The sequence below is a fragment of the Oncorhynchus kisutch genome, linkage group LG20 (assembly GCF_002021735.2).
Source record: "Oncorhynchus kisutch isolate 150728-3 linkage group LG20, Okis_V2, whole genome shotgun sequence".
Taxonomy (NCBI): domain Eukaryota; kingdom Metazoa; phylum Chordata; class Actinopteri; order Salmoniformes; family Salmonidae; genus Oncorhynchus; species Oncorhynchus kisutch.
The window spans coordinates 17,209,805-17,322,667 of NC_034193.2; the positions used below are offsets into that span (position 1 = coordinate 17,209,805).

The window sequence follows — 112,863 nt, forward strand, 5'->3', positions numbered from 1 at the left end:
TTGCTAGGATGTTATGGATGAGGCTGGCTGTCAAGCCCTGGCCATAGAGAGGCTTTTTATTCTCTATTTTGGTTAGCGGGGGCGTTCTATGTTCTTTTTTCTATGTTTTTGTATTTCTTTGTTTTTGGCTGGGTATGGTTCTCAGTCAGGGACAGCTGTCTGTCGTTGTCTATGATTGAGAACCATACTTAGGTAGCTCTTGCCCACATGGGTTTTGTGGGTAGTTCTGTTTTGTGTGTTTGCACCTTACAGGACTGTTTCGTTCACTCTCTTTGTTGTTTTGTTATTCAGTGTTCAGTTGATTTATTAAATATTAACATGGACACATACCACGCTGCGCATTGGTCCGATCTTGACTACTCTTCCTCAGATGACGAAGAGAACCGTTACAGAACTACCCACCAAACAAAAGGACCAAGCAGCGTGGTAACCAGGAGCAGCAGTGCTATCTGGAGAAATGGACATGGGAGGAGATACTGGAAGGCAAGGGACCCTGGGCACAGGCTGTGGAATATCGCCGCCCCAGGGAAGAGCTGGAGGCAGCTAAAGCCGAGCGGCGGCGCTACGAGGACTTGGCACGGCTGGCAAGGAAGCCCGAGAGGCTGCACCAGGCCTCCAGTGGCAGCCCCCCGCACCAGGCTGTCTCTCCGTCTCCTCCCTACAGGTGCTCCCGCCTGTCCAGCGCTGAAAGAGTCTCCCGTCTGCCCTGAGCTGCCAGAGTCTCCCGTCTGCCCTGAGCTGCCAGAGTCACCGTCTGCCCTGAGCTGCCAGAGTCGCCCGTCTGCCCTGAGCTGCCAGAGTCGCCCGTCTGCCAGAGCCACCGGTCAGCCCGGAGCTGCCAGAGTCTCTCTCCAGCCCGGAGCTGCCAGAGTCCCCCTCCAGCCCGGCGCTGCCAGAGCCTCCCGCCTGTCTGGCGCTGCCAGAGCCTCCCGCCTGTCCGGCGCAGCCAGAGCCTCCCGCCTGTCCGGCGCTGCCAGAGCCTCCCGCCTGTCCGGCGCTGTCAGAGCCTCCCGCCTGTCCGACGCTGTCAGAGCCGCCCGCCACTCCGGTGCTGCCAGAGCCGCACTTCACTCCGGAGCTGCCAGAATCGCAGCCCCTCAGTCCAGAGGCGCCCTCTCCGAGGGTCTTCAGTCCGGGGCCCGCTGCGAGGGTCCCCGCTCCAGAGGTGCCACCTAAGTGGGCCAAGACTGAGGTGGAGCGGGGTCCACGTCCCGCACCCGAGCTGCCGCCGTAAGAGGGCCCACCCGAACCCTCCCCTTTAAAGTCAGGTTTTGCGGCCGGAGTCTGCACCTTTGGGGGGGGGTACTGTCACACCCTGGCCATAGAGAGGCTTTTTATTCTCTATTTTGGGTAGGCCAGGGTGTGACTAGGGTGGGCGTTCTATGTTTTTGTATTTCGTTGTTTATGGCCGGGTATGGTTCTCAATCAGGGACAGCTGTCTGTCGTTGTCTCTGATTGAGAACAATACTTAGGTAGCTCTTGCCCACATGGGTTTTGTGGGTAGTTGATTTCTGTTTTGTGTGTTTGCACCTTACAGGAATGTTTTGTTCACTCTCTTTATTGTTATGTTATTCAGTGTTCAGTTGATTTATTCAATATTAACATGGACACATACCACGCTGCGCATTGGTCCGATCTTGACTTCTCTTCCTCAGATGACGAAGAGAACCGTTACACTGGCAGACGGAATCTGCCTCTGATTCCAAAGGTTGCATATTTGAATCCAGCGATAGAGAGTTGTTGTGGATATTTTTGTTTTAAGCCTATCCCAAACCTTAACTAACTCTTACCTTAACCATTCGGAGTTAATGTCTAACCTTAAGAATTCTGGTTGAATGCCTAAACTAAACCCAAAACCTTAGAAATTCAGAGTAAATGCCTAAACTGAACTTTAAACACTTAAACACATTTGGATCATTTTTGAAATTTCTGAAACATGGATGAACGTCTAATTCTGATGTAAGACTGTGAGAGCTTGAAGCTCAAATGAGGGTGATGGTGGTGAGGATGATGACGACAATGATGACCATCGTCAACATCTTCATTATTGCCCCATTGTTGCAGATTCCTGGTAAATGTCTGAGTTCACTGAAACTACATAACTGCATGTAGAGAACCAGACAGACATTGCCTTGACATGTAACACTTTTGTTCCATACTAATGGGCCCATTTGAACAGAAGATAAAACTATATTTCCCTGAACAAAAATACAACAGTGAATGTTCACATTTGGACACAAAGAGGGCAATTGGCTTCTTCTTGGAATTCATTTTGGCAACTCATATCGGCGTCACAATATAGTAAGTACTGCTGCTTGTACTGTAGCTACCAACCAACCTTGATCTACGCAGTGAAGAAGGACAGGACAGAGTGTTTAAGGGAATAGGAGAGAGGGAGTTATAAAGGACAACCAGGGTTGGGTAGGTTACTTTCTAAATGTAATCCGTTACTAGTTACCTGTCCAAAATTGTAAAAAGTGACTTTTGGATTACCCAAACTCAGTAAAGTAATTACATTCAGTTACTTTTAGATTCCTTTCCCCTTAAGAGGCACAAATGTACAGTACCAGTCAAAAGTTTGGACACACCTAATCATTCAAGGGTTTTTCTTTATTTTTAATATTTTCTACATTGTAGAATAATAGTGAAGACATCAAAACTATGAAATTACACACATGGAATCATGTAGTAACCAAAAAAGTGTTAAACAAATCAAAATATATTTAATATTTGAGATTCTTCAAAGTAGCCACTCTTTGCCTTGATGACACCTCTGCACACACTTGACATTCTCTCAACCAGCTTCATGAGGTTAATTAACAGGTATGCCTTCTTAATTTGTGGAATTTGTGTTTAAGCCAATCAGTTGTGTTGTGACAAGGTATGGGTGGTATACAGAAGATAGCCCTATTTGGTAAAAGACCAAGTCCATATTATGGCAAGAACAGCTCAAATAAGCAAAGAGAAACGACAGTCCAACATTACTTTAAGACATGAAGGTCAGTCAATCTGCAAAATTTCAAGTACGTTGAAAGTTTCTTCAAGTACAGTCGCAAAAACCATCAAGGGCTTCGATGAAACTGGCTCTCATAAGGACCACAACAGGAAAGGAAGACCCAGAGTTACCTCTGCTGCAGAGGATAAGTTCATTAGAGTTAACTGCACTTCAGATTGTAGCCCAAAATAAATGCTTCACAGAGTTCAAGTAATAGACACATCACAACATCAACGGTTCAGAGGAGACTGCATGAATCAGGCCTTCATGGTCGAATTGCTGCAAAGAAACCACTACTAAAGGACACCAATAAGAAGAAGAGACTTGCTTGGGCCAAGAATTATGAGCAATGGACATTAGACCGGTGGAAATCTGTCCTTTGGTCTGATGAGTCCAAATTTGAGATTTTGGGTTCCAACTGGCGTGTCTTTGTGAGACACAGAGTAGGTGAACAGATGATCCCTGCATGTGTAGTTCCCAGTGTGAAGCATGGAGGAGGAGGTTTGATGGTGTGGGGGTGCTTTACTGGTGACACTATCAGTGATTTATTTAGAATTCAAGGCCCACCATCATGGCTACCACAGCATTCTGCAGTGAAACACCAGCCCATTTGGTTTGCGCTTAGTGGGACTGTCATTTGTTTTTCAACAGGACATTGACCCAACACACCTCCATGGCTGTGCAAGGGCTGTTTGACCAAGAAGGGATGGAGTGCTGCATAAGATGACCTGGCCTCCACAATCATCCGACCTCAAACCAATTGAGATGGTTTGGGATGAGTTGGACCGTAGAGTGAAGGAAAAGCAGCCAACAAGTGCTCAGCATATGTGGGAACTCCTTCAAGACTGTTGAAAAAGCATTCGAGGTGAAGCTGGTTGATAGAATGCTTTTTGGTTGAAGACTGTGCACAGCTGTCATCAAGGCAAAGGGTAGCTACTATAAAGAATCTCAAATATAAAATGTATTTAGATTTGTTTCACACTTTTTTGCTTACTACATGATTCTATATGTGTTATTTCATAGTTTTGATGTGTCCAAACTTTTGACTGGACCTGTAGGTAAACAAGTACAGTCACCAGGATCACATTGGCAAAACTAAATGAGTCATGTCACAAACAGCTTTAATCACTTTTTGCAGTGAGTTTGTGAGATCATTTAGAATAATGTGCGTAGAAAAGGCAATGTAAGAAAAAAAAAAGTTGCTCAAATTGCACTTGAAGCAGATTGTATGATCATAGAATACTTCATGCCGTTGAAATCAGCTAATTTGAATAATGCAGTGTATAACCATTGTCTTGTAATTTTGTCTCTGTCATTACTCTTTGCAAATTGCATCAGTGAGCACAGTGACGTCAACACATGGATACCCATAACACATGATGTAATGGATGACATTATATGCAGGTGATCCTATTCAATAAACAAGAGCAGTCACCACTGTCAGAATTATGCAATGACATGAACAATTACGTTTCCTATCCAATAAACAGCACTACAATGTACAAAACCACAGTTAACTGCAGCAAGATCGGTCTCTATTTTTACGTAGACTCATATCTTGACAATCTAAATCTTTTTGGGATGTGACGTGAGGTCACCTCGGGAAAACACCCCCATGGGAATCATGACGTCCTCACTGTCACTATAACAAACATTGTGAGCACCACCAAGGAAACCCCTTCTAGAAACCTTTAGACAACTCTAGACACCGCCAGCATTCCTCTACCTTCTTTTTGCTCCAGTTCTTTGGGCGTTTACGCTGAAACTGAGTCTGACATTGGGCCAGTGTTATGCATTTAGCACAGACCAACTCTGTCAGTATCATAAGGCCCCATACCCAAAAAATTGGCCAATATTCCATGACTAAGGGCTATTCTTACGCACAACGCAACACGGAGTGCCTGGATACAGTTCTTAGCCGTGGTATATTGGCCATATACCACAAACCCCTGAGGTGCATTATTGCTATTAAAAACTGATTTCCAACGTAATTAGAGTGGTAAAAATACATGCTTTGTCGTACCCGTGGTACACGGTCTGATATACCATGGCGGTCAGCCAATAGCATTCAGGTCTTAAACCACCCAGTTTATAATGAAGAATAACCCGCTGAATCGAAAAACAAATGTGTCTCCAACTGGCAGTGTCTTCTGTTGACTGTTGACATTAACACATGCCAAAGGAGGTTACTGTATCACAAAAGGGTATCTGTTGTTCATCTCGCTTACAGCCATGCACAGTAATTTACTGTTACAAGCCTGTGAACTCATCAGAGCGTACTGATGTGAAAAATTGAGTTAGCAAACTCACCTCAAAGACTTCAAACAATAACAACAGAAGGTGCTCCTATGAATACATAATGAGAGAGATCAAGACACACCCGGACTGTCACCTGGACTGTCACCTGTCTGTGCAGACTAAGATATACTTAACAAAAATATAAATGCAGCATGTCCCATGTTTCATGAGCAGAAATAAAAGATCCCAGAAATGTTCCATAGGCACAAAAAGCCAATTTCTCAAAAAAATGTTTTTTTTTACATCCCTGTTAGTGAGCATTTCTCCTTTGCCAAGATAATCCATTCACCTGAAAGGTGTGGCATTTCAAAAAGCTGATTAAACAGCATGATCATTACACAGGTGCACCTTGTGCTGGTGACAATAAAAGGCCACAGATGTCTCAAGTTTTGATGGAGAGTGCAATTGGCATTCTGACTGCAGGAATGTCCACCAGAGCTGTTGACAGATAATTGAATGTTTATTTCTCTACCATAAGCTGCCCAAATGTCATTTTAGAGAATTTGGCAGTACGTCTAACCAACCTCACAACTGCAGACCACGTGTAACCATGCCAGCCCAGGACCTCTACATCCGGCAACTTCACCAGCCACCCGGACAGCGGATGAAACTGTGGGTTTGCACAACCGAAGAATTTCTACACACTGTCAGGAACCATCTGGAATGAACTACAAAAATGTCTGGAACTGGAAACACATCTTCCTCACTAGCTTTAAGCACCAGCTGTCAGAGCAGCTCACAGATTACTGCACCTGTACATAGCCCATCTATAATTTAGCCCAAACAACTACCTCTTCCCCTACTGTATTTATTTATTTTGCTCCTTTGCACCCCATTGTTTCTATCTCTACTTTGCACATTCTTCCACTGCAAATCTATCATTCCAGTGTTTAACTTGCTATATTGTATTTACTTCACCACCATGGCCATTTTTTGCCTTTACCTCCCTTATCTCACCTCATTTTCTCACATTTTATATAGATGTCACGTCCTGACCTTAGTTCCTTTTTTATGTCTCTATTTTAGTTTGGTCAGTGTGTGTGAGTTGGGATGGGAATTCTATGTTTTTGTTCTATGTTTTGTATTTCTGCTTTTGGCCTGGTATGGTTCCCAATCAGAGGCAGCTGTCAATCGTTGTCTCTGATTGAGAACCATACTTAGGCAGCCTGTTTTCCCACTATGATTTGTGGGTAGTTGTTTCCTGTTGTGTTGCTGCACCTTACAGGACTGTTTCATTTTTGTTTCACTATTTTTGTTTCACTCTCTTTGTTATTTTGTTTAGTGTTTCTGTTCTAATAAATATAACATGAACACTTACCGCATTGGTCCGATCCATCTTATTCCTCATCAGAAGAGGAAGACAAATGTTACTACAATAGACTTATTTTTCTACTGTTTTATTGACTGTATGTTTGTTTTACTCCATGTGTAACTCTGTGTTGTTGTATGTGTCAAACTGTTTTACTTTATCTTGGCCAGGTCGCAATTGTAAATGAGAACTTGTTCTCAACTAGCCTACCTGGTTAAATAAAGGTGAAATAAATCAATCAATCATTCTCAGGGAAGGTCATCTGCATGCTCATCATCCTCACCAGGGTCTGGACCTGACTGCAGTTCGCCGTCGTAACCGACAGTGGGTAAATGCTCACCTTCCATGGCCACTGGCACTCGTCATGGATGAATCCAGGTTTCAACCGTACCGGGCAGATAACGTGTAATGCATTGTGTGGGCGATTTGCTGATGTCAACGTTGTGAACAGAGTGCCCCATGGTCGCAGTGGGGTTGTGGTATGGTCCAGGCATAAGCTACGGACAACAACACAATTGCATTTTATCAATAGCAATTTGAATGCACAGAGATACCGTGACGAGATTCTGAGGCCCATTGTCGTGCCATTCATCCGCCACCATTACCTCATGTTTCAGCACAACGATGCATGGCCCCATGTCTCAAGGATCTATACACACATGTTTGGGATGCTCTGGATCAACGTGTACGAAAGCCTGTTCCAGTTCCCTCCAACATCCAGCAACTTCGCACCGCCATTGAAGATTGGGACAACACTCCACAGGCCACAATCAAGAGCCTGTTCAACTCTATGCGACGGAGATGTGCAACATTGCGTGAGGCAAATGGTGGCAAAAGCCCCTACCTATTTTTAAGGTATCTGTGACCAACAGATGCATATCTGTAAAATCTTTGAAATTGTTGCATGTTGTGTTTATATTTTTGTTCAGTGTATATATACAGTAACCTCCTTTGGAATGTGTTTATGTCAACAGTTAAGAGGACACTCTCTGCCAATAGGAGACACATTTGTTATTTTGATCATGTGACCTTACTCTCAGCGGGTTATTCTGCAAAGTCTCTCTTCTTTTGGTGCAGACTAGACACAAGCTACTGTCGCTGTAATTTGGCCTTGAGTATTGATGTTTCTGTGCACTAAACAGAAAGACGGTGTGTGAGACCTTGTATGTAAGGTAGGTTCTAACAAAGTATTTCCAAAACTCAGTCCTCGGGACCCCAAGAGGTGCATATTTTGGTTTTTGCCCCTAGCACTAGACAGCTGATTCAAATAATCAACTAATCCTCACGCTTTTTTGTTTCATTCTATTTTTGTTTCAACAGCCCAGAGGACATTTCCCCAAAAAGTACAATCTTTGTCCCCATGTGCAGTTGCAAACCGTAGTCTGGCTTTTTTATGCCATTTTTGGAGCAGTGGCTTCTTCCTTGCTGAGCGGCCTTTCAGGTTATGTCGATATAGGACTCGTTTTACTGTGGATATAGATTATTTTGTACCTGTTTCCTCCAGCATCTTCACAAGGTCATTTGCTGTTGCTCTGGGATTGAGTTCCCCTTTTCACACCAAAGTACGTTTGTCTCTAGGAGACAGAATGCATCTCCTTCCTGAGCGATATGGCGGCTGCGTGGTCCCATGGTGTTTATACTTGCGTACTATTGATTGTACAGATGAACGTGGTACCTTCAGGCATTTGGAAATTGCTCCCAAGGATGCATCAGACTTGTGGAGGACTACAAGTTTTTTTCCTGAGTTCTTGGCTGATTTCTTTTGATTTTCCCATGATGTCAAGCAAAGAGGCACTGAGTTGGAAGGTAGGCCTTGAAATACATCCACAGGTACACCTCCAATGGACTCAAATGTTGTCAATTAGTCTATCAGAAGCTTCTAAAGCATTGACATAGTTTTCTGGAATTTTCCAAGCTGTTTAAAGGCACAATCAACTTAGTGTATGTAAACTTCTGACCCACTGGAATTGTGATATGTGAAATCATCTGTCTGTAAACAATTGTTGGAGAAATGAATTGTGTCATGCAGAAAGTAGATGTCCTAACCGACTTACCAAAACTATAGTTTGTTAACAAGAAATGTGTGGAGTGGTGAAAACCTATTTTTAATGACTCCAACCTAAGTGTATGTAAACTTCTGACTTCAACTGTATAAGAAACAGTTGACCCATAAAAACATCCGCCTTGTGCCTATCACACAGTGTTTGCAGAGGGAGGACAACCATAACCAAGCGGTAACTCATTCATTGTTCATTATTAACGGCAAATACCTTATGAAGGGTGTAGGTTACAGCCGAAACATGGCTACTTGGCTAGGTAAACACACTGAGGAATGGGAAGTATGTGTGAGGAAGCCATTTACTGAAACACCTTGTGTCAGCTCACAGGATGTTCCAAAGGGCCAGGATGTTGACGTTTCCATTTGGGGAGTCTGTGACCTACTCGTGCCATAGATTCTCAGGTGTTCTTTATGCCCCTTCTTGCAGTCATCAGTTATGGCATTTTACTGCAAAGAGAAGGGCATTAAAAGAACTCCATCACTTCGAATTATGCTCACCATTGAAAGGTTTGACAATAGAGCTTCTGTAAATTATGCAGGCTGTCCGTACATTACTGTGCCCTTTAGAAGAAAAAGCTTGTGGACTTCTCTGAACAGCCCCTCCACCCCTCCTACGCCCAATTACTAAGAAAAATGATGTGGTCAAACTTGTTCTCTTCTGACTTAGTACGAAAATTGCATTTTAATAAGGATGTGGCTTTGGATCCAAATGTCCTCAAATTTGAAAGGTCCCGAAGCTTCTGGCATGTGGGGATGGATCACATTCTGGGCATGTGTTTATTCTCTAATTTATGCAGTCTCTGCTCTGCTCTTCTGGCGAATGGTGCTGGTTTAATAACGTTAGATCAAAACTGAATCAATGTCTGCAAGATCACATATGAACAACATTCTAGATAACATAACTGAATAAAATAGCATAGTCGTTACTTTAACGTTACTTAACAGCTTCTACCCCCAAGCCATAAGACTGCTGAACAATTAATCAAATGGCCACCCGGATTATTTGCATTGAACCCCCCCAAATTTGTGCTGCTTCTTGCTGTATATTATCTATGCATAGTCACTTTTCCCCTACCTACATGTACAAATAACCTCGACTAACCTGTACCCCCGCACATTGACTCGGTACCGGTACCCCTTGTATATAACCTCATTATTGTTATTTTATTGTGTTATTTATTTATATTTTACTTTAGTTTATTTTGTAAATATTTTCTTAACTCTATTTTTTTTAAACTGCATTGTTGGTTAATTAAGGGCTTGTAAGTAAGCATTTCACAGTTGTATTCAGCGCATATTTTTTGATTAGACAAAAACACCCCTGCATTTTTCTCTTATATGGCCAAAACTCCATAGCATGTGCAACTAGGTAAAAAATTGTCAAGTTGGCTATGCTACAGTTTGTTAATTAAGACCATCTGAAATTCGCTCACTGTATATCATTCAACATCACTGTAGGCTACATCAAAACAACAATGTAAATCTCAATAAGATCTAAATGCATATCCCAATGAAACTGATTGAGGTCAAACGGCCGGTAAGCAGATGCTGCATGGACGTTTCACTGGAAAAAGTTGAAGAATTATCCTTCACGATTGACAGTGAGAAATGTGAAGGGAAGGAGACCACAAAAATGTGTGCGTAAAGTAGAGGTAAAGAAACACATGCGGAGAAAGCAACCACTGAGTAAAAATGTTCTGTCCTCGGTTGGCGGCACTCACTACCGAGTTCCAAACTGCCTCTGGAAGCAATGTCAGCACAACAACTGTTTGTCGGGAGCTTCATGAAATGGGTTTCCATGGCCGAGCAGCCGCACACAAGCCTAAGATCACCATGCGCAATGCAAAACGTTGGCTGGAGTGATGTAAAGCTCGCCGCCATTGGACTCTGGAGCAGTGGAAACGTGTTCTCTGGAGTAATGATTCACGTTTCACCATCTGGCAGTCCGAAGGACTAATCTGGGATTGGCAGATGCCAGGACAACGCTACCTGCCCGAATGCATCGTGCCAACTGTAAAGTTTGGTGGAGGAGGAATAATGGTCTGTTCTGTTTTTCTTGGTTCGGTTTAGACCCCTTAGTTTCAGTGAAAGGAAATCTTAATGCTACAGCATTCTAGATGATCCTGTGCTTCCAACTTTGTGGCAACAGTTTGGACCAACTCCATATTAATGCCCATGATTTTGGAATAAGATGATCGACGAGCAAGTGTCCACATACTTTTGGTGATGTGGTGTATCGAATGGAGGGGTAATTTGTGCAAAGGTCATGCTCTCCCAGCAAAGGCCTGGTGTCATTACGCACTTCCACTGCACACTCACTCAGGCTACTTCTGTAACAACTTAGGTACTTATGTTAACTCAGGAGCAAGGAAGATCATAGGATCATTTTCATGAACACACTCATTATCACCTATACATGTGAATGGACCATGGCAACCCTCATGTCAAATAGGGCGTGCTTGTCAGTGGAGGCTGCTGAGCGAAGGACAGCTCATAATAATGTCTGGAATGGAGTTAATGGAAAGGCATCAAACTATGTGGTGTCCGTGAGGTTGATACCATTCCATTGACTCCGTTCCGGACATTATTATGATCCGTCCTCCACTGGCGCTTGTATTTGTCCTGTTTCACACGTACAAGTGTGCGGTGTGAAATGGAAATGTATTTTTTGCATATCCCACTTCTGGAGCAATTAGGGTTACGTACCTAGATCAAAGGCAGATTGACAGATTTCACTTAGTTGACTCGGGTCGGGTATTCGAACTAGCAACCAAGGAGATCTATAATCGGGGGTTGGACACATGATATAGTAATAAAGCATTTTGAGGCCACTTCCTGTCAAATTGAGGTCATCAGTAAAATTGGATTTTATCCATTTGGCCAATGTCCACACATTTCCAGGAAAATGTGACTCGGCCTAACTAAAAGAAATCAAAGTGACATACCGAGTTAGAAATAAAAGTGATATGTTGGAGCAAGATCTATCACTCACAAATGCACAATCACACAAACAACAGACACACCCAAACCTCAGAGGTTAACTAGTGATGTATATATTGATTCAAACATAAATGAAAACATGCCATCTAAAATCTTGTGTCATGTCAGACAACTGACCAGACAAAGATCATCAGAACATAAAAAAAACACAAGGAAATTATTAAGACTGATACTAAGCACAGATATCAGGGCCTGACAGAGTCACAAGCCATGACAGGGTGTTTATCATGGGGTTGGAGCAATTTGCATGGGTTTAGGAAGACTGGGCATGTTTTTGTGTTTAAGCGAGAGAATGCGTCAGAGAATGGCCCATCAAACCCAACCGGAACGCTTTGAGCTGATATCATCTGTAATTGAATTTATCTCTTGTTTGTTTATGGCCAGCTTTTAGCCCCAAAGCAGGCTCGGAGAAGGGGATGAAAACCACCCAATAAAAACAAGGATGATTCCATCAGAATATTTTATATCCAAAGACGAGAAAGATGTGGATGTGTCGAGGAAAGCGATTTTGTGCAAGTGCAAAAAGTTTAAGTTGAACTTTTTTTTACCTCTTGAAGGAGAACGATACACTACGTGAGCAAAAGCATGTGGACACCTGCTCATCGAACATCTCATTCCAAAATCATGGGCATTAATATGAAGTTGATCCCCCCTTTGCTGCTATAACAGCCTCCACTCTTCTGACAAGGCTTTCCACTGTGGCTGAAATAGCCAAATCCACTAATTTGACGGGGTGTCCACATACTTTTGTATATATAGTGTAGGTCCTGATAAAGTAATTTAGGAGCACCTTGTTCAATACAGGCCTAGTCATACACAGCCCCCACCTGTGGGTGTGTGTATGCCTGTAACACTCTGTCTGTATGGTGTGTGGGTGAGTACGTGTGGGTGAGTACGTGCGTGCGTGTGTATGTGTGTGCGCGCGTGTGCGTGAGTGTGTGTGTGCGTGTGTTTGTGCGTGCCTGTGTTTGTGTGTGTGTTTGTTTATGCAGCCAGGTGTGAGGGGATGTCAACATAATAACAGCTCCAAGTTGCTCGTTCATGGATGTCCTGACCAAAGGTTCTTCTACTCATGTGATTCCCCAATTAGGGGGAGGTGGTATTTCAATGGCCATTTCTTGGAATGTAACCAAATAGATCAAACATTATCCTGCACACAGCCACTTACACATCAGCAGAATTGGCCCCTCCCTCTTCCTGTTTACTGTTTAACCAAAGGCAGGTTTAGAGCAATAGGACATCTGCATTTGGAGATCATGTCCCTAAAATGGATATTGCAGTGTTGCAGAAAAATAATTAGTAATTGACTGTTGTCTCTAACCGGATATGATGCGAGTGAGTGAATGGAATGTTCCATGCTTGTTTTTAGGCCAGACATATATCAATAGACATATATACCATATGTATAATACAGTAGTTGTAAATATTTTTCACCTACTGTAAGAAACTCCCTCTGCTGTACATGATACATTATGAGACAAAACTCCCCCCAGGACAGAGTTATGTCATTGGTATGATGCTAGTGGTCAGCAGTGTCATATTGAAACGAGAAAAGTTTCAACCTGGTCTTGGAATCACTAACATCACATCTGCTAATCGAACACAAATCCATTTTATCTGGTAATGTACCATTAGTTCACTGAAAAAGCCCATTACATTATGCTTGTCATTTGGTAAATGTGATTGAATTGTGGCTTGTCACGACATGGCAATGCATATTAAGGCTGTAATGTAGATATTAGCTAACACAGTAACTAGTCAATGGGACAGTCATTTCAGAAAGTTACAAATACAAATATATAATTAAATAAATGAAATGGGATTCATAATTAAATGGGATTTATACAGTTGGACGTACTACCAAATTCTCTGAGACGACATTGGAGGCAGTGTACGGTAGAGAAATTAACTTTAAATTCTCTGGCAACAGCTCTGGTGGACATTCCTGCAGTCAGAATGCCAATTGCACCCTCCCTCAAAACTGGAGACATCTGTGGCATTGTGTTGTGTGACAAAACTGCACATTTTAAAGTGACCTTTTATTGTACCCAGCACAAGGTGCACCTGTGTAATGATCTTGCTGTTTAATCAGCTTCTTGATATGCCACACCTGTCAAGTGGATGGATCATTTTGGCAAAGGAGAAATGCTCACTAACAGAGATGTAAACAAATTTGTGAACAAAATTTGAGAGAAATACACTCTTTGTGTGTATGGAAAGTTTCTGGGGATTTTCTTTTAAGCTCATAAAACATGGGATCATCACTTTACATGTTGTTTATATTTTCATTCAGTGTAAATACCAAATAGAAACATATTATTTCAACCCAAATTAAATGAACATCTCTAATCGAAATCACTGTGCAGTAAGAGTATACCGGTATGTTAGGCCCTTTATTTATTGGGTCAGTGGACCCAGGTTCAAATGCCCTGTAGCCTTGCACAGACATCATTTTTATTTAATAGGATCATCCAAACAACTGGAGGCCTTCTTCAATTGACTCTCCAAACAACAAGCACAATGTTATTTGAAGCATGAGGTCTCTACGCTGACCTCCTGATCCAAATCAGTTGCTGTAACTGCTGCAATGTGCTTAAGGGTAATTTAAACCCTGTTACATCACAACGTGTTTCTTGGTAGTCTTAAAACAAATCTACACATACACCTCACACACATTGTTATTGGCTTAAAAAAAGAAGCCAGCTGTATCATTTCAAAATTAGAGTTGAAATGTATTACATTTTGCATCCCAATATTACACTTTATACACAGTACCAGTCAAACGTTCGAACACCCAGTCATTCAAGGGTTTTTATTTATTTGGACTATTTTCTACATTGTCAAAACTATGAAATAACACATTTGGAATCATGTAGTAACCAAGTGTAAAACAAATCAAAATATATTTTAGATTCTTAAAAGTAAAAACCCTTTGCCTTGATGGCAGCTGTGCACACTCTTGACATTCTCTCAACCAGCTTCACCTGGAATGCTTTTCCAGCAGTCTTGAAGGAGTTCCCACATATGCTGAGCAGTTCTTGGCTGCTTTTCCTTCACTCTGCGGTCCGACTCATCCCAAACCATCTCAATTGGGTTGAGGTTGGGTGATTGTGGGGGCAGGTCATCTGATGTAGCACTCCATCACTCTCCTTCTTGGTCAAATAGCCCTTTCACAGCCTGGAGGTGTGTTGGGCCATTGTCCTGTTGAAAAACAAATGATAGTCCCACTAAGCCACTCGGGGCTCAGCGGTCTAGGGCACTTCATCTCAGTGCTAGAGGCGTCACTACAGACCCTGGTTCGATTCCAGGCTGTATCACAACCACCCGTGATTGGGAGTCCCATAGGTCTGCGCACTATTGGCCCAGTGTTGTCCAGGTTAGGGTTTGGCCAGGGTAGGCCATCATTGTAAATAAGAAATTGTTCTTAACTGACTTACCTAGTTAATTGAAGGTGAAATAAAAAATAAGTGCAAACCAGATGGGATGGCGTATTGCTGCAGAATGCTGTGGTAGCCATTCTGGTTAAGTGTGCCTTGAATTCTAAATACATCACTGACAGTGTCACCAGAAAAGCACCCCCACACTATCACACCGCCTCCTCCATGCTTCACTGTGGGAATCACACATGCTGAGATCATCCGTTCAGACATGGTGGTTGGAACCAAAAATCTCAAATTTGGAGTCATCAGACCAAAGGACAGATGTCCATTGCTCATGTTTCTTGGCCCAAGCAAGTCTCTTCTTATTATTGGTGTCCTTTAGTAGTGGTTTCTTTGCAGCATGAAGTGGTCCTGTGGCGGTCCTCATGGCGGTCCTGTGGCAGTCCTCATGGCGGTCCTGTGACGGTCCTCATTGCGGTCCTGTGGCGGTCCTCATGGCGGTCCTGTGGCGGAGCCAGTTTCATCACAGTGCTTGATGGTTTTTTGCACATGAAGAAACTTTCAAAGTTCTTGACATTTTGATGATTGACTGACCTTCGTGTCTCAAAGTAATGATGGACTGTCATTGCTTATTTGAGCTGTTCTTGCCATAATATGGACTTGGTGTTTTACCAAATATGGCTATATTTTCTATACCACCCCTGCCTTGTCAAAACACAACTGATTGGCTTAAACACATTAAGAAGGAAAGAAATTCAACAAATTAACAAGGCACACCTGTTAATTGAAATGCATTCCAGGTGACTACCCCATGAAGCTGGTTGAGAGAATGCCAAGAGTGTGCAAAGCTGTCATTAAGGCAAAGGGTGGCTACTTAGAAGAATATAATACATGATTTCATGTGTTATTTCATAGTTTGATGTATTCTACAATGTAGAATAATAGTAAAAATAAATAAAAACCCTGGAATGAGTAGGTGTGTCCAAACTTTTGACTGGTACTGTAGCTTTTTGTTCAAACTCACCTGTTTTGTATTCTAGGGACTCTAGTGGGTAGTATGGACTCACAATCAATCGTTTCTTCAGTACAGTGCTATATTTGTACTGTACCAGGCAACCCACTTTAAGCTGTCTGACCGCAGTAAAAGTCCAGCAACAGTGTCCCATGAAATCAAATCAAATTGACAACATATATGGATTGTACAGACGCTACTTAGTATTCCCTCAAATACTTTTACTGTGGCACCTAGAATAGTTTTTACTCTATAAGCCAATATGTATTCCATATACAGTACATAGTTTGAGTAAAAGGTCAGCAACACTCCGTATTATTCAGAGCCCCATGAAATGACACCATATACATTCTACACAGGCACATATGGAATACATATTGAGTACTCCTCACCCCACTTTCACATCAGCACAAGAAATCGTTTTTTACATTTTATTTTAATTTTACCCAATTTTGTGGTATCCAATTGTTACAACTCCCGTACGGGCTTGGGAGAGACGAAGGTCGGAGAGCCATGCGTCCTCCGAAACACAACCCAACCAAGCCGCACTGCTTCTTAACACAGCGCGCATTTCAAAGTTCCATCCTTGAACAATAGCACCAGTTAATAAACAAGAATCATACAATCTAAATAATGATTTATTTAGACATTTCTAAATGTTTTACCAGTAGGCTATTATTATATTCTGGACATTAATTGACTTAAGCTCCAACCATTTCTCAATGTGCTCCACCTTATGCTATTCTTTATCTTGTATAAAGTAGTAATTCCCTTTTAGTTCAGATTTTTCCCCCATGTAGTTATACGAGTTTATGTTACATTGTTTTAACATTATGCAAAAACTATTGATTTCTTAACATACACAGCGTTTTAGCACAGACTTTTAAGTCTGAAAACTGGAAATCTTATGGTGGATAGGATCCAGCTAGTGTTGCTGCCATGATGCTAATGTGAAGCTACATGCGGCTTGCTGATGATGGAGGAAGGCTGGGCTCAGCATTTGCAAGCCGCACGAAGCGCCCTGAACCAGAGCTACATCTTTCAGCCAATAACACTTCATAATGAATTACTATGTTGCCTAAAGTCTTACTGAAATATCCAGGCCCCCGGCAGCAGCAGGAGCAGCTGAGGACCATGAGAGAGCAGGTAGACACGAGTGGAGGCTGGTGGGGGGAGATATAGGAGGATGGGCTTATTGTAATGGATGGAATGGTATAAATGGAACAGAGTGAAACGTGGTTTCCATATGTTTGATACCATTCAACTGATTCCATTCCAGCCATTACAATGAGCCCGTCCTCCTATAGCTCCTCCCACCAGCCTCCTCTGGTGGACACCACGACACAGCTCCTACAAAAATACAATTGACTTTCCAAATCATAGAGGGATGTGGACAACATTATGGTGAATGGATTATCAGGGCTGAACTGCAAAGGCGAAGCATGTCATGCAAACTGATTTCACTAGGTTTCACTGTTGTTAAACTTCAAGTGAAATAGTGGTACGTGCAGCGCTCAGTCTAGTTTAACAAGGCTACAAAAGACAGAGCTTATGATGCCAAATGTGTTCATCATTCAGCGAATTCATAGCCTGGTTGCTTTCAATTTAGTTACACACTGACTGTGTTATGTGCTGTGTTTCCCAACTCCAGTCATCCAGGACCCCCAACAGTACACATTTAGATTGTAACCCTGGTCCTCAAGTACCCCAACAGTACACATTTAGATTGTAACCCTGGTCCTCCAGCATCCTCAACAGTACACATTTAGATTGTAACCCTGGTCCTCCAATACCCCAACAGTACACATTTAGATTGTAACCCTGGTCCTCCAATACCCCAACAGTACACATTTAGATTGTAACCCTGGTCCTCCAATACCCCAACAGTACACATTTAGATTGTAACCCTGGTCCTCCAATACCCCAACAGTACACATTTAGATTGTAACCCTGGTCCTCCAATACCCCAACAGTACACATTTAGATTGTAACCCTGGTCCTCCAATACCCCAACAGTACACATTTAGATTGTAACCCTGGTCCTCCAATACCCCAACAGTACACATTTAGATTGTAACCCTGGTCCTCCAATACCCCAACAGTACACATTTAGATTGTAACCCTGGTCCTCCAGTACCCCAACAGTACACATTTAGATTGTAACCCTGGTCCTCCAGTACCCCAACAGTACACATTTAGATTGTAACCCTGGTCCTCCAATACCCCAACAGTACACATTTAGATTGTAACCCTGGTCCTCCAGCATCCTCAACAGTACACATTTTTGTTGCAGCCCCGGACAAGAACATCCTGATTCAACATGTCAACTAATCATCAAGCCCTCAATGAGTTGAATCAGGTATTTTTATCTGGGGCTTTAACAAAAATGTGTGCTGTTGGGGAACTGGAGGAGTCGGGAACCACTGTAATATAGGGCAGTTAGAGAACAGAATTATCATGAATAACAGCTGATAAGAGGTGTTAAATAGTATATCTTTTACAGATTGTACGGTTGTATTTATGACATATTGTAGAAATAAACATTCTCATTGTAGGAATATTTTTTTTCTCCTCAGTCATGTATGCTATCTGAAGTATTCGCTGATAACAATGATTGATAGACACACCAAAGCAAATTCCTAGACAGGCCTAGCCCATTGAAGTATGTTTATTGTTCAAGTGCTGTACTGTATGCGCAATGCCTGGAATTCACACCCATCCACATTTACAATGTGACACTGGTGCCTTGTGTCATTTCTGTACAAATGGGGGTGGGGGCTGTGAATTTCATCCCAGAATTGTTCATATTGTAATGTTACATTTTGGGACACTGTGGTCTTTGGAAAATTTCAGTGAGATCTATTTAATATAGGATGGTACATGGCCTATATTGGTTCTAGGCAGTTGGCCAATAGTACAACCTGCTTGTGTCCTATGATAAGGCGTCACGGAGCACTAAATAATGTTGGCAAACACAAAGCAGTCACCTGCCAAGAGAGAACTGTGCATATTAATCAGCGTCGTAATAATGCATTTCAGCAATTAAACCAGAGGGACAAACAGAATGTTACAGAAAGCAGGGGGATTATTTTGTTGGAAAGGTTCTAGAAGATCTTGTCCCAGTCTTCGTAGGATAATCAAGACATGTCACCGTTCTTGTGCATGAATTTACAGGATATACGCATAGGCCTAGGCCCCTAAAATTCAACTCTGGACCTTGAAGCCAGTTCCACTCTTTAAAAAAAATTGTTCCCCTCTAATAAGGGACTTATTTAGAGCTGGGACACCAGGTGGTTGCTGCTCAGGTAGAACAGGGCCAGCAGGATCCGGACCTCGTTGGGTAAGAGTTGAATAACCCTGTTCCAGGCTATACATTATTTCCATGCTTTATTGTGTGACGTTTCACACGTTTGTGTCTGGCACCAAGGAGAGAGACATCTGCACACTGAAAAGTTTGAACTCAGAAGTCTTTAAAAAATATATATTTATTGTAGTATGTAGGCCAAGAAAAAACAATAGTGCAAAAGCTGAAAAAGCTGAGATTGTGCATGTCCCTTTAAATACACAAAAACAGGTGTGGACACCCCTTCAAATTAGTGGATTTGACTATTTCAGCCACACCTGTTGATGACAAGTGGATAAAATCGAGCACACTGCCATGCAATCTCCAAAGACAAACATTGGCAGTAGAAAGGTCCGTACTGAAGAGCTCAGTGACTTTCAACGTAGCACCACCTTTCCAAAAAGTCAGTTCGTCAAATTTCTGCCCTGCTTGAGCTTCCCCGGTCAACTGTCAGTGCTGTTATTGTGAGGTGGAAATGTCTAGGAGCAACAACGGATCAGAGCGAAGTGGTAGGCCACACAAGCTCACAGAATGAGACCATTGAGTGCTGAAGCGCGTACCATGTAAAAATCGTCTGTCCTTGGTTGCAATGTTCACTAGCAAGTTCCAAACTGTGTCTGGAAGAAACATCAGCACAAGAACTGCTTGCCGGGAACTTCATGAAATTAGTTTCCATGGCCGAGCAGTCACACACAAGCCTTAGATCACCATGCGCAATGCCAAGCGTCGGCTGGAGTGGTGTAAAGCTCACAACCATTGGACTGTGGAGCAGAGTAAAACACATTCTCTGGAGTGATGAATCATACTTCACCATCTGACAGTCCAACGGACAAATCTAGGTTTAGTGGATGCCAGGAGAATGCTACCTGCCCGAATGCATAAAGACAACTGAAAAGTTTGGTGTAGGAGGAATAATGGTCTGGATCTGTTTTCATGGTTCGAGCTAGGCCTCTTAGTTCCAGTGAAGGGATATCTTAATGCTACGGCATACAATGACATTCTAGACAATTCTGTGCTTTCAACTTTGTGGCAACAGTTTTGGGAACGCCCGATCCTGTTTGAGCATAAAAATACCCCTGTGCACAAAGCGAGGTCTATACATTAATGGTGTGTCGAGATCAGTGTGGAAGAACTTGACTGGCCTGAACAGAGCCCTGATCTCAACCCCACCGAACACCTTCGGAATGAATTGGAACACTGACTGCGAGGATGGAATGGAAGCAAGTCCCAGCAGCAATATTCCAACATCTAGTGGAAAGCCTTCCCAGAAGAACAGAGGCTGTTATAGCAGCAAAGTGGTGGACCAACTCCATATTAATGCCCATGATTTTGGGATGAGATGTTCGACGAGCAGGTGTCCATATATTTTTGGCCAGGTAGTGTATGTTCCATCACTGGGTAATTATAGTTCTGACATCAATTAGGCTGCATTCTTTATCAATCACTAACCATGTGGTGTGGTAGGGGACCATTTGGCTAGCAATGGTCTTACTGCAGCTACATCATTAATTCATGCTTTGATGTTTAGCCTAAGTAGTTTCCCTGGATCTCTAGGCCTACTGCTAGGTAGGTGTATGGAGTGATGAAGTGTGGGCCATTTCAAAACACTCGTAAGAGAAGAAAAACATGAAGAAACAGAAGATTCAGATTATGTGTGTTTATTTTTTTCAGTTTTATTTTTTTTGTGCAAAAGTTGACTGACACAAAATATACATTCACAATATTAAATGTTTCTGGTTGCAACAATCAAGTATGAATTATCTGTTATAAAATGTGTTACAAAATGTAAAACTATTCTCAACATTGCACACGCCAGAATGATCTTTTCTCGCCTATCTGTAAAGGCTGATGTCAAAACAATACATTTTACGTATTTGTGAAGAATATCACAATATTTTAAGCCACATCACAAAAGGCTCTTAACAGAACAAAGTAACATTCTTAAAAGTCTCGTGGACATGCGCTTCCACGTGTGCGGAGTGTCTGAATCTAGTCAGTGTCATTGCGCCCGGAGCACATCCGCTCTGGGCATCGCTGTCTCAAGTGTCCTCACTACCGAGCGACGGTAAGCGGCATGGGCAGCCTTGCGCGCCCAAGCCCCGTCTGTCAGGTGCATCACAAATGAAGCACACCCTTTTTGGTTTCAAGATCTATAAGATTAATCTCAGTCTTAACTGATAGTACATCTCTCTTTATCCTTTCCCTGTCCGCCGATCGCCTTCTCCTTTATGTACATCAAATCACTGTGGACGCTCGGGCGCCGGGCGAATGGTGCCACGATGCCGTAGGCGTCTCCATTGTCCTTCTTGTTCTTGTTTTTCAGGGACTTACTGCGAAGCATGTCGCAGTACTGCACCGAGACCTTACGGTGGAGGTCCGGGCTCATCTCATTGGGCAGCTTGGCCATGGTGAATAGAGTCTGGAACATTTGATCCACGTTGGTGTTGCGCTTGGCTGAGATCTCAAAGTATGCGCACTGCTCGTCTCCCGCCACCAACTGCTCAATCTCTTCCTTCTGCACCTCCCGGTAAAACTCCCGGTCGCCCTTGTTTCCGCAGATAACAAGAGGAACGTCAATGTTCTCCTTGGTCTTGTTTTTCAGGCACGACTTGGTCTCAATTATCTGTTGCTTGAGCCTCTGCACCTCCTGGAAAGAGTCTCTGTTGTCTAAGCTGAAGACCAGGATAAAGACATCACCTGAAGGGAAACAAGAGGAGCAACGCATTTAGTATCTTAGCTTCTAAGAAACATATTGACATAGGCTACAGTATTTACATGCGTAATGGCACCAGTGGCGCGTTGTGCAGCCAATGCAAAATGCACCCTTGAGGCTACAAAAATGCACGACTACGGATTGCTATTGGACATGCCTTCTTTGAGCCGCATTAACTAGAGATGGAATATTTACCTGTCAGTATGGATAGTCTCCTCATTGCAGGGAACGGGTGGTTGCCTGAGGTATCCAATATGTCCAGTTGGTATACATCTCCCTTAATGCTATACAGTTTCCTGTGAAAGTCCTCGATGGTCGGCGTGTACTGCTCCTCATCGAATCTTCCGTTCAGAAACCGGGACACGATGGCTGTTTTGCCCACCTTGGTGGATCCCAAAATCACCATCCTGCAGCAATTCTTTGCTGGGATATCGAAATCGTTCTCTGAAGGAGACATTTTTTTGATCATGATTCTAAAGTAGCCTAAATAGAGTCAAATGTGTTCGGACACTTCGTTTCGTTTGATAGATTCAGCCAAAGTTGTATTTAACAGTAGGCTACCGTTCGATAGTTCTTAGTGTGCTCTGTTGCGTCTGTCTGAACTACAGTGTGCGCCTGATATTTAAGGTGAAAGCGGAGCCCTCCCTCTCCGGACGTCACGGGTTTCAGTGCTCCTTTGAGCAGAATGCAAAATGTAATATAGGTTCCCACTGATGCATCAGTCAGTTCCAGTCTGAGACTGAGAACGGCTGACCAACTAACTACCTTGGGGACTGGGACAGCAAAGCATTGTAGCTTAAAGCACATGAGAAGACGGAGATAAACAAAGCATTGACTCGACTTTGACAGTTGGGCATCCGTATATTTATCTTCATCTATTGTTAGTAATATTGTGCGTAATGCCCGCTTTCTGTAATATTACATTGTTAATAAATTACACCATTTCCGTCATTTAGACTACTCTTGGACATTCTGTTTGGAATGATGATGGACCTTGGACAACTTTAGTAATAGTAAATCTACAGAACGGAAGTGAGGACTTGTGACTCAAAATAACACTCTCCATACCAGCCAATTCCTATGCGTCAGTGCAGTGGGCCTACACAATCTGTCCTTTTACTATTTAACTGTGTCAGATCGTTTGTTTGATTAAAAGGAAAACTGCCCATGCACATTCAGACAGGTGGAAATGAAATTGTAATTCTAGCCATGAACTAATTTAATTCAAGTGTAACAAAATGTAGCCTTGTATTATTCAACAGTGCACTTAGTTGATTCCTATTAAGCTAACACGAATACGTTTTGTTAAAGGGACATTGGAAACATTCGTTTCCTACCCTGTAAGCAGTCTATGGAAAAGGTATGACAGCAATCCATGCTTTGGTTTTGTTTACCTGGGCACTGTTTCAATTGCTAACTGCTTATTAGCATTTATGGCACAAATCCAATGCAAGTCAATGGTACCTATATTAGTATTTTTGCGCTTCATGCCCAATCATTTCTTAAGTATCTATAAATTAGTAGTTCTTAATTCAAGGCCTGTCAAAAAAAGTGTTGTTGTGCATGAAGAACATGTGTATTTACAAAGCCTACCACAAGGGGGCACTCATGTTATGACCCATACATGTGCCTTGGCAAACATGCTTTGTGTGATTATTAGCCATAGACGCAGTATTTAGAGATGGTTCTCTCAGTGTGTGGCTGCATAATGCATAGCCATTGTGTGTACACATATCTGCGCTTACATGTGTTCCTGTATGCATATTTGTCCTGTTTCACTGCATGTACAAGTGTGAGGTGTGAAATGGAAATGTGTTTTTTTGCACACCCCAACTCCCTGTGAGACTCGGGTCACAGCCAATGGTTGCGTGCCATGTCATCAAGTATGTCATCGACTGACAGATTGCTATAACATATAATGTGGTTAGCTGCTACATGAGATAGCTATCCAGGCATTGTAAGATTAAGCACACGTGAGCTACGCCTGGGCAGAGGAATGCACCCAAGGCGTGGGCCAAATGTCCCCTCTCTGTTCCGAAATTCTAAATATGCGAACAAAGTTCTTCGATAGTCGCCGCATCCAGATACCTTCCTTTTACGTGCGCCTGTCCACGAGAGACTAGGTATAGGCTAGAGGCAAGGCCCCCCACATGTTTGAGATACCCCTACCCAAGGTAGAACAAAACACAACTGTGTTTTTTCACATGCCTAATAACCATATATGAAATGGATGGTTGTGTAGAAATATTTGACTGCAAAAGTGGTTAAATTGATATTGTGACACACAGTCAAAAAGTACAGAATATGCCTGGCTGGAGGGGGGATTAGCAACATACATTCATGTAACCCATTAGTGCTGATATTGCAAAATTTGGACTAGTGGAGTTGGCCTATCGAGGAAGGTGTTTTTGATGATTGGCCACTAGCCTAGTAATCAGTATGTAACTTCAACCCTCCCTGAGGTGGCAGAGGCATCCCCACTGGCTGACTCACTGAAGTGGACTTCCAAGTGGGACGTGTGCCGGCCTCTCAGCGAAACCACTGGTGGGTTATGAAAGAGAATCCAGAGGTACTGTGACCCAATGTACCCACAACCTGTTTATGATGACTTAACCAGGGTCTCTCTGACCCGGAGCCTGGTGCACAGGTAATGACCCAATATTAGAAACAGGTCAATAATATACCATGATGATTTTGATTGATTGGAGAAAAAAAATCACCACTGTAAAGCGTCAAGCAGCTACTGGCTTTATGTGGTTTCGCACCACAGGGCTCCTCAGTGTCCCCCCGCTGCTAAATAGCTTTTGATTGTGCCCGGTCCCCAGAGGCAGCCGGCCAGCCTCGTGGTAAACGGGAAAAAGAGTTGAGCACAGCTTGTAAGAAGAACGGGGGAAAAGGAATTGAACCTCTCTTTCCCTGCAATTTATCCTCTTGTTCCCTTTTCATCGGTCGGTAATGTATTGCTCTGGTCTGCAGTGACAGCTCACTAACTGCTCTCTCGCTTTCTCTTTGCGGTGTTTGCTGAGGAGAGGTAGCTACTGTACAATGCATTCGGAGAGTATTCAGACCCCTTCCCTTTTTCCCACATCGTTTGTTACTGCCTTATTACAAAATCGATTAAATATATAATTTTCCTCACTATACCCCATAATGACAAAGCGAAAACAGGTAATACATTTTTGCAAATGCATTAAAAACAAAAAACTGAAATATCACATGGACATACAACGCCGTTCAAAAGTTTGGGGTCACTTAGAAATGTCCTTGTTTTCCATGAAAATGTACATGAAATGAGTTGCAAAATGAATAGGAAATATAATCAAGACATTGACAAGATTATAAATAATGATTTTTAATTGAAATAATAATTGTGTCCTTCAAACTTTGCTTCGTCAAATAATCCTCCATTTGCAGCAATTACAGCCTTGCAGACCTTTGGCATTCTAGTTGGCAATTTGTTGAGGTAATCTGAAGAGATTTCACTCCATGCTTCCTGAAGCACGTTCCACAAATTGGATTGGATTGATGGGCATTTCTTACATACCATACGGTCAAACTGATCCCACAACAGCTCAATAGGGTTGAGATCCGGTGACTGTGCTGGCCACTCCATTATAGACAGAATACCAGCTGACTGCTTCTTCCCTAAATAGTTCTTGCATAGTTTGGAGCTGTGCTTTGGGTCATTGTCCTGTTGTAGGAAGAAATTGGCTCCAATTAAGGACCGTCCACAGGGTTTGGCATGGCGTTGCAAAATGGAGTGATAGCCTTCCTTCTTCAAGATCCCTTTTACCCTGTACAAATCTCCCACTTTACCACCACCTAAGCACCCCCAGATCCTCACATTGCCTCCACCATGCTTGACAGATGGTGTCAAGCAATCCTCCAGCATCTTTTCATTTTTTCTGCGTCTCACAAATGTTCTTCTTTGTGATCCGAACTCCTCAAACTTAGATTCGTCTGTCCAGTGTCTGTGTTCTTTTGCCCATCTTAATCTTTTCTTTTTATTGGCCAGTCTGAGATATGTCTTTTTCTTTGTAACTCTGCCCAGATGGCCAGCATCCCGGAGTCGCCTCTTCACTGTTGACGTTGAGACTGGTGTTTTGCGGATACTATTTAATGAAGCTGCCAGTTGAGGACTTGTGAGGCGTCTGTTTCTCAAACTAGACACTCTAATGTACTTGTCCTCTTGCTCAGTTGTGCACCGGGGCCTGCCACTCTTCTTTGAGCTGTTCTGTGAAGGGAGTAGTACACAGCGTTGTACGAGATCTTCCGTTTCCTGTCAATTTCTCGCATGGAATAACCTTAATTTACGTTTCTTATTTTTAATACATTTGCAAAAATGTCTACAAACCTGTTTTTGCTTTGTCATTATGGGGTATTGTGTGTAGATTGATGAGGGGGGAAAACCATTTAATCAATTTTAGAATAATGCTGTAACATAACAAAATGTGGAAAGTCAAGGGGTCTGAATACTTTCCGAATGCACGTATATTCACGAGCGCTCCAATGTATACATGTTTTGAAAGCTTAAAACAAGCATTTCATAAATGTAAATGTTCCTATGTTGTATTCCTATGACTAGCGAGATATTGGTGATGAGATGATATTTTGTAAAAAGGTGGCCTATTTTAGCACGCACAGTATCTGGATCTTCCCTTTTTCTACTGCAGCTTCATTTTAGTTGAGTCATTTAGCAGTTACTCTCATCCATCACTCTTATAAAGAGTGACTTATAGGAGGATTTAGCGTAAAGTTCCAGATTTTTTCAAGTAGTCTGCTTGAGATTTGAACCCGTAACCTTGGTTATTGGCCCAACGCTTTTAACTGCTAGGCTACCTGCTGCTCTGTAATAGACTGGTACTATGTAGTCAGCTAGATAGCTATACATATTGCCAGCCATACATATTGCCGGCCAGTAAATAAATAATTTAGCTAATAAAAGCAGAATCTAATTTGTGTTAATAAGCTAACCCCATCCATTTTTTGTCATATGATAATGGTATTTGGTCCTATTATTATGGCAGGGGTCAAAGACAGGCAGTAGTGAGAGAGAGAGCGTCACCCATGCTGAGGCAGGGAGAGGACGAACAGATCGTCAAGTGAGAATTTGAATTATAAGGCACTATCAGTTCAACTCCTCATCTTTGCTGACTAAGTGCTATAACAAATGTTGCCTACATTCAGATTGAATTTGGTTGTCATGGTAGGGGCCAGAGTGAGAGGGAAGCGTGGGGAAGGGTACACAAAGAATAATTGTTTTTGACATTAAAGGGCTCAAATCAATCAGATCCGCTTTAGCCAACATCTGCATAGAGCTGGAACTGGGTTAGAGGTGTCAAATCCACAAGTGGCTCCTGGTATTACACCTAAAGCGGACATTGCCAGAGATCCCATGCAGCCTGGTTTTAGAACACTGGAATGTCAGATGTAACCTACACCCTGATTAGGATGACACAAATCCTAATTATTTCCTTTATGATTTTTCTATTTGAGCTGAATTATTTCTATATAGCCTCCACTTTCTCGTTCTAATAACAGGAGTGGGGTGGATGTAGCTTCATGACAATGATCGCGAGAGCAGCTGCTCACCGATTGGACGGCTCCAACTTCTGACAATGCCAAAACATCTGACACTCCCAAATTATCTGGGTGTCTGCTATTACTGGTTAAGACTTGACCTGATTGAATCTAGGCCTAAATGTATAAAGATGGGGTGTGGTGGTGACTTTCTGAACTGTTAAAGAGATTCTCCAGAACCTTTTAGCCAGTAGTTCTGAAAGTAGCTCTCATGAGCCAAAACTGGTCCCTGAAAATTGCGTACTGAGTCACATTTGTTCAGATATGTGCACCAAGTCACTGCTCGCTCTCTCACTCTATGTGTGCATCTTGCTAGCTGTCACTCAAATGGCGAGGGGCATTGGCTGAAACTCGAATTTCTAGGAGGCTGGCCTACATGGGGGAAAATATAGGGAAAATGGCGCAGCACAGCTTCCAGAAAACAGTCGCTTTACAACTAGGGATTTTGTGGCTATTTGAGGTAAAACAGTAATTCTGCTCATAGATTATGCATGTACTGTATGAACTTAACATTGACACATCCAACCCAAAGTCTCATATTTAAAAAAGATATACTCGTTGACAAAGTTCCGGAGCATGTCTTTAAAGGCTAAATACAGCCGTTTTTATATCAGTGTCACAATTAAGTACCTTAATGTAATACTTTTCTAATAAAATTGACAAAAATAGCTTTTTAACAAAAAACTTTCTCAAGCAAGAATTTTGCTAGGACTGTCTGGGAGTGGTCAGAGTGGAGAGGGGAAAACTAACTAATAACTAGCTGTTATTGGCGATATTGGTGATGTCACCAGGCAAGCCAAAACTCTTGCTGGTTGAAAGTACAAATGACAAAAAAAATGTCTCTATTCAATCTGTAAAGCTAAAATGTTGCAGAGTTCAAAATATACATTTTAAGTTAATTTGTGATGGAACCGACATATGCAGCGTTTATTGTGAATACCGTTTCTGCTAAAGCAGGAACATTGCCTTCAAATTTAAATCACGCCGTAAAGCTGAACTTCTGCAATGCAGATTTTATAGAGCCCTTAGTTGCACCAGCTGTTGTATATTATACAAAATACAGGAAAACAGAATTTGGGCCTTTTAAGAGTAAGGGGAAAGAGGTATACCTAGTCAGTTGTACAACAATGCCTTCAACTGAAATGTGTCTTCCACATTTAACCCAACCCCTTTGAATCAGAGAGGTGCGGGGGGCTGCCTTTAATCGACATCCACGTCTTCGGTGCCTGGCGAACAGTGGGTTAACTGCCTTGCTCAGGTGTAGGACGACAGATTTTTACCTCGTCAGATCTGGGATTCAACGCTATAACCATTAGGTTACCTGCCACCTAAGAACACAGTAATAGTAATATAGAAAGAATTGGTATTTCAGTTGTGATTGGGGTATATTTTTGGATGTCAACCCCCCAATATGCAATCAAAAGTTACGCCCTTGTCTCTAAAGCAATACAGGCACATAGCAATGGAACACACTCAGTGCCAATGGCTCCACAGAAACAGCAGAAGAAACTGAACCTTTTAATCATGATGCATTATGCATGTTTATTTCACGCAATAGACTAGAACAAACAATCGACTGTATAGATATGACATTGTGTGCGAGAGAGGCTGCAGAAGAGACAGTCAAGCACAGCTAAATAAAAAGAGCCCTTTCCGATAGCATGGCGAAGGATTTCTAAGAAATGACAGTGAATGCAGACAAGACATGACACATTAAAAAGGAGTTAAAATAAAAAAACGTATAACCGGTTAGGTAGCGGTGGACACAGAGGGCCTTTATTACAGAGCTTAAGGGATGAGACAGAACATTGACACAGAGAGAAGGAGAGGTGATCTCTTTAACACTGTAGGAGGGAACCAGGGAAGGAGACAGGACCCTGACATGAAAGACAGGGTTCAATTTCCCACTGCTGTATCCACCCATCCTTCACCTCCCTCGTTCCACATTACAAATGAGAGGAAGAAATGACATATTCACTTTCCCTGTGAATGTGAAAAAAACCCGCAGGGAGCGAGACCACAAAACACACATAGAAAAAAAGATGACCACTGGGCCATTTTAATGTCAGATAACGATCTGTGATAGAAGACAAGGATGCAGGTGACTGGTTACGGGTCCAGAGGCGATGGAGGAGAATAATGTGGAACACAAAATGTACAAAGCAAACAGAGGACTTCAAACAGACGGATTACAAAGGACTCTGGATGTGTGGGACAGAGAGAAGCAGAGGCAGGCAGGGGACACACAGCTTGGTGCATCAGCAGTTGCAGCCATGCTGGGGGATTGCTACACAGACGGTGATGGGAATACAACACTCATACTGGGAAGTTGCCCTGTACAAACACGGGTTCCCACAAGCTGCAAAACATGGGGTGTCCAGAGTTCACATTACACTTAACACTGGCCAGCTGCTGGATGCAGGAGGTGTGTTGATCTGGTGTTTGAGACAGTTTTTTGTAAGCAGATGTAATTCTGTAAGTCACAGGGCTCTCCAACCCTTGTCCTGGAGAGCTACCCTCCTCTTATACGTTTTCACTTCAACCCCAGTTGTAACTAACCTGATTCAGCTGATCAACCAGCTAATTATTAGAATCAGGTGTGCTAGATTAGTGCTGGAGTGAACAGGAAAAAGGTTGGAGAGCCCTGGTGCAAGACAAGTTACACAATCTGTTTTGGAATGTTTAGTAGATGCCACTAGTTTCTAATATACCTTCTCTGCATTCACCTCTTCCAGACATGTTCAAACACCTTATGGCCATTGGTGAAGTGAACATTCATGTATCTGGTAGTTTCTAGTGTGTGTTTATACCTTTTTTGGTCGTCTTTAATGGTCTAGTTAAACATTCCTTGCAACCACCCATCCCTTCCAGTCAAAACCCCAAACAATGACTGAAGGCATACTAGTATTTATCTGGTAGTTTCTAGTGTGTAGTTATACCAAGTTTGGTAGTTTTTAGGGTCTAGTTATACCTTCCCTGCACCCACCCATCCCTCCCAGACAGAACCCCAGACCATGACTCATGGCAGAGCTGCTGTTCCATCAATGTTTATTAAGGGTTTGCATAGCAACAAGTCTGACTGTGTGTGACTACCTGGTACCATCATAACCCAGTTAACTAAATAACAAGCAGACTTAATAATTACATACAATTATTCAAATAATAGCATCAGTCAAGCAATCAATCTGGCAAGTGTGCTTAAGAGCGTCTGGGAGAGTCTTCATTGGTCATATTTCCTGGTCTGATTGTAAACAGACTGGGAAATAAATGGTCTGGTATATTTGTTTCGGCTGCGTAACTGTGTTGGAGCAAATCAGTGAGCAGCTGCTGTTACGGTCATTGTCACTGAAACCACACCAGTCCGTCCGTATATCCCACCCACGTCAGAAGTTCAGAACGACTCAGTGAATACAATGGCAATGTCAACTCCCCCCGGGGACACAGTGCTGCACCGCAGGGGAACTTACTGCTCTTTAAATGGTCCATGTACATTCTCCTCCCTTTCTCTCTCTCCCCATCTTTCACTCGCTCTTCCAGAGTGAGCCTGAATTGGCCACAGTAAAAGTTTCTGCATCCATAACATGAAGAAAAAAGCAAAAGTGTCTGTCTGACCACAGCCTCACATTGGTCTATTGATATGGCTTTCCCCAACCCTTTAATCAGTGGGCGCGTCACACAGGTCCATCTAAAACCTCAATGAGTAAGTGTGCTTCTCATCTGATCCTAGGATATTCACCCCCCTTGGTATTTTTCCTACTTTGGTGTCTTACAACCTGGAATTAAAATAATTTGTGCGTGTGTGTGTGTGTGGGGGGGGGGGGGGGGGGGGGGTGTATCATTTGATTTACACATCATGCCTACCACTTTGAAGATGAAAAATAGAGAAAAAAGAAGAGAAAAAAACAACACTTGAGCTTGCATAACTATTCACCCCCCCAAAGTCAATACTTTGTAGAGCCACACCTTTTGCCACAATTACAGCTGCAAGCCTCTCGGGGTATGTTTCTATACGCTTGGCACATCTAGCCAATGGGATTTTTTCCCATTCTTCAAGGCAAAACTGCTCCACCTCCTTCAAGTTAGATGGGTTCCGCTGGTGTACAGCAATCTTTAATACCACAGATTCTCAATTGGATTGAGGTCTGGGCTTTGACTAGGCCATTCCAAGACATTTAAATGTTTCCACTTCAACCATTCGAGTGTTGCTTTAGCAGTATGCTTAGGGTCATTGTCCTGCTGGAAGGTGAACCTCCGTCCCAGTCTCAAATCACTGGAAGACTGAAAAAGGTTTCCCCTCAAGAATATCCACGTATTTAGCGCTATCCATCATTCCTTCAATTCTGACCAGTTTCCCAGTCCCTGCCGATGAAAAACATGGTGTTCTCGACATGATGAGAGGTGTTGGGTTTGCGCCAGGCATAGCATTTTCCTTGATGGCAAAAAAGCTCAAATTTAGTCTCATCTGACCAGAGTACCTTCCATATGTTTGAGGAGTCTCCCACGTGCCTTTTGACGAACACAAAACCTGTATGCTTATTTTTTTCTTTAAGCAATGGCTTTTTTTCTGGACACTCTTCCATAAAGCCCAGCTCTGTAGAGTGTACGGCTTAAAGTGGTCCTATGGGCAGATACTCCAATCTCCACTGTGGAGCTTTGCAGCTCCTTCAGGGTTATCTTTGGTCTTTTTTTGCCTCTCTGATTAATGCCCTCCTTGCCTGGTCTGTGAGTTTTGGTGTACCGGCCCTCTCTTGGCAGGTTTGTTGTGGTGCCATATTCTTTCTATTTTTAAATAACAGATTTAAATGGTGCTCCTTGGGTTGTTCAAAGTTTCTGATATATTTGTAGAACCTAACCCTTACCTGTACTTCTCCACAACTTTATCCCTGACCTGTTTGGAGAGCTCCTTGGTCTTCATGGTGCCGCTTGCTTGGTGGTGTCCCTCGCTTAGTGATGTTGCAGACTCTGGAGCCATTCAGAACAGGTGTAAATATATTGAGATCATGTGACACTTAGATTGCACACAGATGGACTTATTTTAACTAATTATGTGACTTCTGAAGGTAATTGGTTGCACCAGATCTTAACTAGGGGCTTCATAGCAAAGGGGGTGAATACATATGCACGCACCACTTTCCTGTTTATATTTTAGAATTTTTCTAAACAAGTAATTTTTTTCATTTCTCTTCACCAATGTGGACTATTTTGTGAATGGCCATTACATGAAATCCAAATAAAAATCCATTTAAATTACAGCTTGTAATGCAACAAGATAGGAAAAACGCCAAGGGGGTTGATTATTTTTGCAAGGCACTGTATAAACAACAAAGGTCTCTGGTCAAAAGTAGTGCACTTAATAGGGGATGTAGTGCTATTTAGAACATATACTTCAGTTATAATGTTGATGGTGTGTTAATCAACAACACAGAACACAAGACAGACAGACAGACTGGTAATGAAACAACAGTTCAGGTAGTTATGGGATCAGATCTGTATTTACAGTTTCATTAAGATACATGGGACTCTGCAAACATAGCCATGCAGAAGATATTATGGAATGATTGTCTTTTGAGATAAAAACTACACGACTAAATAGTGTGAAATATGAAAACTACAGAGCATTCAATTTAAAAGCTGAAAACGATTGATCCAGCCCTTGCATTGTTAAGACTTGCTATTAAAATACTGCAAGCAGGGATCAAAGTTTTTATAAAGAGAAGTAGAATATCTTGGAATTGGGCCAGGAGGAAGACTGTGTACTTGATCTTTGCCAGAATACAAAAACACCCTCCATCCCTTCTCTCTCTCTCTAGCCCACCTCTGGTGCTCTGTGTAGCAGGCTGACGTGGTGTGTGGCCTGGTAGTCAGTCTGGTAGTCTCTGATCTGTAGGTATGATCCTCGGACAAACACAGTTCATCCTTCCTCTTTATTTGTGCTTGCAGCACTGTGCTCTCTGTCGATAGATCTCCTCGGTGAAAGGTCTGTAAAAACCAGAGAAAAAACCCCACATAAACAGGAGAAGAGAGTATTACTGTTCCTCCACCGTACCAACCCCTGCCTGGAGCCCCGTGTGTGTCTGTAAAAGGTGTCCCTCCTCCTGCATGTTATCCATTGATGTACAATTTTCTGCACCATTGAGCCTCCCTCTAAGGCCACGTCCTATATAGAAATTTGACTGCAGGGCCACTCTCCCTCCCCACCGATGGACTGGCAACAGGTAGGTGGAGACTGGGGAGGGATATGTTTTGAGTGGGAAGGACAGGGACAGGTACAGTAAACAGAGCTACCTATTATTTTACTAGTCTGTAAAGGAGTGGGAGGTAGGACATCAAATATTGAGGGATGTTTGGGATGAGAATTGAGCTTACAAATGTATGTTAACAATAACGCTTATTTAAATTCAACGTGAATCAACAATATCTGTGAACGCCTTGAGAGGGAATACAATGGCATAGAAATGTAATCTCATCCTAGTTCTGCAGTGCACTGGCACCCGACTGAAATAGAACACGGACTTGATTGACACACACTTAGTTTCATGTAGAGTGATTGTGAATGCAGTATCAGGGAAATGCAATCTCAGCATCTTCTGATACATATCTTCTTCCCTGAGTCTCCTTGATGTTTGTTTTGATAGGTGAGTAAATGAGTATGTCTTTATGTGTCCCTGTGTTGATGACCGGTCTGGTGTGTCATCCAAAGACAGGCAGCTAACAATCACCTTTCTGTTGTCCATCACTGGGGGTGTTGATGTCTCTTGCTCACACACAGCCACATGCTCCACCGACAGCACGCACATACCACACCCACAAGCGCACACACACACGCTCCCACGACCGCACACACACACACTCTCATGAGGACTGCCACTGCAAAGGAAGACCCAGAGTTACCTCTGCTGCAGAGGATAAGTTCATTAGAATTACCAGCCTCATAAATTGCATCCAAAATAAATAAATGGTTAACAGAATTCAAATAACAGACATCTCAACATCAACTGTTCAGAGGAGACTGGGTGAATAAGGCCTTCATGGTCAAATTCCTGAAAAGGAACCACTGCTAAAGGACACCAATAAGAAGAGATTTGTTTGCGCCAAGAAACACGAGCAATGGACATTAGACCGGTGGAAATCTGTCCTTTGGCTCCAACCGCTGTGTCTTTGTGAGACGCAGAGTAGGTGAACGGATGATCTCTGCATGTGTGGTTCCCACCGTGAAGCATGGAGGAGGAGCTGTGAAGGTGCTTTGCTGGTGACACTGTCTGTGATTTATTTAGAATTCAAGGCACACTTAACGAGCATGGCTACCACAGCATTCTGCAGCGATACGCCATCCCATCTAGTTTGCGCTTAGTGGAACTATCATTTGTCTTTCAACAGGACAATGACCCAACACACATCCAGGCAGCGTAAGGGCTATTTGACCAAGAAGGAGAGTGATGGAGTGCTGAAATCAGATGACCTGGCCTCCACAATCCCCCAACCTCAACCCAATTGAGATGGTTTGGGATGAGTTGGACAGCAGAGTGAAGGAAAAGCAGCCAACAAGTGCGCAGCATATGTGGGAACTCCTTCAAGGATGTTGGAAAAGCATTCCAGGTGAAGCTGGTTGAGAGAATGCCAAGAGTGTGCAAAGCAGTCATCAAGGCAAAGGGTGGCTGCTTTGAAGAATATAAAATATATTTTGATTAACACTTTTTTGGTTACAACATGTGTTATTTCATAGTTTTGATGTCTTCACTATTATTCCACAATGTAGAAAAACTCTTGAATGAGTAGGTGTGTCCAAACTTTTGACTGGTATTGTACTAAACTAAAATATAAACGCAACATATAAAGTGTTGGTCCCATGTTTCATGAGCTGAAATAAAACATACAGAAATGTTCCACGCAACCCCACGACCTCCACATCCGTCTTTTTATTTATTTAGCCTTTATTTAACTAGGCAAGTCAGTTAAGAACAAATTCTTATTTACAATGACGGCCTACCCCGGCCAAACCCTTCCCTAACCCTGACGACGTTGGGCCAATTGTGCGCCGCCCTATGGGATTCCCGATCACGGCCGGTTGTGATACAGTAGTAGTGATGCCTCTAGCACTGAGATGCAGTGCCTTAGACCGCTTAACCACTCGGGAGCCCTGCCGGATCAGAGACTTGTCCCAAAGCCATTCCTGCATCGTCTTTGCTGTTTGCTTATGGTTGTTGCAAACTCCTAGTCGGCTGTCATGTGCCTTTTACTGAGGAGTGGCTTCCGTCTGGCCACTCTACCAGAAAAGGCCAGAATGGTGCAGTGCTGCAGAGATGGTTGCCCTTCTCCAGATCCGTGCCTTGACACAATCCTGTCCCAGAGTGCTGACATGCTCTATAAACTGTTGGACCTTATTTAGGCAGGTGCCTTCTGGAACGTTCCTCCATCTCTGACACTCTCCATCCAAGCTTGTAGTGTCATACCCAAGAAGACTCAAGGCTGTAATCGCTGCCAAAGTACTGAGTAAACGGTCTGAATACTTGTGATATTAACGTTATATTTTTGCTTTGTCATTAGGGTATTGTGTGTAGATTGATGTGGGAAAGAAATAACTTAATCCATTTTAGAATAAGGCTGTAACGTAACAAAATGTGGAAAGGGTCAAGGGGTTTGAATACTTTCCCGAAAGCACATAAATACAGTGTATGTATGTGGACCCCCATTCAAATGAGTGGATTGGGCTATTTCAGCCACAACCGTTGCTGACAGGTGTATGAATGAAATCGAATACACAGCCATGCAATCACCATAGAAAAAACATTGGCTGTAGAATGGCCTTACTGAAGAGCTCAGTGACTTTCGATGAGGCACAGTCATAGGATGCCACCTTTTCAACAAGTCAGTTTGTCAAATTTCTGCCTTGCTAGAGCTGCCCTGGTCAACTGTAAGTGCTGTTATTAGGAAGTGGAAACATCTAGGAGCAACAACGGCTCAGCCGCGAAGATGTAGGCCACACAAGCTCACAGAACGGGACCGCCAAGTGCTGAAGTGCGTAGCCCATCCTCTTTCTATTCTGGTTAGAGCCCGTTTGCTCTGTTCTATGAAGAGAGTAGTACACAGCATTGTACGAAATCTTCAGTTTCTTGGCAATTTCTCGCATGGAATAGCCTTCATTTCTCAGAAGAAAGTTCTTTGTTTCTGGCCATTTTGAGCCTGTAATCGAATCCACAAATGCTGATGCTCCAGATACTCATCTAGTCTAAAGGCCAGTTCTATTGCTTCTTTAATCAGAACAACAGTTTTCAGCTGTACTAACATAACTGAAAAAGGGTTTTCTAATGATCAATTAGCCTTCTAAAATGATATACTTGGATTAGCTAACACAACGTGCTATTTGGAACACAGGAGTGATGGTTGCTGATAATGGGCCTCTGTATGCCTTTGTAGATACTCCATAAAGTTTTTAAAAAACGTTTAAAAACAAAATAAACAAAATAAAAAATTCCGTTTCCTGCTACAATAGTCAATTACAACATTAACAATGTCTACACACTGTGCTTTTTATCAATTTGATGTAATTTTAATGGACCCCAAAAAATTGCTTTCTAAGTAAGCCCAAACTTTTGAACGGTAGTGTGTGTATATATATAAAAATGACCCATCCACCTCTTTGGAGGATAAAAATAAACATTTTGAAACGTTTTTTTATTTTTTATGTCTCATCGCATATTACCTACAGATTCTGGACCTGTCTGCTCACTCCATCTCTCACTAATATAACGTTTAAGAACGCTTGCGGGGGAGTTTGATCAGGGACAGGAAGACAAAACGTTTCTCTTTATCCTCACTCAACCCTTTCATGTGTGCAGCACGAGGGAGTGTGGATTTGTATGGGCTTGATGTGACTCAGCATTGAGACAGATGTTGGTCTGCTAACAGTAACAACTGTTATAGAAACACTTTGTCACTCGGAACTAAACTGTGACTGTAAAGTTAAAATTCTGTCATTGTAAAAACCGAGGGAAAAACCCATAGGGAGGCTGGATTGTGATAAGCCTATTGGGCTTTTCTTTTCTTTTTTCAACTTAGTTGTATAAGTCATCCCACATCATCATGATTAAAATCACATTGATCTGATGCAACACATGCTAAGAAACAACCAAACTTAACAAGGCCAATCAAGGAGATCAACATGCAACTTTATTTATGTCAATTTTAGTCATTTAGCACAGTGGTTCTCAACTGGTTTTGCCTCGGGACCCAAATTGAAACAGTTTGTTTCATTCACGACCCAATATTTGAATCGCAAAAACAAATTGACAAAATACATGGAACATTTTTGTTTATGCTATATTGATAGTAAATGTAGCAATTATATGACAAGAGAACAACATCCCCGCCTCTTTCATTGTCAATAATACAATTTTGCTCATATTTTTGATGAATAATGTTAAACTCACTGGCTTGAGACCATAAAATCAACCAAAATAGTGCTGCTAATAGCTCTATATTGAAAATGCTGTGATTGAAGAAACATTTTTCAGATATTAAAGCATAAAAAAATGTAAGTTCATTATCATTTCTACTCACTTTCTACCTGGTTTAAGTTGTTAACGTTCAGACTGGAGTATTTTTTCACCAGATTTTCTATAATCATTTGTAACTCAAGATACCGGCGACCCATTAACAAAATGTGGGTGGTGACTCACCACTTGAGAATAGCTGATTTAGCAGACGCTCTTATTCAGAGTGACATACAGGAGCAATTAGGGTTAAGTGCCTTGCCCAAGGGCACATTGACAGATTTTTCAACTAGCCAGCTCGGGAATTTGAACCAGAGACCTTTCGGTTAATGGCCCTTACCTAGGCTACCTCCTGCCCTGTAAGTGTCAGTCCATTTAACTGGATGTGATCTGATAGTGTCTGCATTGACGCAGCCAGCTTGTTCAGCGCCTCTCAAGGCTACGAACCCTGTTCACCGCTGAGACAGAAGAGTGTGATAAGATAGCCACAGTGAACAGACAGAAAACAAGAGAGAGATGCTTACCCCTCAAAGATGATGGCCACTTGGTATGATATGGCTACCACTGCTGTCAGCACCAACCCCACCGGACTGGCATTCCTGGAGGAGGGAGATGAGCATTATAATATGGTCACAATATGTACATTTATTCATAAAGTAAATATGTTATTCCATTGGCAAATGATACAATCTGATTATGTAGGTCAGGGGTGGGGAACGTTTGGCCTCCGGGCCGTATACGGCCTACGAGACCGTTTGACCACCCACACACCTCCCCCAAAGCTTTGGCGGTACCAGACAGCTCGTCATCATCGAGCACCTGTAGATCATAAAAATGACTACAGTAAAGAAAAGAAAAGTAGATGCGGAGTGTCACGCTTTCCAAGACAAATGTATATTTTTTTGTCGAAGTGAAAGGCAAACCTGTAATGGCTAGTTTGTGGGGATGCACTTGCAGTAGTGAAAAAGGCCAATTTGGAGCGTCATTGCAGCTCGAAACATGCTAAACCGAATGAGTTGCAAGAACAACTTCGAGTGGATAAAGTCATTGCTCTTCAGTGGGGCGTGGTTGCCCAACAAGCCGCCTTTACGAAACCTCATTTGGATGAGGAAAATGTTATGCAAGCAAGTTGTGTTGAACGAGCTTATCGCAAAGAAACTGAAGCCTCATTCGGAAGGAGAAAACATTGAAGGACTCCGCAAGACATTTCTTTGGCATGTGACGAAACGACTGACAACAAAAAACGCCCACTTTGCAATTTTTGTGCGTGGGATTACCGCTGAGTTTGACACAGGGGAGGAATTGCTGTCTTTGGAAGCCATGCATGGCACCACCAGAGGTGCGGACTTGTTTGAGAGACTTGGCTTGAGCAAATTTGAGCTACGGTTTGAAAAATGATGTGGCCTTACTACAGATGGAGTGCCAGCCATGGTTGGCTCGAAAAAGGGGTTAACCTCATTAGTGAAAAAAGACACGAGTCGTCTCAATCTTGATCCAAGTGTATGCAACTGCATCATACATCAGAAAGTCTGTGTGTACAGTCCCTAAAGCCGACCAATGTAATGGCAACTGTAGTGTCGACCATTAATATTATCAAAAGCAAAGGGCTGAACAACCGCCAGTTTAAGGAGCTATTGAGTGATCTTGAATCGGAGTATGGTGATCTGATTTACCACTGTGAGGTGCGATGGTTGGGCCGTGGAAACATACCCGTGCGGTTTTACGGACTGAAGGAGGAAGTAAAACAATTCATGGAGATGAAGGGGAAACCTGTAGTGGAACTGAGTGATGACAAGTGAATGTGTGATTTGGCCTTCATGGTGGACATGACTTGAACGTCAAGATTCAAGGGCCGAACCAGCTTCTCAGCGATCTGCTGTCAAATGTGAAAATGTTCGAAGTGAAATTAAAGCTGTGGCAAGTCCAAATAGAAAGGGGTAACACAGTTCATTTTCCTACTCTGCAAGGACAAGAGCCTGAGATTATGTCGGAATATGCCGGTGAGTGTGGAAAGCTCGCAAAGGCATTTTGTGAGCGGTTTAAGGGTGTGAAAAGTAAACAACTGCAGTTGAATATATTTGCAACCCCGTTTAACGTCGAACCAGTGGATGTGCCGGATGGCCTACGACACGAAGTCATTGAGCTGCAAAGCAATAACGAGCTCAAAGCCAGGTACAACAACCTCCCTCTCCTTGAGCTCTACAAAATGTATGTTAGCGCTGAGAATTTTCCTGTTCTGAGGAGACATGCACTTAAATTTGCATCTGTGTTCGGGACGACCAAACTGACTCTTGCAAAGACTCGATTCTGCTCAAGACTAACTGACACAAACCTGGAAAACCAGCTGCGAGTAGCGTCGTCTTCTCTGCCAGCTGACATCAAACGCCTCAAAGATAAGCAGTTTCAGCCATCGCATTAGAGGTGAGCTTGAACAAGTAATCATAATAACAACAACATTATTTACAATACTAATATTTATTTAAATAGGATTTGCACTTTTCTAAATACTCAAGGACACAGGAAACGTCATAAAAGTCATATTTAAACTATAAAACCAATGTCAGTGATTAAAGTCACATTAAAACATGAATAAACCAGAAAAGCACATTTTAATAAGGCCGCTGAATTAATGTATAAATATCCCTTGATAGAAAAACGGTTCCCCACCACTGATATAGATGATACTTTCATGATACTAGTTGATTATATACAGTGTTTTTAAAGGGGGAGTGTGAATGAATGATGTTGTGGGATCATTGGGATGACAAACAACAGGAGATGATCAGGCTGGATTCAAGCCATGTGTTTTGTAATCGGATGTCAATTTCAGGCGCCTGTGTTATCGGCAATTATAGAGGATGTGGACAAAGCTGAAAGAGCTGGACAACAAGAGAAGGAGAGAGTTACTAGGGCTTACATATCCTCTATGTAAGGGGAACAACTGAAGACTATTTCTTTTCTGCACCAGCAATTACTAAGGGAGCAAATGACCACTCTGCTTTCAGATGGAGTCTGGCCACGCTTCATGTGGACTCAATTAGGCACTAATCACAGACATATTGAGCAGCAGTAGCATTTACAGTGAGGGATGAGATATGGAAGGCTTTTGGGAACGAAATGGAAGGCTTGCACACACACACACCACACACATACACACACACAGCCTAACTTCTCTTGACCTGGCTGAAGGTCTGCTGGGGGGGTAAACGAAACATGGGCATTGCTGGTCAAAGTGCCCTTTTCCATTGAATTTCATTCAGAGACAACTGAATGTTAATTGTAAGACAAAGCGTCACCTTGAGTAATCCAGCCTAACCAAAACAGCTGTCACCATTTATCAAGTGTTATGCTTCTGTGCAAAGTCTGTACTCATTATTTTGCAGTGGGGTTCAAACATAGTGAGAAGTTGGAACAAAGGTGAAATAAAGGTGAAGTTAAAGGGATACTTTTTTCAATGAGGCCCTTTACCTACTTCCCCAGTGTCAGATGAACTAGTGGATACCATTAGCACGTCTCTGTGTCCAGTATGAAGGCAGTTTCGCAAGTCAACGCTAACTAGCGTTACCCATAGACTTCCAGTCATTGCGCTATCTGCACGCTAGTCTATCGTGGATACCCATAGACTTCCAGTCATCGCGCTAATGCTAGTTAGTTTCTCGAGCCAATGCTATCTCGTCAAGGAAAGTGCAATCAAGGACTTGTTGTTGGACTTTTCTGTTACCATCTGGTGCAAACATATAATATATAAATACCTTATTCAGCACCAGATCCCGAAGTGAGCCACATTCATTATACAGATCAAATAAATATCTATTCTATGCAGCTGACAAAACCCACTCGATAATATGGGTCACTAGCTATATTTTGAAATCCCCATTGCCCTACATCCCACACTGTCCTACTGTCCTACGTTACATGAGCCGTGAATTGGCCGTGCAGAGCCAGACATGTAAAGTACTGTAACTAGAGCTTTTCACTGACTCAGAACAGCAGCATGTGTCAGACTCAGCCAGTCTGGACGTGACTAAATGCCACACAACATGGCCTGCATATTAGTATGAGCTGTTTGTAGGGCCTCTACTACAGACTGTGGCTACATGTCAGATGACATTCCCTATGGTGTACTACTTTTAGACTATAGCCTTATGTGACTTTGGTCAATTTTATAGAGAGTAATGTGTAGTGGTTTGGTGCTCTGAGATCTGTATAAAATCTTTAGAAAACTTTTGCCTATTGCATACCATACCGTCAGAGTTATGGTCAAAGTTGGCCAAAACACATATAGATCTGGGGTATGAGTCATAATACTCATAAAACCTAGTAGTCAAACAAGGAAATGGTTCCAATTGTTTTCCCACCATTCATTTATCCCATATGGGATTTTAGAAACACTTAAAATAAGGGCTGTGTTTCATGTAGGCTTACGTTTGTGTGACGTTTTGATAACCGTGAAAATTCTCTCTAGGAAAAGGTGACTTATCAATATATTCACCTGTATTTACCCTCCAAACATGAAATGCTAATTAGCTGCTAATGTGGCTATCATAAAGAACTACAAATGCCATTATGATCTGGACGAGACTGCCAAATCGAGGCAAAGGTGAGAATCTCTAGATTAACTAATGTTAGCTAAATTTTGAAATTAATAAATTGGCAAAATTTAATTAAATTGACAATTCTGTGAACTGTCTTTTACAAGTTTTAACTTAACATAGTACCTGTTAGCAAAGGTGTCAGCAAGAGATTATGTGCAGATGCTTGCAGGGATTTGTAGTCTTGAATGATGTCTACTTTGATGCTAATGATCATTTTCTGATCTGAGAGTAAATAGTGCCGAATATATTGATAGACGTCACCTTGTCCGAGAGAGATTTACACGGTTATCAAAACATCGCCAGGTTAAGCCTTATATTAAGTGTTTCTAAAATTTCCCATGGGAAAAATGAACAGTGGAAAAATAATTGAAACCATTTCCCTGTTTGACTGCTAGGTTTTATGGGTATTATGACACTGTGGGGCTCTATTCAAATAGAAAAAAGTTTAATGACTTCATTATTAAAGTGACCAGTGTGTGTGTGTGTGTGTGTGTTTGTGTGTGTGTGTGTATGTATGCACGTATGTATGTATGTATGTATACACACACAGGTCACTTTAATAATGTTTACGTACAGTTGAAGTCAGAAGTTTACATACACTTAGGTTGGAGTCATTAAAACTTGTTTTTCAACCATTCCACACATTTCGTGTTAAACTATAGTTTTGGCAAGTCGGTTAGGATATCTACTTTGTGCATAACACAAGTCATTTTTCCTAAATTTGTTTACAGACAGATTATATTCACTTATAATTCACTGTCTCACAATTCTAGTGGGTCAGAAGTTTACATATGCTAAGTTGACTGTGCCTTTAAACAGCTTGGAAAATTGCAGAAAATGTCATGGCTTTAGAAGCTTCTGATAGGCTAATTGACATCATTTGAGTCAATCGAAGACCTCAGATAAAAAAAACTGTAGACCTCCACAAGTCTGGTTCATCCTTGGGAGCAATTTCCAAACGCCTGAAGGTACAAGCAATAGTACGCTAGTATAAACACCATGGGACCACGCAGCCGTCAGACCGCTCAGGAAGGAGACGTGTTCTGTCTCCCAGAGATGAATGTACTTTGGTGCGAAAGGTGCAAATCAATCCCAGAACAACAGCAAAGGACCTTGTGAAGATACTGGAGAAAACAGGTACCAAAGTATCTATATCCACAGTAAAACAAGTCCTATATCGACAGAACCAGAAAGGCCGCTCATCAAGGAAGAAGCCCCTGCTCAAAAACCGCTATAAAAAAAGCCAGACTACGGTTTGGAACTGCACATGGGGACAAATATCATACTTTTTGGAGAAATGTCCTCTGGCCTGATAAAACAAAAATATAACTGTTTGGCCATAATGGCCATCATTATGTTTGGAGGAAAAAGGGGGAGGCTTGCAAGCCAAAGAACACCATCCCAACCATGAAGCACGGGGGTGGCAGCATCATGATGTGGTGGTGTTTTGCTGCAGGAGGGACTGGTGCACTTCACCAAATAGATGGCAACATGAGGTAGGAAAATTATGAGGATATATTGAAGCAACATCTCAAGACATCAGTCAGGTTAAAGCTTGGTCGCAAACGGATCTTCCAAATGGACAATGACCCCAAGCATACTTCCAAAGTTGTGGCAGGACAACAAAGTCAAGGTATTGGAGTGGCCACCACAAAGCCCTCAATCCTATAGAAAATTTGTGGGCAGAACTGAAAAAGCGTGTGCAAGCAAGGAGGCCTACAAACCTGATTCAGTTACACCAGCTCTGTCAGGAGGAATGGGCCAAAATTCACCCAACTTATTGTGGGAAGCTTGTAGAAGGCTACCTGAAACGTTTGACCCAAGTTAAACAATTTAAAGGCAATGCTACCAAATACTAATTGAGTGTATGTAAACTTCGGACCCACTGGGAATGTGAGGAAGGAAATAAATGCTGAAATAAATCACTCTACTATTCTGACATTTCACATTCTTAAAATAAATTATCCAAACTGACCTAAGACAGGGAATTTTTTCTAGGATTAAGGTGTATGTAAACTTCCGACTTCAACTGTGTATACTGTATTCTAGTCAAGGCCATCCTATTCAACTATTGCTGTATATGTAATGGTTTTCTTCTGGTGAAAGAGAGGCGGACCAAAATGCAGCGTGGTGGTTATTCATGTTTAATTTATAAAGACACTATACATGAATAAACTAACAAAAACAATAAACGTGTGAAAACCTAAACAGCCCTATCTGGTGCAAACACAGAGACAGGAACAATCACCCACAAAACCCAACACAAAACAGGCTACCTAAATATGGTTCCCAATCAGAGACAATGACTAACACCTGCCTCTGATTGAGAACCATATCAGACCAAACATAGAAATAGACAAACCAGACACACAACATAGAATGCCCACCCAGCTCACATCCTGACCAACACTAAAACAAGGAAAACACATACGAACGATGGTCAGAACGTGACAGTATATATACTATTCTATCCACGTATTCTTCAGATAAACTATATAGTATATGCACAGAAATATTTGAAAAGGATGGCCTTGACTAGAATACAGTATATACCCATTTTCATATGCAAAACAGTATTTAACATTATTAAAGTGACCAGTGTTCCATGTCTATGTACATAGGGCAGCAGCCTCTAAGGTGCAGGGATCAGTAACCAGGTGCTAGCCGGATAGTGACAGTGACCAAGTTCAGGGCAGCGTACTGGGTGGAGGCCGGCTAGTGGCAGTCTGGACGGCCTTGAGAAGAAAGCTGTTTTTCAGTCTCTCGGTCCCTGCTTTAAAGCACCTGTACTGACCTCGCCTTCTGGATGATAGCGGGGTAAACAGGCTGTGGCTCGGGTGGTTGAGGTCCTTGATGATCTTCTTGGCCTTCCTGTGACACCGGGTGCTGTAGATGTCCTGAAGGACAGGTAGTGTGCTCCAGGTAATGTGTTGGGCTGACCGCACCACCCTCTCAAAGGTGCATCTGTAAAAGTTTGTGAGGGTCTTAGGGGCCAAGACAATTTCTTCAGCCTCCCGAGGTTGAAGAGGCATTGTTGTGCCTTCTTTGCCACACTGTCTGTGTGGGTGGACCCCTTCAGATTGTCAGTGATGTGTACGCAGAGGAAGTTTTTCACCTTCTCCACTGCGGTCCCATCGATGTGGATAGGGGTGTGCTCCCTCTGCCATCTCCTGAAGTCCACGATCAGCCCCTTCATTTTGCTGAGGGAGAGTATTTTCCTGGCACCACTCCGCCAGGGCCCTCACCTCCTCCCTGTAGGCTGTCTCACCATTGTTGGTAATCAGGCTTACCACTGTTGTGTCATCTGCAAACTTGATGATTGAGTTAGAGGCGTGCATGGCCACGCAGTCATGGGTAAACAGGGAGTACAGGAGGGGGCTGAGCACGCACCCTTGAGGGGCCCCTGTGTTGAGGAACAGCGTAGTGGAAGTGTTATTGCCTACCTTCACCACTTGGGGTGGCCAGTCAGGAAGTACAGGACCCAGTTGCACGGGGCGGCCAGTCAGGAAGTTCAGGACCCAGTTGCACAGGGCGGGATTCAGACCTTGGAGAGTACTATGGTGTTGAAGGCTGAGCTGTCGTCAATGAACAGCATTCTTACATAGGTATTCCTCATGTGCAGTGCGATGGCGATTGCTTCACCCGTGGATCTATTGGGGCGGTATGCAAATTGCAGTGGGTCTAGGGTGTCGGGTAAGGTGGAGGTGATATGGTCCTTAACTAGCCTCTCAAAGCCCTCCATGATGACAGAAGTGAGTGCTACTGGGCAATAGACATTAAGTTCAGTTACCTTCGCTTTCTTGGGTGCAGGAGCAATTGTGGACATCGTGAAGCAAATCAATTCGCCTCAATGTTTTGCTACCTTGCGTGTTGGTTTGTACTGAACAACACATTTCCCCGAAATGCACCCTTCTTCAACAGCCTTTGGGGGTCACCATTTGAAATCGACCTTCCTATTGCTTTTCGACCCTTTTCCCCAAACTCCGCCCAGAGAAATATGACATTTGTGATGTCAGGTAAAAAAAAGGTAATCCTTTATCTCTCGTGTAACTTTAGGGTTATCACTGGGAGGACATGACAATAGACATTCTCATTCCCACCTATAGGAAAAGGGGATTACTTTTTGTCCTTCTCCATTTTCAAAGTTGTATCTCAGGGCAATGTGTTACATGTACTGTACATATACAGTGTGTGGGTTGGATAACAAACAACGTACAGTATTCTTTCCATTATGAAAGGATACATTATCATTCCTTTAGACGGTAAAGCAGGACCTGGCCTGGTATGGCTGCCACTGTAGCAGACGCAACCAGGCCGGTAGATGTAACCAAGCCGGTAGATGTAACCAGGCCGGTAGATGTAACCAGGCCGGTAGATGTAACCAGGTGGGCTCTCACCCAGGGGAGGATCCCTCTTCATTTCATTGAGGTCCATTCATCGTTATATCTCCTGTTATCTGATTACCTTTCTTAATTGGAGAAGTGGGATCAATGTTCATTTGATTCCCGCTGTCCTGTTCTGGGCCAGAAGAGAGGTGGATGACAGACCGAAGGAGACAAAATAAGAGGGAGAGGAGATGAGTGAATGAAAGTCAGTGGGTAAATGAGGAGGAGGTTTGGATACTTGGGTCAAGTTGACCACGACACACCTGAAGGACACTCTTTGTCTGATGACGTGAACAAGCCACCCACCTCTGGAATACAACAAACGTGTATACATATCCCCACATGCTCAGAGATGGCAAATTCATGAGAACACCCACAGACACTCACACAGAGGTAAATTCAGAATAACTGTATGAGAACAGTGACTACCTGGGAATAGAAGGGCAAACCTGGGGGATTTGAGACCAACATAAAACCTAGATGATATGCTACGGGGTTTGAGACTAAAATAAAACCTAGATGACTTGCTGGGGGATTTGAGACCAAAATAAAACCTAGATGACATCCTGGGGGATTTAAGCCCAAAATAAAACCTAGATGACATCCTGGGGGATTTAAGACCAAAATAAAACCTAGATGACATCCTGGGGGATTTGAGACCAAAATAAAACCTAGATGACATGCTGGGGGATTTGAGACCAAAATAAAACCTAGATGACATGCTGGGGGATTTGAGACCAAAATAAAACCTAGATGACATGCTGGGGGACTTGAGACCAAAATAAAACCTAGATGACATGCTGGGGGACTTGAGACCAAAATAAAACCTAGATGACATGCTGGGGGATTTGAGACCAAAATAAAACCTAGATGACATGCTGGGGGATTTGAGACCAAAATAAAACCTAGATGACATGCTGGGGGATTTGAGACCAAAATAAAACCTAGATGACATGCTGGGGGATTTGAGACCAAAATAAAACCTAGATGACATGCTGGGGGATTTGAGACCAAAATAAAACTAGATGACATGCTGGGGGATTTAAGACCAAAATAAAACCTAGATGACATCCTGGGGGATTTAAGACCAAAATAAAACCTAGATGACATCCTGGGGGATTTGAGACCAAAATAAAACCTAGATGACATCCTGGGGGATTTGAGACCAAAATAAAACCTAGATGACATGCTGGGGGATTTGAGACCAAAATAAAACCTAGATGACATGCTGGGGGATTTGAGACCAAAATAAAACCTAGATGACATGCTGGGGGACTTGAGACCAAAATAAAACCTAGATGACATGCTGGGGGACTTGAGACCAAAATAAAACCTAGATGACATGCTGGGGGATTTGAGACCAAAATAAAACCTAGATGACATGCTGGGGGATTTGAGACCAAAATAAAACCTAGATGACATGCTGGGGGACTTGAGACCAAAATAAAACCTAGATGACATGCTGGGGGATTTGAGACCAAAATAAAACCTAGATGACATGCTGGGGGATTTGAGACCAAAATAAAACCTAGATGACATGCTGGGGGATTTGAGACCAAAATAAAACCTAGATGACATGCTGGGGGATTTGAGACCAAAATAAAACCTAGATGACATGCTGGGGGATTTGAGACCAAAATAAAACTAGATGACATGCTGGGGGATTTAAGACCAAAATAAAACCTAGATGACATCCTGGGGGATTTAAGACCAAAATAAAACCTAGATGACATCCTGGGGGATTTGAGACCAAAATAAAACCTAGATGACATCCTGGGGGATTTGAGACCAAAATAAAACCTAGATGACATGCTGGGGGATTTGAGACCAAAATAAAACCTAGATGACATGCTGGGGGATTTGAGACCAAAATAAAACCTAGATGACATGCTGGGGGACTTGAGACCAAAATAAAACCTAGATGACATGCTGGGGGACTTGAGACCAAAATAAAACCTAGATGACATGCTGGGGGATTTGAGACCAAAATAAAACCTAGATGACATGCTGGGGGATTTGAGACCAAAATAAAACCTAGATGACATGCTGGGGGATTTGAGACCAAAATAAAACCTAGATGACATGCTGGGGGATTTGAGACCAAAATAAAACCTAGATGACATGCTGGGGGATTTGAGACCAAAATAAAACTAGATGACATGCTGGGGGATTTAAGACCAAAATAAAACCTAGATGACATCCTGGGGGATTTGAGACCAAAATAAAACCTAGATGACATCCTGGGGGATTTGAGACCAAAATAAAACCTAGATGACATGCTGGGGGATTTGAGACCAAAATAAAACCTAGATGACATGCTGGGGGATTTGAGACCAAAATAAAACCTAGATGACATGCTGGGGGACTTGAGACCAAAATAAAACCTAGATGACATGCTGGGGGACTTGAGACCAAAATAAAACCTAGATGACATGCTGGGGGATTTGAGACCAAAATAAAACCTAGATGACATGCTGGGGGATTTGAGACCAAAATAAAACCTAGATGACATGCTGGGGGATTTGAGACCAAAATAAAACCTAGATGACATGCTGGGGGATTTGAGACCAAAATAAAACCTAGATGACATGCTGGGGGATTTGAGACCAAAATAAAACTAGATGACATGCTGGGGGATTTAAGACCAAACAAAATAATTTACATTTTTGTTTGTCATACGCTACATAAACAACAGGTGTCGTAAACTAATAGTGAAATGCTTAGTTACGGGTCTTCCCAACAATGCAGAGACAAGAAAAGAAATAATTTTAAAAAATAACGGCAAGGAAGAAATCGATGTCCAGGGGTACAAGGGTATTTGTGTTTAGATATGTACGTATACTGTAGGTAGGGGTAAAGTGACTAGGCAACATGAGAGATAACAGTAGCAGCAGCGTACGTGATGAGTCAAAAGAGTTAGTGCAAAAAAGGTCAATGCAGATAGTCCGGGTAGCTGTTGGTTAACAATTTAACTTACTATTTAGCAGTCTTATGTCTTGGGGGTAGAAGCTGTTCAGGGTCTTGTGTGCAATAATAGTGCAATAGTAATGTTTAACATGATTTTTGAATGACTACCTATCTCTGTACCACACACATACCGATAATTGTAAGGTCCCTCAGTCGAGCAGTGAATTTCAAACACAGATTCAACCACAAAGACGAGGGAGGTTTTCCAATGCTTTGCAAAGAAGGGCACCTATTAGGACATGGGTAAAACAAAAAGTAGACATTTAATATCCCATGAAAAATGATTATTACCTTTTGGATGGTGTATCAATAGACCCAGTCACTACAAAATACAGGCGTCCTTCCTAACTCAGTTGTCAGAGAGGAAGGAAATCGCTCAGGGATTTAACCATGAGGCCAACGGTGACTTTAAAACAGTTATAGAGTTGAATGGCTGTGATTGGATAAAACTGAGGATGGATCAACAACAACATTGTAGTTACTCCACAATATGAATCTAATTGACAGAGTGAAAAGAAGGAAGCCTGTACAGAATACAAATATTCCAAAACATGCATCCTGTTTGCAACCAGGTACTAAAGTAATACTGCAAAAAATGTGGCAAAGCAATTCACTTTTTGTCCTGAATACAAAGTGTTGTATTGATTTTATCCCAAACAACACAATACTGAGTACCACTCTCCATATTTTCAAGAATAGTGCTGGCTGCATCATGTTATGGGTATGCTTGTAATCATTAAGGACATTGGAATTTTTCAGGATAAAAAAGAAACGGAACTAAGCACAGGCAAAATCCTAGAGGAAGACCTGGTTCAGTCTGCTTTCCAGCAGACACTGGCAGGAGAATTCACCTTTCAGCAGGACAATAACCGAAAACACAAGTCCACACTGGAGTTGCTTACCATGTAGACAGTAAATGTTCCTGAGTGGCCGAGCTACAGTATTGACTTGACTAAATCTACTTGAAAATCTATGGCAAGACGTGAAGATGGTTGCCTATCAATGATCAAGGACCATTTGACAGAGCTCGAAACACAATCCAGGTGTGGAAAGCGCTTAGAGACTTATCCAGAAAGACTCACAGCTGAAATCACTGCCAAAGGTGCTTCTACAAAGTATTGAGAGTTGCTTCTACAAAGATGTGTGAATACCTATGTAATTTAGATATTTCTGTATTTCATTTTCAATAAATGTGCAAAAATGTCACTTTTCATTATGGGGTGTTGTGCGTAGATGGGAGAGAGAAAACAATCTAATCCATCCACAGTATTCAGCCCCAGACTTTTTCCACATTTTGTTGTGTTACAGCCTGAACTCAAAATGGATTAAATAGTTTTCCCCCCCTCTTATTTCGATCTTACAGCCTTATTCTAAAATAAATAAAAATCCTCAGACATCTACACACAATACCCCATAATGGCAAATCGAAAACAAGTTGACATTTTTGAAAATGAAAAACCTTATTTACATAAGTATTCAGACCCTTTGCTATGAGACTCGAAATTGAGCTCAGATGTATCCTGTTTCCATTGATCATCCTTGAGATGTTTCTACAACTTGATTGGAGTCCACCTGTGGTAAATTCAATTGATTGGACATGATTTGGAAAGGCACACACCTATCTATATAAGGTTCCACAGTTGACAGTGCATGTCAGAGCAAAAACCAAGCCATGTGGTGGAAGGAATTGTCCGTAGAGCTCCGAGACCAGATTGTGTCGAGGCACAGATCTGGGGAAGGGTACCAAAACATGTCTGCCGCATTGAAGGTCCCAAAGAACAGCGGCCTTCATCATTCTTAAATGGAAGTTTGGAAATACCAGGATTCCTAGAGCTGGCCGCCCAGCCATATTGAGCAATCATGGAAGAATGGCCTTGGTCAATGAGGTGACCAAGAACCCGATGGTCACTCTGACAGAGCTCCAGAGTTACTCTGTGGAGATGGGAGAATCTTCCAGAAGGACAACCATCTCTGCAGCACTCCACCAATCAGGCCTTTATGGTAGAGTGGCCAGACGGAAGACAGTCATCCTCAGTAAAAGGTACATGACAGCCCGCTTGGAGTTTGCCAAAGGCACCTAAAGACTCTAAGACCATGAGAAACAAGATTCTCTGGTCGGATGAAAACAAGATTCAACTCTTTGGCCTGAATACCAAGCGTCACGTCTGGTGGAAACCTGGCACCATCCCTACAGTGAAGCACCCTGGGGCGGCAGGGTAGCCTAGTGGTTAGAGCGTTGGGCCAGTAACCGAAAGGTTGCAAGTTCAAAACCCCGAGCTGACAAGGTACAAATCTGTCGTTCTGCCCCTGAACAGGCAGTTAACCCTAGGCTGTCATTGAAAATAAGAATTTGTTCTTAACTGACTTGCCTAGTAAAATAAAGGTTAAAAAAAAATGGTGGTGGCAGCATGATGCTGTGGGTGTGTTTTTCAGCAGCAGGGACTGGGAGACTAGTCAGGATCCAGGCAAAGATGAACATAGCAAAGTACAGAGAAATCATTGATGAAAACCTTCTCCAGAGTGCTCAGGCTGAGGCAAAGGTTAACTGCCTTCCAACAGGACAACGACCCTAAGCACACAGCTAAGACAAAGCAAGAGTGGCTTAGGGACAAGACTGAATGTCCTTGAGTGGCTCAGCCAGAGCCCGGACTTGAACCCGTCTCTGGAGAGACCTGAAAACAGCAACGCTTCCTATTCAACCTGACGGAGCTTGAGAGGATCTGCAGAGAAGAATGGAAAAACTCCCCAAATACAGGTGTGCCAAGCTTGTTGCTTTATACCCAAGAAGACTTGATGCTGTAATCGCTGCCAAAAGTTCTTCAACAAATGACTGAGTAAAGGGTCTGAATACTTATGTAAATGTCATATTTCAGTTTACATTTTATTTATAAATCAGCAAAAATGTTTAAAAAAAAAAGTTTTTGCTATGTCATTATGGGGCATTATGGGGCATAAAAAAAAACGATTTAATCAAATTTTACAATATGGCTGCAACGTAACAAAATGTGGAAAAAGTCTGGGGTCTGAATACTCTCTGAAGGCACTGTATATGCAGAGTCAGGAAGGATATTAGGAGAGCAAGGGAAAAGGTGGGAGAGAAGAAGGAGGTGTGAAGAATGTTATACGGTGATGATGGCGAGAGTGTATCTGGGGTTGACAAACACAGGAGGATGGTTTCCAGGTGCTGGTGAATGAGGGAGGTCTCTCTGTTAGAGCCAGATGTATATGGATAGCAGGTAAAGTGCTAAAACCTACCTGTGACAATACTGCATCAGTCTCAATGTATCTGCTAATCTCCTTTAGGTCATGGGATGGACAGAGGTAGGGTAAGTGGATGTGTGTGTGTGTGTGTGGGGGGGGGTGCAGTTGGGTGAGTGTGTGGAGGTGCTTTGCCTGGATGAGCTAAGGAGAGCAAGGGAAGCAGAAATTGTAGCCTACGTGAAAATAAATTTTGTGGCAATGGAGACAGAGGTGGTTAAATCCCCCCCAAAAAACTAGGCACCAGGCACCTGTTAAGAATGATCCCAGGAGATGAAGCCTCATAACTGTTGAACAGTCATGTGACGTTAAGAAATTAATGAACATGCAGTAATGCAACATCTCCAGTACTGTATCAGTCTGCATCATTGATACAATGGTGCAGTGCTATAGTTTGTGTGACTAAACAGCCTTTCGAAACCAATATCTGACCACTGAGCCACACGTAGGCTTCACGTGCATGTGGGGGTCACCAGTTCACATATGAGTGGCCGGCACACCTCATGGTCCGACTGTAGCCCTTTCATCCCTGGGGTTACTGACGCTCGAGCGCGGGGGGATGCTGGAACGGCACAGGGGCGATACCGCTGCCTAGCAACTCAAACGATTTGAAAATGGAGGGAAAGAAGGAGTGCAGGGAGACAAGTAGGGAAAAAAGGGAGCTGCAGGAAAGGAGGATAATAGGTTGCAGTAATAGGCTGCTCTCTCCTGCTGTGTCTGCCTAGCAACAGTGCCAAGCCACTCACCAGTGGTTTGGTCACTGTTGTCATGGAGACCACACACACATACAGTTTTCCGCTCCTGAAGGAGAAGTGATTGGAAACTCATAAACAGCAATACACAGAGTGACGTTTGACATTTGTAGTGCTCGTCATTGTTCCCCAGCTCCAAAATTATAATCTAAATGAGTCTTTATACAGATTAGATGCAATTCCCTCAAGGTTTTGCATCCCTATGTTTTATCATGTACCGAAATGCAATTGTTTCTTTGCTGCAGGTAGAGTTTTTTTGTGTCCTGCATGAACACTCTGAAATAAATCAGATCAAAGTTTATTTGTCACGTGCGCTGAATACAACAGGTGTAGACCGTACAGTGAAATGCTTACTTACAGGCGCTAACCAATAGTGAAAAAAATGTATTAGGTGAACAATAGGTACAGAAATAAAAGAAATAAAACAACAGTAAAAAGACAGACTATATACAGTAGCGAGGCTATAAAAGTAGCGAGGCTACATACAGACACCGGTTAGTCAGGCTGATTGAGGTAGTATGTACATGTAGATATGGTTAAAGTGACTATGCATATATGATGAACAGAGAGTAGCAGTAGCGTAAAAGAGGGGTTGGCGGGTGGTGGGTGGGACACAATGCAGATAGCCCGGTTAGCCACTGTGCGGGAGCACTGCTTGGTCAGCCCAATTGAGGTAGTATGTACATGAATGTATAATTAAAATGACTATGCATATATGATAAACAGAGAGTAGCAGCAGCGTAAAAGGAGGGGTGGGGGGGGGCACACAATGCAAATAGTCCGGTTAGCCATTTGATTACCTGTTCAGGAGTCTTATGGCTTGGGGGTAAAAACTGTTGAGAAGCCTTTTTGTCCTAGACTTGGCACTTCGGTACAGCTTGCCATGCGTTAGTAGAGAGAACAGTCTATGACTGGGGTGTCTGGAGTCTGACAGTTTTTAGGGTCTTCCTCTGATTCTGCCTGGTACAGAGGACCTGGATGGCAGACAGCTTTGCCCCAGTGATGTACTGGGCCGTACGCACTACCCTCTGTAGTGCCTTGCGGTCGGAGGTCTAGCAGTTGCCGTACCAGGCAGTGATGCAACCAGCTCTCGCTGTTGCAGCTGTAGAACCTTTTGAGGATCTCAGGACCCATGCCAAATCTTTGTAGTTTCCTGAGGGGGAATTGGCTTTGTTGTGCCCTCTTCACGACTGTCTTGGTGTGTTTGTACCATCCTAGTTTGTTGTTGATGTGGATACCAAGAACTTGAAGCTCTCAACCTGCTCCACTACAGCCCCGTCAATGAGATCTCTCACATCTGTGGATCTTTTCAGGCGGTAAGCAAATTGGTGTGGGTCTAGGGTTTCTGGGATAATGGTGTTGATGTGAGCAATTACCAACCTTTCAAAGCACTTCATGGCTACAGACGTGAGTGCTACGGGTCTGTAGTCATTTAGGCAGGTTGCATTTGCGTTCTTGTGCACAAGGACTATGGTGGTCTATTTGAAACATGTTGGTATCACAGACTTAAATCAGGGACATGTTGAAAATGTCAGTGAAGACACCTGCTAGTTGGTCAGCACATGCCCGGAGCACACGTCCTGGTAATCCATCTGGCCCCGCAGCCTTGTGTATGTTGACCTGTTTAAAGGTCTTACTCACGTCGGCTACGGAGAGCGTGACCACACAGTCGCCTGGAACAGCTGATGCTCTCACGCATGCGTTGCTTGCCTCGAATCGAGCATAGGAGTGATTTAGCTCGTCTGGTAGGCTCGGGTCACTGGGCAACTGCTTCCCTTTGTAGTCTGTAATAGTTTGCAAGCCCTGCCACATAAGACGAGCATCGGAGCCGGTGTAGTATGATTCAATCTTAGCCCTGTACTGACGCTTTGCCTGTTTGATGGTTCGTCACAGGGCATTGTAGGATTTCTTGTAAGCTTCAGGGTTAGAGTCCCGCACCTTGAAGCGGCAGCTCTACCCTTAAGCTCAGTGCGAATGTTGCCTGTAATCCATGGCTTCTGGTTGGGGTATGTACGTACAGTCACTACGGGGACGACGTCCTCGATGCACTATTTGATAAAGCCAGTGACTGATGTGGTGTACTCCTCAATGCCACAGGAAGAATCCCGGAATATGTTCCAGTCTGTGATAGCAAAACGGTCCTGTCGTTTAGCATCTGCTTCATCTGACCACTTTTTTATAGACTGAGTCACTGGTGCTTCCTGCTTTAATTTTTGCTTGTAAGCAAGAATCAGGAGGATAGAGTTGTGGTCGGATTTTCCAAATGGAGGGCGAGAGAGAGCTTTGTACGCGTCTCTGTGTGTGGAGTACAGGTGATCTAGAATCATTTTCCCTCTGGTTGCACATTTAACATGTTGATGGAATAGTTAACATCCTAATGACAAGAGAATGAACCGTTTATACCATCATCAAACTAATTCCATATAATGAGAGTACAAGACAGTGTGCAGGAAGGAACAACAGCGGAAATAGCAACAGCAGACAATATGTTGTATTTTACACTGTGAGTACAGGCTGATTTGGAGCTGCAGTCTAGGCTACCAACTGAGCCCTAGTGCACACTGAGACCTCCATTAGGGGTAATTCTGGCCTTCCTGTTCTGTCTGATGAGTGGAGAATATGTAGCCCCCACCATCTCATGTGCTGTCTGTACAATTTTCATGCATTTACATTTTAGTCATTTAGCAGACGCTTAAGAACATACTTTTTTATACTAGTGGAACCCGCAACCCTGGCGTTGGAAGTGCCATGCTCTACAAACTATGCTACATGGGACTACACCTGGGGCCGCATGGCAAATGGCCCAGAAACACAAGAACAATACAATTACTTGAAAGAAATCTCTCAAGGAAAGACGCAAGCAGGTTTATCAAATCAAGCACATAGCCATGTAATCTCCATAGACAAACATTGGCAGTAGAATGGCCTTACTGAAGAGCTCAAAGACTTTCAAAGTGGCACCATCATAGGATGCCACCTTTCCAACAAGTCAGTTGGTCAATTTCTGCCCTGCTAGAGCTGCCACGGTCAACTGTAAGTGTTATTATTGTGAAGTGGAAACGTCTAGGAGAAATAACGTCTCAGTTGCGAAGTGGTAGGCCACACAAGCTCACAGAACGGGACCGCTGAGTGCTGAAGCACGTACTACCAAGTTCCAAACTGCCTCTGGAAGCAACGTCAGCACAATAACTGTTCATCGGAAGCTTTATGAAATGGGTTTCCATGACTGAGCAGTCACACACAAGTCGAAGATCACCAAGCGTGATACCAAGCATCAGATGTAGGTGTGTAAACCTCGCAGCCATTGGACTCAGAAGCAGTGGAAACGCATTCTCTGAAGTAATGAATCACACTTCTCCATCTAGCAGTCTGACAGAAGAATTTGGGTTTGCCGGACACCAGGAGAACGCTACCTGCCCCAATGCATAGTTCAAACTGTAAAGTTTGGTAGAGGAGGAATAATGGTCTGGGGCTGTTTTTCATGGTTCAGGCTAGGCCCCCTTAGTTCCAGTAAATCTTAAGGCTACAGCATACAATGACATTCCAGACGATTCGGTGCTTCCAACTTTGTGGCAACAGTTTGGGGAAGGCCCTTATCTATTTCAGCATGACAATGCCCCGGTGCACAAAGCGAGGTCAATACAGAAGCGGTTTGTCGAGATTGGTGTGGAAGAACTTGACTGGCTTGCACAGAGCCCTGACCTCAACCCTATTGAAAACCTTTGGGATGAAATGGAACGGCGACTGCGAGCCAGGCCTAATCGCCAAACATCAGCCCGACCTCACTAACGCTTGTGGCTGAATGGAAGCAAGTCCCTGCAGCAATGTTCCAACATCTAGTGGAAAGCCTTCCCAGAAGAGTGGAGACTGTTATAGCAGCGAAGGGGGTACCAACTCCATATTAATGCCCATGATTTTGGAATGAGATGTTCGATGAGCAGGTGTTCACATACTTTTGGTCATGTAATGTATGTCCTACAGAGCCATTGTACCGACTTCCTGTTATGATGAATATTGCTTCAATACAAAGTGAAGTGCTGTCATTATGTCTGGCCTATCAGACAGTGTGAGTGGGTCTGGGACCGGAGAATTATGGGTTTTCAGCTAGCCAAACAAACAAACCAATGCACACACACCTAGCACAAACATACACTCAAACACACTCACTCTCGCACCCACAAACTCTCTCTCTCACACACACACAGAGACACAGACACACAGACTTACATGAATGCGAGTCCCAGATAGTTGGCAGTGCTGCCCCAGTACATAGGGTTCTCAGTTACATTGAAGGGGAAACCTTTCACTTTCTCTTCCATCAGAATCCCAAAATAGTCACCTGGAAGAAACACACGGACATAGGATTTTCAATACATCACACTACAGGTGACCAGATACACTACCCTCACAAGGCACACTGATAAGCTTTAATATTGCAGATAGATTGTGGCTCTATTAATGTTATTGTCTGCATCATTTTCAATCACCAATATACACTGAAAAAAATATAAACGCAACATGTAATGTGTTGGTCCATGTTTCATGAGCTGAAGTGAAAGATCCCAGAAATGTTACATATGATTTCTAACTGCCATATATGTATTTTCCACTCTGTGCTGTGATGTTTTACAAAGGTTCTGAACCTTTATATGCTCATAGTTTCTAGAGATTGCAAATTAAATAAATATTTTTGCTAAGAGTTGTATTATATTACTGATTGATTGACTGACTATGACTTTTCAAATCACCCAGAAGTGCTCTTTTCAGAGTTAGCTCCTAATAAATGTTGCATTTTTTTTTTACCATTCCTGAACCTTCGACCAAAAACAAGCTACATATGAGCAGTACCAAAACAAGTGATCTAATGATTCTGTCTCTGGGATGGTTGTATCCCCCGTATATATAAATAACATTGTATTGATTGCAAGAATTTGAAATAATAATTTAAATTAAGTTTTGAATCCGGCGTCGTTTTATGCATCAATTCATGAACCATATGCCATGGAATCGGTACATCGAAAATCTCCTCCCAACTATTTTGCAACCTGTATGGCGCAGCTGTACATTTATCACAATCTTTAACCAATTTTGGTCTTTAATGCAGGACAGACAAGTTCCTTATCTTCTCCCCCTTCCACTTGCCTCCACCATTTTTGTGGTAATGCTGCAATCAGTTGGTTGTAACTTCGGATAGAGCAGACATTTCCATATATTTTTGTTAACTGCATGTGACATACATTAACTCCACCAGTTCGATTTATGATAAAAAACGTATCAATTTATTTTTAAATTCTCAAAAAATCATGTTTTTTTTTTATCAATTTGTGTGTTTGAGATGAACCATAATATTTGTTCTGTCTTTTCGGGTGGAATAAAACAAAAAAAACGGTTTTAAAAATAGCAATATTTTGGAGATTCATTCATTTTCAAAAGGCCATTCTTGAACACTGGGTGTGCCATTCTTGCTAATCTGCTAGAGAACCCGTTTGGATTTAAGTATAGTTTTGTATGACTGACGCTTTTAGTGAGATGTCTAATGCATGAATATTTAATCATTTCTTCCCTCCAAATTCATATTCATTATATAAATAGGCCCATTGAATTTTGTCTGGCTTACCATTCCAAATAAAGTGGAACATTTTTTGCTCATGTAATTGAAGTGATCATTCAAGTACGAATGATTATATGAATATAAAATACAGAATATGTTCACTTTCGTATCAGGGTGCTAATGGCTAAATATTTTGGCTTGGTGGATGGTTATAAAATGGAGGAAGGTGGAGGGAATGTATGAGTGAGGCTGGTGGCAGGAGTCTCTGATCTGGGGCATAACACAGTGAGCACCTGGCTGCATAACCTGCCAGTGGGAGCTCTCCCACCATACACAGACGACACAAAAATGCACTATTATGGTTGGTTTGGCAACATCTCTGGATTTTTGCATTAGGGTGAGGAGGGGTATACTATGAAGTTACAGTTGGAAGTCGGAAGTTTACATACACTTAGGTTGGAGTCATTAAAACTCGTTTTTCAACCACACCACACATTTCTTGTTAACAAACTATAGTTTTGGCAAGTCTGTTAGGACATCTACTTTGTGCATGACAAGTCATTTTTCCAACAATTGTTTACAGACAGATTACATACACTAAGTTGACTGCGCCTTTAAACAGCTTGGAAAATCCCAGAAAATGATGTCATGGCTTTAGAAGCTTCTGATAGGCTAGTTGACATAATTTGGGACAATCGAAGGTGTACCTGTGAATGTATTTCAAGGCCTACCTTCAAAACTCAGTGCCTGTTTGCTTGACATCATGGGAAATATCAAAAGAAATCAGCCAAGACCTCAGAAAAACTATTGTAGACCTCCACATGTCTGGTGCATCCTTGGGAGCAATTTCCCTGAAAGTACCACGTTCATCTGTACAAACAATAGTACGCAAGTATAAACACCATGGGAACAAGCAGCCGTCTGACCGCTCAGGAAAGAGACGCGTTCTGTCCTAGAGATGAACGTACTTTGGTGCGAAAAGTGCAAATCAATCCCAGAACAACAGCAAAGGACCTTGTGGAGATGCTGGAGGAAACAGGTACAAAATTATCTATATCCACAGTAAAACGAGTCCTATATTGACATAACCTGAAAGGCCACTCAGCAAGGAAGAAGCCACTGCTCGAAAACCGCCAAATGAAAAGCCAGACTCTGGTTTGCAACTGCACATGGGGACACAGATCGTACTTTTTGGAGAAATGTCCTCTGGTCTGATGAAACAAAAATAGAACTGTTTGGCCATAATGACCATCATTATGTTTGGAGGAAAAAGGGGGAGGCTTGCAAGCTGAAGAACACCATCCCAACCGTGAAGCACAGGAGTGGCAGCATCATGTTGTGGGGGTGATTTGCTGCAGGAGGGACTGGTGAACTTCATAAAATAGATGGCTTTATGAGGTAGGAAAATTATGTGGATATATTGAAGCGAGCCAGCTTCATCTAGCTTCACATTCCAACTCAGGCTTCATCCATGTTACGAAGGTGGATATTGATCCTGCACCTGCCGCTAACTCAAACCAGGATTGCAACTGCACGTGTGTCGCAGCTGTATAGCACAACGAGTCGAACGCCAAACTCTTCATTGAGACAATGCTGGAACAGCAATTTACTCTAGGGGCAAATCCGTGACATATTTTCATTTTTCCCGAAATTAAAATGAGAGACAAATTATCCTGAAAATTCAGCCTACGGTGGTTAATAAACTGGGTGTTTCGAGCCTCTGATGCTGATTGGCTGAAAGACGTGCTATATCAGACCGTTTACCATGGGTATGACAAAACATGTATTTTTTCTGCTCTAATTACATTGGTAAACAGTTTAAAATGGCAATAAGGCACCCCAGGTGTTTGTGGTACATTGCCAACATACCATGGGCTTTATCCAGGTACTCAGAGCTGCATCGTGCTTAAGAACAGCTCTTAGCTGTGGTATATTGGCCATATACCAAGCCCCCTCGGGCCTTATTTCTTAATTAGAAGTGCCATCTTTCTTTTATTACACGTATCGTTAATGCCGTCTTATCAATGAACCTGGCACCCTTTTTTCCAATCCTATTGATCAAATAATGGTCATACAAAATGCCATTGCTAAATTTGCAGTTTGATAGGTATTTTAATATTAATATTTTTAACAAAATATTTGATCAATCAAATATTTAATCAGTCTTTTTCCTCAAATGAAAGGGAGGATGATGTAATTTTTGCAAGAGGGAGAGAATCTGATTTCTGGCAAAAATGTGAGTCACCTTCGTGGCAACGGTTATCCCGAGTTTAACTCTGAATTTAGTTGAGCTCCTCTATCCCGCTTCGAAGTATACCCCTCAGCTGTTTGGTTTGATAGGTGAAAGGTGGAGAGCGGTAGGGGCGAAGGGCGGTGTCAAGACGTTTGCCTGGGGGTAGGTTTATGACAGTCATAAATTCCTCTTTCCCCCTTTTTCCTCGCTCTACCCTACTGATGTTACATTTGCAAAACCCTTGGTTAACATAGAGATTCTGGGAACATCAGAAGGTGGGGGGAAATGAACTGTATTCTGGTAATCTGACCAATTGAACATATGCAGTGGTACTTAATGAATATGATGTCAGTTCGGTTGTCATCTGAGACATTCTCATCAATGATAAGATGACAAACTCTACAGTGGAAAGTCTACACATCAGAATTATCGGATTCACATGGAATTGTTGTTCAATTTAAATGTTTCAATATGAAATTATTCATGATGGGATGAAATGTGATTTTAGCTTCTAAAATGTAAGATTTGGGTTTTCATAAGGTAGGGCTCTGCTCAATCAGTGGCCCGCCCCTGTGAAGGGACATGGGCTATAAAACTTTTCAAACACGCCCTCCTCTCCCTTCCTATATAAAGCCTTGACGACAATATAACCTCCTGTTCCGAGGATGTTGGGACAACGGTCCGATGTCAGAATGAATGTCAGAATGTTCAGATAATAACTACAGAATGAAGCCAACATCAGCGTGAGCTTTGGCTGCAAATGGTATGAACTTTGAACTCTTATTCACTACAGAAGTGATACCTCCTAGCTGTTGGGTTATCAACAGCCGCTGCAAACAAGGGTTTGGAAGGAACAGACAGAGTATCCCGTCTACCACACAACGGCGTTACTACAACGTATCCAATTGACAACCAGAGACATTCTTCAAAGGACAAGGGACTCGGTTGGACAACACGGCCTTCCATCTACCACCAACCTACCGAAGCGGAGCTCAGAGTAAATATTTATTGCATTTTCCTTTTCCAAATGGCCGGTAATTTAGAATGCATAAGATACTGTATTTACAATAGCACAGCTTCGCCCTTTGTTCTTCAGTCTTCCCACTCTTTCACTCAAACCCAGCCCCTTTTCTTTTGTGTAGCAAGCGGTCATATCTGTTCCGCCCGCCAGGGACGTTTTACTTTATGACGTCATTTGTAATCAAGTGATGATTTAATTATGTGTAATTCTGTGTGATTAGTTAGGTATTTAGTAAATAAATAATTAAACCCAATTTTGTATTGCTGATTCAACTTGTTAGCCAGGGTTCGTGCAGATAACCAAGAATTTACAACTTTCAGATGAGACTGAATTAAGATGACGATTAATATTGACTGCTATTGATGTAAAATCTTACTAGGTCTTTAAGAGTTTATTCGGAAGATAACAGCTCTATAAATATTATTTAGTGGTGGCCGACTCTCTAGTTAATTACTTAATCCGGCATAGCCAAAGACACGACAGAGGTTACACTAAAGTAAGGTGTAGGCTGAGGCATTGCTCAGTGTAACTGGAGAACTCGCATGGCTTCGACTGCAGTGTGAATTATTTTCCATACAAACAGTAAAACAGACAAGTTGATCTTTTCTAATTCACACAGATGGCCATTTTCATTTTCTCTTTAAAATGCCAAATGTAAGAAGAGGCAGGTAAATACATGTTTTTATATATAATGGGTTACATTATGTAGTCTGTGTGATTGACTTACATCAACAAATCTTTGCTGAATAGAAACCTGGCTTTTAGGGCATCATAACAAAACCATGGTAAGCTAAATTGACTTTCTCTGCGTCACTTTAGAAGATAACTATATTTTTCAATTTGGTTACGAGACTTCAAACCCAGACTTGTTGACAAATGACCAAAGTCACTGAAGGAGGGTTTCTTTACAGTACACTACATTATCTAGAGACTGCAAGCCCCCCCCACCAAACTGGGGTGGCTCTGCTTTATGTATTCTTTGAGTATTAGAAATACCGGTCTCTTGACGTAAAAAACAAAACAAATGACACTCAGCATTCACATGATGGCTTAAAGGTGAAAAATATAAGTGATAAAGAGTTTCAGAGAAAAAAATGAATGCAAGAGCTGTGGAATATGGACAAAAACCCATTAGAATGATACGTTTATAACAATAATGTGCACCTCCGTTACTTTTTTACATTACCCTTAAAACTACTACTAATTTGAATGGCAGAGCTATCAACGTACCCATTAGCAATTGGCCATATTAGCAGACTTAATTCATTTCAAACATCACATTTCCGTATAGGTAAACTATTTATATTTACTGACATCCTCGGTAAGTGGTCAGTTCGGTCGTCACGATAATTTTCGGTTTATCATCCCCGCTCTTATGAACACAATTTCGAAACGGTGTAGCTGCACGCACCCAACATTACCATTTTAGAGGTTTGGAGGCCCCACAAACACTTACTCTCTTTGGAATCACCTCAAAACGCACTAGTCGGTTTACCTCCCCTCATGTCAATTGGTATGTTATTCGTCCTAGTCTACCCACCTAAAAATCCACCTTCACCCGTTACGAGGACAAACACTAACTTCATAAACAGCCATCATTGTTCACTTAGCTGCTCCACAGCCAATGGGCTTGGTTTCACTTTAGGAGCTATGGCACTGTAGCTCATTCTAAATCACAGTTACCCACTCACACCTTATGGCAGTAACCGCTGCATGATTGGATTATTCCAAGCATAATGTTGACACCTTTATCTTCCTTCAGGGCCTATTGACCTCCGCAGTAGAAGACATAAAAAAGAAACATAGAAACTGACAGAAGAATTGGACGGAGGAGCTTCAAAACATTGTGGGATTCAGAGTGAGTCAACATTGAGTTATAGTTATTTTTAAACAAGCTCTGAGGCAGGGAGGAAAAGGGACCTGAGCAATACAAAAACATTTAAACAACAACAAGAGGCCTTAGCAGGACAACAGACTGAGCGTGAACAGAGGCTGAGTAAGCAGCTGAGCCCTATGGGTGTTTGATACCAAATCATAGAGCGGCGTAAAATCACAGGGCAGCATGTAGCCTAGCGGGCCAGTAGCCTAGCGGGCCAGTAGGCTAGCGGGCCAGTAGGCTAGCGGGCCAGTAACCGAAAAGTCGCTGTGTTATATTGAAAGTGGCTAATATTGCATTGATTCGATCACAATTCCAACAGTAGAGCGAAAAGTTGATATTGTTAACTAAAGGGGGAAACTCTAGAAAGTTGAGTGAAGTTTTAATTTCTTCTGTGCGGCAGTCTGAGGGGAGCTGCAGGCCCGCAGTCTAGAGGCAACATTGGTAGTAGTTGCCAGGCGCACCAGTTTGAGTGTGTCAAGAACTGCAATGCTGCTGGGTATCAAGAATGGTCCACTACCCAAAGGACAGCATTGAAGTCGAGATGGGCCCTGTGGAATGCTTTCAACACCTTACAGAGTTCATGCCCTGATTAATTGAAGCAGTTGAGGGCAAAAGGGGCTAAACTCAATATTAGGAAGGTGTTCCTAATTCTTTGGACTCTCAGTGTACATGTATTAAAAGAAACTCCCCAAACACTGCACTTTTTAAGTCTTATGTATTTACTGTGCTAACGCCAAGTCTCACAACCTTTCTGCGAGAGCACAGCATTTGCACATATGTCACCACAATAAAAACAAATGAAACACAAATTTAAGAAAAATAATAGGTCTATAATATATTCTGAAAAGCAGTGGAGAGAAACTTTAAGACCCACCCAGGAAGGTCCCGGTGAATCCGAGAGCCAGGAAGCTGGTGACCACCAAGACAGAGCCCAGGGCCATGAGAGCTGCTCCCGCGTAGAACACCTCTGGGCTGGCCATCACCTCCCACCTCGCCTGGGCCTTCATCGCCACTGTCATACTGGAGAGAGGGAAGGGGCGTGGGGGAGAAGGGGAGGATTAAGGGATAGGAAGAGGTAAAGGTGCAGATGGAGAGGAGGAAAAGAGGAGATGAAAGAACAGAGAAGAAGCGAAGGGAGATGAGAGAGAAGTAGAGAGAGATGAGAGAAGAAAGAACAGAGAAGAAGGGGGAAAGGGGAGATGAGAGAGAAGTAGAGAGAAGGAAGAACAGAGAGGAAGGGGGAAAGGGGAGATGAAAGAACAGAGAAGAAGGGGGAAAGGGGAGATGAAAGAACAGAGAAGAAGGGGGAAAGTGGAGATGAGGCTAGAAATTAGCAGGCAGCCTGGTTTTTGTTAACATAAATCATACATATGCAACAGGAGAGAGGATTCAACATGTATGTCAATGAAGTACGCAAAGCTGGCCTAGTTTCCTAAGGTCAACACATCACTGAAATTAAACTTGGGTTAATGTTTTGTTGAGAAGAGCAAGCACAAACAATTTAAGCAATGTATCTGATAATGATGGCCAAAAGTAAACTTTCCCAGGGGTTTGGATTGAAAAACACAGATACTGTGTATACTCTGAGCCCTCTACGCACAGTACCCATAACATGTTTAGAGTTTCATGATAAATGATCAGGGAACACCAGCGATATAATGGAGAATGATCTTGATTACATTTAATATCAAAGTACACAGTAAAACTTTGAAGGACTCCCAACTTAACCCATGATCTGATAAGAAAACGTTTCCCATGACTTTATTTGGTTGTGATTTATTTGCTGTTGTCATGGACACTATGCAACAGGCTCTCACAGTCTCACTGCAAAATTAGACTTTCATCTACTTTGTCCAAACATTACATTTCGAAGTTGGTTGTTGCTCCTACTGTTCTGTATCATTCCATTTCTCCAAATGTAAACATTTTTTTAAAGTTAAGGCACTCATTCTGAATGGGTAAGGTAAGGGTTAAGGTTTGGGATAGGGTTTAAACAAAAAAATTAAAAGCAGTTTCCACGACTGGGATCATGTACCACCCCCATTCACAACGCCCTAATAAAACCAGAGCCTACTTGATGGAAATAGCTCACTGTTGCCTCTAGTGGCCAGTTTTGAAAGCATTTCCCGACATCCTCGGGACATGGATAGACATCCAACTTCGACGTCAAAGACAGAGTTTAAAGGTGACATTCATTTTTCTTGTTATTTTCACACAAAAAAAGCTGGTGACAAATGACAGACAGAAACTTACCTTCCACTGAAGCAAAAATAATTAACAATGACCAATGAAAATGACAGTAAGAGAGAATGACAAAAACAGTGAGTTACACCTCCCCTTCCATCTCAAATCACAGCTGCCACAGTAAGTCTTCGGCAGCAGGTGTTCCTACCAGGATCCCAGCACCCACACACAATTCCTGGTAGTCTGCCTTTGAAGTTGAATGCAAATGCAACAGAAATGTGCACATCACAACAACACAGACCCTCCTGCCAGCTTTCCTAACCTAGTTTTCTTCTGATACCAACCTAGTTTCCCCTTATGGTCTGGCAAATAGTTTTCCATGCATAATGTACGCAAGCACAAACAAAAGCTATGCGCACGCACACACATACAGGCCAGGGATCTACGGTAACCTATTTATTTATTATTTATATATATTATTTTTTACAAAGAGCACGTTTGCAGCTAAGATGAAAAATGTAAGTGCACACAAAGAAATGTAGGAGCACAATGAAAACATAAAAAATATGTCAGCGTCAGCGTTACCCACCACCAAAAACACCAAATGATTGAATTCCTTATGGAAGAATGGTGTCGCATCCCTCCAAGAGGTCCAGACACTTATAGAGTCTATGTCAAGGCGCATTGGAGCTGTTCTGGCGGCTTGTGGTGGCCCAACGCCCTATTAAGGACCTTTGTTGGTGTTTCCTTTATTTTGGCAGTTACCTGTACATACACACATGCACAAACAAAAGCTACACACGCAGACACAGATAAGCATGGAATGGCGGGCATTAAGAAACAGAAGGAATGACAAATCTCCAGATTCGTAGAGAAGAGTCAGCCAGGGTGTAGCTTCAATCTCATATTTTCTAGGTCTCTGGGCCACTATGTCAGCTAGGAGTCATTATGAATAAAAAAGTGAACTAAACCCACTCCAAACCCTCTTAGAACACAGGCAGAGACAAGATGTCCTACAAAATAGCCGACAAGACAACACATACTGTATGAGTCTTTATCGTCATGTAGCATGTTTTCACTCTTCACTAATACACAGCTATAGAACACAACAGACATGATGAATAACCAGACAACCGAAGCAAATTCTTTAATTGAAAAGGGACCTGTTTTCGTGCAGTGCATTGATTTTCATCGCAACTGTTTTTGTCCTTGAAGAAAATATCAGAGCTGGAAAAATGTACTACTAATAATAATAAATGGGCCATTTTCCCTACACCATATACACTGAGTGTACAAAACATTAGGAACACCTTCCTAATATTGAGTTGCACCCCCTTTAGCCCTCAGAAAAGCCTCAATTCGTCAGGGCATGGTGTCGAAAGCGTTCCACAGGGATGCTGGCCCATGTTGACGCAAATGCTTTCCACAGTTGTGTCAAGATGACTGGATGTCCATTGCGTGGTGGAGCATTCTTGATACACACAGGTAACTGTTGAGCATGAAAAACCCAGCCGCATTGCGCTTGGCACCAACTACCATACCCCTTTCAAAAGGCACTTCAAATCTTCTGTCTTGTCCATTCATCCTCTGAATGGCACACACACAGTGCATTTGGAATGTATTCAGACCTTCACTTTTTCCACATTTTGTTACGTGGATTAAATTGTCCCACCCCCCATCAATCTACACACAATACCCCATAATGACAAAACAAAAACTGGATTTCAGACAAGTATTTAAAAAAGGAAATATCACATTTATTTTAGTATTCAAACCTTTTACTCAGTACTTTGTTGAAGCACCTTTGGAAGCAATTACAGCCTTGAGTCTTCATGGGTATGACGCTACAAGCTTGGCACACCTGTATTTGGGGAGTTTCTCTCTTCTCCGCAGATCCTCTCAAGCTCTGTCAGGTTGGATGGAGAGCGTCGCCGCAATGCTATTTTCATATTTCTCCAGAGATGTTCGATCGGGTTCAAGTCCGGGGTCTGGCTGGGCTACTCGAGGACATTCAGAGACTTGTTCCAAAGCAACTCCTGCGTTGTCTTGGCTGTGTTGGAAGAACCTTCACCCCAGTCTGAGGTCCTGAGCGCTCTGGAGAAGGTTTTCATCAAGGATTTTTCTGTACTTTGCTTTGCTCTGTTCATCTTTCCCTCGATACTAACTAGTCTCCCAGTCCCTGACGCTTAAAAACATCCCCACAGCATGATGCTGCCACCACCATGATTCACCGTAGGGATGGTGCCAGGTTTCCTCCAGATGTGACACTTGGCATTTAGGCCAAAAAGATCAATCTTGGATTCATCAGACCAGAGAATCTTGTTTCTCATGGTCTAAGAGTCTTTAGGTGCCTTTTGGAAAACTCTAAACGGGCTGTCATCGCCACAGATGATCTCTAGAGCGCTGTCACTGACCATTGGGTTCATGGCAGTGGTGTAAAGTACTTAAGTAAAAATACTTGAAAGCACTAATTAATAGTTTTTTGGGGTATCTGTACTTTACTTTGACTTCACTACCATCCTTAAGAAAATAATGTACTTTTTACTTCATACATTTTCCTTGACACCCAAAAGTATTCATTTTGAATGCTTAGCAAGACAGGAAAATGGTTCAGTTCACGCACTTAAGAGAACATCCCTGGTCATCCCTACTTTTCCCTACTGCCTCGGATCTGGCGGACTCACTAAACACATATGCTTTGTTTGTAAATTACAATACCAGTCAAAAGTTTGGACACACCTACTCATTCAAGGCTTTTTCTTTATTTTTTACTATTTTCTAAATTGTAGCATAAGACATCAAAAACAATGAAATAACACATGGAATCATGTAGTAAACAAAAAAGTATATTTTATATATGAGAGTCTTCAAAGTAACCACCCTTTGCCTTGATGACAGCTTTGCATACTCTTGGCATTCTCTCAACCAGCTTCATGCTTCAAAGAAACCACTATTAAAGGACACCAATAAGAAGAAGAGACTAGCTTGGGCCAAGAAACATGAGCAATGGACATTGGACCATTGGAAATCTGTCTATTGGTCTGATGAATTCAAATGAGATTTTTGGTTCCAACCGCCGTCTTTGTGAGACGCAGAGTAGGTGAACAGATGATCTCTGCATGTGTGGTTCCCACCGTGAAGCACGGAGGTGGTGTGATGGTCCTTTGCTGGTGACTGTCTGTTATTTACTTAGAATTCAAGGCACATTTTACAAGCATGGCTACCACAGCATTTTGCAGCGATAAGCCATCCCATCTGGTTTGCACTTAGTGGGACTATCATTTGTTTTCAACAGGACAATGACGCAACACACCTCCAGGCTATGTAAGAGCTATTTGACCAAGGAGAGTGATGGAGTGCTGCATCAGATGACCTGGCCTCCACAATCACCTGACAACCCAATTGACATCGTTTGAGAGGAGTTGAACCACAGAGTAAAGGAAAAGCAGCCAACAAGTGCTCAGCATATGTGGGAACTCCTTTAATACTGTTGGCATTCCAGGTGAAGCTGGTTGAGAGAATGCTAATAGTGTGCAAAGCTGTCATCAAGGCAAAGGGTGGCTACTTTAATAATCTCAAATTATTTGTTTAACACTTTTTTGGTTACTACATGATTCCATGTGTTATTTCATAGTTTATCTCTTCACTATTATTCTACAATGCAGAAAATAGCAAAAATAAAGAAAAATGGAATGAGTAGGTGTGTCCTAACTTTTGACTGGTACTGTATATATAATTTTTCTTCCACTTTGACATAACAGAATACTTGGCAAAGATTGTTAACAAAAAAATGACAATTAAATCAATTTTAATCCCACTTTGTAACACAAAATGTTAAGAAATCCAAGGGGTCTGAATACTTTTATAAGGCACGCTCGCAGCTTGAGACTCCTGTCACTTGGTTGACTGAATAGGGTCTCCTGAGGCACAGAAAGTTGTCATGGTACCTTAGGTGTTAAACATAACAGATTTGATAAACATACACCCCACTCAGGAGAGTGAGTCATCATACTGCAACAATTTGTGACAGTTAAAGAGTTAGACCTGATTATAACAGCATCTTGAAGCAGCATCTGAAGGAAACTGGGATGTCGAGAAGGTGAGTAGTGAAATTTTTTTTCTCTGACATTGAGATACATACAGTACTTTCAACAGTTCAAAAGAACCTTAAATTCTTCGGTCCCATCATGAGAGACTGAGAGCGAGCATAGCATAGAGCATAGATGTGAATGAACAGTGTAGATCAAAATAAATAACCGTTATCTTCTTGGATATAGGGGGCGCTCTTTTAATTTATGGATAAAAAAACGTTCCCGTTTTAAGCGCAATATTTTGTCACGAAAAGATGCTCGACTATGCATATAATTGGCAGCTTTGGAAAGAAAACACTCTAAGGTTTCCAAAACTGCAAAGATATTATCTGTGAGTGCCACAGAACTCATGCTACAGGCGAAACCAAGATGAAACTTCAACCAGGAAATTGGGAAGAATTTTTGAAGCTCTGTTTTCTATTCTCCTTATATGGCTGTGAATGCGCCGGGAATGAGCCTGCCCTTCCTATCGTTTCTCCAAGGTGTCTGCAGCATTGTGACGTATTTGTAGGCATATCATTGGAAGATTGGCCATAAGAGACTACATTTTCCAGGGGTCCGCCCGGTGTCCTTTGTCTAAATTGTTGCGTAATCTACAAGCTGCACGCAGTCATCCAGTGATTTAGAGGAGAGAGGAGGCTTTCAACGAACGATATATCATGAAGAGATATGTGAAAAACACCTTGAGGATTGATTCTAAACAACATTTACCATGTTTCAGTCGATATTATGGAGTTAATTTGTAAAAAAGTTTGGCGTTTTGAAGACTGAATTTTCGTTTTTTTTTGGTAGCCAAACGTGACGCACCAAATGGAGCGATTTCTCCTAAACAAATAATCTTTCAGGAAAAACAGAGCATTTGCTATCTAACTGAGAGTCTCCTCATTGAAAACATCTGAAGTTCTTCAAAGGTAATGATTTTATTTGAATGATTTTCTGGTTTTTGTGAAAATGTTGTCTGCTGATGCTAACGCTAAATGCTACGCTAGCCGCGCTAGCTGTTACACAAATGCTTATTTTGCAATGGTTGAGAAGCATATTTTGAAAATCTGAGATGACAGTGTTGTTAACAAAAGGCTAAGCTTGAGAGCTAGCATATTAATTTCATTTCATTTGCGATTTTCATGACTAGTTAATGTTGCGTTATGGTAATGAGCTTGAGGCTGTATTCACGATCCCGGATCCGGGATGGCTCGACGCAAGAAGTTATCCTATGAAGGAAGGGATTTATTGATTACTTTATTGATTTAGCGTTTCTCATCAAACGTTTCCTGTGAGTTGGAGAAATACAGAAGCCATAATATTATCTGTTATTGGTAACTTATTTTGTACATAATGTTCCGCCACCATATCTTATGACCGAAAAGAGCTTCTAGATATCAGGACAGCGTCGGTGTCTAGTGGCCTCCTTGCTCGAACACGCCTTTTCAGTTCTGCCCACAAATTTTCTATAGGATTGAGGTCAGGGCTTTGTGATGGTCACTCCAATACCTTGACTTTGTTGTCCTTAAGCCATTTTGCCACAACTTTGGAAGTATGCTTGGGGTCATTGTCCATTTGGAAGACCCATTTACGACCAAGCTTTAACTTCCTGACTGGTGTCTTGAGATGTTGCTTTAATATATCAACATAAATGTCTTTCCTAATTGGTGCCATCTATTTTGTGAAGTGCACGAGTCCCTCCTGCAGCAAAGCACCCCCACAACATGATGCTGCCACCCCCGTGCTTCACGGTTGGGATGGTGTTCTTCGGCTTGCAAGCATCCCCCTTTTTCCTCCAAACATAAATGGTCATTATGGCCAAACAGCTCTATTTTTGTTTCATCAGATCAGAGGACATTTCTCCAAAAAAGTACAATCTTTATCCTCATGTGCAGTTGCAAACTGTAGTCTGTCTTTTTTATGGCGGTTTTGGAGCAGTGGCTTCTTCCTTGCTGAGTGAACTTTCAGGTTATGTCGATATAGGATTCGTTTTACTGTGGATACAGATAATTTTTCCTCCAATTAACTCAAATGATGTCAATTAGCCTATCAGAAGCTTCTAAAGCCATGACATAATTTTCTGGAATTTTCCAAGCTGTTTAAAGGCGCAGTCAACTTAGCGTATGTAAACTTCTGACCCACTAGAATTGTGAGACAGTGAATTATAAGTGAATATAATCTGTCTGTAAACAATTGTTGGAAAAATGACTTGAGTCATGCACAGAGTAGATGTCCTAACCAACTTGCCAAAACTATAGCTTGTTAACAAGAAATTTGTGGAGTGGTTGAAAAACGCATTTTAATGACTCCAACCTAAGTGTATGTAAACTTCCGATTTCCACTGTATATCCTACCAACGGGACATTAAAAACTGTAATATCTTATGTTTCACCGAGTCATGGCTGAACGATGACATGAATAACATACAGATGGTGGGTATTACAAGTGTTCGGCAGGATAGAACAGCAGCCTCTGGAAAGCCACCTACGTATATTTGTAAACAACAGCTGGTGCACAAAATCTAAGGAAGTCTCGAGGCTTTGCATGCCTGAGGTAGAGTATCTCATGATAAGCTGTAGACCACACTATTTACTAGAGGTCGACCGATTAATCAGAATGATTAATCAGATTAATTAATCAGATTAATTAGGGCCGATTTCAAGTTTTCATAAACAATCGGAAATCGGTATTTTTGGGCGCTGATTTCCGATTTAAAAAAATATATTTTTTGTATATTTTTTAATACCATTATTTAACTAGGCAAGTCAGTTAAGAACACATTCTTATTTTCAATGACGGCCTAGGAACGGTGGGTTAACTCCCTTGCTCAGGGGCAGACCGACAGATTTTCACCTTGTCAGCTCAGGGGATCCAATCTTGCAACCTTACAGTTAACTAGTCCAACATTCTAACCACATGCACTCCACGAGGAGCCTGCCTGTTACGCGAATGCAGTAGAAGCCAAAGTAATTTGCTAGCTAGCATTAAACTTATCTTATAAAAAACAAGCAATCATAATCACTAGTTATAACTACTAATCCAGGTTAGCAATCAATATTAACCAGGTGAAATTGGAAGCACCAAGACTCTTCCTAGAGCTGGCTGCCTGGCCAAACTGAGTATTCAGGGAAGAAGGGTCTTGGTCAGGGAGGTGACCAAGAAACCAATGGTCACTGACAGAGCTCCAGAGTTCGTCTGTGGAGATGAGCGACCATCTCTGCAGCACTCTACCAAACAGGCCTTTCTGGTAGAGTGGCTAGACAGAAGCCACTCCTCCGTAAAAGGCACATGACAGCCCACTTGGAGTTTGCCAAAAGGCACCCAAAGGACTCTCAGACCATGAGAAACAAGTTTCTTTGGTCTAATGATACCAAGATTGAACTTTTAAGCCTGAATGCCAAAGGTCACGCCTGGAGGAAACCTGGCACCATCCATACAGTGAAGCATGGTGGTGGCAGTATCATGCTGTGGGAAGGTTTTTCAGTGGAAGGGACTGGGACACCAGGGAAAGATTAACGGAGCAAAGTACAGAGAGATGCTTCATGAAAACCTGCTCCAGACTGGGGCGAAGTTTCACCTTCCAACAGGACAATGACCCTAAGCACACAGCCATGAAAATGCAGGAGTGGCTTCGGGACAAGTCTCAATGTCCTTGAGTGGACCAACCAGAGCCCAGACTTGAACCCAATCAAACATCTCTGGAGAGACCTAAAAATAGCTTTGCAGCGACGCTCCCCGTCCAACCTGACAGAGCTTGAGAAGCTCTGCAGAGAGGAATGGGAGAAACTCCAAACACAGCTATGCCAAGCTTGTAGCGTCATACCTAAGAGGACTCGAGGATGTAATCGCTGACAAAGGTGCTTCAACAAAGTACTGAGTAAAGGGTCTGAATACGTATTTAAATGTGATATTTCAGTTGTTTTTTTTATACATTTGAAAACATTTCTAAAAACCTGTTTTTGCTGTGTCATTATGGGGTACTGTGTGTAGATTGATGTGGGGAAAAAACAATGTTATCCATTTTAGAAATCAGGCTGTAATGTAACATGTGGTAAAGGTCAAGGGCTCTGAATTATTTCCGTATGCACTGTAAATGTTTATGAAAACCTGAGAGCACTCTGGTACCAGTACAGCACAAAGGGTCCCTCATCCTCGTTTGAGCTTTTAGGGCTCATAAACTGGTCAAGTCCTAATAATCTAGACACTTCAATTCAATTGAGTCATCATCAAGGGAGTCTAAATCAAGAGCTCTTAGAGAATTATAGTGCTGTTCATAGGCATTGATTCGTTTTTTATACACTACCGTTCAAAAGTTTGGGGTGACAAAAGTTTGAAAATGACATTTTTTGTCCATTAAAATAACATCAAATTGATCAGAAATACAGTGTAGACATTGTTAATGTTGTAAATGACTATTATAGGGGTAAACGGCAGATTATTTATGGATTATCAACAAAGGCATACAGAGGCCCATTATCAGCAACCATCACTCCTGTGTTCCAATGGTACGTTGTGTTAGCTAATCCAAGTTTATAATTTTAGAAGGCTAATTGATCATTAGAAAACCCTTTTGCAATTATGTTAGCACAGCTGAAAAATGTTGTCCTGATTAAAGAAGCAATAAAACTGGCCTCGATTACAGGCTCAAAATGGCCAGAAACAAAGACATTTCTTCTGAAACTCATCAGTCTATTCTTGTTCTGAGATATTAAGGCTATTCCATGCAAGAAATTGCCAAAAAACTGAAGATCTCGTACAACGCTCTGTACTACTCCCTTCACAGAACAGAGCAAACTGTCTCTAAACAGAATAGAAAGAGGAGTGGGAGGCCCTGGTGCACAACTGAGCAAGAGGACAAGTACATTAGAGTGTCTAGTTTGAGAAACAGACACCTCACAAGTCCTCAACTGGCAGCTTCATTAAATAGTACCTTGAAAACACCAGTCTCAACATCAACAGTGAAGAGGTGACTCCGGGATGATGGCCTTCTAGGCAGAGTTGCAAAGAAAATGCCACATCTCATCCTGGGCAATAAAAATAAGATTAAGATGGGCAAAAGAACACAGACACTGGACAGAGGAACCTCTTCACTGTTGTAAATAGTCATTTACAACATTAACAATGTCTTCACTGTATTTGTTACTTAAAAGGACTTTTTATTTTTTTATTTCAGAAACAAGGACATTTCTAAGTGACCCCAAACTTTTGAATGGCAGTGTATATATAATGTATTCCTATCTCATCCCTAAAGGTCAGAGGGAAAAATCAGTCACAAACGTCTTCATTAAAAATGCTAATTTATGAAGTTCTCCATGGCTCGGTTAGTGTTATTGTTGTTGACTGGTGCCCACAGGGAGGTGGTGACAAAATAGCTGTGGCGTTGCGGGCAAGAGGGACTGGCATGGCTTTTAGAAAATTAGCATGGCATTCATGCAATTATTCACAATCTTGTTGCGTGTGTGTGTGTGTGCATGAGTGCGTGCGCATGAGTGTTTATCTTCATATAAACTGTGCATGTCCGTGGTGCTTGTGTGTGTACACAAACTAACTTTCTAACTCTAGGATACTCAGAGCTCAGACGCACCATGCTGGGACAGAAGGGTTTTGTCAGCGACAGACAAAGCCACGAGGAGAGCTAGCGAGTGTTGTGTGTGTTGTGCAATTGAAGAGGTCAGGTCACGCTACTCTAATTTAAGGGTTTAACACACTGCTCCATCTGTCAATTCAGTACGTCAGAGGTGAAGGCAGGTTATAAATACAAGCAAAAACGCTGTGTTCCACATCCCTTCTACTCCCCACACCTCTGAGAGCTGTCATTATATCTAAATGGGCTACCAGACAGGGAGAGATGGGAGGGTGGAGGCTGGAAATTGAAACTGTCAGATAAATTGGTGTTGAGTACTTTCTGAATACGTCTTTCAAAACCAGCTCTGCCTACCAGGAAAAAAGGGGCACACCCTCCACCCCTACTCACCCCTCACGACCAGGTTAGTGCAAGGACAGTCTTGGGGTGGGAAAGCTATCCATTCCAGGAAACTAGAAGTAACTTGTGCAACATTTAGTTTCACTAAGTAAAAGTGGGTCTGTCTGTCTAAACTGATGGAGTAAGTCAGACAAGTAGCTCTCTATGAATGGATAGTTACTCCTCACAAACACAAACAGGAAAATACCAGAAGCAGTAAACTGTTGGTCATTCTGTCCAAATATGGAGAGGAGCTTAAAAGGTCCAGCTTAAAGGTCCATTCATTTCAATGAAAGTTGTATATTTTCCAAAGAGCATTTTCCACTTCAATCATAATGGCCAACTATGCGAATGATTTGGAAAAAGAGTAGAGACAGTCACTTCTTGGGGAAACCCCTAAAGGTTTCTCCACTTTGTGCTAATACTATGTTTCATGTGATACTTGACAAAGATAGATATGGTATTAGCTATGACTTAAGATCACTTTGTCTTGGGAGCCACAGCCTTGAGCTACACTTGTAGTCCAACATACTGCAGAAACATACAGCGATTTAGAACTCAAATGTGCATCGCCACGACGGACATTCTGCAGCAGTTACAGGTCACCAGAACAAAAAGTTACCGTTGTACAGCCTTCAGCCATAAGACTGACCATAGGGTGGATTCGACACGACTGGTCACAGCGGAAATTGAAGTGCGAAGAGTGTGACGAAGGAGAAGGCTGTTTTCCCCTTCACTATCAGAGATAAATAAAACATAACCTTGATCTACTACCACTCACACAAACGCAAGTAACCACCCCCCCTCCCTGTCTTTAAAGTAAACAAGGAGGATAACAATCACCTCGAGGGAGGGAGAGAGAAAGCGAGCGAGTGAGAGCGCAGAGAGAGAGCTAGAGAGAGAGAGCGCAGAGAGAGAGTACCGCAGAGAGAGAAAGTGCGGCAGAGAGAGAGTGAGCGAGAGAGTGCGGCAGAGAGAGAGCGAGCGAGAGCTAGAGAGAGAGAGCAGAGAGAGAGCGAGAGAGAGAGAGCAGAGAGAGAGCAGAGAGAGAGCGAGAGAGAGCAGAGAGAGAGAGCTAGAGAGAGCGCAGAGAGAGAGCTAGAGAGAGCGAGCAAGAGCTAGAGAAAGCGAGCAAGAGAGAGCGCAGAAAGAGCAAGTGCAGAGAGCGCAGAGAGATGCGCACCAACCTGTGGCTGCGGTAGACATTGAGGAGGATGATGAGGGTGCCTAGGCAGTAGCAGGCCAGATAGGGACCCCCAAACAGTCTGGTCAAACCTCTCGTACGATGCTCCCAACGCGCCACCTGCAACACAAGTTTTACTTCATGAATAAAGTGCCTTTTTGGTCATATAATATAACTAAATATGTAATATAACTAAAATAACTATTTATTTCAACATTGTTATAAAAAGTATAGGTTCAACTTCATAACAAACATGTTTTCCCCATCTCCTGAGATTAAATAAAAAATGACAATAAAACAGGTGACAATTAAAGTGAGTGGGTTGACCCTAAGAGGGTGGACACTGTCATCTTAAGAAATCTGCCATGAATCCACAAGTGACAGGGGGAATAGAAGATTGTTGTGTACAACAGGGAGTGGCAATTGAATGCAAACTTAAAACATGTCTAGCACATCTATGGGCAACAGGGTTGACGTGTCATGCTCGACAGTCAGTTTTCCACCACAAAACATATTTATTTTATCTTCAGAAATGACTTTGTCAAAGCAAAACAATAACTTGGGCTTAACAATTACAGTGCCTTCAGAAAGTATTGATACCCCTTGATTTACTCCGCATTTTGTTGTGTTACGCCTGAATTAAAAAAGGATCAACAAATTCTCACCCATCTGCACACAATACCCCATAATGACAAAGTGAATGTTTAGACATTTTTGCTAATTTATTTAAATGAAACACAGAAATAACTCATTTACATAACTATTCCCACCACTGAGTCAATACATGTTAGAACATATTTTAAGTATAATTAAAATGACCTAAATTGGAACAATTTTAAATAAATGTATTAGCATTTAAGTATATTAAATACATATAAAATCATCTAAATTGAGACACTTTTTTGTACTTAAGTTTATTGTTATTATATTAGATAAAGAGCAAAAAATATATAATATGAAATACAACTTATAAATTAGAAATATACTAAAAAGGTATTTGAATCAGAATTCCTGTATTTTCTTTACAAAAAAAGTGCATTTATAATGTGTTTCATGTATACTTATACAAATACCACTTCTACTCATTAACCACATTAGCTACTGTATTGAGCCATGTAAAGGTTACCTTTACAATTAACACTTTTGAGATATATGCACCATTGGGATTTCACACTTTAGTTGTTCACATACATTTTTGGTAATAATTGATCATTTCAAAAAAAATTGGAATGTATATGTAAATAAAAGTACTACATTATTCAGTTCTAAAATGAATATCAAAAGATTTGAATAAGCTAAATATGAGAAACAATATCATATTATAAATCAAAACTTCAACTGCAGAAAATGATGCTGGGGAATAAGCCAATGTTTGTGCACATGCATTTTTTTGAGTATGCTTCAAATATATTTTGTGGACATGTAAGTGAAATACATTTTTGAAAGTATACTTAAGTATATTTTCTGCAATATGAAAAGTATACTCTCAGGAAGCATGTTCCTCAGCTGTGCAATATCATGGTCACCTTTCGCTGCACTCTTCTGAACAGGAATTCAGAAGGTACTTCAAAACTCATTGGCACTGAAACTACAGTGCCTTGCAAAAGTATTCATACCCCTTGGATTTATTCACACTTTGTTGACCTACTGAAAGGGACATTTCTATCCCAGTGTCTGTTGGAAAGCAGACAAATAGGTTTTCCTCTAGGAGTTTAACTATTCCGTTTCTTTTTTATCATAAAAAACTCCCTAGTTGCAGTCTAAGGCACTGCGTCGCAGTGTTTGGGCGTTCGGGAGTCCCATAGGGCGGCACACAATTGGTCCAGGGTCGTCCGGGTTAGGGGAGGGCCATTATTTGGTTCATCTCACTCTAGCGACTCCTTGTGACAGTCTTCAGTTGAACGGTGTTTCCTCCAACACATTGGGGCAGCTGGCTACATGTTTTGGAGGACGCATGACTCAACCTTCTCCTCCCCCGAGCCAATTGGGGAGTTGCAGCGATGAGACAAAAATGTAACCACAAGATTGGGAGAAAAAGGGAGTAAAATTGTGCAAACCCATAACAGGATGCAGCCACCATCATGCTGGAAAATATGAAGTGGTTCTTAGTGATGTGTTCTGGATTTGGATTTGTCCCAAAATAACACTTTGTATTCACGACTTTAAAAAAATTGCCACATTATTTGCAGTTTTACTTTAGCATCTTATTGCAAATAGGATATTTTTTATTCTTTACAGGCTTCCTTCTTTTCACGCTGTCAATTAGGTTCATATTGTAGATTAACTACAATATTGTAGAACATAAGTCCACTTTGACAATATGGGGTATTGGTTGTAGGCCAGTAATAAAAACATCTCTCGATGTAATTCATTTTAAATTCAGGCTCTAGCACAACAAAATGTGGGAAATAGTCAATGGGTAAATACTTTCTGAAGGACCTGTTTTAATAATAATAATAATAATAATAATAATAATAATAATAATACACTTTTAGGCCTAAGTGCAAAGCCTTATGTTAGCGGCAAATCCAACAACACATCACTGAGTAACTACCTCCTTATTTTCAAGCATGGTAGTGGCTGCATCATGGTATGGGTATGCTTGACATCGGCAAAGACTGGGGAGTTTTTCAGGATGAAAAAGACATTGGATGGAGCTTAGCACAGGCAAAATCCCAGAGGAAAACATGCGTCAGTCTGCTTTACAACTGACACTGGGAGAGGAATTCACCTTTCAGCAGGACAATAACCTACAACACAAGGTCAAATCTACACTGGAGTTGCTTACCAAGAAGACAATGAATGTTCCAGAGTGGCCAAGTCACAGTTTTGACTTAAATCTGTCAGAAAATCTATGGCAAGACTTTAAAACGTCTGTTTAACCATGATCCCCAACACCTTGACAGAGCTTGAAGAATTATGAAAATAATAAAATGGGAAAATATTGCACAACACAGGTAGCTTATGAGACTTACTTACCCAAGATGACTGTTGTTGCTATTTCTAACATGTATTGACTCAGGGGGGTGAATACTTATCTAACCAAGGTATATTAGCATTTCATTTTTCATCCATCTTTAGTCAATGTTAGAATTTACTTTCACTTTGATATTACAGAATATTTGCACCTTGTGTCTGGAACTCTATCGGAGGGATGCGACATCATACTTCCACGAGAAATTTCACCATGTAGTGTTCGGTCTCAGGCAGCGCTCCAGAATATCCCATAAGTGATCAAATGGGTTTACATCCTCATCAAACCATTCAGTGACCACTCGTGCTCTGTGGATAGGGGCATTGTCATCCTATGGGGGAATAGCCATGGTATCCAAAATAATGCCCTGGCCAGCAATTTTATACATGCCCCTAAGCATAATAGGATATGAATTGCTTAATTAACTCAGGAACCACATATGTATGGAAGTACCTGCCTTTAATTCCTTTTGTTTCCCTCAATTACTAAGTGTTTCCATTATTTTGGCAGTTAACTGTACCTTATATGCTTTATGACAGAAGGTACTATAAATACACAGGTAGATCAAAGCTTTACCACACTGTGTGAATGCATTCTGTGCCAGCACCATTCACAGATTCAATCAAGGATTAGGTAACAGCCTGGACAGGCCACTCAATCCAGTTACTTACCACGGGTGTATTTCTGACAACAAGGTCCTGGCTCGTCTCTGATATGATGCATTAGGAGCTCTTAAATGTGTTTGTGTGGGCTCTATTATAGGAGGTACTGAGTGTCTTAGTGGGTGCAGGCTCAGTCCCCCGGGGCCCGGTTCTCTGACAGGGCCTTAGAACCAGCCTAATCACCACATGAGATTCATGCCCTGTATTAATCCCCGGCCGCGCTCCGTCCCTGTCCCCAGGCCAGGGAAACAGAGGGAACAGAACATGCCCTAATCACATGCATAACTGGCTACACATTAGAACTCCTCCTCCCCTCCTACAGCTATGCTATTTACTGTTTAACCATTTCAGAAAATGAAATTAGAGCATCTGTCTTAGATCTTCGATTAGATCTTATTTCTATCTCATCCGATCACACAGACTATACCAGAAATGTCAGCCTTCGACAGTCTAGATGCACAGCTGATATATAACTAAACAACCAAAAGACAAAACCATTACTGTCTTGTCTAAAAAGCGATACTAAAACCTTCTCTCCTGTCAAGGTGAACCTCATCTATAGCACACCGTGGCCGTTGTTCCACTAGACATTTATATTTCAGTCATTTAGCAGATGCTCTTATCCAGAGCTACTTACAGGAAGCCCTGACTAGTCAAAGCCTTGGGGAAAATAATACATGCAGGGTGCAGAGAAAAGCCAGAGTTTAGAATTCTAGACAAAATGGTTATGAAACACACACACAGAGAGCGAGAGCGAGACAGAGACAGAGAGAGAGCGAGAGAGTGACCTTATCCCCACTCGACGAGACAGAAGGGCTGAATCCTATATTGAAATTCAACGCTACAAAACCAGCAGCAGTGGTTTCCATGCAAACCGTTGTTTGTGCTCCTACAGTCTGACTCCACTGGCTATCGTGAGGACGAATCAGCTATGGAGACAAACAAACATTGCATTATTTGAGCAGGAGATCGAGACTATCAAATCGGTTATCCATCCATAATCATTTTAAATCAAGAGTGAAATCAAGAATCTAAAGCACTTTAATTCTAAATATACACCACCGGTCAAAAGTATGGACACACACCTACTGATTCCAGGGTTTTTCTTTACTTGTACTTTTTTCTACATTGTAGAATATAGTGAAGACATCAAAACTATGAAATAACACACGGAATCATGCAGTAGTAACCCAAAAAAAAAGTGTTAAACAAGTCCAAATATATTTTATATTTGAGATTCTACAAATAGCCACCCTTTGCCTTGATGACAGCTTTGCACACTCTTGGCATTCTCTCAAGCATCTTCATGAGGTCAATTAACAGGTGTGCCTTGTTAAAAGTTCATTTTTGGAATTTCTTAACTTCTTAATGCATTTGAGCCAATCAGTTGTGTTGTGATAAGGTAGGGGTGGTATACAGAAGATAGCCCCATTTGGAAAACAAACAAGTCCATATTATGGCAAGAACAGCTCAACCAAGCAAAGAGAAAATGACAGTCTATGATTACTTTAAGACATGAAAGTCAACCAATGCGGAACATTTCAAGAACTTCGAAGGTTTCTTCAAGTGCAGTCGCAAAAACTATCAAGGGCTATGATGAAACTAGCTCTCATGAGGACCGCCACAGGAAAGGAAGACCCAGAGTCACCTCTGCTGCAGAAGATAAGTTCATTAGAGTTACCAGCCTCAAAAATTGCAGCCCAAATAAATGCTTCAGAGTTCAAGTAACAGACACATCTTAACATCAACTGTTCATGGTCGAATTGCTGAAAAGAAACCAATACTAAAGGACTAAAAGTATACTAAAAGTATTCCAGGGGAAGCTGGTTTTTTATTTCACCTTTATTTTAACCAGGTAGGCCAGTTGAGAACAAGTTCCCATTTCCCTGTGACCTGGCCAAGATAAAGCAAAGCAGTGCGACAAAAACAAAAGACACAGAGTTACACATGGTATAAACAAACGTACAGTCAATAACAACAGAAAAATCTGTATCCAGTGTGTGCAAATGAAGTAAGGAGGTAAGGCAATACATAGGCCAATAGTGGCAGAGTAATTACAATTTAGCAATTTACACTGGAGTGTGCAGATGAGAATGTGCAAGTAGAAATACTGGTGTGCAAAATAGCACTAAAAACAAAAAGAAAACAAATATGGGGATGAGGTAGGTATTTGGTTGGCTTGGCTACTTACAGATTGGCTGTGCACAGCTGCAGCAATAGGTAAGCTGCATTGACAGCTGATGCTTAAAGTTAGTGAGGGAGACATAAATCTCCAACTTCAGTGATTTTTGCAATTCGTTCATTGGCAGCAGAGAACTGGAAGGAAAGGCAGCCAAAGGAGGTGTTGGCTTTGCGGATGACCAGTGAAATATGCCTGCCTGAGCGCGTGCTACGAGTGGGTATTGCTATGGTGATTAGTGAGCTGAGATAAGGCAGAGACTTAGCAAAGACTTATAGATGACCTGGAGCCAGTGGGTTTGGCGACGAATATTTAGCGAGGACCAGCCAACGAGAGCATACAGGTCGCAGTGGTGGGTAGTATATTGGGCTTTAGTGACAAAACGGATGGCACTGTGATAGACTGCATCCAGTTTGCTGAGTAGTGTTGGAGGCTAATTTGTAAATGACATCGCTGAAGTCAAGAATCAGTAGGATAGTCAGTTTTACGAGGGTAAGTTTGGCAGCATGAGTGAAGGTGGCTTTGTTGCGAAATAGGAAGCCAAATCTAGATTTATGCTGCAGTAGTTTATGTGTTGGGGGGCTGGGTCAGTTTGTTATATCTGGAGTACTTCTCCTGTCTTATCCGGTGTCCTGTGTGAATTTAAGTATGCTCTCTCTAATTCTCTCTCGGAGGACCTGAGCCCTAGGACCATGCCTCAGGACTACCTGGCATGATGACTCCTTGCTGTCCCCAGTCCACCTGGCCGTGCTGCTGCTCCAGTTTCAACTGTTCTGCCTGCGGCTATGGAATCTGTTCACCGGATGTGCTACCTGTCCACGACCTGCTGTTCTCAACTCTCTAGAGACAGCGGGAGTGATAGAGATACTCTTAATGATCGGCTATGAAAAGCCAACTGACATTTACTCCCGAGGTGCTGACTTGCTGCACCCTCGACAACTACTGTGATTATTATTATTTGACCATGCTGGTCATTTATGAACATTTGAACATCTTGGCCATGTTCTGTTATAATCTCCACCCGGCACAGCCAGAAGAGGACTGGCCACCCCTCATAGCCTGGTTCCTCTCTAGGTTTCTTCCTAGGTTTTGGCCTTTCTAGGGAGTTTTTCCGAGCCACCGTGCTTCTACACCTGCATTGCTTGCTGTTTGGGGTTTTAGGCTGGGTTTCTGTGCAGCACTTTGAGATATCAGCTGATGTACGAAGGGCTATGTAAATACATTTGATTTGATTTAACTTTGGATTGGAGATGCTTACTGTGAGTCTGGAAGGAGAGTTTACAGTCTAGCCAGACAGCTAGGTATTTATAGTTGTCCACATATTCTAAGTCAGAACCGTCCAAAGTAGTGATGCAGGCAGTGATTGGTTGAAGAGCATGCATTTCATTTTACTAGCATTTCACCCTTTCATTCGTGAGTTCCAAATATCTTTAACGGCCCCAGCGTGAGTTCTTTTATGCACGTGATGTTAGAAGGTTCTCTCCATTCCAGAATGTGATTGTTACGCAACAGTACATTTAATCCGCTCTGCCCTCAAACCAAGGCACGCAGCCTGTTTTTATTTATAGGCTGTTTCAACTTCAATTTCAAATGATTTTCAAACAAGTTTTTATTTTCAGTTTGAATTGGGGAGTGTTCCGCCTCCTCATTCATTCACAGAAAAATTGTCATTTTTACTTCTGCGGACAATTCATTTTTGGGACATTTCTGACCCAGACAAAATTCCCCTACACACTTCCCAATTGTTTGCATGCATTCCAATTACTGCATAGATTGTAATGGGCACATATTATGTGGGTAAAATATTTTTTTTGTAGGTTGTAGTGATTATGATGAGCTAAGATAATTCCAGCTGTGTGTATCCATGTTTGTTGACATACAATGCATTCTGGGTTTCAGGTAATCGTTTGTTGGACCAAAGATGTTATAACAAAATGAGGTGAGTAAGGGTTCACTCATTGTTTGAGGACTTCCGGAAATTAATGATGGGATGTCGACAATAGTGGACGACACCCCCCCCCCTTGAACATGCATACTATAAACAGACCAAACTCATCTTGTCTCCTTTTATAATCTATGGTTTCTGTGAAGGAAACAAAAAGCATGGCAGCGTGCAGAAACTACCCATTGTCCGGATTTCTAGAGAGTGTTTTACTCAATTATTTCGATCAATGGTGAGCTCACCCATGATGTGATTAATTATAGTCATTGCTATTAGCTAATTCATATTGTAGTTTGTCAGCGAGAGTTATACGAATATGACCGCTTGCGTTACGTCAATCTTTCCTCAGTTAGCGCTAGGACAAATGTAGACTACATTTTTTCTGGTTTGGATGATTGTGTTATGCTGTAGATACTTTTGTGAATGTCTGAAAATTGCATCCAAAAATAAACCTCACATTCGGGACATAACTTTGTAAGGACTGTGTTTGTGCAAAATGTTTCTGAAAAAAGTGTGGGCAGCTCAAATGCTGATTGTTGCATCATTCGAAACTGGCCGTTCTAAATAAGTGTTCTAAAGAAGCGTTATAATCACACCGGTTTGATCGTACGCTACAGGGACCACTGTAGAATGATCACACCCGTGTGTTGGTACGTGTGAAAAAGTAACCTTTTTGGGATAGGGGGCAGCATTTTTACTTTTGGATGAATAGCGTGCCCAGAGTGAACTGCCTCCTACTCTGTCCCAGATGCTAATATATGCATATTATTATTAGTATTGTATAGAAAACACTCTGAAGTTTCTAAAACTGTTTGAATTATGTCTGTAAGTATAACATAACTCATATGCCAGGCAAAAACCTGAGACAAATCCAACCAGGAAGTGGGAAATCTGAGGTTTGTAGATTTTCAAAGCTTGGCCTACCGAATACACAGTGTCTACGGAGTCAAGTTGCACTTCCTACGGCTTCCACTAGAAGTCAACCGTCTTTAGAAACTTATTTGAGGATTCTACTATAAAGGAGGGGCTCATGAGACCTGTTTGAGTCAGTGGTCTGGCAGAGTGCCTTGGTTTCATGACGCGCGGTCACGAGAGAGTTAGCTCTCGTTCCAGTGCTTTTCTTCAGACATAGGAATTCTCCAGTTGCAACCTTATTGATGATTTATGTTTCTAAAGATTGATTCCATACATCGTTTGACTTTCTATGACCTGTAACGGAACTTTCAAGTTTGTCTGGACGAAGTGCTCGCGCCTCATGAAGATGGATTACTGGGCTGAACACGCTAACAACAAGTGGCTATTTGGACATAAATGATGGACTTTATGGAACTTTATTGAACAAATCAGTCATTTATTGTCGAACTGGGATTCCTGGGAGTGCCTTCTGATGAAGATCATCAAAGGTAACTGAATATTTATAGTGTTATTATTATTATTATTGACTCCAACATGGCGGATATTTCTCTGGTTGGATTAGACTGAGCACTGTTCTCAGTTTATGCTTTTTCCGTAAAGTAAAAAAAAAAATCTGACACAGCGGTTGCATTAAGGAGAAGTCTATCGTTAAATTCTGTGAATAACACTTGTATCTTTTTCAATGTTTATTATGAGTATTTCTGCAAAATCACCGGATGTTTTGGAATCAAAACATTACTGCACGTAACGCGCCAATGAAAACTGAGACTTTTGGATATAAATATGCACATTATCAAACAAAACATACATGTATTGTGTAACATGAAGTCCTGTGAGTGTGATCTGATGAAGATCAGAGGTTAGTGATTCATTTTATCTATACTTCTGCTTTTTGTGACTCCCATCTTTAGCTGGAAAAATGGCTGTGTTTTTTTGACTTGGCAATGATCTAACATAATCATATGTTGTGCTTTCGCTGCAAAGCATTTTTTGAAAAAAGACACGATGGGTAGATTAACAAGAAGTTTATATTTAATTTGCTGTATTGAACTAGTTAATGTGTGAAACTTACATATTTAAAAAAATATATATTTGCGCGCTGCCTTTTCAGCGGAATGTTGTCGAGGGGTTCCACTAGCGGAACGCCTGCGCTAGAAGGAGTGATGTATGGCGTTGAAGCTCAATTGGAGGTTTTTTGTTAACAGTGTCCAAAGAAGTTCCAGATGTATACAGAATGGTGTCGTATGTGTAGAGGTGGATCAAAGAATCACCCGCAGCAAGAGCGACATCATTGATATATACAGAGAAAAGTGCCGGGCCGAGAATTGAACCCTGTGGCACCCCCACAGAGACTGCCGATAAGAATATGGTGATTGACAGAGTCGAAAGCCTTGGCTAGGTCGATGAAGACGGCTGCACAGTACTGTCTTTTATCGATGGTGGTTATGATATCGTTTAGGACCTTGAGCGTGGCTGTGGTGCACCCGTGACCAGCTTAGAAACCAGATTGCATAGCGGAGAAGGCACGGTGGGATTCAAAATGGTCGGTGATCTGTTTGTTCACTTGGCTTTCAAAGACTTTAGAAAGGCAGGGCAGGATGGATATTGGTCTGTAACAGTTTGGGTCTAGAGTGTCTCCCCATTTGAAGAGGGGGAAGACAGCGACCGCTTTCCAATCTTTAGGAATCTCAGACGATACGAAAGAGGTTGAACAGACTAGTAATAGGGGTTGCAACAATGGTGGCAGATAATTTTAGGAAGAGAGGGTCCAGATTGTCTAGCCCAGCTGATTTGTAGGGATCCAGATTGTGCAACTATTTCAGAACATCAGCTGTCTGGATTTGGGCGAAGGCTTGGGCCAGTTGCTGAGGTTGTGGTAGCCAGGTGGAAAGCATGGCCAGCCATAGAGAAACGCTTTTTGAAATTCTCGATTATCGTGGATTTATCAGTGGGGATAGTGTTTCCTAGCCTCAGTGCAGTGGGCAGCTGGAAGGAGGTACTCTTATTCTCCATGGACTTTACAGTGTCCAAAACATTTTGTAATTAGTGCTGCAGGATGCAAATTTCTGTTTGAAAACACTAGCCTTTGCTTTCCTAACTGACTGTGTGTATTGGTTCCTAACTTCCCTGAAAATGTGCATATCGCAGGCACTATTTGATGATAGTGCAGTACGCCACAGGGTGTTTTTTGTGCTGGTCAAGGGCAGTCAAGTCTGGAGTGAACCAAGGGTTATATCTGTTCTTAGTTATACATTTTTTGAATGTGTCATGCTTATTTAAGATGGTGAGGAAGGCACTTTTGAAGAACAACCAGGCATCCTCTACTGGCTGTTAGTCAGGCCCAGAAGCCATGATATGCATATAATTAGCATCATTGGATATAAAATACTTTGAAGTTTGTAGAAATGTTAAAATAAGGTATGAGACAATAACACAATTGATATGGTAGCCGAAAATCCAAAGACAAACCAAAACGGAAATATATTTTTCTTTTTCATGCTCTTTCAATGGAAAGCTATGGGTCCTATGTAATTTCAGCTCCCAGATTGTAATTCCTATGGCTTCCAGGACGTCAACAGTCTTTGTTCAAGGTTTCAGGCTTGTTTCTTCCAAAAAACGAGGAAGAATTTTGAGTTTTGGTACCGGGAGTCACAGTTGAATATCAGTCTGTGGGCGAGCGAGGAAGAGGACACGCACTTGCTAATTTTCCTTTTCTATTCATCATACTTCTTTCCGTAGGAAATATTATAGTTTATTTACATTTTAGGGTACCTGAGGATTAAATAGAAATGTAATTTGACTTGTTTTAACAAAGTTTAGCGGGAGCTTTTTAGATTCCTTTATCTGCATTTTGAGTGGATTACTGAAATCAACGGCACCAACTAAACAGACTTTTGGGGATATAAAGAAGGATTTTATCTAACAAAACAACCATGCATGTTGTAGCTGGGACCCTTGGTTTTGCAAACAGTGGAAGATTTTCAAAAAGTAAGTGATTATTTAAATCGTTATTTGTGATTTTATGAAGCCTGTGCTGGTTGAAAAATATGTTGTGGGGCGCCGTCCTCAAACATTTGCATGGTATGCTTTCACTGTAAAGCCTATTGTAAATCGGACAATGCAGGTAGATTACAATAATTAAAGATTTTAACCGATATAAGACACTTGTATGTTCAGAAATGTTTAATATTACAATTATTTATTTGAATTGTGCGCCCTTCAATTTCACCGGACACCTAGCCCTATGAATTAACCTCTACACCACCAGAGGAAAAGAGGAGGAGTAGGATGAGGGTACGGCTAAAGGATTTAAGAACTGGTCATCTAGTGCTTTGGGAACAGAGAATAAAAGGAGCAGATTTCTGGGCTTGGTAGGATATATTCAGGGAATAGTGTACAGACAAGGGAATGGTAGGGTGCGAGTACAGTGGGGGTAAACCTAGGCATTGGGTGACAATGAGAGAGGTTGCATCTCTGGAGGTGTTAGTTAAGCTAGGTGCAGTCTCCGCATGTGTGGGGGTGGGACAAGGGGGCTATCTGAGGCATGTTGAGCAGGACTAGGGGCTCCACAGTAAAATAAAACAATGAGAGCTGCCCTAAACAACAGTATACAAGGCATACTGACAGAGAGAGGCATAAAGCAATCACAGGTGTTGATTGGAAGAGCTAAGACCACGGGTGAGACAACAATGGGTAAACAGCTAAGACAACGACGGGTAAATGGTGATAAATGGGCAGTGAGGGTCAGTTAGCTACATACAGGGCCTGAGTTCCAGGCTGGGGCCGACAGATAAAAAATGAAGTACCGTGTTAATGAACAGTCCAGCAGGCATCAGCTGTGTAGCCGTGTGATTATAGGGTCCAATGAGCAGCAATAGATGAAACAGGGAGCCGTTCTGTAGTCAATTGCTACGCTAGGTGAGAGGGAGACAGTTTTCATTAAGCTAGCTGGCCGGCGCTAGCAGATGGATCTTCACCACATCCACGATGCTTAGGCCGGTTGAGAGCACGTCGGGCAAATTATTTCAGCAGATCAGTAATGATGGATCGGCGGGGCTCCGTATCAACAAAGGTCCAGGCCAAATTGGCAAGAGAGGCATTGTAGTTGGTGTACTTCGCTTGCTAGCCGGGAGATGGGCCTAACTCGAGGCTAACTGGTGCATGCTTCTGGACAAGGGTGTTAGCCACAATAGCCACACGGTAGCAGCTATTTAGCCGTGAAGATCCGGTGCTAATTAGCTGGCTAGCTTCTGATGGAGGTTCCAGTTATTAGGTCTAAAAAAAATATCAGATTCGTACCACATTGTGCGAGGCGGGTTGCAGGAAGGTATATTTACTTCGAAAATTGAAAAAAAGAGATTGAAATATAATGAAATGTATACCAGAAAAATGAATAAGACTGAATATTTACATGGGACAAAAACAAATATATGTCTTACTGCTGCGCCATCTTGATTGAGAGAATGCCAAGAGTGTGCAAAGCTGTCATCAAAGCAAAGGGTGACTATTTGAAGAATCGAAAATCGATTGTGATTTGTTTAAAACTTTTTTTGTTACTACATGATTCCATGTGTTATTTCATAGTTTAGATGTCTTCACTATTTTTCTACAATGTATAAAATTGTAAAAAATTAAGAAAATCTCTTGAATGAGTAGGTGTTCTCAAACTTTTGACCGGTAGTGTAAGTAATGCAGATTCTCAAAATCTCCAAACACTTATTTATTTCACCTTCATTTAACCAGGTAGGCAAGTTGAGAACAAGTTCTCATTTGCAACTGTGACCTGGCCAAGATAAAGCATAGCAGTTTGACACATACAACACAGAGTTACACCAGGAATAAACAAAACATACAGTCAATAATACAGTAGAAAAAGTCTATATACAGTGAGTGCAAATTAGGTTTTGAATTAATGAACACCTGGGTTGGGCATTGAGGCTACCATATTGAATCTGGCCTTTAACATAGTCTTGTTTATCCAGGTGAATTCCTAATTCAAGCTCTAAACCACCTGCAGCTGGTTGTAGGACATATGAATGGTAAGTAAAAATGCATACAGTGGTTCGTCCTTTGTGGCGTACCTCGGCGCAGCTTACATGGTGCCACAGAATTCTGTGCGAATTAATTACTTAAAAATCATACAAATGTGATTCTCTGGATTTTTGTTTTAGATTCCTTCTCTCACAGTTGAAGTGTACCTATGATAAAAATTACAGACCTCTACATGCTTTGTAAGTAGGAAAACCTGCAAAATCGGCAGTGTATCAAATACTTGTTCTCCCCACTGTATATATTTTTTATTGCAGAAAATTGGCTGTAAAACACAAGATGGGGGCCTGAAAAATTTTCTTCCCCGGGACCGAATTCAGCCACGCCAACGGGCTGACCATGGTCATTGCCACGACGCCGCCACGCCCACCACTTAAGCCCCTTTTTGAGCCAGGAAAAAAACCTGTGGGTGTGGATGCATGTGTGGCTGGGTTCGGAGCTAACTGCAAAAAATGTGAGTGTACACACACACACGCTCCATAGCTGTCATATCCAAAGGAACGCTAAACATCCAAGCTAATAAATTAGGCTAAATATAACTAATTATATTATAATTATTAAGAATTTAATTTTGTGATTGCATTTTTGGACTTTAAAATTAATGGTATATTAAATGGTATTGATTACTGCAGATTATAATTTCTAAATGCCTTGTGAGATCAATTGTTGTATCCCATAAAAACCCAAAATATAAGCTTGTTTACCCCATAACTATAATCTAAAATCTAAATAATAACTCAAATCTAAAGAAAACACGGTATAGTCTCAAAACATGGTTAAAACTATCATTTTGATCTCATGGATAGTCAGACAGCGGTACGAATGCAAGGACTATGAATTTGAGAGTGATTACATTTCTCCAGCCCCATCCCTCAGCTACATATCAAAACACTAGCGGGTTGGTCACAATCTTGTTGTTTGAACTGCAGATTGCCCCATTAAATTCAACAATAATTTCAACGTCCCTGGTCCAGTTGACAGTCTGAAGTAGCAACAAAGTAACCTTGGCAATAATAACATTAATAGATTGTTATGTCGGCAGCCAATGGAAAGACATGGAGTAGCTACCATCTAAGATGAAGAGTTGCCCAATGTTGCTTTATAGTGAAAATTCAGAATTGAAACTTTTCATTCAGACGAGCACAGGTGGAACCTTGAATCCCAGACTACTACACGTGAGGCTTCATGCAGAATCCCTATCATGTTTCTCTTCACTTTGTTTCACATTTTTTGCTTCCCTCTCATGATGTGCTCCCTCGCCATTATCTCCCCTCCATTTCACTTTTCCATTGAAATGAAAAGTAATCTTACTTCCTTTCTATTCCACCCTGTAAAACATATTTGTATTATTTATTTTTTACCTGCCCAAATGGTCAGTACATCTCCCTGCTAGACTTGTATTATATTGTGCTTCTCCTCTCATCCCTTCACCCCTCTTTTCTTATCCTTTGTCAGCTAGTTCTGCTAAGCTCCTTTCATTCTTGCTGACTCATGGTCTGGTTGATTGTTCTGGGCTGTGGCCATCAGGCCAACTCGGGCACTCAATAAAACACCCGAGGGGTGAAAAGGGGTCCTTCGGCCCTGCTGGCTAATGGGCTGGCACCCATTCTACATCAGTTGCATTTTCCACCTCTAGGCCTGAGAGGCTGCTTATTAAAATGGGCATAGGAGTGAGGCACCTGTAGTGTTGGTGAGTGTGAAAGGTGGATGGGAGCGAGGTTTGATTGCAGTTTTTCACAAACATTGTTTTTCCTTCAACACCGATTGATAACTCCAATGCAACCACCGCCGCCCACCAACTTACATCAAGACTCCTCATTCACCTCAGAGAATGAGTGAAAACTGTCACGTCAAAAACTCAACAAGGGTCTGTATGCTATTGTGTTAGGGAGGTGTTGAGCGCTGTGTGGGTGAAAAGGCATGCTGTACCAGAGTGTATGTTGCCATTTCAGAATCCACTGTATAAAAGAGGGTCTTTTAGGGTGATGTATTGTTTAAATATTTTGCATTACTCATCTCATATGTACAGCTGAAGTCAGAAGTTTACATACACCTTAGCCAAATACATTTAAAACTTTGTTTTCCACAATTTCTGACATGTAATCAAGGTAAACATTTCCTGTCTTAGGTCAGTTAGGATCACAACTTTACTTTAAGAATGTGAAATGTCAGAACAATAGTAGAGAGAATGATTTATTTCAGCTTTTATTTCTCTCATCACATTCCCAGTGGATCAGAAGTTTACATACACTCAATTAGTATTTGGTAGCATTGCCTTTAAATTGTTGAACTTGGGTCAAATATTTTGGGTAGCCTTCCACAAGCTTCCCACAATAAGTTGGGTACATTTTTGCCCATTCCTCCTGACAGAGCTGGTGTAACTGAGTCAGGTTAGTAGGCCTCCTTGCTCGCACATGCTTATCAGTTCTGCCAACAAATTTTCTGTGGGATTGAGGTCAGGGCTTTGTGATAGCCACTCCAATACCTTGACTGTGTTGTCCTTAAGCCATTTTGCCACAACTTCGGAAGTATGCTTGTGTTCATTGTCCATTTGGAAGACCCATTTGTGACCAAGCTTGAACTTCCTGACCTATGTCTTGAGATGTTGCTTCAATAGATCCACATAATCTTCCATCCTCATGATGCCATTTATTTTGTGAAGTGCACGAGTCCCTCCTGCAGTAAAGCACCCCCACAACATGATGCTTAACGGTTGGGATGGTGTTCTTCAGCTTGCAAGCCTCCCCCTTTTTCCTCCAAACATAACGGTGGTCATTATGGCTAAACAGTTCTATTTTTGTTTCATCAGACATGAGGACATTTCTTCAAAAAGTACGATCTTTGTCTCCATGTGCAGTTGCAAACTGTAGTCTGGCTTTCTGATGGTGGTTTTGGAGCAGTGGCTTCTTCCTTGCTGATCGGCCTTTCAGGTTATGTCGATATAGGACTAGTTTTACTGTGGATATAGATACTTTTATACCAGCTTCCTCCAGCATCTTCACAAGGTCCTTTGCTGTTGTTCTGGGATTGATTTGCACTTGTCGCACCAAAGTACATTTATCTCTAGGAGACAGAACGCATCTCCTTCCTGAGCGGTATGATGGCTGCTTGGTCCCATGGTGATTATACTTGCATACTACAGTTTGTACAAATGAACGTGGTACCTTCAGGCGTTTGGAAATTGCTCCCAAGGATGAACCAGACATGTGGAGGTCTACAATTGTTTTCTGAGGTCTTGGCTGATATACTAACTGTATATACTATATTCTATCCTACTGTGTCTTAGTCTATGCCTCTCTGACATTGCTTGTCCAAATATTTATATATTCTTAATTCCATTCCTTTAACTTTAGATTGTGTGTATTGTTAGATATTACTGCACTGTTGGAGCTAGAAACAGAAGCATTTCTCTACACCCGCAATAACATCTGCTAAACACGTGTATGCGGCCAATAACATTTTATTTGAATTTGATATCTTTCAGTGACTGTACAGGAGCCGTGTGCAGCATGTGCAGGAGCAGTTCGAGCTTCAACTTGGTGGGAGAAGCTGTGCTGTTACTGTGTGGCAGCGTTTCACAAACTCGGTCCTGCGGACCATAAGGGGTGCACGTTTTGGTTTTTGCGAAAAAAGTCTATATACAGTATGTGCAAATGAGGTAGGATAAGGGAGGTAAGGTAATAAAGAGTCCATGGTGGCGAAGTAATTACAATATAGTAATTAAACACTGGAATGGTAAAATGTGCAGAAGATGCATGTGAAAGTAGAGATACTGGGGTGCAAAGGAGCAAGATAAATAAAATACAGTATGGGGATGAGGTAGTTGGATGGGCTGTTTACAGATGGGCTATGTACAGGTGCAGTGATCTGTGAGCTGCTCTGACAGCTGGTGCTTAAAGCTAGTGAGGGAGATATGGGTCTCCAGCTTCAGTGATTTTTGCAGTTCAATCCAGTCAGTCATCGGCAGCAGAGAACTGGAAGGAGAGGGGGCCAAAGGAAGAATTGGTTTTGGGGGTGACCAGTGAGATATACCTGCTGGAGCGAGTGCTACGGGTGGGTGCTGCTATGGTGACCAGTGAGCTGAGATAAGGCGGGGATTTACCTAGCAGAGACTTGTAGATGACCTGGAGCCAGTGGGTTTGGCGATGAGTATGAAGCGAGGGCCATCCAACGAGAGCGTACGTACAGGTTGCAGTGGTGGGTAGTATATGGGGCTTTGGTGACAAAATGGATGGCACTGTGATAGACTACATCCAATTTGTTGAGTAGAGTGTTGGAGGCTATTTTGTAAATGACATCGCCAAAGTCGAGGATCGGTAGGATGGTCAGTTTTACGAGGGTGTGTTTGGCAGCATGAGTGAAGGATGCTTTGTTGCGAAATAGGAAGCCAATTCTAGATTTAATTTGGATTGGAGATGCTTAATATGAGTCTGGAAGGAGAATTTACAGTCTAACCAGACACCTAGGTATTTGTAGTTGTCCACATATTCTAAGTCAGAACTGTCCAGAGTAGTGATGCTGGACGGGCGGGCGGGCAGCGATCGGTTGAAGAGCATGCATTTAGTTTTACTTGCATTTAAGAGCAGTTGGAGGCCACGGAAGGAGAGTTGTATGGCATTGAAGCTCGTCTGGAGGTTAGTTAACACAATGCAGAATGGTGTCGTCTGCGTAGAGGTGGATCAGAGAATCACCAGCAGCGAGAGCGACATCATTGATGTATACAGAGAAGAGCATCGGCCCGAGAATTGAACCCTGTGGCACCGCCATATAGACTGCCAGAGGTCCGGACAACAGCCCCTCCGATTTGACATACTGAACTCTATCAGAGAAGTAGTTGGTGAACCAAGCGAAGCAATCATTTTGAGAAACCAAGGCTGTTGAGTCTGCCAATAAGAATGTTGTGATTGACAGAGTCGAAAGCCTATTTGATGAATACAGCTGCACAGTACTGCCTTTTATCGGTGGCGGTTATGATATCATTTAGGACCTTGAGCGTGGCTGAGGTGCACCCATGACCAGCTCTGAAACCAGATTGCATAGCGGAGTAGTTACGGTGGGATTCAAACTGGTCGGTAATCTGTTTGTTAATGTGGCTTTTGAATACCTTAGAAAGGCAGGGTAGGATAGATATAAGTCTGTAGCAGTTTGGGTCCAGAGTGTCTCCCCCTTTGAAGAAGGGGATGACCGCGGCAACTTTCCAATCTATGGTAATCTCAGACGATAAAAAAAAGAGGTTGTGAGAGAGTGTAATCAGTATTGTGTAATCTGGTTGACGTTAGCGCCACCAGCTAGCCATAGAGTCAGAGAGATAAGAAGGAAGAAGAGGGACAGGCTGACCCTGCCATTACCTCAATGTCAACATGGCTGACTGAGCCCGCTGCAGAGGAACGTAAGGGGTAGGGCGGGCACACAGTCCTGTCCAGACCTTGAGGCTGAGCTGCTACACAACTCAAATCTCATGAACCACCAACCTGCTAACTATCATTTCTCCTCTGCAATGATCAATTATGGTCACAGTGATTGCCTTGAGTGCACACACCTAGTTACTCAGGTCATTATCAAATCACTGATTAAAAAGAACGAAAACCAAGAGTAAATGGACACAGCCATTGAGGACCAGCGCTGAAATATCTCACTGAGCTCACTTCCCTTCTCTGCACAGCTAGAACACACAAACTTGTCTCAAGTCTATGGGTGCAACCCATGTCTGGGGCACAAATAAATATTGGACGCAGCTATGGTGGGACTAGCTAACTCATGTCTGACTACAACAATGTACTAACTGTGAAACACATTCGAGACCTTGTAGAGTCCATGCCTCGACGAATTGAGGTGGTTCGGGGGGCAAAAGGGGGTGCAACTCAATATTAGGAAGGTGTTCCTAAAATTTTGTGCACTCAGCAAATGATATACACTAAGGCAACAGCCAAAGGGTATTCAAACAAACCCTATACAGGTGTCAAATCCTCCATGTACCTTCACAATTTTTACAAGTGCTCAGAATATTTTGCTTTCAATTAAAGGCCAGTGGACATTTATAGGCTAAAGAAAGGTTGGGTAAGATTTTTTAGGCTAAAGAAAGGTTGGGTAAGATGTTTGTGAAAAGAAGCTCTACCCTTTCCTCTGAAATTATATAAAAAAGATCTATTGAATAGCCTCTATTGAATAGAGTTTTTATTTTCCCCTTTCCCGCAGACCCACTTGAATGCTTTTAGGTTATTCTCACAGAGAGAGAGAGAGGACACATGCTGTACCAATTCAATAGAATTCTATACTGGTCTCTCACAGTCAGAACATCTCAAGTTGGTTTATATTTCTCTACCTCTGTCTCCCTTAGTCTCTACTTATGGTGAGAGTTTTGCTGACTTTGTTTCATGTGTTAAGATTTTCTGAACAACAGATATGAATGACTGGCAAAAAAAGATCTGAGTAACCCACATAGAAAAAAAGACCTGAAGAACTGGCTGTAAACTTCAGAGACCACTCGGGCTTGGTGCTGCTAGCCCAAAACTCTCCACTCTACTATTCGAAGAATACCACTAGTTGCTACAAAACAAATGCCGACAAACTATGACCTCTTTCATGACGTTTAGTGTGCCAAGTGTTATTGTTATCAACCAGTTGACGGGGGAAATCAATATTGTTTTGGTGTTTCAATATTACATCTGAGTCTAAAAGATAAAAGCGTTATATAACCAGCTGATAATGCATGTTAAGGGCATGCATTTGCATAACCAGCCCAGATAAACGTGTCATGTTGTCCTCCTAAACCTGGGGCAGATCCTCGGTCTCTGCAAATGTGTTGAAGGCATGGCCTTAAAAACAGATGACTTCTTTCAGCATGTTATCCAATAGACAACTAACAATTTGTTCCGTTTCATTGAATTAACTTCCAACACTGATTGCTTTGATATGTAAAACTGAGGAACTGTGAAAGAAATGGGTTGGGAGAAATAGAGGGAGAAGAACAGAACAAAAAGAGGAGGGGCAGGAAAAACAGGCGAGTAACAGAGAGAAGTTGGGAGAGGCTGGTATACAGCTATGGACAGAATCAGTGTTGAAGTACTAGGGAGCGGTCTCCAGACTACATTCTTGTCTCGGTGTCGGATACCTTTGACTCGGTCAAAGGTAAAGTTGTGGCAAAATGGCTTAAGGACAACAAAGTCAAGGTATTGGCGTGGCCATCACAAAGCCCTGACCTCAATCCTATAGAACATTTGTTGGCAGAACTGAAAAAGCATGTGCGAGCAAGGAGGCCTACAAACCTGACTCAGTTACACCAGCCCTGTCAGGAGGAATGGACCCAAATTCACCCAACTTAATGTGGGATGCTTGTGGAAGGCTACCCGAAACGTTTGACCCAAGTTAAACCATTTAAAGGCAATGCTACCAAATACAAATTGAGTGTATGTACACTTCTGACCCACTTGGAACTAGATGAAAGAAATAACTCTCTCTACTATTATTCTGACATTTCACATTCTTAAAATAAAGTTGTGATCCTAACTGACCCAAGACAGGGGATTTTTTTACTAGGATTAAATGTCAGGAATTGTGAAAAACTGAGTTTAAACGAATTTGGCTAAGGTGTATGTAAACGTCCGACTTCAACTGTAATACATCTATTAAAGTGTGTATGCGACGAATAAACTTTAATTGGATTTCAATATGTACTGTTTGAGGTACTCGAGGACCGGAGTTGGGAAACACTGCTCTCTAGTTATATGATAAATAGAATTACGCCAGAACAGCCACTAAACATTTGAATGTGAAGGTCCATTCTATTAATTTTATTTCTATGCATCGGCTACTCATTACTCATCAATATTAATTTTGAATGGAAATCATGTCTATGAATTTTACATATATGCTTTGATTACTCACCACATTCCAGAAGAAAGGGTTGAAGATGATGGCGATGACAGCAACACAGAACCTGGGGTCATAGACGTCTATGTGCTTCAGAACATCCTCCATTACTGACATGTCCACCTGACAGACATAGAAACAGAGAAATATCAGAAGCACAGAAATAGAATTCTATGTCAAAGTTCAAAAGACAGTTTAACTTTGACCTTTGGAGTTTTTTTACTGATGAGTGCCTAGAGGTTTTCTTTGAGTTAATGAACAGAGTTGTAGGCCTTTTCTAGATGGGAAAATGAACTGTAGGTATTTTAATTCGGTCAGTGTTAAATAGTATTTCAGTATGACTGATGACTAATGTGATCAATTTTGGATATCATTCACGGCTTTATGCAGAATATTTATAGGGCAACAGGTAGCCTAGCGGTTAGAGCATTGGGCCAGTAGCTAAGGGTACATCTGTCAATGTGCCCTTGAGCAAGGTACTTAACCCTCATTTTCTCCAGGGGCACCGTCCTACTATGGCTGACCCTGTAAAACACATTTCACTGCACCTATCCGGTGTATGTGACAATAATATACAGTACCAGTCAAATGTTTGGACACACCTAATCATTCAAGGGTTTTTCTTTATTTTTACAATTTTCTACATTGTAGAATCATAGTGAAGACATAACTATGAAATAACACAATTGGAATCATGTAGTAACCAAAAAAGTGTTAATAAAAACACATTTTATATTTGAGATTCTTCAAAATAGCCACCCTTTGCCTTGATGACAGCATTGCACACTCTTGGCATTCTCTCAACCAGCTTCATGAGGTAGTCACCTGGAAAACATTCAATTAACAGGTGTGCCTTGTTGAAAGTTAATTTGAGGAATTTCTTTACACTTAATGCATTTGAGCCAATCATATGTGTTGTGATAAGGTATGGGTGGTATACCCAATTTGTTAAAAGGCCAAGTCCATATTATGGCAAGAACAGGCCCATTGATGTCAACTTAGCATTTTCCATGTATTCCATGTATTTGGAACCTTTAGGAACTTTTGAAAAGTTACTCAAATGCTAAAATGCACGCAATTTCCCTCTAAATGACACAAAAACGATTTTCTCTGTCAAACACTCACAACACAACTGCCTGGCTGCAAAAGTGCATTGAGAGTAACGTCAGCAGCAGGCGCTCAGCTCGTGCACAGGCAGAAGCAGGCCAGCAGCAATTTCAGCAAATTGCAAATCATTGTTGGCTGACGGCAGCAGCAAGATTGTAGGCGTTCAACGAGACAAACCCAATGAATATAAACTCAGAAGAAAAAGGAATGTCCCCTTTTCAGGACCCTGTCTCTCAATGATAATTGGTAAAAATCAAAATAACTTCACAGATCTTCATTGTAAAGGGTTTAAACGCTGCTTGTTCAATGAACCATAAACAATTAATGAACATGCACCTGTGGAACGGTCGTTAAGACACTCACAGCTTAACTGACCTTAAGGTCACAGTTAGGACACTAAACTTAGGACACTAAAAAGAGGCCTTTCTACGGAGTCTGAAAAACACCAAAAGAAAGATGGCCAGGGTCCCTGCTCATCTGTATGAACGTGCCTTAGGCATGCTGCAAGGACGCATAAGGACTGCAGATATGGCCAGGGCAATATATATTGCAATATATTGCCTAAGACAGAGCTACAGGGAGACAGGATGGACAGCTGATCGTCCTCGCAGTGGCAGACTACATGTAACGACACCTGTACAGGATCGGTACATACGAACATCACAGCTGCAGGACAGGTACAGGATGGCAACAACTGCCCGAGTTACACCAGGAACGCACAATACTTCCATCAGTCCCAGACTTTCCGCAATAGGCAGAGAGAGGCTGGACTGAGGGCGTGTAGGCCTGTTGTAAGGCAGGTCCTCACCAGACATCACCGGCAACAACGTCACCTCTGGGCACAAACCCACCATTCCTGGACCAGACAGAACTGGCAAAAAGTGCTCTTCACTGACGGGTCGCGGTTTTGTCTCACCGGGGGTGATTGTCGGATTCGCGTTTATTGTCGAAGGAACGTGCGTTAAACCGAGGCCTATACTCTGGAGCGGGATCGATTTGGAGGTGGAGGGTCAATCATGGTCTGGGGCGGTGTGTCACAGCATCATCCGACTGAGCTTGTTGTCATTGCAGGCAATCTCAATACTGCGCGTTACAGGGAAGACATCCTCCTCCCTCATGTGGTACCCTTCCTGCAGGCTCATCCTGACATTACCCTCCAGCATGACAATGCCACCAGCCATACTGCTCATTCTGTGCGTGATTTCCTGCAAGACAGGCATGTCAGTGTTCAGCGAAGAGCCCGGATCTCAATCCCATTGAGCACATCTGGGACCTGTTGTATCAGAGGGTGAGGGTTAGGGCCATTCCCCCCAGAAATGTCCGGGAATTTGCAGGTTCCTTGGTGGAAGACTGGCGTAACATCTCACAGCAATAACTGGCAAATCTGGTGCAGTAAATGAGGAGGAGATGCACTGCAGTAGTTAACTTCTCTAGGATAGGGGGCAGCATTCGGAATATTGGATTAAAGCGTGCCCAGATTAAACTGCCTGCTACTCATCCCCAGAAGATAAGATAGGCATATTATTAGATTTGGATAGAAAACACTCTGACGTTTCTAAAGTTGTTTGAATAATGTCTGTGAGTATAACCTTACTTATTTGGCAGGCGAAACCCCTAGGATTTTTTTTTTTTGAGGTCACTCTTTTCAATGGCTTTTCATTGGGAATCCAGATTTCTTGCAGTTCCTATCGCTTCCACTGGATGTCAACAGTCTTTAGAAATTGGTTGACGTTTTTTCCTTTGTGCAATGAAGAAGTGTCACTGTTCAGAATGAGGCTTGAGTGAAGAGGACTCTTTGTTAGAGGTGGGTGGCCTGAAAGCTAGCCACAGTTTGTTTTCCTACTGTATTGAACACAGATCATCCAGTCTTCAATTTATCAATTATTTACGTAAAAAAATACCTAAAGTTCTATTACAAAAGTAGTTTGAAATGTTTTGGCAAAGTTTACAGGTAACTTTTGAGATATTTGTAGTCACGTTGCGCAAGTTGGAACCAGTGTTTTTCTGGATCAAACGCGCCAAATGGACATTTTGGATATATATCGACATAATTAATCAAACAAAAGGACCATTTGTGGGACATGTTTATGGGACATATTGGAGTGCCAACAAAAGGACCATTTGTGGGACATGTTTATGGGACATATTGGAGTGCCAACAAAAGGACCATTTGTGGGACATGTTTATGGGACATATTGGAGTGCCAACAAAAGGACCATTTGTGGGACATATTGGAGTGCCAACAAAAGGACCATTTGTGGGACATGTTTATGGGACATATTGGAGTGCCAGCAAAAGGACCATTTGTGGGACATGTTTATGGGACATATTGGAGTGCCAACAAAAGGACCATTTGTGGGACATGTTTATGGGACATATTGGAGTGCCAACAAAAGGACCATTTGTGGGACATGTTGGAGTGCCAACAAAAGGACCATTTGTGGGACATATTTATGGGACATATTGGAGTGCCAACAAAAGGACCATTTGTGGGACATGTTTATGGGACATATTGGAGTGCCAACAAAAGGACCATTTGTGGGACATATTTATGGGACATATTGGAGTGCCAACAAAAGGACCATTTGTGGGACATGTTTATGGGACATATTGGAGTGCCAACAAAAGAAGCTCGTAAGGCATGGATTATATCTTTATTTCTGCCTTTTGTGTCGAGCCTGCGGGGTTGAAATATGCTTTTCTGTCTTTGTTTATTGGGGTGCTATCCTCAGATAATAGCATTGTTTGCTTTCGCCAAAAAGCCTTTTTGAAACCTGACATGTTGGCTGGAATCACAACAAGTGTAGCTAAAATTTGGTATCTTGCATGTGTGATTTCATGAAAGTTTGATTTTTATAGTAATTTATTTGAATTTGGCGCTCTTCATTTTCACTGGCTTTTGGCCAGGTGAGACTCTAGCATCCCACATATCCCAGAGAGGTTAATGCAGCTGGTGGCCACACCAGATACTGACTGTTACTTTTGATTTTGACCGCGCCCCTTTGTTCAGGGACACATTCTTCCGTTTCTGTTAGTCATATGTCTGTGGAACTTGTTCAGTTTATGTCTCAGTTGTTGAATCTTATGTTCATACATATATTTACACACGTTAAGTTTGCTGAAAATAAACAGTTGACAGTGAGTGAGATGTTTCTTTTTTTGTGTTTAGTTGGTCAAAAATGTTTGATCTTGAACAGAACTTACATCAACCAACATGTCTCAATCAAAAGTCTGTACTGTACCTGAATTTAAAGGGTGGCTGAAGCCAGTAATTGGGGATGATTGTCGGGCATACCGTGCGTACTGCAAATCAGATGTACTTGCAAAAATGTATGACATCAAAAAACATTGTGCTACAGCAAAGCATATAAAGAAATCAAAACCGTACAACCCCACAACGCAGTCTACATTACCAGTTGGTTAAGAAAGTGGATAACTGCAAAAGCACAGAAGCTACTATGGCAATGGCCATTGCGGAGCATTGTTCACTGCTAGCATGTGACCATTTAGGTATGGCTTGCAAATCTGCCTTTTCAGATTCTGTGGAAGCAACAAACTTCCAAATGCACCGCACCAAGCACACAGAAATGATTAGGGGAGTACTGGCTCTTTATTTTCTCAAAAGGGTAACATCAGATGTGGGGGATGAGAAGTTCAGTCTCCTTTTGGATGAGTCCACTGAAGTCAGTGTCTCGAAATACCTGGGTGTGGGGATTTGGTATTTCAGTGCTAAAAAAAATAACCGGTGTCCACATTTCTCAGGTTGGTTGAATTGGAGGGGGAGGGGCGGGGGGCGATGAAGATCAATAGCAAAAGCGGTAGTTGAGTTTCTTGAGAAGTGTAACCTTAAAAAAGAGGATCTTGGGGGCCTCCCGGGTGGCGCAGTGGTCTAGGGCCACCAGAGACTCTGGGTTCACGCCCAGGCTAGGCCACTCCAGGACCTTAATGTGCTTCTTCTTGAGCCACTCCTTTGTTGACTTGGCCGTGTGTTTTGGGTCATTGTCATGCTGGAATACCCATCCACAACCCATTTTCAATGCCCTGGCTGACGGAAGGAGGTTCTCACCCAAGAATTGACAGTACATGGCCCCGTCCATCGTCCCTTTGATGCGGTGAAGTTGTCCTGTCCCCTTAGCAGAAAAACACCCCCAAAGCATAATGTTTCCACCTCCATGTTTGACGGTGGGGATGGTGTTCTTGGGGTCATAGGCAGCATTCCTCCTCCTCCAAACACGGTGAGTTGAGTTGATGCCAAAGAGCTCCATTTTGGTCTCATCTGACCACAACACTTTCACCCAGTTGTCCTCTGAATCATTGTTCATTGGCAAACTTCAGACGGGCATGTATATTGGCTTTCTTGAGCACATATACGGGTACTGCATGATTTCAGTCCTTCACGGCGAAGTGTGTTACCAATTGTTTTCTTGGTGACTATGGTCCCAGCTGCCTTGAGATCATTGACAAGATCCCCCCGTGTAGATCTGGGCTGATTCGTCACCGTTCTCATGATCATTGCAACTCCACGAGGTGAGATCTTGCATGGAGCCCCAGGCCAAGGGAGATTGACAGTTCTTTTGTGTTTCTTCCATTTGCGAATAATCGCACCAACTGTTGTCACCTTCTCACTAAGCTGCTTGGCGATGGTCTTGTAGCCCATTCCATCCTTGTGTAGATCTACAATCTTGATCCTGACATCCTTGGAGAGCTCTTTGGTCTTGGCCATGGTGGAGAGTTTAGAATCTGATTGATTGCTTCTGTGGACAGGTGTCTTTTATACAGGTAACAAACTGAGATTATGAGCACTTCCTTTAAGAGTGTGCTCCTAATCTCAGCTCGTTACCTGTATAAAAGACACCTGGGAGCCAGAAATCTTTCTGATTGATAGGGCATCAAATACTTATTTCCCTCGTAAAAATGCAAATCAAATTTATAACATTTTTAAATAAACCTACCATCAAAATTATAGACTGATCATTTGTTTGTCAGTGGGCAAACGTACAGAATCAGCAGGGGATCAAATACTTTTTCCCCTCACTGTAACTCTGGGTCTCCCTTACCTGTTGCGGTCCTCATGAGAGCCAGTTTCATCATAGCGACTGCACTTGAAGACACTTTCAAAGTTCTTGAGATTTTCTGGATTGACTGACCTTCATGTATTAAAGTAATGATGGACCGTCATTTCTCTTTGCTTATGTGATCTGTTCTTGCCATAATATGGACTTGATCTTTTACAAAACAGGGCTCTCGACTATATTCCACCCCTACCTTGTCACAACTGATTGGTTCAAATGCACTAAGGAAATAAATTCCTCAAATTAACATTTAACAAGGCACACCAGTTAATATACACACTTTAAAAATAAATACAAATTTAAACATTGAATGAGTAGGTGTCCAAACTTTTGACTGGTACTGTATATATATATATTTTTTTGCAAACCCAAGACCCTTGCACGACTGAGTAGTGACACCATGTTCACCTCCAATTCAAACATACGTCGCTGCTTGTTTGGGTTTCCCCACACTGAGGCATAGTGCCTTCTTCACCTGATACTTGTTGTTTTTAGACATACCCGACTTTGAACTGGGCTTTGAATGGGGGAGGAGAGGGGCCAGGGTTCAGTCAATTTCAGAGTTCCATTACCACAAGGCAAACACTTTATTTTTCACTTTGAAAAGAGCTTTTGACGCCCACACATAGACACAATGACCTAGCTTGCAAAGGCCAGCAAACTACTTGAACTGGTCATGTCCAAGCCTACTCTGTGGTGATACAGAATTAAGTAGCCTACAGTACATCAGTTGACCATGTGTACCCACCAGCACGTGTTACTGGTTTGACTCTGTTAAACACCCGCTATAATTTGCACTAGTAAATGTAGCCTACATTTCCAGCATGTTGTAGGAAACGATGGTTTAAGCAGGTGGGCTAATACTTCAGTTCAAGGTCTGCTTATAACCAAACCATCATCAGATATTTCTTATCCACTGGTTGTTTGTAAAGCATTAGTCTAGATATCAATTGTTAGTCATTAACAAGATTCAAAACCATTGTATTATGAAGGACAGTAGGCTAATCCTTTGTTAATCATGTAAGAGGCTAGTGGTTAAATGATTAAATAGGTAGCCAGTTTATAAGTAGACATTAAACCTACCTCATCCCCATATGTGTTTATTCCAGCTCTTTCGCACACCAGTATTAATACTTGTGCAGATGAGGATGTGCATCTATCACTCCAGTGTTAATTGCTAAATTGTAATACCTTCACCACTATGGCCTATTTATTGCCTCACCTCATTTGCACACACTGTATACAGATTTTCGATTGTGTTCTTGACTGTACATTTGTTTATCCCATGTGAAACTCTGTTGTTGTTTTTGTTGCACTGCTTTGCTTTATCTTGCCCAGGTCGCAGTTGTAAATGAGAACTTGTTCTCAACTGGCCTACCTGGTTAAATAAAGGTGGAAAATAAATAAGGCTTACGTGCAGGCTGGTCTCATAGGCAAGACGTAACATTGTAAACAAAAATCCATGACCTCAAATTAGTATGACATGTTACGTTTGATATGGTTACATTAGACAGAAGGTCGGGGTGGGAGTATAATGCAAACGTCAGGAGGATGGTTGTTCGGGATGGACGGGTGAGGGTATAACGCAAACGTCTAGCAACCCAAAGGTTGGATGTTCAAATCTCATCACGGACAACTTTAGCATTTTAGTAACTACTTAATACTTTTTAGCTACTTTGCAACTACTTAGCATGTTAGTTAACCCTTCCTTAACCCAGCTAATGTTAGCCACCTAGCCACAACAAATTGGAATTTGTAACATATCATACGTATTGAAAATGTGTAACATATTGTACAAATTGTCATTTAGAAAATATCACGGTACCTTTAATACATACCTTACAAAATGTAACATTTCATTCTAATTTGAGTGTCCCTGATTTACTATGTTACGTCTAACCCCGGAGTCCAGGTTGCAAAGTGATACCCAGAGACGGTCCAGCCATGGAGGCTCGAGCAATATTCAGAAGCAGTAGGCTATAATATTATTTGTATAAGCTGTCAGACCCACAACTCTCCAGCAGCTTGACTCTACACCATGGCGACACTGTAGCCTACTACCTAAAACGTGTTAGGCACTGCGTTGTTGCTAAACCAACTCGGTCACATCTCACATACACTCACGGAATGCAACACTCTGCGCACTGTGCACTGAACATTATTATCTATGACAGAGACAATGGTCGATGTCACGTTATAGCGGTTGTGTGGCAATTCATTCGTTTCGATACATTCTTTGTCTAAAACGGGTTACTGTGTGGCGAATGACAACAAATCAACGATATTTAGTTGTTGAGTAGACCATCCCAATTTTTGCCCTCTGAATGTCATGCGCACACACGAGTACCATATGTATCACCCACTCACTCGTGTACCTTACTGTAATCCACGTTATTCAGCCCTCCGCAACAATCCAGCACGGGATTTCTCTTGTCGGCAACGCCGCTCATACACACACCACGGTAGAAAGAACGACTGACTGAGAACTTGAATGCTTTATATGTGCTGACAGCAAAGCATTTCAGAATAACTGAGCTAAATTTATAAAAACATCTTAACCAAGATTAGTAGTAGAACAGATTCAACAGCCAACTCTAACACACTGAAGCCAACAGCGCGGTGTTTTCTGGGTAACCCGGTTCAAAGGTCATCGTCATTGAGCAACGACAGACAGAACCGCGAGACACAACCAGATAGATCTATTTACCAGAATCACTGTTGCGATGACCAACATTTTAGTATGAAACGCATTGTATACCGCGTAGCCAACTGAAATGTTCTGCAGGCAGACACAGTCTAACAGGTTGCTGTATAACATGCATTGATATTACTCAAAAACATTATCTGGATCTCACTACTGCCATCTAGCCTACTGCCATGAGTGCTTGCAGGCTAAACTAACAGGCGTTTGACACTAAATGCATTTAAAGTAGAGGATGAATGAGACCACAATGGAAATTAGTCTCTTACTTTATTGTGCTATCCTGGTCACGTTTTTAAAATGTATGTACTGGATATGTACTTTTTTCACTGGCAAATGAAAAGCAATCAATGATGGATACATTAATACATTTATTTTCTGTGGATGGTTACATTAAGTAATAAACAGAGGCATGATCCCATATCTTAGCCTGACAACACTAAATTCTTCCACTGCTCACCTTTATTTAACCAGGTAGGCTAGTTGAGAACAAGTTCTCATTTGCAACTGCGACCTGGCCAAGATAAGTCTGGAAGGTGAGTTTACAGTCTAACTAGACACCTAGGTATTTGTAGTTGTCCACATATTCTAAATCAGAACCGTCCAGAGTAGTGATGCTGGACAGGCGGGCAGGTGCGAGCAGCGATCGGTTGAAGAGCATGCATTTAGTTTACTTGCATTTAAGAGCAGTTGGAGGCCACGGAAGGAGAGTTGTATGGCATTGAAGCTCACCTGGAGGGTGTCCAAAGAAGGGCCAGAGGTATACAGAATGGTGTCGTCTGCGTAGAGGTGGATCAGAGAATCACCAGCAGCGAGAGCGACATCATTGATGTATACAGAGAAGAGAGTCGGCCCGAGAATTTAACCCTGTGGCACCATCATAGAGACTGCCAGAGGTCCGGACAACAGGCCCTCAGATTTGACATACTGAACTCTATCAGCGAAGTTGTTGGTGAACCAAGCGAGGCAATCATTTGAGAAACTAAGGGTGTTGAGTCTACCAATAAGAATGTTGGGATTGACAGAGTCGAAAGCCTTAGCCAGGTCGATGAATACGGCTGTACAGTAATGTCTCTTATCAATAGCGGTTATGATATCGTTTAGGACCTTGAGCATGGCTGAGGTGCACCCATGACCAACTCTGAAACCAGATTGCATAGCGGAGAAGGTACGGTGAGATTCGAAATGGCCGGTAATCTGTTTGTTAACTTGGCTTTCAAAGACCTTAGAAAGGCAGGGTAGAATAGATATAGGTCTGTAGCAGTTTGGGTCTAGAATGTCTCCCCCTTTGAAGAGGGGGATGACCGTGGCAGCTTTCCAATCTAAGGCTATAAGAACTGGCTGTCTAGCACGTTTGGAACAGAGAGTAAAGGGAGCAGGTTTCTGGACACGATAGCATAGATTCAAGGCATAATGTACAGACAAAGGTATGGTAGGAAGAGAGTACATTGAAGGTAAACCTAGGCATTGAGTACTGATGAGAGAGATATAGTCTCTAGAGTCGATTAAACCAGGAGATGTCATCGCATATGTGGGAGGTGGAACAACATGGTTGGTTAAGGCATATTGAGCAGGGCTAGAGGCTCTACAGTGAAATAAGACAGTAATCACTAACCAGGACAGTAATGGACAAGGCATATTGATATTAGGTAGAGGCATGCGTAGCCAAGTGATTGTATGGGTCCAGTGAGTGGTTGGGCTGGCTGGGGACACAGCGATTCAGACAGTTAGCAGGCCGGGGCTTGCATAAGGGCCTTAGAGGAACGTTGCGATGGGGGAAAGTATGTTTTTGCCTCCTTGTGCAGTGATGTCGATAGACCAGTCGTGGGATTAGTAGGGTTCCAAGTACCAGAGGGGTCCAAGTCCAATTGGCAAAATGGGTAAAGTGGTCCAAGAAACTGGCCGATGGATCAGCTAACAGTCTAATATGCTCTATATAGCTAGCATGCCGCGGTTAGTAGAACGGGCCTTCAGGGGACGTCGCGCCTGAGGGGCCTGTTGGGATCCTCAGGCAGATTATGTCGGTATTCCAGTCGTGAAGGATCGGCAGGGTTCCATGCCCCGTACCGGCATTAGAAGGGGTCCGGATATTGTAGCCGAGAAGTGGGCTTTAGGAGTAGCCCAGGAGCCCTAGCCGGGAGATGGGTCTAGCATGGGCTAGCTCCAGGCTAGTTGGTGCTTGCTCCAGATTTGGTTAACGTTAGCCAGGAGTAGTCAAACCGGGTTGCGGTTAGCTAACTGCGGTGAATCAGATGAAAAGGTTCAGAGTTTGCAGTAGGAATCCGGGGATATGGAGAGAAAAATAGGTCCGGTATGCTCTGGTTTGAAACGCGATGTATGAACTGATGAGAGCTTTCGGAGCTAAAGGTTAGCTGATGACCACTAGCAGTGGTTAGCTGACTGATAGCTGGTGGCTAGCTAGCTTCAGTTGAGGTATTCCAGTTCGGAGGTAAATAGAAATACTTTAGGGAAATAAACAGATCCACACCACATAAGGTGAGGCGGGATGCAGGAGAGTATTTTGAAGTTGACGTTTAGGAAAAATATTTAAAAGAATGCAAAGAAAAATATACATGGGACGAGACAAGACAAAGACGTCTGACTGCTATGCCATCTTGGAAACCAAGTACTTTAGTCTGAGACTGCCATCAATCAAGTAGTTTGTGGTGACGCGGGGCACGAGGGGCATTGTACAAAATAAAGTAATCAGCGATAGAATCGTCTTTAACCAACCAAAGCCAATGGTGAATTTGTTTGCAAATCGTGTGAATGGTCAGGGAGGTACTCCGAAACCAGACTCATTACAAAGAAGAAACTTAACTTCCGTGTGTGTGGTGTAGCCAGGCAACATATCACTGATTGTCTCATCATCTCCCATCTGACCCCCTGATATTGAAGTCTCAGTTAACCATTCATGGTATGATCGGGACATAGAAGCACGTCATGGCATTGAGGGACTCAACATGACACAACGACATGGAGGGAATGGGATCGAAACATGTGGAGACAAGAAGTTCCAAGTTTTAATGTCACGTGCACAAGTATAGTGAAATCCCTTTATTGCAAGCTCCAAAGAATATGATATTCAGCAGCATAGCAACAGTATATTTATCACTCTGGTAAATGAATCTTTATTTTATTCATATTGGCCCAGTACAAGCAGATAAATCCATCTCTCAGAGAACAATGGGTAAACATGCTCGATGAAACCTTATCTTATACCTTTGTTTGGTTCCTGTATACTCCTCTCTCGCTGCTCATCTCCATGGTTAAGCGTGCGTAAGAGTTAAGCGTGCGTAAATGGAACGTATTTCCTTTTTTATGCTATTTTCTCTATGCGTATTCTGACCTTGAACTTGAGCATGAAAATAGCATGCTATTCACCCGCTATTCGTTTAAGATGGAGCTCGAATAAACTAATGTGTGGCGGAGGTGTGTCTAGAGATGTGCCGTATTCTGACCTTGACTTAATTCCACCACCTTTACGCGCGAGGAAATCATGAATAAAGTCGAGCGAACCTATCGGTTCCAAGTGGAAAACCATATACTTATAAATAACTGCAATCTCCATGCACTGTCATTTCTAAATTGATAAGATCTATTGATAAGAGCTAGGTAAATAAGTCATCTGATTGGAGAAGGGGATTGTAAATACACATAGCAATCGTTTTAGATTATTTTTCCTCGTGGAGATAAATATGAAACCAGCCATATGGAAGTAAACTGAAAATCATATCAACATGAAATGTATTGCAGCCCCTTTCCACAGTTAAATAAGATGTAAGTAGTTGTGCCGTTCTTCAGAATTTGAATTGTGTGCCCTCATTATTTGCGTGGGTAAAATGTGGAGACCCAGGCTATAGGCTTCTGGAGGGCTGGACCTGCTGAGTTGATGTATGCACTTGAGAATGTTTTGATTATATTCCGGGCTTTTCTATGTTTTATTTTACAATTTGTATCATGTTAAATATTAGCTATTATTGGGAGACACCGTCAGTAATGACCACATACAGTGCATTCAGAAAGTATTCAGACCCCTTCACTTTTTCCAAATGTTGTTACGTTACAGCCTTATTCTAAAATGTAGTTAAAAAGTTAAAATCATCAATCTATACTCAATATCCCATAAAGACAAAGCAAAAACAGATTTTTATAAATGTTTGCAAATCTC

At 42.1% G+C, this 112,863-nt stretch overlaps 2 protein-coding genes across 12 annotated transcripts; both read right to left on the reverse strand.

Annotated features, from left to right (window-relative positions):
* Positions 1-21,038: 21,038 nt before the first annotated feature.
* Positions 21,039-22,876, reverse strand: rasd1 (RAS, dexamethasone-induced 1). The gene is made up of 2 exons (XM_020453956.2): positions 22,305-22,876; positions 21,039-22,093 (listed from the first exon to the last, which is right to left on the reverse strand). Exons 1-2 carry the CDS (start codon positions 22,576-22,578, stop codon positions 21,567-21,569), a joined length of 801 nt encoding a protein of 266 aa, XP_020309545.1. The 5' UTR covers positions 22,579-22,876; the 3' UTR covers positions 21,039-21,566.
* Positions 22,877-33,155: 10,279 nt separating this feature from the next.
* Positions 33,156-108,740, reverse strand: pemt (phosphatidylethanolamine N-methyltransferase). 11 transcript variants are annotated; one of them, XM_031799376.1, is made up of 9 exons: positions 108,699-108,740; positions 99,828-99,935; positions 82,734-82,787; positions 78,227-78,342; positions 65,695-65,840; positions 58,364-58,475; positions 40,512-40,605; positions 38,704-38,778; positions 33,156-33,668 (listed from the first exon to the last, which is right to left on the reverse strand). In XM_031799376.1, exons 1-8 carry the CDS (start codon positions 108,723-108,725, stop codon positions 38,707-38,709), a joined length of 729 nt encoding a protein of 242 aa, XP_031655236.1. In that variant the 5' UTR covers positions 108,726-108,740; the 3' UTR covers positions 33,156-33,668; positions 38,704-38,706. The 11 variants fall into 11 exon arrangements, with proteins under 11 accessions (XP_031655236.1, XP_020309808.1, XP_031655237.1 ...); XM_020454219.2 differs by lacking the exon at positions 108,699-108,740 and adding an exon at positions 108,372-108,630; XM_031799377.1 differs by lacking the exon at positions 108,699-108,740 and adding an exon at positions 108,359-108,630.
* Positions 108,741-112,863: the final 4,123 nt, after the last annotated feature.

What these genes read in the sequence shown, in the direction of transcription:
- pemt (XM_020454216.2), bottom strand. Translation starts at nt 108,441, where the DNA reads ATGAGCGGCGTTGCCGACAAGAGAAATCCCGTGCTGGATTGTTGCGGA. An exon ending in CTGTAGGAGCACAAACAACG is followed by an intron (nt 78,343 to 82,733) that starts GTTTGCATGGAA and finishes CTTGTGTTGCAG; the next exon opens with GTGGCGCGTTGGGAGCATCG. An exon ending in ATTCACCGGGACCTTCCTGG is followed by an intron (nt 58,476 to 65,694) that starts GTGGGTCTTAAA and finishes TGTTTCTTCCAG; the next exon opens with GTGACTATTTTGGGATTCTG.
- rasd1 (XM_020453956.2), bottom strand. Translation starts at nt 22,578, where the DNA reads ATGATCAAAAAAATGTCTCCTTCAGAGAACGATTTCGATATCCCAGCA. An exon ending in GAGACTATCCATACTGACAG is followed by an intron (nt 22,094 to 22,304) that starts GTAAATATTCCA and finishes GTTTCCCTTCAG; the next exon opens with GTGATGTCTTTATCCTGGTC.